At 37.0% G+C, this 144,179-nt stretch overlaps 2 protein-coding genes across 7 annotated transcripts; both read right to left on the reverse strand.

Annotated features, from left to right (window-relative positions):
* Positions 1 to 13,425: 13,425 nt before the first annotated feature.
* On the reverse strand, positions 13,426 to 77,822 carry LOC117315490 (dihydrofolate reductase-like). 4 transcript variants are annotated; one of them, XM_033869699.1, is made up of 13 exons: positions 77,674 to 77,822; positions 75,988 to 76,105; positions 69,306 to 69,355; positions 68,575 to 68,680; positions 67,299 to 67,425; positions 65,877 to 65,989; positions 64,292 to 64,361; positions 29,759 to 29,859; positions 16,716 to 16,765; positions 15,829 to 15,934; positions 15,271 to 15,403; positions 14,806 to 14,915; positions 13,426 to 13,740 (listed from the first exon to the last, which is right to left on the reverse strand). In XM_033869699.1, the coding sequence occupies exons 3-13, from the start codon at positions 69,346 to 69,348 to the stop codon at positions 13,650 to 13,652; spliced, it is 1,050 nt and encodes a 349-aa protein (XP_033725590.1). In that variant the 5' UTR covers positions 69,349 to 69,355; positions 75,988 to 76,105; positions 77,674 to 77,822; the 3' UTR covers positions 13,426 to 13,649. The 4 variants fall into 4 exon arrangements, with proteins under 4 accessions (XP_033725590.1, XP_033725589.1, XP_033725588.1 ...); XM_033869698.1 differs by lacking the exons at positions 75,988 to 76,105; positions 77,674 to 77,822 and adding exons at positions 70,278 to 70,312; positions 73,952 to 74,056; XM_033869697.1 differs by lacking the exons at positions 75,988 to 76,105; positions 77,674 to 77,822 and adding an exon at positions 73,952 to 74,277.
* Positions 77,823 to 85,315: 7,493 nt separating this feature from the next.
* LOC117315679 lies at positions 85,316 to 90,788 on the reverse strand. Of its 3 annotated transcripts, XM_033869977.1 has the most exons (3): positions 86,471 to 90,788; positions 85,837 to 85,902; positions 85,316 to 85,395 (listed from the first exon to the last, which is right to left on the reverse strand). In XM_033869977.1, the coding sequence occupies exon 1, from the start codon at positions 90,764 to 90,766 to the stop codon at positions 86,738 to 86,740; it is 4,029 nt and encodes a 1,342-aa protein (XP_033725868.1). In that variant the 5' UTR covers positions 90,767 to 90,788; the 3' UTR covers positions 85,316 to 85,395; positions 85,837 to 85,902; positions 86,471 to 86,737. The 3 variants fall into 3 exon arrangements, with proteins under 3 accessions (XP_033725868.1, XP_033725866.1, XP_033725867.1); XM_033869975.1 differs by having other exon boundaries at positions 85,837 to 90,788; XM_033869976.1 differs by having other exon boundaries at positions 85,334 to 85,902.
* Between the last annotated feature and the right edge of the window lie 53,391 nt (positions 90,789 to 144,179).

The following is a 144,179-nucleotide window of genomic DNA, read 5'->3' on the forward strand; positions in this document are numbered from 1 at the left end:
ATGGTGACATATCATTTATATCTTATCTACATGGTATACACCTTAAAGGATTACTAGCAACACTGTATACACACTTTATACTAAGATTACTAGCAACATTGTATACACACTTTATACTAAGATTACTAGCAACATTGTATACACAAGTTCTAAAATTATATACAAAACAGATCAATACCATAACATATTAAACAGCTGTATTGTCTGTATTAGTACTATTATATTAGTGCATTACAATCATAACAGACATATATAATACATACTTTCATTTCATGTATATATTTATCATACATGTATATGGTCAAGCATTAACTCCATATTTGCATTGCTAAATAATAACGCAATACAGTGCAGATTAATTATCTACAACATATTTTATAATGTTTACATTAACATTATACTACTACAACTGATCTTAGGTTATTTACATGTTTAGGTACTATTTTCACTGTCTTTCATTTCATTTATTTGCAAATTCAAATGCGTTTTGGAGGGAATCTCCTACCCATTCTACATATTCTACAGGACATAACTCCTTTCTTGAGCCAGGTGGTGGACCAACTATAAGGTCATGGGGCAGAGTTACCTCCCTTCCAAACATCAATAAATTTGGAGAACACTTGGTACTCTCATGTAATGATGCTCTATAGGCCATAAGTACATAGGGTATATGATCATCCCAATCTCTACGACGTTCATCTACGAATAACGACAACATTTGCTGTAGAGTTCTATTGAATCTCTCTATCATTCCATCAGACTGAGGCCTGTATGGAGTAGTACGAGTTTTAACTATTTCTAGTTGTTCACATAATAAAGCTATTAATTTAGACTCAAATTCAGGTCCTTGATCTGTATGTATAAACCTTGGTGATCCAACCCTACATATGAACTGTGTAAGTAAAGTATCAGCTACTGTCTGTGCAGTATGATCTGGAAGAGCATAAGCCTCTTTCCACTTTGTAAAATAATCCCCGACCACCATTATGTACTCATTTCCGTTATAACTCATCGGTAGTGGACCCAATATATCAATGGCTATCCTTTCTAACGGTACCCCTACATCCACATGATGCATGGTTGTCCGCCCTTGACCAGGACCTGGTTTACGCCTTGCACAAACTATACACTCTTTACACCAACGAGCGACATCGGTTCTTCTGTCCCGGCCAGAAATATCGACTTTTGACAGACTGTAGTGTTTTCTCCCGCCCAAGATGCGCAGATGTACGTGTATTATGTAAACCCTTCAGAATACTCCTTCTGACCTCCCTTGGGGCTACTAGTACTTTCTTACTAGTTTTGGTACCTTCTTCTACCCTCTCTATATACAACACATCTTCTATAAGATGTAATGAGTCCCATAAATTTACTAATACCTTGGATTCTCTAGACAATATGGAAATATCTTCTTGGGAAGGTTTTCGTTTACGTTCCTGTTTGAGTTTAATCAAAGGCCTTATATCAGGATCCCTGTCCTGCATTTCCTTAATTTCTCTACTCCCAAGGTAACCCATTCCCCCACATTTCCCATTTCTGGCCTATCCAAAGGTACAGTAGGCTGTTGTGTGAAGTTATCTTCTACATCAACTACATGTACATTAACAGTTTCTTGCATTTCCAGATTGACTGGTTGCACTGGTTTTTCATTTTGAGTTTCTAAATTTAAACTTTTAGAAGTATGTTTTTCTGTACTAGCTAGAGTTTCAACTAGAACTTCATGGTTAGTGTCTGCCAGGTTAACTGGAACTACATGTTTAGAGTCTTCCAGATTAACCGGAAATACATGTTTAGAGTCTTCCAGATTAACCGGAACTACATGTTTAGAGTCTCCCAGATTAACTGGAACTACATCTACTGGATTAGGGTTTTCCAGATTAACTGGAACTACAAGTTTAAGTTCTTCCACTTTACAATCGGGACAACTGGTTCTTTTACAACGACTGTATCTTTGTTTCGATAATCCATCTGCATTGCCATGCAGACTACCTTTTCTATGCACTAGTTCCGTGTCATATGTATCTAAGGTTGCTATCCATCTAGCTACCATACCATCTGGATCTTTAAAATTCCTTAACCAGGTTAGGGAACTATGGTCAGTCCTCACTATGAACTTTCTCCCCCACAGATAGTGTTTGAATGTTTTTACAAACTTTACAACAGCTAATAGTTCTCTGTAGGTAGTACAATATCTTTGTTCAGTTTTACTCATGGTTTTACTAGCATGAGCTATAACCCTTTCCTCCCCGTCCTGTATCTGTGATAGTACAGCGCCTATCCCTGTAGCACTAGCATCTGTATCTAATATAAATTTCCCTGTTCTAGTGGGATAGGCTAAGATAGGTACGGTTGTCAATAAATGTTTTAAGGTTTCAAAAGCCTTATTGCTAAGGGCATCCCACTGAAATCTTATATTTTTATGGGTAAGCTTTGTCAATGGGTAGGCTACAGATGCGAATTTTGGAATAAATTTCCTATAATAGGAGGCCAATCCCAGAAAGCTACGTACTTCTGTGACATTGGTAGGTACTGACCAATCTTTCACTGCAGCTATTTTATTTGGATCACAGCTTAAACCTTTGTTAGACACTACATGTCCTAAATACAAGACTTCAGTTGGAAACAAGAAACATTTCTTTTGTTTAAGTTTGAGATTTGCATCTTTCAGTCTATCAAAAACACATGACAGGTTTTCTAATGTTGACTCAAAGGTAGTACCAAAGACTATGATGTCATCTAAATATACAAGACACCGTTCAAATTGCATTCCAGCCATTGCTGCTGACATGAGTCTTTAGAAAGTACTACAACTATTTGTAAGTCCAAAGGACATTTGGTTAAAGTGAAATAGACCTCGATGCGTTGAGAATGCTGTAAGATCTTTTTGGGACGGCTCCATTTCAATCTGCCAATATCCGCTAGCCAAGTCTAAAGTGCAGAACCACTGGGACCCTGACAATGCATCAAATGCATCATCGACTCTAGGTAAGGGGTATGCATCCTTAATTGTTATATTGTTTAACTGTCGATAATCGACACAGAATCTAACACCCCCACATTTCTTGAAGACTAGGGTAATTGGAGCTGCATATGGGCTATTACCTGGTTCTATGATACCGTCTGCCAACATTTTATCTATTTCCTTATCTGCTAATTCCCTTTGAGCTACTGGTAACCTACGAGGAGGGATTTTGATTGGTTTATCTGAAGTAAGGTTAATTACATGCTTGACCATATCAGTTTGACCTAGCTTCCCATCAGGTCCCACAAATATTTGTGAATATTTTGCTAACAGATTCTCTAACTTCACTTTTTGCTCAGGCAATAGTTTTTCTGATGACCTCTCTAATAATGGTTCTAAATGTTTAGGTAACCTAGGGTCTGGTTCAACTTTGTTACAAGTACTACTACTTTCCTGTTTCAATGCTAAAACTCGCAACCCATCTAAAGGTTGAATGTCTGCTAGTGTAGTACCTTTCACCAGATTAACTGGTTTTGGAGAGGTGTTCAACACTGACATAATGATCTTGTTCTCTGATGCCTTACCTAAACTTTTTGGAACAAGTAAGACAGCTTTCTTAAGGATATTATTGGTAGGTTCAAATATACCCTCTAACCCATCATCCCATATTTCACTTAACTTGCCTTCTACCATAACCTCTGTCTCTGGAGGAATGCTAACCTTTTCCTGCAGGCTAACCTTACAACACATGCCCACTAGGTCTTTTTCTTTTCTAAGTTTTACAGTTTGACCATCAATTTGAAGTTTACCATTAGCAGTTTCAATAATCCCATTATGACATTCTAGGAAGTCTAACCCAATAATTCCCTCTATACCTTGTAAACCAGCTACAATGGTATTATGTCTAATTTTCCATATATGGGCAATATTCCCCCATCCGCTACTGTTAATGTAGATTTTACAGTTTCTAACATATGTTCACTAGTCTGTAATTGTTCAAAAATTTCCTTTGACAAGATGGTAGCTACTGATCCTGTATATATTAGCATATTACACTGAATTCCTTCAATGTCTACTTTACAAAACCAACATGCTTTAGATATAGCGGATAGTAATATGGAAGGCATATTTTGTTCATTCACATGTGTTGTATTTTCCTTCTCGGAAACCTGGGCTGGGTTTTTGGCCTCAAACTCAGCCCTGTTTAGTTTAAATTATGTGAAGCACCCATGTGTTCTTGCTTAACTTTACTTCCCCCATTCCTGAAATCATTTGCCTCTCTCTTGCAATATGACCGTGTTTTTGGCAGTTATAACATGTTTTGTCGCTAAATCTATTGTTAGTATTAATGCTAGTCCTGTAGGAGTTATTTCCCCTTTTGCTGATTTTGGAATGCTTTTCTAATTTTCTTTAACTGTTCCCCATTAGCTTCTAAGCATTTCTGGAAATTTCCTGACAACTGATCAAGAGCCTGTAACATCTGTGACTGCTCTGTATTATTATTTACTGCTCTAACCATTAGATCTGTTTCTTTGGGATAATTCGGTTTCCTATCAGCTAAGGATCCCTCAAAGGCCTCAAATTCTACAGCTAATGCTATTGCTGCCTCTAAAGATTTGGGATGTCCAAACTGGACATGTTTCTTCAATTCAGGTTCTCCTAGACCTAATACATATTGGTCAACAATAACACTTTCCAATGCATGAGTTGGTAATGCAGGGTAAGCATGACAGGCTAATCTTTTCAAGGCATACCCAAAATCTGTTATGCTTTCCTGTTTTTGTTTGCGTCTGGTTCTAAATTCCCATCTATATGCTGATTCCCTTTCTTGAGGACTGAACCTTTGAACTAGTATGGACTTTAATACACTGTAGGAGCTAATCTGCTCTGGATACAAGTCCCCCAACAACCTTTGTGCTACACCCCTTAAACTCATTACAAGTTGAATAGCCTTCTCACTTTCCGTCCACCCATTCCATATGGCTACTTGTTCAAAATGTTTCTCATAATCCTGTCATTCTACGGATTTCCCATCAAATTCATCTGGCTCTTTTTCTTTCCTAAACCTTTCCGATCGGTTTTGAGCTGACCCCCTACTGAAATGATTATCGCTAGTTACTGGGTCATGCATCAATCTGGTATCATGGTCATGTATTTGATGGTTATTACTAAATCCATAGTTAGAATGGTTACCTGACCTAAATACATGGGTGTTTGTGTTCCCTTCACACGCAGTTCTGTTCCCTTCGTAACCATTTCCACCCGACTGATATGGCGCATGTGTTTCTTGTTTACATCTCGTAAGACCACTAGGGTTTTGAGATGGTCCATGTATTGATTGAAAATGGTTTCCAGATCCCCCTGAACATCTACAGCTAGCGCTGTGATTCGCTTGCTCTGAAACCATGTGATCATTGGGGTGTGACGTAACCCAGCTGTCATTCTGTGATCTCTGATCAATGACATTCCTATCCCTTACATTATGATGTTGCGAGTTAAATGGTCTAGGAATGTGTTCAAAGTTTTTGTTTGGAGTTTGACGTGGTAGATTAACTACACATTTCTCCGTTTGATCATCAAAGCCATCCGAGTGACCGAAGCCCGAATCATTCAACGAATTAACCATTGTTTCAGGGCTATGACGGGACCTTATTTGTGTGTTACTTACCGACTCTACACCAAAGTATTGGTCATTTCTAGTAGGATATGACTGTTGGAATTGTCCTGACCCATTCGACGGATTAACCATCACATTGGGATTTTTCTCACGGGAATTATTTATATGATTCATAGATTTACTGTGCATTTCAAATCCCATGTTGGTTTGTGATTTGTCCGACGGATTAACCATCGTTTCTAAATCATGACCACCAAAATTTTCAAACCCGAAACCCAATCTACGTTCTTGGATCGGTGTTTCTTCATTTTCTAATGTTTGTCTATCATTTTCAATGCAAAAATTCTGATCGGGAGTCCCCGAAATGATCGTCATCACTGTCATTTTGCAAGATTAACCTGCGAGAGACACTGGGCGATATTTCATGGCTACTAGATGGAATTTCATTTTCAATTTCATTGGAATTTCTAGAAAAATGTGCCGGCGAAAGCCAACTTATAAAACTTTCGAATAGTCTGTGAGCAGACGACATATTAAAATCAAATTTTCTCGCCAAAACTGGTCTGGTCACGGCACCAAATTATGTAACGGGAGCTCGGGACGACATATCCCGACTATAGCTGCGTATATATATATCCCGACTTAAGCTTCTAGATGATCGTATAGTGGTTTGACGAGTATAGAAGACCAGAAGAGTTGTATAAGGTTCGCTAACTCTAACGGAGATATTTATTACATTTTGATATTTACAAACACTAGGTTTGTCTGGTTATCAGATTTGTACAATTGCACAGTATTTATACTGGACTCTAGATATACTTATACTTAATTAAAGACTACCCCCCATACCGAAATATAAGATAACCCTATTGTAAATGGCCGGATCAACCGGAACTCTTAATTGTACCCCTACCTTTTTGTTCGCAAGTCCGAAACAGAGTAACCGAATTCTGAACGCTCACGGCTTTTTATATTCCCAACTCCCCTATGCACGTGCAGGCATTCCCAACCAATGGACTACGTCCGAAAGGGGGCGTTGCCTGCACACACTTACACTTAGCGCCAAATTATCATACGTAAACAAAGCCGTGGCTCTCCCCACTTTCGCTAGTATAAAGCTTACTAAACCTACACAAATCTTATTCCCATCACATAGCCATACTCATTCAACGTTGCTAATGTAAACATTGGCGATGGAATGCGGAAGCGGAAACCGAGATTACCCACTCAGTGGCGTTTGTGCGCATGTCTGCATAAATTATTGAATCAGTCCTTTCAAAATGGCGCCGTCAAGTTGACGTGGAGTGACGTCACAAAGAGATGACGTCATTACTGATTTCTGCACATTTTGACACTTAATTTTTCGATGTTTTTTAATATTTTTTTTTTAGCATATGAAATTCAATAAAAAGAAAATTGAATGGTTTCCCGTTAAATATAACATATATTTCACTCGTATTCCAGAATATTACGATATTTTTCACTCGTTCGAACGTACTCGTGAAATATATATATTAAATTTACTCACCAACCGCTGATTTCAATGGCGGCGGAGATCATCAAAGACGACTACCGGTATGGTTTACTGGAGTGATTAAATGCCATGGCTTCTAAATATACCATTTATCTATCAATTTAGTCTGATTATTAATTAACCCCATGATCGGGAGTGACAAAGCACGCTATCGTTATCCATATTGTCAGTCAGGACATTTTTGGGAGGGGTGTGAACTCTTGCCGCGGGGGTCACGACAAACACCTTTCCAGTGGTCAGTACAGGTAAACTTTTTGTTCGAATCCTGAGATGTCAATTACCTATAATATCATAGCTAACAGGCCATGAAAAAAGTTCGATACCTCGATTTATTAAAATTCGAATCATACATAGGTTCGTTAGTATCGTTGTATAGTGAGGAAATTCGGGACCAAGTAAAAAGTTCGATACAACGAGAAATTCGAATCAACGAAGTTCGAATCATCGAGGTTTGACTGTATATTAAACGGAAAACCATTCAATATCCTCTATATAATTTAGGGTTTCGGCCTTAATTTGGAACTAGAGGCGCCTTTGAGTAAGCATGCAGGCAGGTATAACAGGAGGCAGAGCTCATGAAAACTGTATAAACCATTCGACAAACACGGAAATCCTGCACTGGTGGAAGTAACCTTCTAGGATTTTTATGACGACTAGAACATTGCAATGATATTGCACGTAAAACCCTTAATAAAAACATAGGCTTACTGTTATAAGCTTAGGTACTTACATATGTATAAGAATAAAGCATTGTAATTGTACATGTTTATAAGTTTTGCAGTATTTTCCCTATAGAGAGATGTACCCTTACTCTCTTACGAGCTTGAACTTCATTAATAATCAAGGCTCAACTCGTGATATTGGTTACTGTTAATAACTTGTAATACGTCTAGCACTAGGTCTCTACTGTAACGTTACTATACTGACACCTTCCTTTTTCTAGTTATATGTACTACAGCATGTCTAGGATTATAGCTTGAATGCTTACACTGTGTATAATGATTAAAACTACATACAGGTTGACGTGACATGTACTTAATTTCTGTGTAAAGCGATCTACATTTTATATAATGTATGGTGAGAGACACCTAGACCTACCCCAACCATCGGCCTCCTCAATGTTACAAACGAAAACAAACAAAAAACAACACATCAATGCGGACGTCCTTAGGCCTACCTAATATATCGGTAATGTACACCTCAATACAATTACTATAGCCCTTGGGCTGTTTTGTCCTTGGGCTTGTTTGCCCTTGGTAACTTGGCGGTGTTTTTTCATCAATGATGATTTGAGTTATCAGAGGTACACACTACAGACTTTTCGTCCATATTGCAGTCTCTCCTCTTTCCGTGCCTTCGCTCATGTTTCTCTTCTCGATAGGCCTAATCGTTGTTTGATTGCATCCCTGGCCTCGTTCTCGATTCAAAATGGCCGCGGCGTGAATAAACAGTATTGCTGTAGATGAGGTCCACATGATTAGTGATTGGAAAAGTACAATTCGATTGTTTAGAGGAACAAGAACGTATCTCCAATGGCGTGCTTAGAAGTAAAGGGCCGTATCTCAAATTTATCAATTTTTATATTTTGATAAATTACAATTCCGACTGAGCTTTTCTTATAGAATATGTTCTTTATATCAATGTAAATTGTCTAATTCTTTTAAATCCCATTGTATATGAACATAATTAGACCATTTCAATTGATATAATGTACAAATTCTATAAGAAAATCTCACTCGTAGTTGTAATTTATTAAAATCTAAAAATTGATAAATTTGAGATATGGCCCTTTACTTCTAAGCACTCCATGTTGGAGATACGTCCTTGTTCCTCTAAACAATCAAATTATCAAATTTCAAATATTTTTTTCTTTGCTAAAATATTACACATACATCATTTGTGTAATCATTTCATGTATTTTAGCAAGTGATGTTTGTTATGTGACTGTAATCATGGTAAATACACCGTAAGATTATAAACTCTCATTGTAGGTTCAACTGTATACATCTCAATAATATGTAGGTTAATTTCTGGTTTCATTCAAATTTCATCCCTGCCGACTTATAGTTTCATTTAAAATGATTAAAGATCGTTCCAGCTTTAAAAAGAACAGTGCCATCACAATATGAGGGACACATCCAATGTATTTCAAGAAAAATATCACATACTTAAACTTAGTACAACAGAATCAGAAATAAAATCATCACAGAACTGATAATTCATAAAACAGGAAATACTGGAATAAGAGATATAATGACAAATTTAGGAATGAAAATATTTTTCCAATGTGTTTCTTTTTTTCTGTTGCACATGGCCATGTAACGATTTACATATTCCATGATCTTTATGTCATATCAACACATCCCCCTGTATCAGGTGTCAGATCTTGAAATACTTCGGATTTGAAAATGTTATTTATAGGTGATAAGTCAAAATGTTGCTCCAATACCAGGGATCAAATTCTTTAAGTGGTATATATTGATATACATTCAATGTTCAGCAAGTTATTACCAGTACCAGTGTTTGTTGTGGTATTAAATTTAAAACAATTATATCAGCTAGCTCACGATTTGTGATTTATTTTCTGCTCGATAAAAAAAATAACAATTAAACACTTGGTAGATTGTATTTATTGGCAAGATCAATGCAATCTGTGTGACAGATAAATAGGGCGTCATGAATATTTATCTGTCACCCAGATTGCACTGATTTTGACAATAAATACAATCTAACAAGCGTTTAATTCTTATATTTACATTAAGATACATTAAACTTCACTTTCTCTTTACTTAGTCCGGGGTTTAAGTTCAGCTATTCCCTTGTTTGTTCAATTGAAAGAACGGCGCATGTGAAATCGATTTCATTGCAGTGCTTGGTTTGCATTCAAATTCATATGTAATACAGAAGCCTCGGCGTGACTATGATCATCAAAGTACCAAAATGACGTCATATTTACGCGATTGTTCTAAGTCGAAATCCTTGCTAGGTTTGATTCACCCGCAACGCATTGACCAATATTTTTCTGACGCAGCCGGAAGTGACGTCATGTGATCTGGACTGCATTTGTACGTCTTAAAAGGAGTGCCGTGCAGACCAAATTTTTTAATTTGGTAACATCAGTTCCACTGACAGGGCCCCCGCAACTATTTGGGAATGACAACATTCTTCTCCTGTGTTTAATGCGAAAGGGCAAAAGTTCTCCGAGTGTCTGGCCAATAACTCGAGAACAGCTTCAAGATATCTAGATTTGTGAGTGGCTTGAACAACTTTTACACCGGCTTCTTCATAGATGTTTCAGAATAAGTTGAACTAACTTGAACTTCGGAATGTCTCTCAGATATGTAACTTTAAATAAATTTTGGGAGATACCCTCGTACACCAATTCCGTGCAGGTCTTTCATGATATCATATTGCCATGTAGTATCGTATACTTTCTCCAGACCAAAGAACTCAGCAACAAGATGTCCCTTCAAACTAGTCTAGTGTTAATCATTCGTTCAAATGTTTTACAAAGGCAACTCAATAGAGAGATAGTAAGATAAGTATTTGGTTTAGTGGCGTCCTTGCCACGTTTTGTAAGTGGAATAATTGTAGATTCCTTCCAAGACTCGAGAGTCTTTCCGAAAGCGTAGACTTGATTAAAAATACAACGGAGGCATCATAATGATGATTCCGGTAGATGATGCAGAAATTGATATGAAATTTCATCGGGCCCAGCTGTTGAATTATGTGATTTTCTAGAGATTCAAACAATAGGTAGATCGGAAGATCTGTTGTAATTGTCCGTGTTTGAGGATTTAAAGTTTACACGTTTCTTTGCTTTCTCTTTCTTGATTATTTGTAATTTTTTGAAGTGATTTTTTGCTGGTGAGTTTTGGGCTTTATTTTTGGCAAATGCGTTTGCAATGCCAGATTTAGTAGAGAAGATTTGGTTTTGTATTGATAAGATGGGATGATGGTGTTTTTTCCCCTTTTTTCACTTAATTTCCATTTAAGGTGATTTGTTTGAAGATATTTGAGAAACGTTATTCCTTCAAGGTGTTCTTTTTGACAGATTTGATAGATACATGTAGCCGTGCTTTCATCCTTTGGTGTAGGTAGTAACAGCAGCATTGTTGTCTTTAAACTCACGGTCGTCCATAGGAACGTCGTACCTGTTATGGCTATGGATAGGTGAACCTTTGCTGAGCTTGCTGTTGTTTCGGGAAGGTAATCTGTGCAGTTTTACCTTCGTTTATCTTGAGGTGTTGTTGTTGTTGACCATTTATTGGTGCTACCAGTAATCTTATCAAGAAATGACTGGCCTTGCAGGTAGGGCGTAAGAATTGTACCTGCTTATCATTTCTCATCTTTCTTCCTCCTAATGTCTCCCTTGACAATGCCTCACTCTACACCCAATCAAAGGAAACATCGGCGAAGGTTCTTCATATATAACGCATTCTTACTTATTGAAGCGTGAGGACCAGCCTCAGTGAATCGTGTACAATGAACCATTTACCGTTAAACACTTTCTATTGAATTTCATTGATCTACAACTTGCAAGAGAGAGTTTTTACAACAGCATGGCAAGTCTGAAGATTCTTCTCCAGTCTGTTAGTATATACAAAATCTTGAACTAGACATTATCTGAAAATTATTGGTCTGTATCACAAGTTTTGAGTAACCATAGCCACTTTTTTTTATCTTAAACTTATCGTGAGTGTACCAATATATACAATTTTACATTTTTCGTTCTTTTTATGTCTTTTCGTCTCTTGCCTATTTCGCTCGTATTTCTAATAACTTTTTTGGCCCTAATAATTTTTATAGTGCTGATGGGCCGTTAAGCGCTTTAACTCACTTTTGGCCTTGAGTTGAGTGTTCGCCCTTTATGAAGGTTTTGGGTTCTGTCCCCTGGCCAAGACATACCAGAGTTTTTAAAAACGGTAATTGCTACTCCTGCTTAACGCTCAGCATATTAAGAATAGGGCGACTGGTTGGCCCGTTGTCAGTATAATGTTACCAGGTGGGGTGTCTTCGGCAGTATGCTGCAATGAGGTAGCCCTATAAATCGGAGAAAGTTCCGGACTATCACAGGTAGACTTTACACGAACATACCGCAGCCTCCCAAACCACACATACGCACTCACCACACGCATGCATGTCGCACGCACGCACGCACGGGAGGCCGTCCTTAAATGACCTTAATTGTTGAAAGGACGTTAAACAAAATACTTCAAACCAAACTACCAAAGGTATTATTTTGATCCGCCTCACCTCCCGAGATCGGGATATTCTCGACTTGCAGAATCTCTGCGTCAGTGTCGTTCTGCAAGGCAGGGCATGTGATTACACCTTTGCTGAAGGTAAGAGACTGGTGGGCCCTAACATGTACACCGATCCCCGAGAATTTTGACAATTTCAGGAGATTATCCACCTGCTACTTGCGGAAGACCTTAACAACGAGGTATCACGATCTCAAAGACTTCACGGATTTGACAGTAACAATTAATCCTTTAATAGTCTTCTGGATGATGATAGGCATTTAAAGTAGTTTTGTGATTTATTACCCGTGCCCCAACCCTCCTCGGAGCCTTTCCAGCGCCGAAGTGTCAGGGTTACACGGAGTAATATACTCGAAAAAGAATACGAACTTTCTCGTGTGTAAATTGTAGTTCTCTGGCTATTTGCCCTGAGCCACCGCCCTATGGATATTTAAAATGTGTGTTTAAACCACTAGGGACATCTTTCCTCGGATTACGAGATGCAACCCACGTCAAACAGGTTGGATCAAATTGCAGCTGCTGTGGATGCCGTTTGCTACACTTCTACCCTACGCGCACCAACCATACACCCGGTGTGTACAAAGAACCAATGTACCCATCTCGGGACGTGGATCCAGCTTTATAAGAGACCCAGCATTGTACAACAAATCCTTTTGGTGTAAAACATCACTTTAGGAGGGTGATCATATTTCATATAAAGGAAGCTGATCTGACCCCTGGGGCCTGAGTGGGGGGACCCCGAAAGGGGAACTTTTGTTAATTTTTGCTACTCATTAACTTAATTGACTTACAACTAAATTTGGTAAAATTGGGAGAGACTAATCGTATTTTATATAAATGAGGCTGGTGAAAAGATGAAATCTTTATATAGAACTCTTAACATTATATGATTTGTTATTGTCAAAATATTCAAACTATTTATTCCTTGAGTTACGTGCAATAAATATGATTGATCTTGCGATATGAATATGTTAAATTGATTTTAAATTGACGGTTTAGAACCAAAATGCCTAGAACATGTTGATAGACAGTGAGACAGAAACACAAACAATTTTACTGTTTTTTTATTATCACATTCTTTCTGATTTATGCACACATGGAAGTTTTATTACACATCAAATAACTTGTCTGGCTTTCAATTCTGTCAAAACATTCTTCAGGGGTGACAAGAGCGGAATCTAAGATGCGATAATCCATTCAAAAACAAATATATGTAAATAAACGAAGATGATATATTTCCCAAACGTATAAACGATAACAAGCAACACATCCTTAACAGTTTGCTTGACTCTTTGGACAATAAATTTTGTACTTGTATGTAATGCCACGTTCCTCTTGTAACGTTCTGTCCAAGTCGACGGACCTTGAAAGTAAACAAAATCATAATCAACAGGAATAGCAGCTTTAGTTGGATGGCATTGATTACATTGTAGGTGTAATGTAACGGGGTGTGTGTTTCATGGTACTGTATCCACAGTTCATCGCCAAATTCGACCACAAATCAATCAAAGCGGATTGGATGATAGTAATTACATAGTGTAATAAAACAGGATGTGTTTCATGGTACTGTATCTAAAGTTCAACTCCAGATTTCACCATTAGCAATCACAGTGGAATGGTCGTTAAATGAATATTTTAACCTGTATCATACCGCTGATAGTTTGATGCAAATGTGTGAGGAGGGCAGACAAGAACATAGAAATATTAATGATAATATGATAATCAAAAAAATGAAAACCTTATCAATTTTGTATTTTTTTAATTTTAAAGGGACATTTCGATATTTCCTATCCGGTACCGCTATTCATAATGATTTAACTCTTTGCGTGTCAAATAGAGGAGAACGGAAACCTCGGGGACTGAAGTGCAACCAAACAATTTGTACAGGATTTGAATGTCTTTTGCAGATTTGTAAAATACAGCCGCTGTTTCGTTTTTTCTAGGCATACAAGGGACCAACCAACCAATTGTTTTCCATAGACTTTAGTGTTAACGTTTTGGAGTATTTCATTCAAATTCTTGAATTCAATATGACAACTATGGTTTATAACAAAAGTTTAGGGTCTGATATAACACCTAATCAAAATAAGGTTGGGTCCTTCAGCTCAAATTTTCTCCAGGGTAGCCATTTTGAAAATGGAGGAATTTCGCAATAAAAATTCTCAAAAATTTTAAATGTTTACCTGTTTATTATTATTACCTGAACCTTTGAAGAAAAAATCAATCGGACTTACGAAATGTATATCAACATTTCTTTTTGATAGTTACCTATCAGGCTACATATCTATTTTCTCACTTCATAACATACTGGCCAATCAGTGGCTGCCATACATTTTATCTTTGGCTCAACTTTCTATACACAGGGGCTGTTTCATAAATATATATTTTCAATTGGTTGGTTGTTCACGTGATCGGACGGTATACTTACTTATCTTCCTGGAATCGATCCTCAAATGACGGGAAAAAAGTATCTGCCTCGAATTCACCATAAATGTGCGTCAAATAGATTTCCCCACATTGTGGATGGTTGACGGCGTCCTGAAAGATGTAAAACATTTACACACGATGTGCCATGCATGTTTAGACAAATACAATATTGAATATTGAATGAGCGTTGAAAAAAATAACACAAGAAAAAAATTAAATCAACCAGAAAGATCTGTTAGCAAATCAGTACAACGTTATGATAGTTTACGTACCAGCCGTGACCTGCATGGTAGTTAGGTTAGTAATAGTGTAAAGTATTTTAAACTTTTGGAGGGATGTAATAGTGTACAGTATTAACTTTTGGAGGGAGGTAATAGTGTACAGTATTAATTTGTTGCCTTGGTTTAAGATAAAAAACAACCTACTATCTGTAAAATCTTTAATACAGGAAACAGTTAGCACTTACGGTATAAATTTGTTGTCCTCCCATCACCCATACTGTTTCCACTTGGTCTCGCAATGTATTGTCCACATACAAAAGGGCATCATCGAAACTGGCTACTATTTTATGGACGTACGGGTCTGCTGAAATCTCTTCACTTAAAACGAAAAAAAGTCAGTCTTACCGTTTTTATATGTTAGATATTATATTATATTTGTGGTATAATGAAGTTGATATTAAATATGATGGTTCATGTCAGACGTTTAGTGTCATTTATGCTCGGTTACAAAATCATATCTTCTTATACTTAGCGCTCAAGAATTGTGTCAGAATTGGTCCTAAGCGTTTTTGTCAATTTTCCTTTAACTAGATAAGTGGCCGTTAACTAAATACCATCTAAATCAAAATTTGCATAAAGCGACCAGCAACCGTCAATAATTACCGAATGACAGTGGTACTAAGCGTGCAATATCTATAATTAAAATCGGGGATTATTGTCAGAGTAGATGTCTAGTTTAAAGCGTCCAGAACCGACCGTTGATTCATTATTACATAGGACCTCCCTGTGATGTGAACACACACCTCGGATTTCTGCTGATGACGATGTTGATGATGGAGCCGCGGGCCTTCTCCTCCATACAGGTACATTGCCACGTCACTCGTCCTTTTATATTGACACACTTTTTACCTGTAGTAAATGTTACACTTGGTCATCAACATGTGGCAGGTACAAACGGTGAGATATTAACTTTCTAGTAAACAGGTAAATACCATTAGTTTTGTATTACTGATGGGAGGTCTGAAAAATAGACTCCAATCGGTAAAAATCAGAAAAATAGGGGTTGGATTGGTGAATGCGTTTGTGTGTTTTGGAGGCTGCGGTATGTTTGTGTTATGTGTCCTTGCGATAGGCCGGAACATTTGCCGATTTATAGTGCTACCTGACTGAAGCATACTGCCGAAGACACCAAACAGGACACCCCACCCGCTGAAGAGCTACAAAGTTCATTCAAGGTTACTTGGGTCAAATACACTAAAATCTTCAAACGACGACTTCTTCTCAACAACGAAGAGGCACAGGGATTAGATATAATATATGTAACATGCTGGGGTAAACGGCTACCAAGTTTGTTCAAATGAACAACCTTGACCTACATTCAAGGTCACAGGGGCCAAATATACTTCATTTTTTAACAATGATTTTGCGAAAGCCCAGAGTTTCCGATACCTGATATTAGGCCAATAGTATGCTGGAATCAAGGACTAGAAGATTTATTGACATGAATAAATCTAGCGTACTCTGATATTCAAATAAAGTGGTAATCAGTATAGAATCTATAGAAATGTCCTCAATCAACTTCAAACTTGCTGTAGAGCCAGGTGAGCGGTGCAGGCCTATTGGGCCTCTTGTTTCATTTTGAGTCAGAGGAACGAACAAGTCAAGTCCCTGTGGTTCTGCCAGTACTTACCAGGTTCAACTGTCCTCGATGTTAGGTCCATGTAATATCGATATTCTTTACTGAAAAACAATAAAGATAGATGTCAAAGCATGTGATATTGGACAAACATACCAAAACACATTCACCCCACGCACATATCGCACAAAGAGACCGTCCATCAGTTACCCTTGTTGTTGACAGGACGTTAAAAAACACAATGGAGGTTGTCCTTAAATTATCATAGCTGTTGGTAGGACGTTAAACAACACACACTGAAGGTCGTCCTTCAATTATCATAGCTGTTGGTAGGACGTTAAACAACACACACTGAAGGTCGTCCTTCAATTATCATAGCTGTTGGTAGGACGTTAAACAACACACAATGGAGGTCGTCCTTAAATTATCATAGCTGTTGGTAGGACGTTAAACAACACACAGTGGAGGTCGTCCTTAACTGATCACAGCTGTTGATAGGACGTTAAACAACACACAATGGAGGTCGTCCTTAAATGATCATAGCTGTTGGTAGGACGTTAAACAACACACAATGGAGGTCGTCCTTAAATGATCATAGCTGTTGGTAGGACGTTAAACAACACACACTGAGGTCGTCCTTAAATGATCACAGCTGTTGATAGGACGTTAAACAACACACAATGGAGGTCGTCCTTAAATGATTAAAGCTGTTGATAGGACGTTAAACAACACACACTGAAAGTCGTCCTTAAATGATTATAGCTGTTGGTAGGACGTTAAACAACACACACTGAAGGTCGTCCTTAAATGATTATAGCTGTTGATAGGACGTTAAACAACACACAATGGAGGTTGTCCTTAAATGATCATAGCTGTTGGTAGGACGTTAAACAACACACAATGGAGGACGTCCTTAAATGACCATAGCTGTTGGTAGGACGTTAAACAACACACAATGGAGGACGTCCTTAAATGATCATAGCGGTTGGTAGGACGTTAAACAACACACACTGAAGGTCGTCCTTAAATGATCACAGCTGTTGATAGGACGTTAAACAACACAAAATGGAGGTTGTCCTTAAATGATCATAGCTGTTGGTAGGACGTTAAACAACACACACTGAAGGTCGTCCTTAAATGATCACAGCTGTTGATAGGACGTTAAACAACACAAAATGGAGGTCGTCCTTAAATTATCATAGCTGTTGGTAGGACGTTAAACAACACAAAATGGAGGACGTCCTTAAATGATCACAGCTGTTGATAGGACGTTAAACAACACACAATGGATGTCGTCCTTAAATGATCATAGCTGTTGGTAGGACGTTAAACAACACACAATTGATGTCGTCCTTAAATGATCATAGCTGTTGGTAGGACGTTAAACAACATACAATGGAGGATGTCCTTAAATGATCATAGCTGTTGGTAGGACGTTAAACAACACACACTGAAGGTCGTCCTTAAATGATCATAGCTGTTGGTAAGACGTTAAACAACACTCAATGGAGGTCGTCCTTAAATGATCATTGTTGTTGGTAGGACGTTAAACAACACACAAGTGAGGTCGTCCTTAAATGACCATAGCTGTCGGTAGGACGTTAAACAACACACAGCGGAGGTCGTCCTTAAATGACCATAGCTGTTGGTAGGACGTTAAACAACACACACTGAAGGTCGTCCTTAAATGATTATAGCTGTTGATAGGACGTTAAACAACACACAATGGAGGTCGTCTTTAAATGATCATAGCCGTTGGAAGGACGTTAAACAACATACAATGGAGGACGTCCTTAAATAATAATTATAGCTGTTGGTAGGACGTTAAACAACACACAATGGAGGTCGTCCTTAAATGATCATAGCTGTTGGTAGGACGTTAAACAACACACACTGAAGGTCGTCCTTAAATGATCATAGCTGTTGGTAGGACGTTAAACAACACACACTGAAGGTCGTCCTTAAATGATTATAGCTGTTGATAGGACGTTAAACAACACACAATGGAGGTCGTCCTTAAATGACCATAGCTGTTGGTCGGACGTTAAACAACACAAAACAAATACAATAACGGCCTTTGTTCAGGTAAGGACGCTATACCGTAAGTATATTTTTGAACTCTGTATATGTCCAATATATTATCATCATCCATAGCAGTTTCACTTGGCAATATTCGACGGTGTTATATAATGATTTTCATGACCTTAGGGTCTCGAGTTTTCCCCTTGGGGAGGGGGTAAAATTTAATACAGCTTATATACGAGATTAATATCTTTCAGCATGATTTGTTTAATCACCATTAGAAATAATACAATCCTGGTTAGAATTATCAATATACGATGGTAATTTGATTGTATGCACATGATGGTCCTGGCTGACCCCAAGGTGGGTGAGGTAAAAATGGGATAAATTGACTGAGATAGTTTGAACTCCGCAGATTGCTTCTATTTTCATATCAAATATTTCTATTGCTATCGTGATCGGCATATTCTTGTGACCTGACAACATGGGCTTCGCTGGGAAAACGTGTATCAAAGGTACAGTGGAATTTTCGTCCTAGTGGTAAGCAACAAGAAATAATTGAAGCTGAACGGCAGGACGAAAAACATGATGATGTCGGAATATAAACCAAAGAATAATCGTATAAATCAAACTGTTAAGTGAATATCAAAACTAAAGACAAAGTAGTGGGCATCACGATATCAGAACAACATACTGGACCACGACTTCAAAACGACATAGTAGTGGGCGCCACGACATCACAACAACATATAAGTGAGCGACACGACATCTTAACAACATAGTAGTGGGCATCACGACATCATAACAGCATAGTAGTGGGCGCCACGACATCAGAGCAACATAAAAGTGGGCGCCAAGACATCAGAAAAACATAGTAGTGCGCCACGACATCAAAACAACATAGTAATGGGCGCCACGACATCAGAAATACATAGTAGTGGGCGCCACGACATCAGAACAAGATAGTAGTGGGAGCCACGACATCAAAACAACATAGTAGTGCGCCCCGACATCATAACAACATAGTAGTGCGCCACGACATCAAAACAATATAGTTGTGCGCCACGGCATCAGAACAACATAGTAGTGGGCGCCATGACATCAGAACAACATAGTTGTGCGCCACGGCATCAGAACAACATAGTAGTGGGCGACATGACATCAGAACAACATATTAGTGCGCCACGACATCAGAACAACATAGTAGTGGGCGCCACATCAGAATAACATAGTAGTGGGCGCCAGGACATCAGAACATTATAGTAGTGGGCGCCAGGACATCAGAACAACATAGTAGTGGGCGCCACATCAAAACAACATAGTAGTGGGCATCACATCAGAACAACATAGTAGTGGGCGACACATCAGAACAACATAATAGTTGGCACCACATCAGAACAACATAGTAGTGAGCGCCATGACATCAGAACTACATAGTATTGGGCGCCACATCAGAACAACATAGTAGTGGGAGCCACATCAGATTAATATAGCAGTGGGGGCCACATCATAACCACATAGTAGTGGGCGCCACATCAGAACAACATAGTAGTGGGAGCCACATCAGATTAAAATAGTAGTGGGAATCACATCAGAACCACATAGTAGTGGGCGCCACACCAGAACAACATAGTAGTGGGCGCCACATCAGAACAACATAGTAGTGGGCGCCATATCAGAACAACATAGTAGTGGACATTACATCAGAACAACATAGTAGTGGGCGCCACATCAGAACGACATAGTAGTGGACATTACATCAGAACAACATAGTGGTGAGCATCACGACATCAGAACAACATAGTAGTGGGCGCCACATCAGAACAACATAGTAGTGGGCGCCACATCAAAACAACATAGTAGTGGGCATCACATCAGAACAACATAGTAGTGGGCGCCACATCAGAACAACATAATAGTTGGCACCACATCAGAACAACATAGTAGTGAGCGTCATGACATCAGAACTACATAGTATTGGGCGCCACATCAGAACAACATATTAGTGGAACCACATCAAATTAACATAGTAGTGGGGGCCACATCAGATTAACATAGTAGTGGGCATCACATAAGAACATAGTATTGGGCGCCAGGACATCAGAACAACATAGTAGTGGGCGCCACATCAAAACAACTTAGTAGTGGGCATCACATCAGAACAACATAGTAGTGGGCGCCACACCATCAGAACAACATAGTATTGGGCGCCACCACATCAGAACAACATAGTATCGGGCGCCACATCAAAACAACATAGTAGTGGGCGCCATATCAGAACAACATAGTAGTGGACATTACATCAGAACAACATAGTGGTGAGCATCACGACATCAGAACAACATAGTAGTGGGCGCCACATCAGAACAACATAGTAGTGGGCGCCACATCAAAACAACATAGTAGTGGGCATCACATCAGAACAACATAGTAGTGGGCGCCACATCAGAACAACATAATAGTTGGCACCACGTCAGAACAACATAGTAGTGAGCGCCATGACATCAGAACTACATAGTATTGGGCGCCACATCAGAACAACATAGTAGTGGACATTACATCAGAACAACATAGTGGTGAGCATCACGACATCAGAACAACATAGTAGTGGTCGCCACATCAGAACAACATAGTAGTGGGCGCCACGACATCAAAACAACATAGTAGTGCGCCACGACATCAAAACAACATAGTAGTGCGCCACGACATCAAGACAACATAGTTGTGCGCCACGGCATCAGAACAACATAGTAGTGGGAGCCACATCAGATTAAAATAGTAGTGGGAATCACATCAGAACCACATAGTAGTGGGCGCCACACCAGAACAACATAGTAGTGGGCGCCACATCAAAACAACATAGTAGTGGGCATCACATCAGAACAACATAGTAGTGGGCGCCACATCAGAACAACATAATAGTTGGCACCACGTCAGAACAACATAGTAGTGAGCGCCATGACATCAGAACTACATAGTAGTGGGCGCCACATCAGAACAACATAGTAGTGGACATTACATCAGAACAACATAGTGGTGAGCATCACGACATCAGAACAACATAGTAGTGGGCGCCACATCAGAACAACATAGTAGTGGGCGCCACATCAAAACAACATAGTAGTGGGCATCACATCAGAACAACATAGTAGTGGGCGCCACATCAGAACAACATAATAGTTGGCACCACGTCAGAACAACATAGTAGTGAGCGCCATGACATCAGAACTACATAGTATTGGGCGCCACATCAGAACAACATAGTAGTGGGAGCCACATCAGATTAAAATAGTAGTGGGAATCACATCAGAACCACATAGTAGTGGGCGCCACACCAGAACAACATAGTAGTGGGCGCCACATCAAAACAACATAGTAGTGGGCATCACATCAGAACAACATAGTAGTGGGCGCCACATCAGAACAACATAATAGTTGGCACCACGTCAGAACAACATAGTAGTGAGCGCCATGACATCAGAACTACATAGTAGTGGGCGCCACATCAGAACAACATAGTAGTGGACATTACATCAGAACAACATAGTGGTGAGCATCACGACATCAGAACAACATAGTAGTGGGCGCCACATCAGAACAACATAGTAGTGGGCGCCACATCAAAACAACATAGTAGTGGGCATCACATCAGAACAACATAGTAGTGGGCGCCACATCAGAACAACATAATAGTTGGCACCACGTCAGAACAACATAGTAGTGAGCGCCATGACATCAGAACTACATAGTATTGGGCGCCACATCAGAACAACATAGTAGTGGGAGCCACATCAGATTAACATAGTAGTGGGCGCCACATCAGAACAACATAGTAGTGGGAGCCACATCAGATTAAAATAGTAGTGGGAATCACATCAGAACCACATAGTAGTGGGCGCCACATCAGAACAACATAGTAGTGGGCGCCACATCAGAACAACATAGTAGTGGGCGCCACATCAGAACAACATAGTAGTGGACATTACATCAGAACAACATAGTGGTGAGCATCACGACATCAGAACAACATTGTAGTGGGCGCCACATCAGAACAACATAGTATTGGGCGCCACATCAGAACAACATAGTAGTGGAACCACATCAAATTAACATAGTAGTGGTGGCAACATCAGATTAACATAGTAGTGGGCATCACATAAGAACATAGTATTGGGCGCCAGGACATCAGAACAACATAGTAGTGGGCGCCACATCAAAACAACTTAGTAGTGGGCATCACATCAGAACAACATAGTAGTGGGCGCCACACCATCAGAACAACATAGTATTGGGCGCCACCACATCAGAACAACATAGTATCGGGCGCCACATCAAAACAACATAGTAGTGGGCGCCTTATCAGAACAACATAGTAGTGGGCGCCACATCAGAACCACACAGTAGTGGTCGCCACATCAGAACATAGTAGTGGGCGCCACGACATCAAAACAACATAGTAGTGCGCCACGACATCAAAACAACATAGTAGTGCGCCACGACATCAAGACAACATAGTTGTGCGCCACGGCATCAGAACAACATAGTAGTGGGCGCCACGACATCAGAACAACATAGTAGTGCGCCACGACATCAGAACAACATAGTAGTGCGCCACGACATCAGAACAACATAGTAGTGCGCCACGACATCAGAACTACATAGTAGTGGGCGACACATCAAAACAACATAGTAGTGGGAATCACATCAGAACAACATAGTAGTGGGCGCCACATCAAAACAACATAGTAGTGGGAATCACATCAGAACAACATAGTAGTGGGCGCCACGACATCAGAACAACATAGTAGTGGGCGCCACATCAGAACAACATAGTAGTGGGGACCACATCAGATTAACATAGTAGTGGGCATCACATAAGAACAACATAGTATTGGGCGCCAGGACATCAGAACAACATAGTAGTGGGCGCCACATCAAAACAACTTAGTAGTGGGCATCACATCAGAACAACATAGAAGTGGGAGCCACATCAGATTAACATAGTAGTGGGCGTCACACATCAGAACAACATAGTAGTTGGCGCCACATCAGAACAACATAGTATTGGGCGCCAGGACATCATAACAACATAGTAGTTGGCGCCACGACATCAGAACAACATAGTAGTGCGCCACGACATCAGAACAACATAGTAGTGCGCCACGACATCAGAACAACATAGTAGTGGGCGCCACATCAGAATAACATAGTAGTGGGCGCCAGGACATCATAACAACAAAACAGTGGTCGCCACATCAGAACTACATAGTAGTGGGCGACACATCAAAACAACATAGTAGTGGGAATCACATCAGAACAACATAGTAGTGGGCGCCACATCAAAACAACATAGTAGTGGGAATCACATCAGAACAACATAGTAGTGGGCGCCACATCAAAACAACATAGTAGTGGGCATCACATCAGAACAACATAGTAGTGGGCGCCACATCAGAACAACATAATAGTTGGCACCACATCAGAACAACATAGTAGTGAGCGCCATGACATCAGAACTACATAGTATTGGGCGCCACATCAGAACAACATAGTAGTGGAACCACATCAAATTAACATAGTAGTGGGGGCCACATCAGATTAACATAGTAGTGGGCATCACATAAGAACATAGTATTGGGCGCCAGGACATCAGAACAACATAGTAGTGGGCGCCACATCAAAACAACTTTGTAGTGGGCATCACATCAGAACAACATAGTAGTGGGCGCCACACCATCAGAACAACATAGTATTGGGCGCCACCACATCAGAACAACATAGTATCGGGCGCCACATCAAAACAACATAGTAGTGGGCGCCATATCAGAACAACATAGTAGTGGACATTACATCAGAACAACATAGTGGTGAGCATCACGACATCAGAACAACATAGTAGTGGGCGCCACATCAGAACAACATAGTAGTGGGCGCCACATCAAAACAACATAGTAGTGGGCATCACATCAGAACAACATAGTAGTGGGCGCCACATCAGAACAACATAATAGTTGGCACCACGTCAGAACAACATAGTGGTGAGCGCCATGACATCAGAACTACATAGTATTGGGCGCCACATCAGAACAACATAGTAGTGGACATTACATCAGAACAACATAGTGGTGGGCATCACGACATCAGAACAACATAGTAGTGGTCGCCACATCAGAACATAGTAGTGGGCGCCACGACATCAAAACAACATAGTAGTGCGCCACGACATCAAAACAACATAGTAGTGCGCCACGACATCAAGACAACATAGTTGTGCGCCACGGCATTAGAACAACATAGTAGTGGGAGCCACATCAGATTAAAATAGTAGTGGGAATCACATCAGAACCACATAGTAGTGGGCGCCACACCAGAACAACATAGTAGTGGGCGCCACATCAAAACAACATAGTAGTGGGCATCACATCAGAACAACATAGTAGTGGGCGCCACATCAGAACAGCATAATAGTTGGCACCACGTCAGAACAACATAGTAGTGAGCGCCATGACATCAGAACTACATAGTAGTGGGCGCCACATCAGAACAACATAGTAGTGGACATTACATCAGAACAACATAGTGGTGAGCATCACGACATCAGAACAACATAGTAGTGGGCGCCACATCAGAACAACATAGTAGTGGGCGCCACATCAAAACAACATAGTAGTGGGCATCACATCAGAACAACATAGTAGTGGGCGCCACATCAGAACAACATAATAGTTGGCACCACGTCAGAACAACATAGTAGTGAGCGCCATGACATCAGAACTACATAGTATTGGGCGCCACATCAGAACAACATAGTAGTGGGAGCCACATCAGATAAACATAGTAGTGGGCGCCACATCAGAACAACATAGTAGTGGGAGCCACATCAGATTAAAATAGTAGTGGGAATCACATCAGAACCACATAGTAGTGGGCGCCACATCAGAACAACATAGCAGTGGGCGCCACATCAGAACAACATAGTAGTGGGCGTCACATCAGAACAACATAGTAGTGCACATTACATCAGAACAACATAGTGGTGAGCATCACGACATCAGAACAACATAGTAGTGGGCGCCACATCAGAACAACATAGTATTGGACGCCACATCAGAACAACATAGTAGTGGAACCACATCAAATTAACATAGTAGTGGTGGCAACATCAGATTAACATAGTAGTGGGCATCACATAAGAACATAGTATTGGGCGCCAGGACATCAGAACAACATAGTAGTGGGCGCCACATCAAAACAACTTAGTAGTGGGCATCACATCAGAACAACATAGTAGTGGGCGCCACACCATCAGAACAACATAGTATTGGGCGCCACCACATCAGAACAACATAGTATCGGGCGCCACATCAAAACAACATAGTAGTGGGCGCCTTATCAGAACAACATAGTAGTGGGCGCCACATCAGAACCACACAGTAGTGGTCGCCACATCAGAACATAGTAGTGGGCGCCACGACATCAAAACAACATAGTAGTGCGCCACGACATCAAAACAACATAGTAGTGCGCCACGACATCAAGACAACATAGTTGTGCGCCACGGCATCAGAACAACATAGTAGTGGGCGCCACGACATCAGAACAACATAGTAGTGCGCCACGACATCAGAACAACATAGTAGTGCGCCACGACATCAGAACAACATAGTAGTGGGCGCCACATCAGAATAACATAGTATTGGGCGCCAGGACATCATAACAACAAAACAGTGGTCGCCACATCAGAACTACATAGTAGTGGGCGACACATCAAAACAACATAGTAGTGGGAATCACATCAGAACAACATAGTAGTGGGCGCCACATCAAAACAACATAGTAGTGGGAATCACATCAGAACTACATAGTAGTGGGCGCCACGACATCAGAACAACATAGTAGTGGGCGCCACATCAGAACAACATAGTAGTGGGGACCACATCAGATTAACATAGTAGTGGGCATCACATAAGAACAACATAGTATTGGGCGCCAGGACATCAGAACAACATAGTAGTGGGCGCCACATCAAAACAACTTAGTAGTGGGCATCACATCAGAACAACATAGAAGTGGGAGCCACATCAGATTAACATAGTAGTGGGCGTCACACATCAGAACAACATAGTAGTTGGCGCCACATCAGAACAACATAGTATTGGGCGCCAGGTCATCATAACAACATAGTAGTTGGCGCCACGACATCAGAACAACATAGTAGTGCGCCACGACATCAGAACAACATAGTAGTGCGCCACGAAATCAGAACAACATAGTAGTGGGCGCCACATCAGAATAACATAGTAGTGGGCGCCAGGACATCATAACAACAAAACAGTGGTCGCCACATCAGAACTACATAGTAGTGGGCGACACATCAAAACAACATAGTAGTGGGAATCACATCAGAACAACATAGTAGTGGGCGCCACATCAAAACAACATAGTAGTGGGAATCACATCAGAACAACATAGTAGTGGGCGCCACGACATCAGAACAACATAGTAGTGGGCGCCACATCAGAACAACATAGTAGTGGGGACCACATCAGATTAACATAGTAGTGGGCATCACATAAGAACAACATAGTATTGGGCGCCAGGACATCAGAACAACATAGTAGTGGGCGCCACATCAAAACAACTTAGTAGTGGGCATCACATCAGAACAACATAGAAGTGGGAGCCACATCAGATTAACATAGTAGTGGGCGTCACACATCAGAACAACATAGTAGTTGGCGCCACATCAGAACAACATAGTATTGGGCGCCAGGACATCATAACAACATAGTAGTTGGCGCCATATCAGGACAACATAATAGTGGGCGTCACATCAAAACAACAAAGTAGTGGGCGCGACATCAGAACAACATAATAGTTGGCACCACATCAGAACAACATAGTAGTGAGCGCCATGACATCAGAACAACATAGTATTGGGCGCCACATCAGAACAACATAATAGTGGGCACCACATCAAAACAACATAGTAGTGGGCGCCACACCATCAGAACAACACAGTATAGGGCGCCAGCACATCAGAACAACATAGTATCGGGCGCCACATCAAAACAACATAGTAGTGGGACCCACATCAGAACAACATAGTAGTGGGCGTCACATCAGAACAACAGAGTAGTGGGCACCACATCAGAACAACACAGTAATGGGCGCCATGACATCAGAACAACATAGTAGTGGGAGCCACGACTTCAGAACAACATAGCAGTGGGCGCCACGACATCAGAAAATCATTTTAGTTTGTGCCACATCAGAACCACATAGTAGTGGGCGCCACATCAGAACAACATAGTGGTGAGCAACACGACATCAGAACAACATAGTGGTGGGCGCCACACCATCAGAACAACATAGTATTGGGCGCCACCACATCAGAACAACATAGTATCGGGTGCCACATCAAAACAACATAGTAGTGGGCGCCACATCAGAACAACATAGTAGTGGGCGCCATATCAGAACCACACAGTAGTGGTCGCCACATCAGAACATAGTAGTGGGCGCCACGACATCAGAACCACATAGTAGTGGGAGCCACGACATCATAACAACATAGTAGTGGGCGCCATATCAGAACAACATAGTAGTGGGCGCCACATCAGAACATAGTAGTGGGCGCCACGACATCAGAACAACATAGTTTTGGGCGCCACATCAGAACAACAAAATAGTGGACATCACATCAGAACAACATAGTAGTGAACGCCACGACATCAGAACAACATAGTATTAGGCGCCACATCAGAACAACATAATAGTGGGCGCCACATCAAAACAACATATTAGTGGGCATCACATCATAACACCATAGTAGTGGGCGCCACATCATAACAACATAGCAGTGAGCGCCACATCAAAACAACACAGTATTGGGCGCCACGACACCAGAACTACATAGTAGTGGGCGCCATATCAGAGCAACATAATAGTGGGCATCACATCAAAACAATATAGTAGTGGGCGCCACATCAGAATAACATAGTAGTTGGCCACGACATCAGCACAACATAATAGTTGGCACCACATCATAACAGCATAGTAGTGAGCGCTACGACATCAAAACAACATAGTAGTCGGCGCCACGACATCAAAACAACATAGTAGTGAGCGCCACGACATCAGAACAACAAAGTAGTGAGCGCTACGACATCAGAACGACATAGTAGTGAGCGCTACGACATCAGAACGACATAGTAGTGGGCGCCACGACATCAGAACGACATAGTAGTGGGCGCCACGACATCAGAACGACATAGTAGTATGCACCACATCAGAAAGGCATAGTAATGGGCCACAACATCAGAAAATACAAAAACTATATCAAAGAAATATTCCCGCTTAAATGAGACGTACATTTACTATTAAATGTTTCGACATGCTTCAGTGGTAGCTACATACAAGCGAAAATCGTTAATATTTCTTAAATGGTCTGGTTGTAATATTAGATAAATGGAGACGCAGGAATGTTATTACAGACAATATTTAACAACATAAACGTACATTATATTAAGAACCTTTCCCTCACGAGCATGCTGCAGATTGTACACGATTCCAACTTTATTAACAATTTAGTTTCAGAACAATGTATGTGTATGCCGAATTATAGGTATGAAACTACATCATAAAACCGTCTCTACATTATAAGACTCGTCCTAGACAAACGTTTAGGTATATCACGTCAAATACATCTTACTATAAATCTGGATATACCTATGTACAGGAGAACGACGTGTGTATGTTCCAGACAGTTGACCCAGTTCATACCAATACATGTACCTTACTTTTACGTGGTATGTAGGGTAACGACCTCGGGGGCTGGATAAAACGTCCACCGGTAAAACTAACATCCAAAAGTCATCGTACAAAAGTCACACAGGTGAACAGACAGTATTGAACAATTAATGAACAGGAAAATGTATTACACAGTTGCTTAGTCGTCCTTCAGGGTTTAATGTTCAGGTTACTTACGTCAATTAAGGACGTAAATCTATCTTAGTGTCAATTTCAAACAATTCTAATGACATTAAAACTGATGACCAATTTATTACACCTACCTTAACGATGGCCATGGAAGTCTGTTCGCCATCCCGACACCCCTGTTGATACACATTGCTGCTATTACCTTGAACGACATCCTGTCGGGACTTATCTCAGTCTGAAAAGTAACAACATCCGGGACTTATCTCAGTCTGAAAAGTAACAACATCCGGGACTTATCTCAGACTGAAAAGTAACAACATCCGCGACTTATCTCAGTCTGAAAAGTAACAACATCCGGGACTTATCTCAGTCTGAAAAGTAACAACATCCGGGACTTATCCAAGTCTGAAAAGTAACAACATCCGGGACTTATCTCAGTCTGAAAAGTAACAACATCCGGGACTTATCTCAGTCTGAAAAGTAACAACATCCGGGACTTATCTCAGTCTGAAAAGTAACAACATCCGGGACTTATCTCAGTCTGAAAAGTAACAACATCCGGGACTTATCTCAGTCTGAAAAGTAACAACATCCTGTTAGATTATCACTCGTCTACTTCCTATTGAAGTTATATTAGGAGCCTTCTGTCAATATAATAGCTGTCATTCTAATTAAGATAGCCATGCTGTGACATTTTAGGATAACGAATTATGTCGTTGTGTCTTCCTGTCATAAACACTTTCCAGTTTGCCTTAAATTGATGATAAGTCTGCAAACTTTATGCAAAACCTTCCCTTTCACTGACGTCCATAAATGATTATGTCGCCTTAAAGGTAATTCTTTATTAAAATAATATAACAACTGACAATTCCATTTCAATATATTCATATCATTGGATATGCTTTCCATTTATCAAAGTCGATATTACCATTTGTCTAACAGCCATCGTTGACTTACTGACAGAACAATTATCTCTGCGTATAAATCATTATCAAGTGGTATCTGTACATAAACTCAGACTTCCTGTACAAAGTTGTAACGAATATACACAACGGCGTTTGTTTATATTACTCTTACCAATCGACCTTTTCAAGACAATTATGAAAACAAGATACATTACACAAAACGAAACGCTTGTTACTCTAGATAACTATTCTATTTGAAAATGGTTAATCGTTTTGCATTAACAAAATATTTTAAGAACGTGTTTAAAAAAAGCATAACCAGACAATAAAATACAAAAAGGAATGTTACAAGCCAGCCACAGAAAGCAGGTTTACCTGTGAATTGTGTTACACCGCTCCACGATTTTCTTGGGGCTTAGGATACATAAAGGCATTGTCATTACAGGTACGTACGTCAAATTTGTTAATCCAATCAAAACTCGGAAATCGTATGATTCATATATAAATTAAAAAGAGTTAAGCTTTGATGTTTTTGATCCAGTCAAATGACCAAATGTTACGTCGTATATAAGGGTTATAGCATGTAGGCTTCATATACATAGTGTGTTTATCTTGATTTAAACATCTAATTAAATCCGCCAAGTTTAATATTAAAGGATTAAACGTAATGATTGATAGCGTTTTCCCTTTCCCCGCCACAGTCTGCTACATTAAGTGGGTTGTCAAGCGTGTAATTATTACCGATTTCCTTTCATGGCAATACTTTTATATTTGAGATCAGATGTTCTGTGGAGCGGGGTATGTAAACCATCATCGTGATCCTGTATATATTTTACTACCTATTTAATGTGTACGTTATCATATCGAGTAAAACATTAATATATACAATAATAACGACCACAGAGTGTGCTTGGTTTATATAATGACACTTCAACGCAAATGTATAGAATTGCATCACGCGAGACCCCCCCCCCCCCCCCCCCCGTCCACAAATGACCAAACAAAATAAACTTAAGAGTTCGTAAGTAAGCCGTTTTGACCACAAATATGTCCATGTTCTTTTGACACAGTCTTCGTGTAAACCACAAACGAAATATATTTAAATGCCATCGTGTCACTGCAGTGTTGTTTGTTTGTGTGAATTACCACAAATTGGTTTGGTTTTATTTGTTTAGCGTCCTATCAACAGCTAAGTCATTTAAGGACGGCCTCACGTGCGTGCGAGTGATTTGGGAGACTGCGGTATTTTCGTGTAAAGTCTTCTTGTGATAGTCCGGAACTTTTGCCGATTTATAGTGCGATCTCACTGAAGGATACTGCCAAAGATACCCAGCAGTGCACCCCACCCGGTCACGTTATACTGGCAAACCAGTCGTCCCACTCCCAAAATGCTTGTCAAGGGAGACATAAGAAAGAAGAAAGCTGTTGAGAAAAAAGGGGAAAATATCCCAAATTTGGTCGCCTCTTACGATCATGCAATGGGGCAGCAGGTACAAGTATTACGCCCTACCTGCAGGAATTACCGCAAAACGATAAACGTGTACAAACCATCAAGATGATTCCGAGCCGACAAAGTCTGGCTTGAATCATTTATCTCACATACTGAAAGAAGAAGTAACCGAACTTTCTACCTTTGTTCAGAGTCGTGAAAATAAAATCAAAGAAATTCTCCAACAAGTAATATTTTACCTCCAGTAATGTGATCGACATAGTGCAATAGCTATTTATACAACATGATCACTTTACTATGCCCGTATGTTAATGAAGTTCAGTGATTTGACAGCACCTGTCTCGTATAATTATATGATTATTTCATTAATATGCATGAGTAAATAAGGAATCGATAACATTTGTCTATATTATGACAAGCTGTTCACGATATAATATGTACTTTAAATTTAATTCATGCATAAAACTCTCGGACTTTTTCGCTTAGAATTATGTAAACATTATCCTAGATGTTGTTTAATGTGACACTGCCTCTCATGAGGCTTTACATTCGTCAGGAAAGTTATAGGGTACTGAGCCCAGGTCGGGGTACGGTTTTCGTCCCTAGTCCCTCGTTGGATTGGTCCAATATTCCGAGTTTGGTCGATAACATCTTAGATTTTGATTATAAATGTGTTGTTGCTTCTCAGAAAGTACGAACGTCAAATATTTAATTTGCATTTTCTCTTTTAGCATTATAACACCGCAACGGGATCATTCGTCCGTCTGCCTTTGTAAGGATAATTTTCAGGATCTTTTTGTCAGGATTTTCCCTGACAATTTGTACAATTGAGCAAGTCATGACACACTGAATTTGTAGTTATGTATAACTTAAAAGTGCATTTAGTTACCTTTAATTTTCATTTATTTGTGTGATATTCATAAACTGTCGTCTACTTCAGCGCTTTTATGTCACACTAGTGACTGCCAACTCGGGGTCGGTCATGTGCATCAGGGGTGAGGCATCCTGTGTGGACAGTCACAGCGATAGCAGACCTTAGCTGGTGGCTAGACAGTGTATAGCGAAGGCAGAGGCATGCATACCCATCCATGTCACGGGCCCAATTAAAGGGGAGTTTACCAACAGTCAGGGGTGAAAAGGAACTTGGTCACATCCACCCGTTAAGAGTGTGATAAATAGTCGACATAACCTCATTACACCAAAGACGATTACTGTACCAGTAAATAATGCGGTAGATTGTACAAATAACTCTAGTATTAATCTGTTCTTTCCTTGTTGAAAAAGTCATCACATTTGCCCCCAGTTGGGCCCCAAGATGGGGTCTTCCAATTAACACTTACTACTATCGTCTGGGTTAAATTTGGTATGGGCTTATGTCCTTTTTGTAATCGATAATAATGAAAAGTGATATTGACATCTCTCCAGTAATACCCCGGTACCATGGAAGACTCTGCTGGTAGTGTTGAGAATTTTAGCAAGCCATTTTCTTCAGATGCAATGCTTGTATTTTAAAAGGAGCACAGTAAAGCAACCTATTTTACAAGGTGTACATACTATCATTACTCAGACTCACCAATATCTCTATCCAGAAAGAGCTGGAGTACATACTATCTGAAGTAGATGATCTGAGGTGTCAGACTGATGATCATTAAAATTAAGTTGCAAACTTTAAAGTGCAAGAAACAGAACTGATCTCTATGTCTACAGATGCGGAGGAAAGTCAATGTAGAAGAGACCCTTTTACATGCTGTCGACTTAATTTTGCATTTAGACGTGCGGTTTATTGAAACAAAACCAGAAAACATCAGAAATTCTGGCAGTAAGACTCTTTCCCAAAGTTAGGTCTATCCACTTTCTGACATGGAAGCGCCTACCGTAGAAAATGTCTCTGTTGAAAGATTTGTATCCAAGATTGGAGTCCCATAACAGCTTCATTTTGACCAATTTCGTAACTTTGAGTCGTATTTTTGCTGTAATGTTTCAGATGTTAGATATTAAAAAAGTGATCTCCATTGGAACGTCTTAACCAAACTCTCGAAAACCTGCTTGCCCTGTTTGTCAGTGGGAATTCGGAGAACTTAAGATCAGCTCATTCTAGTTTTGATGAATGGAAACAGGTCATTAGTTCACAACTCATCAGAGTACTAACAAATGACGTTTGATAAAATATTTCTCTTGTAATTGACCTACAAAGTCATGAAGATCAGGAGGAATCTCACAGATAACGCATATCACCGCTCACAGAAGATTAAGGGGATCATGTGTTTGCTCGCAAAAACTTTTCAATAACTTCCATGAAAAAAGAGTTATGATTTAGGGAAAATATCAAGGCGTATAAGGAGGGAGAAAGTCTTTGGTTGCATAACTTATCAGGTGGAATGTGTCCTAAACCTCAAAAAAAACAATTTGTAGTCACAGCTTGCCCAGTGCTATAACTTAAAGAATCCCAAGAAACATTAGGAACAATGCAAAGGTTGTCAGCTACAATCGACTCAAACTATATATAAGCGACAGTTCTCCCTCTCCGTTCAGTTCACACCCAACATACATCATAGACATGAGGTATATATTTATCTTAGTGCGTGCGAGGCGTGCATGCGACGCGTGCGTGTGGTGACTGAGTATGTGTGTTTAAAAAGGCTGCGGTATGTTCGAGTTAAGTCTCCTTGTGATAGTCCGGAACTTTTGCCGATATATAGTGCTACTCACTGAAGGACACTGCCGAAGACAACCAGCAGAAAACCTAGTGATGCAACGGTAATCCGTAGGACGATATATAGCGAGGTATATGTCAGATTGGTTCACGGTATTTTTTTTCTTGCAATACGGTACGCCCAGTTTTCCGGATCAGGCCGTTTCCGGATTTCTGCGCGGTAATTAGTATCGCCCAAAATAAGCATGGCGGCGGAATCACTTTCGAGTGATCTTTGATAATTAGAGGAACCGTCTGTTTCATTCAAACTACAGACATGGAAACATTTTGGGTTCTGATTAACTGAAAATTTTGGTATTAAATTGGAGATGAAAAAAAGGCACTACGTGTCGACACTGTTACAAAGATGTGTCGTACAAAACTGGAAATACTAGCAACATGGCTATACACATAAAACGCCAACCCAGACGTTGATTTTTATCATGCGATCGTGCGTTGAAACATAAAAATAGAAGGCAAATTACTGAAGGCGAGCATTACGGATGGAGTCCAATAAAGTTTGTATGACGTAAACAAATCCCAATATCTCACCCCAGGGCACTAGAAAAATCACGTAATATTTGTTAGTTTGTTATTAGTAACTTTGATGTCATTGTCTGTGGTCGAATCGAAAGTTTAAGGAAAACTATAAATACTTTGTAGCTCAAACATCAAGTACCATCTAGAACTGATGAAGTGATCATGGAAATTTGCAACGAAACTGTGACAAAGATACATCAACTGAATATAGCAGTGGAGTTATTCTGACTACTGATGGCTGGACAGAGTTATATAACCATAACAGAATGGGAACTTCAAGGAGTCGTGCTACAAACAAGGCAACTGTTTAAGTCACACACAGCTGAAAACAGGCATCAGTACTCAAGGATTATGGGGAAAATTGGAAATTAAATCATTTATCAACCTGTTCTTATCACCTCTGACAACACAGCAAAAATTGTCATAGGAATCAACATTGGTGAATTTGCTCCCCACATAATGTGTTTTGCTCACTGTTTGAATAGAGAAGCTCAAAAAGCTTTCGGTTTGCCACCTGTATCCAGACTGACAGGGAGAATGCATTCCAGTTCAACTGCTAACCACATTTTTTTTAGGAAAAACAGAAAGCTTTGGGACATCCCTAGCCATAAACTCGAGAATGATATCAAGACAAAACTCCAGCTATGGCATAATTAGTCGCTATCTTGAACAATAGCCTGTCATCTTTGCTACACTCATGACAAAGGAAGTTAAAAAGAACAAGAAAGAACTTGTAAAAATCACCGATCAAGAAATATATCTAGCTGAAGCCCCTTTTGAATGTTACAACCCCTAAAAACAATCACAACCATAATGTGTGATGAGCTATTCCAACTGTTTCAATGATTCATCCGCTGAAAGAAATGCTGCTTAAAGCAGCCAAGGAAAATGGTGATGATTACAAACTGATATATCATAGATAGTAGATACACATCTGCAAGTGTATTGAACAATTTGGAAATAAGCTGTGATTTAGACCCTCGGTTTAGGTCATTACCTTACCATGATGATGTCAACAGGGACAGGATATATGAAGACATTGTTTAATATTTACATTTCCACTGTGTGTTCTCTATATGAAGGTACTAACAAAATTAGCGTTCATTCCTAGGTGAACAATTAACCTGCCGCGTATGAATACATACAGTACATTGTTGACGGTGCCACGTAGAATGCAGAAGTGTGAATATAAAATCGCGTTTGATTACACATGAAATAATGTTTTATCAACTTTAAAATTTGTTAATAATTGTAAAATTGAAGACAACATTTCAATATTTTTCTTTCATGATGATTAAAACAATGAATTTGTGTGGAACTATATTTTGTGTACTTGTGTACTTGATTACCTTTTCCGCCAAATTGGAACTATCTGTTACGCTGTTACATCGATCATTCAGCTGTTTCGTCACTACGTATAACGAACGTAGAATACTGTTTCTTATGATTTTTTTTCAAAGATTACGTTGAAAAATAGTTTTGAAATGTAAATATAAGAAATAATTGGTTTTTTTGTTGTTGTTCACTGGTGTATGAACGGCATTTTTTGATAGATATTTCAACATGACGCGCTGACACGCGTCATTTAAAATATCTGTCAAAAAATGACGTTCATACACCAGTAAACAACAAAAAATAACAATTATTTCTTAAACTGATACAGACCAAAGAGATATTAAATTAGGAAATTACTAATTTATTTGATGTTGTAAAATTTTGTTTTTATGTTCAGTTAAATAACAAATTTTGCAATAGAAAAAAAAATGTCTGTCGATTTTTAACATGCACTTTGATTTTATATCTATTTTCAATGTTGAAAATTTGATTCGATTGATTTGTTACTTATTAAGACTGGGACGACTGGTTCGCCCGTTGTCAGTATAATGGCACCGGGTGACGTATCCTGCTGTGTGTCTTCGACAGTATACTTCATTCAGGTAGCACTATAAATCGGCAAAAGTTCCGGCCTATCACAAGGAGACTTAACACAAACATACCACAGCCTCCCAAAACACACACGCAGTCACCACACCCATGCATATTGCACGCACGGGAGGCCGTCCTTGAATGACCTTAGCTGTTGATAGGACGTTAAACAAATAAAACCAAACCAATTGTTACTTATTACAACTTATTTCTGAATTGCAGTTTTCTTTTCAGCCTTTAAATGTAGTTATTTTGCAGGAGTTTGACGGTTTTTGTAATGTTTATAAACTTTCCTTGTTATAATGTTAGACTGTTAAGTGTTTCCTCTTCCTTCCAGAAAAAAATATTGGTCAATTAGGTATAGCACTAATACTCAGTATTTACATAAACCAAAAGAATAGTCAATGACTACACATGTATTTTCATTTAATTCACTGGTTCTGTAGAAAATACTAATTCTCATTAATATAAAATAGCATAATTTGTATCATTCATTGGTTGTCAGAATTAGACAAAGTACAATGTAATCATGATCTATTTCGACAAACCTACTACGTAAATTATATGAGCGTAATCACTATAATAACAAACAAAATAGAAATAACAAAAAAAAAAAAAAAAATCTGTTTTCATTTTCCTCCGGGTAATTATCAAGTAAGAAACTGGGATTCAGCCAGCTGGTCAAGCAGGCCAAGCTACCCTTCCTTATCTTCAAGTACTGATAGATGAACCATTGCCAGAGTTTTCTATTGGTGAAGGCAGTTGGTTGCATTATAAATTAATAATGAAAGTTGTTTCTCATGTAACTTTTGTTCACAATATATTGATTATTAAAGCAGATGTAACATTTTTGATACATTATTTTCAGGTACCCGAAAGATCAATATCTCAAGAGGAAAAGATCTGCCATGGATGACTTGTTTGTAGTGAAGACCGAAGTTGTGAAGCTTTTATCTTATCACTAATTCATACCCTCTCTATTGGTGGAAAGATAACCAATATGTCTTTCCAAACAATGCCAAATAAGCTAGAGCTTACTTATTCATTCAAGGGACCCCGGTTCCCAGCGAGAGTGTTCTCCAGTAATAACGGCGAAACGATCAGCTCTGTCACAAGACGTTGTAGACATGCTGTTTTTCTTGAAAAAGAATTGTGACTTGTGAAGTAGTCAAAATATGACAATTGCAAATTTGCAAGAGATTTATGAAGTGATGTTATGTTTGGTACTCTTTACCATTACTTTTGAAAAAAGATAAACGATAGAAAATGTTCTTAGATTTTATTTTATTGATTATTTGAGAGAAAAAAAGTATCGTCATACGTATCGTATCGTGAGAGAAGCGTATCGATACAACACTACGGACAATCTACCCGAACATGCTGACAACAGGAAAACCAGTCGACCAGCTGGAGTAGTATGTCTCGGCCAGAGGAAAGTCTTCCTCACAGAACGCTCAACTAAAGACCAAAAAGTAAGGCATTGTCAAGGGAGACATCAGGAAGTAAAGAAGTTAAGAAAGAAAAGATCCCAATTTTATTCGCCTCTTACGATCATGCTGAAACTGAAACACGTGACGTACACAGACTGTGACCAGAGGAGAGTTATTTTTGAATTGGTGTGTTAATGGATTGTGATCAGAGGAAAGTTATTATTTAATTGGTGTGTTAATGGACTGTGACCAGAGGAAATTTATTATTTTATAAGTGTGTTAATGGACTGTGATTAGAGGAAAGCTATTATTTTATTGGTGTGTTAATGGACTGTGATCAGAGGAAATTTATTATTTTATAAGTGTGTTAATGGACTGTGATTAGAGGAAAGCTATTATTTTATTGGTGTGTTAATGAACTGTGATCAGAGGAAAGTTATTATTTTATTGGTGTGTTAATGGATTGTGATCAGAGAAAAGTTATTATTGAATTGGTGTTTAATGGACTGTGATCAGAGGAAAGTTATTATTTAATTAGTGTGTTAATGGACTGTGATTAGAGGAAAGTTATTATTTTATTGGTGTGTTAATGGACTGTTATCAGAGGAAAGTTATTATTTTATTGGTGTGTTAATGGACTGTGATCAGAGGAAAGTTATTATTGAATTGGTGTTTAATGGACTGTGATCAGAGGAAAGTTATTATTTAATTGGTGTCTTAATGGATTGTGATCAGAGAAAAGTTATTATTTTATTGGTGTGTTAATGGACTGTTATCAGAGGAAAGTTGTTATGTTATTGGCGTGTTAATGGACTGTGATCAGAGGAACGTTATTATTGAATTGGTGTTCAATGGACTGTGATCAGAGGAAAGTTATTATTGAATTGGTGTGTTAATGGATTGTGATCAAAAAGTTATTATTTTATTGGTGTGTTACCTGTTGGGTGTTTTGATATTATCAGATGATCTTTTACTTTGTTGACAGCACAAAATACTGTTTATCAGATCTAATAATCCATGAACACAAAACTAGTTCATTGCATTATTTCTCTCATTATTGTTTCATTTTTTCCAAACAAATGCTCCTATTTTGTGCTCTAGACACTTCTCAACATACCAGCTGGTTAAAAAAAAAGAGTAAAAGGGAGAATATGTTATGCATTAAAAAATTGTAAAGTGAACTAAAGTAAAATGTTTATTTTTGGTTTCATTAGTACACAGCGACTGACACCTACACAAATAACCAACTAAAGTGAAATTTCTACTTTTGAAATGGCCGCAATGTTCCATGGAAACGACAAATATTAAATATTCTTACAACTGATGAATCAAGTTTCTGACAAGAACGCTACATGATAGATTTTTAGTGGTTGTTTACACATTACCTAATCTGGAATTCAATATGTCCTCCTCGTTCTAGAAACCGATTGGCCATGTCAGTGTTGGTCTACATCGTAGTTATAATTGTCCATACCTAATACCTGGAAGATGATTGTTGGTAGCAAAATGTTCATTACTTGAGGTTTGACTTTTGAATTTTGAAAGCAAATACTCACTGGTTTCCAAATACATGTAGTAACCTAAATAGTATAGGATACTGGCTACGTCGGTACATACCCCATGATTTTCTATCAAGTAGGACACTGTAAAGAATAATCCTTTTTGGAATCGATGGTGTCATGGCTGTCATGCTGGATTCAAACATTGTCCTTTACATTGCCAATATGCCTTGAGTGGACCCACATCGTACAATACCCGGTGAGTGCCGATACGGAGATACCAGTTATATTTAATATGTGCCACGGGATATTGTCCGAAAATATTCCATGCTGGGTTAAGGTGTAGTGAACACCAAGGCGCTTTCATTTTGTCAGCCAGTACACTGCTCTTTGCGTCTCGTTCTGGTGTTCTAACATACATGGGTCCTCGATTTCATTGAGACAGGCTTTGTCATTCTAACGAGTGTCTATATGACATCAATGAAATAGTTGGAGGTAAGTTTTGTTTTGAAAGAAAGGTAAGCTTGTAGGTCGTCATGTTGAGTCTGCCAAGGTTTAGATAAGACGGCATCTTTCTTGTCAAACCATGTAATTCCAAATCTGGCCAAACACGCTTAAACCCTCTATCAACAACGACACTGTCATCATTTTCCAGCCAGGAGAGACCATCCATGATGGCTTTTGTAATCTTCGCATCATGATCGCTTCCATGAAAAGGCCATACTGTGTCAAGAATGTAACCATTTGGCAGGACTATGCTCATGAATTGCAAATAGTGTCGCTTCTTCTGACCACAGTAGGCTATTCTTTGGAGCTTGTGATCAGAACTCAGGAATAAAGAAATATGTTTCATTAAGCATGACCCCGCTTGCCAAACCCCCCAAAACATGCTTCGGAGATCACTGTGTTGTGCTCCAGAATGTTTTCTCTTGTAAGATGTTCACGTCCAAAGAATAATGGAGCTGTAGTTATGTCTAATATAATAGAGGACGAACTATGTGAAAGAATTCCTAGAAACTGTGTTCGTGTTCAGCCTTTACAGGCTTTACAATGTGCAGCCTCCAGACAGGGTAAACGTGGGACTAAAGGAAGACTCCTACGTTAATAGCATATCTCCAAAAGATCGTTGATGATTTCCTTTGATCTGGAAGGTTACCGAGAAGACAATATTTCTCTTTCATCAATGTGAATTCCAACGCTAGGGTTAAGATCTTACCATATGAGATGATTATAAACAAATAGGCGACGACCAATGATACCAGTTTGTGAAGAAAAATGTGGTGGTGTTTGGCGCGCTTGGGCAAAACGGTCGAGTTTTGATTGACACTACAGGTGCGTAGCCAGACATAAGTGAAAGTGAAGGCCCGGTCAGACCAAAGGTGGTTAGGGGGTTCGGGAGGTCTTAAAGAATGTTTTGGTATTTCTAGATGTTCAGAGGTGAATTTTGACCAATTCTGGCGGATATAATTGAGAAAATTAAGAAACACGTCTTACGAGTAAATTAAAGACATATTCACAAAACATACCATTAATTTATCACAATTGTTCTGTGATATGATGTAATTCATGTAATGATGATTGTTTCAACTAGAGACAATCTGCTATATGTTGAGGTAAGAAATCATACAAATGTCTCATATATAGAGTATATTGAATGGTTTCCCGTCCAATATAACATATATTTCACGAGTATGACAGAATATTTCGATATTTTCACGAGTGCGAAGCACGAATGTCACACGAGAAAATCATTCAATCTACTTTTTATTGCATTTTATATACTAAAAAACAAAATTAAAAACATCGAAAAAATAATAATGTCAAAAAGTGCGGGAATCAGTAACATAATTGATGGCGTCATCTCGTTACGTTACTCCATGTCAACTTGACGGCGCCATGTTGAAAGGACTTATCAACGCAATTTAAGCATTTTTTTGCTATTATCGGAGAATCTGTGCATGAATAGCTGTCTCGCAGCTCCTCTCGGAACAAAAGGAAGCATGTCTTCCTTTCCTGACAAATCGACATCATATAAAGCACCCCATGCATTGTCATCTTCATTTCACATGGTTGTGATTAAGGTACGGCACTCTTTCGTCTTTTCCTGACTGAAAGTCAAACCTTTTCTCCTTACGGAAACGGAAATCAACGAGCATCTATATTCTACCAAACCAAACCCTGGACCGGAATTATTATTAGTTAAAGACTGTCATTGCCTGTTACATGTATATAATACAGTATAGAGGCCGATGAATAGACCCACATTGCATGTTATCATAGAGTTTGACGGAAAACCATGCACAGGAATATGAATATTTTCATATGATATAATTAAAAGAATAAATTCGTAATAAATAATTGATTGGCCACAACATAGATCTCAGATTAATAATAATGGGATGTTCCGCCAAGTATCATCAATCAACACCAACGGGTTTTTTTCAGGTTGAAGCTAGGTCAATCTCCTGATCCCTAGCAAAAGTAATGCCATCTGCTTTCAAAACATGAGCAACCTTTTGTGCTGGAGAAGTCTTATATTTCTAGCAGATACTTGGTTTTAAGGTAGCACACTACACTACAGAAGAACAGCTTTGCAATGGTGATATTTTTGTTAAGCAAATAACTCATGTATTATGATATGCATAAAAAATACAAAAATAAATGTATATTATAATTGGTATAACGGTCCATTGTCTTGAAAACGAGACCTTTTCCATACCTGGATCCTCCTATGCAGACCGCTCGCCGATAAATTGCTTTGTGCAATTAAAGTTGGTTCCCTTGGCTATACATTAAACCCAAATTAATCAATGATGTATTATTAACTAATTACATAACGAAATTACTAAACTAAGAACGCAGACTGACACAAAACGGATAGTTGAATTATAAGCTAAATACCAAAATGACCACCCCTTACACTCCAAACCTTATATACACATGTGCCTTTCCTAATAACTGATGTCCGTAAATACGATATATTACATGACCGATAGTGACTAAACAAAGCTTGCAGCAATATAGCCATATATCTCAATTTCATTGTTCTTTTGATATTATTCCTAAAAATTTTCTTCAAGTAAATAGTCTATGTCATGATTTGGAATATTGCATTAAAGCGCTTCTATCCTATGAAGAAAATGACATCTCACAGAGTCTAAACGCCTTATACAGTACCATTCTCACAACGAGGGATAGGTGTGTAGGTGCGGGTTGTGAAGTTGTCTTTAGGAGAGATACATGTATTAGGTAGCAGTGTACAGTAAAAATGCCCAAATTCTGAAAAATGAGACGGATGTTTTAGATATGTAACCACAAATGTAGAGAGTATATTACAGTATTAAAGTAAATATATATTTGTAATGTATACAACATTTGCAATTTTAATACAGTTGTGAAATATAAGTAAACTTATTTTTTCTGCGTTTTTTTTTTAGACCTGTGAATACCATGGTACCCAATTAGAAAAACATTAAATACTGCAAAATGCCATAATATTTGACCCAAAATGACAATACCCATTACATTTGTTTTTCTGAAACCTATTTTAATTTAGATATCTCTATCTCCCAAAGACATACTTAATCTTGTTTTGACATACACTTGTATGTTCATCATAAAGGTTTTTATGATATCTAATCACAACAGAAATCGTTTTATCAGCTCCGTTTTAAAACCAGATGGTATTGGGCTGCTGTCTTTTTTTACCTGTACAGTCACCTGAGATTTACCTGCGTTTTACAAATCATACAGTAGAATTGTATTTGTTTTTTACCATTTTCTTAGAACACACATGTATACATTCAACAAAATGAGCAATTAAGTAATATACATATGTAGAACATATATAGTTTTGAAAAATAGCAACAAATATGTTAAACTATGTAATAAGAAAATTTGTTCATAAATGCACTAATATATTCCACTAAGAGTTCCATCATAGCACTGAATACTGTTTGTTAACTAATTACTTGAAAAGTTTATTTTCAGCCATCTCAGTACTAAGAAATATATATTTATTGATTAATATTGTACACATAAACATCTTATCAGTACTAATCTCGGAAATACATATTGATACGATAAATGAACAATGCATGTTATTATTCAAATGGAAATGATTAAATATCTATAATAAAAAGCCTTACATAGAGAAAGTAAGAATATCTGAAATAAAAACTTACATTACTAAAAATGAAAATATCTGAAATAAAAATATGCATATAGAAAGTTGAAAATGAATGGACACATATATGCATGCATGTACATGGTATCTCAACAAAGGCAATATAGGAAGCACCTATGGAAAACCAATCCACGTTATAATGTAAAGACAAACCCCATTCTGATAATGACCAGCAGAATACTGATTTACATGTTGATATGGACTCTAGATCTCTGTTTTTGGAGCTTGACCGTGATATCTATCTACGGATGAAATTAAAAGTGCTATAAAGCTTACTTTTTTAACAATGTATTGGACTCGGGTGGAAATGGAGGCCTTTTACGAAAAGCATTGTTTTGATGGAAAGAAACTAGAAGGTAACTTAATTAGGTTTTCTTCCCAAATGTGTTTAGTACTAAGAACTGCATTGAGATACTTTTTTAGTATTAAAATGTGTTATTGACAATGCACGACAAGATATGTTTACATTATTTAGTAGATTATATATCACTACAACGTTATCTATATAAATGTATACCAAAACAACCAATAATTGCTTTGAGTAGAATACGTTTATCAGCGCATACTCTGAATATTGAAATTCGTCGATATAAGTGAACGTCTGTGTAGAGTTTGCAACTCTTGTGACATAGAAGATGAGTATCGCTCTTTGTAATTTGTCAAATGTTCAAGTCCTGTATTGAGAGGTAGTCAATAGCATGCGACCAAAGTAGTAATTAGTAGTTATTACATGTGTACCTGGTTGTACAATGGAACATTCAAGTTTTGGGAAGTTATATTTACAGGTATATTGCTGTTTGTGCAGACTTTTATGTAGCTGTATACCAGTTTACCAGGGGTGAAGTCCACCCCAGAACTTTGTAACATCCACCGAGAGTGAGATTCTCCCGATGAGAATGTGAGATTCCCCCGATGAGAGGGTGAGATTCCCCCGATGAGAGAATGAGATTCCCCCGATGAGAATGTGATACAAGTTGACATCATATCATTACACCATTACTGTACCAGTATACACGTAGTTAATGTGTTAACTTGTGCCAATAATCATTGTATTATTCTTTACCTCAGCCTTGTGTAGTGTTTTCTATAGGGCCCATCGTGGTGACAACTTTTTCAACAGTTTTCATCCAAACATACGGTTTTTACCTGCTACTTTGGCCCTTTTTATCGTAATCAACAAGTGTTTGAGGCCGAGTGAGAACCAGGGTTGACGTAGAGCGGGGATATTAGTTTGTAAGCCATCGTAACCACATACGCTTCCATAGAAAATGTGAATTTCAAAAATGTGTAAATGGCAGTGGTATGTGTACTGTGGGAAGTACAAGGTTTTCAACTCCGCCACGAGCGAAACGATACCCAAACACACTTCATTCGACTAAAAAAACGCACTTATTCAAACTAACACAGCGCATACTATATACTATCGTCATCTAGAAACATTCATTTTTAACCTATCGTGTCACTCAATACGAAATGTTTCATCCAAAACACAATAATCCGTGAAAACATCACCGAATTCCTCCTCCAGGACACCATTTTTCAAACTACTCCCTCAGTCTGTCCAGATTCCTCATTTACATAAATTTTGCCTGTTAACTATATCTATTACATTCGGGTTTTTTCTATTACATGTGGTTATCTTAATTTTCATATTATGTGGCGTTCAATATTGGCTAAAACAGGATTGAAAAAAACAACAAAAAACAAATTCCTACGACGTCGCGTTCCTTCACAAGCATCAAAATAGCTTTGCAAAGTAATAATTTAATTTCTCTAGTTATAACGACCGATTCAAATATAAAAAAAAAAAAACATCACTAACGAAAAAAAGAATTCTTGCCCTCTCACTTTTTCCTACGCCACTGAATGGTTCTATCACTATCGACTGGAGGATTGTTTATATTAACGATTTACTACGTACAATCATCACATGATCTACACAGTTACAAGATATTAAAATTCTTTGAAACAATCTCCACTTCTAACCCGATACAATCTAGCTTTATTGTAAGCTTTTAGACATTTTATTTTTCAAATATATTGTTTAATTTGGATGTATTTTTGTGTCTTTCCATAGTGGTGTTCGACCCTAACATTTAATTGTCTATGAACCGTAAAACAATACTTGGAAATGCAAATTGTAAGGTGGTACCCCAAGATGAATATTGCGCTTTATACGGATGGGAAATAAATAAATGTGCCACCCTACAGACATTGATATGATATACCATTTACATACATGTACGTGGATTATTAGCTCACCTGGTCCAACGGCAGATGTGAATGTGGTTAATATCAAGATAGCTCAGATGTGAATGTAGTGAATATTAAGATAGCTCAGGGATGGATATGGTGAATATGGTTGTAGCTCTGGTGTTGGTGTAGTCAATATAGAGAAAGTTCAGGTCTGGAGGTGGTGATCATGGAGATAACTAAGGTGTGAATGTAGTGAATATGGAGATATATCTGGTGTTTGTGTAGTCAATAAGGAGATATATCAGGTGTGAATGTAGAGAATATGGAGATACTTCAAGTTATGGAGGTGGTGAGTGTGCAGATAGCTCAGGGGTGGACTTTAAGAATATGGAAATAGGTATGTGGTTGGTGTAGTCAATATGGAGATAATTATCTCAGGTGTCAATGTAGAGAATATGGATATAGCTCAGGTGTTAATGTAGTGAATATGAAGATAGCTCAGGTCCGAATGTGGTGAAAATGAAGATATATCTGGTGTTGGTGTAGTCAATATGGAGATATCTCAGGTGTGAATGTAGAGAATATGGAGATAGCTCAGGTGTGAATGTGGTGAATATGAAGATATCTCAGGTGTGAATGTGGTGAATATGAAGATAGCTCAGGTGTGAATGTGGTGAATATGAAGATAGCTCAGGTGTGAATGTGGTGAATATGAAGATAGCTCAGGTGTGAATGTGGTGAATATGGAGATAGCTCAGGTTATGGAGGTGGTGAGTATGCAGATAGCTCAGGGATGGAAGTTGAGAATATGGAAATAACTCAGCTGTGAATGTGGAGATAGCTCGGATGAGGATGTGAATATGGTCGTAGCTCTGGTGTTGGTGTAGTCAATATGGAGATAGCTCAGGTGCGAATGTAGTAAATATGAAGATAGCTCAGGTGAGAATGTAGTAAATATGGAGATAGCTCAGGTGTGAATGTAGTGAATATGGAGATAGCTCAGGTGCGAATGTAGTGAATATGGAGATAGCTCAGGTGCGAATGTAGTAAATATGAAGATAGCTCAGGTGCGAATGTAGTGAATATGGAGATAGCTCAGGTGTGAATGTAGTGAATATGGAGATAGCTCAGGTGTGAATGTGGTGAATATGAAGATAGCTCAGGTGTGAATGTAGTGAATATGGAAATAGCTCCGGTGTGGATATGAATATGGAGATAGCTCAGGTTATGGAGGTGGTGAGTATGCAGATAGCTCAAGGGTGGACGTGGAGAATATGGAAATAGCTCCGGTGTGGATATGAATATGGAGATAGCTCAGGTTATGGAGGTGGTGAGTATGCAGATAGCTCAGGGATGGAAGTTGAGAATATGGAAATAACTCAGCTGTGGATGTGAATGTGGAGATAGCTCGGATGAGGATGTGAATATGGTCGTAGCTCTGGTGTTGGTGTAGTCAATATGGAGATAGCTCAGGTGCGAATGTAGTAAATATGAAGATAGCTCAGGTGAGAATGTAGTAAATATGGAGATAGCTCAGGTGTGAATGTGGTGAATATGAAGATAGCTCAGGTGTGAATGTGATGAATATGAAGATAGCTCAGGTGTGAATGTAGTGAATATGAAGATAGCTCAGGTGTGAATGTAGAGAATATGAAGATAGCTCAGGTGTGAATGTAGTGAATATGAAGATAGCTCAGGTGTGAATGTAGTGAATATGAAGATAGCTAAGTTGTGAATGTAGTGAATATGAAGATAGCTTAGGTGTGAATGTGATGAATATGTAGATAGCTCAGGTGTGAATGTGGTGAATATGGAGATAGCTCAGGTTATGGAGGTGGTGATTATGCAGATAGATCAGGTGTGGAATTTAAGATTATGGAAATAGCTCTGGTGTTGGTGTAGTCAATATGGAGATAGTTTAGGTGTGAATGTAGTGAATATGGAGATATCGCAGGTGTGAATGTAGTCAATATAGAGATATCTCAGGTGTGAATGTAGTCAATATTGAGATATCTCAGGTGTGAATGTAGTCAATATGGAGATATCTCAGGTGTGAATGTGGTGAATATGAAGATAGCTCAGGTGTGAATGTGGTGAATATGAAGATAGATAAGTTGTGAATGTAGTAAATATGAAGATAGCTCAGGTGCGAATGTAGTGAAAATGAAGATAGCTCAGGTGTGAATGTAGTGAATATGGAGATAGCTCAGGTGTGAATGTGGTGAATATGAAGATAGCTCAGGTGTGAATGTAGTGAATATGGAGATAGCTCAGGTGTGAATGTGGTGAATATGAAAATAGCTCAGGTGTGAATGTAGTGAATATGAAGATAGCTCAGGTGCGAATGTAGTGAATATGAAGATAGTTCAGGTGTGCATATGAATATGGAGATATAGCTAAGGTGCGAATGTGGAGAATATGGAAATAGCTCAGTTATGGATGTGATGAATATGGATAGCTCAGGTGTGAATGTGAGATAGCTCAGGGTTGGACGTGGAGAATATGGAGATAGCTCAGGAGTGATTGTGGAGTTTTTCAGGTGGTTAAATCATTCTTTAAGAAACGATCTGTCATAGCTTGGTCATGGTGTCATACACTTTTGTTTGCTACTTCGTAGGCTTTATAGTTCTAATATATAAACTATTACTTCAGCTCGTTATGTGAAGAGTACTGTCAACACCAAATCAATACCATTTCTCATATACAGTGCAGGCCGTAGGAATGAACACAAAGTCACCATGTGCCGGTGTTTGATTTTCTATTCAAGGGGTCAATCACCGCGACTGATCACCCTAAATCCCTATCAGGGATCATGAACACGGCGTCATCGCGATTCCCGGTGGTAATGTGTTCATCAAAATCCGCGGTGATCATTTCTCCGCGAAACATCAAAGCAATTTGTCCGCCGCGAATCCTGATGATGCAGTCCCGGAGGGCCACGATTACATTCAGCCCTCGGTTTTACCTGTGGTGGTGTGGCTCTCAGTTGACCATTATCGACCCTTATCGTTGTACGTGTACCGATTTTTTTACCGCTAGCAGTCGAGACGATTGGTAGATTTTGTGACTTACATGCAAGTGTCCTATCCCTAATGTAAGACTCGAATTCGAAGTGATACGGTTCTCCGTGACGATCATGGGTATAACTAAATAAAAAAAAAACATCCGGATACCGTATAGTGAGTCTACAAAATTCCCTTAACGTCTCAATTGCTGCTGTTGATAAATGATGTGGTTTAAATGATCTGCAATTCAATACTTGTATATAGGCCTATGCATTTAATCACTACTGATTTAGCTGACCTGTTTATAGATGGCGCTTTGTGCATGACCTCAGATGCCATGACCTCGGAGAGGCCACATAAGGGGCTCGTTATTCAGTGAAAGATCTCGGACTTATTTTTACGTGATCTAGCAAAGTCCTTAATTGCATAATTTAGTCATCACATATATCTGAAGTATATAGCTAGTAAGATGTCTGTTTGAGAAATTGATCCATATACGTGTACGACCTGTGACGGATGAGAAGACGATAAACATTGATAAGATCATTACTTGTCCTCGCGGGGACATAATGTATGTTTTTTGTTTCGTAATTGTTTGAAGAAAACCAAATTTTATCCTGAATACTATAGCTTATAATTATTTCGTCTGACTTTTTGTAGCGGGTTTCATACATAGACTGTACAATTATTTAAACATTTCGTAGTTTAAATACACGACTTAAAGACGTTGTGTGTTTTCTTACTATCATTATTTATGTTGATATACGTGTGTATATGCTACTTGCAGTTTACAGGGACGATTCCGGTGTGGCTAATAGCATAGACATACACTTGGGCGCATTCAAATTACCTGTAGATATAGAAATCCATGCTCATATTTTCCAAACTATATATATAGTAGTTAATCAACTTCATTATTTCATTAACAGCCAAATTGTCACAGCAAAATCATTATGCGAGGTCTCTTTTTTTCCGATTACATTCATGATTGGAATCTATGTGTGTATACTATAAATGTTGTGTATATTGTTAAATGGAAATTGTCAAATAAATATTGTTTGAAATACATAGACTACAGAATGATGTGTATGTATAGTCCGATGTGCCCTCTTTATTGTGAGAAAACAATACATTGGTGTATGTAATAAAGAAATCTATAAAATACATTTTAACATATTTCAATTAATTATAAGCATAACATGGGAATCTTTCCCGTCCCTTTTATTTTGGAAGCAAAACAAAATAACGTACTAACAATACAGACGTCACTATTACGATCAAGACCTAACGTCCAAACAATGTGAACTATTTCGTCCTTTCTCTATCTACAGACCAGTCTATTTTACGTCCAACGAAGCCTGATGATAGATCATGTAATTTGAAATTTTCCATTGAACTGGTAGGTAACAAAGGAGTTCCAGAAGAAAATATTTACCTTCTGTGAAGAGAATGTCGGAGAAGAGTATATAATAGATATATTATATCATTATCGTGGTTTTGTTTTACCGCAATCATTGAAAATTCGCTAGGAAATCATATATTCCAAATCGTTACCGTTTAAAACCAAATGAAATCAAACTGAATGATCTATTAAACGGTCATACTTATAAATGAGTTATAAATGGTGTATCATTATTTTCTAGAAAAAAAATCTCTATATCGCGTAATATAATCATAATTGAAGTTAGTGAAAGCGATATAGATTAATTCTCTATACACAGAACAATTACATGCCGTGTAATTACCGTTATAGAAATGTTTTCACCAACTGTTAACACCTGTCAATCACATATCTTAATTACAATAGAGAGTATACCTGTTTCGCAATGACCCCATCGGACCCCTATGGGTTTTTTTACCTGAGGGGAGTATATGTTGTTATCCAGAAGGATTTTAGGCTGTAGTTGGTCCAATGTCTACTACCTGTATCTCACATCTTACCGTAGGATTTTTTTTTTGAAATAAATAAATGAAATTACACGTTTTAAATCGCAACAATTAGTGTTCGTGTATTATCTCCATAATTAATAACAAATACACGGGATAACAGCTACCGTAATTATTTAAGTAAATATAAACTAAATATTGTGAAATTATACCCTTATGTTTTGGGCGACACTCTCATAAATCCTAGCGTAAGACTTTTTTTACAGAGAATTAATTAGACAATAGATTGCTGGGATACCTGCATCGAATGGGGTGGACAGTTTACCTGATGACACACCATAATCAGGCACAGCCTACTATAGCTCCGCCCACATACTCTCAGATTTGTTGCCACAGGTGTGATTGACATGTCTAGATGATTTTTACAAAGGACATCGTCGAAGTTTTAATCGTTTGCTGATGTCACTGCACGTTCATGAAATTAATGTAAATGCTATAAACAGACATATAGATTCGCTTGTTACCGTACATTGATTGATATATTTAATCAGAAGACAATTACCTGTACAATAGCAAACTCGTAGAGACTCGGCAAAAATCAGACACCGCAGATCGTCAGTACCGACCGCAGTGCAATTTAATTAGGGTGCATGTGATTATTTATTTATTACCATATTTCGTTCAATTAACGCATTAAAATCAGACACATTGTTGACTTGAACATTACAATAAGCAGACATCTGTCTCCGGCCGTATCTTCATCTGTGTACCATTGTCGTGGTCATTTATTTGCTACATAAAATACTGTGTTATCGAACATAAACATAATATGTCGTTACTAAAACCAAAGACATATGTATGTCTCTGCTAAAACATATATATCATGTGGCATAAAACTTAGTTGTTGCTAGCCACATCGTCATTCACAATATAAAAGTGGTACGCATTCAGATATTTTCATTTATATTTATAACGTACCCTCATGTGAGCCCACAGGCGCTTGCATAGAAAATATTACTTTCAATTTTTTTTTATATGACAGTGGTATGTTTAATCTGTTAGCGCCTGTGGTAGGACTGTGATCTAAAGTTTTCTGACTGCAGTTCAAAGGAACCTTGCAACTTACCTGTGATAAACGGTGATGAGTACACAACTAAATTCACACATGTTCCTAATAATTTGATAGTTGTGTAATTGTCTGTAGCTAATTTCAGGTATCAAACGTCATTTTTTCAGCGGTATTATCAAGCAGGGAAAGTAACCATTTAGGAACACAAAATGTCAAACTTTTCAGGAAAATCAAAACCCAAGAATAATATGCATAGAAAGAAAAAAATATTGGGAGAAAGATCCTATGGTCGGTTAATTCATGTACATGTCTGTGATATTTAAATAAGACACACTAAAAAATACCGAAGACGACTTTAAAGTTCTTTATTCGAGTACGGACAAAAGCCCCCCCCCCCCCCCCCCCCCCCCCCCCGGACATTAGTCCCTAGGACAATAGCCCCTCCGGACAAAAGGCCCTTCACACTATTCATAGTACAAATGTATAACACAATTATTGATCACTTTAGCCACATACAATTCCGACAAATGGATGTGATATCTAGCGTGTACTGTACAGAATGACCATGACATTATTATAGTAAATTGAAATACTTATACATTAACAATTGCTGGCATATTTGTAAAATTTTCAGATTGTAAATACGAAGTATACATCATGTATGTATATTTACTATATCTTCATCCAATACACACATGTATGAATACGTGTGCCTGTTCACTCGTCTATACATATACAACACGTATCATTCAAAAGCAACTTAATCCAAAATGCTCAATTTTTTATACTCTCTTCTTTATCACATTTTTGAATTGAATATTCTTGTATTTTGTACCATCATGTGACTGTTATTATTCATTGTTTTGTTAATTTTACGGGAGAAGTCGTTTATAAGTTGGTAAAATTTGCTGACTAATCCCTTTGTCATTTCTGTATATCAATAAAATATGTTTTAACTTAAACTACAACACGTGTACAGTGGACCCGCGATAATCCGGACGCCGATAGTCCGGACAACTCACAGTCCGGACGGAAATGCACTGGAACGGATTTCCGTAACGTTATTTGTACTCACCAGTCCGGAAATTTGGATTCCGATTCCGGAAGCCCATTTTGGGAACGGAGCGTACTTTTCATTAGTAAATTTCCCTCAATAATCCGGACGATTTCTTCACCACGAGGAGAAAAAAATGTCGGGGCAAGTCACCCGTGTCGACAGCTGTACAGACTATCACTTGACACTGTGCGTAGTCATAGCGACCGCTGCTAGGTCATAGCCCCAGGTGTTTACCTGTGTTACAATGTGTAGCTTTTGTTTTTATAACGGTACATTGCTTTTTCTCTACGACCTAAATGTTACAGTATTAAAGGATTTTATAGTATAGCCTGGTCTTGCTTTTATCAACTTGACGTACAATATCTATGATAGTTATTTTACAGACGGCAACTTTTATAGGAACACATATTGCTATTTCGTAGTTAGCAAGAATTTATGCACAAACATACAGTGCGTGATACGATAATTAATCAATCTCAAATACATGTAATAAATTTATGATCGGTAATTAACATCATTAACGCTTGTATTGGGTAAACACGGATATCGGCTTGTAACACAGTTACGTGAAACTCATTGAAAGATGCATGCTATTAATTACATACACATTTACGTATTAAGCAGTGATCACAAGAACTGGGTTGATTACACACAAATTAGTCAATAGTCGTCTGATACTTAATTAATTATGTAAGCGTCACATTGTTAAGTGAATACGGGTTTAATAATTATCGGACATCTTGGGTAGTTCTCGCTAGTGTCCCGTACTTTTAAATAGATAGCTTGGGGTTTCTGGTACGTAAAAATCATAAAAAAACATGGACTGATGGTAAGTTGTAAAATCCGGATCTTTTATTGTATACATATATACCCTTACACATAGTGATATGTGATTATATGCATGTATATAACAATTAATTTACTATTTACGTCATAAACAATATCCTATCATAGATTTGTGTTGGAATTGCACATACAGACAATTTAACTACTAATAAAAGTAATACAACATATGTATGAGAAACATTATATGACTATACATAATTATTGGTTATTAAGCCATTCTAATTTTCTCTTCCTTGCAAATTTAATATATTTAGCAAGATTTGAGATATAACTTCTATTATTTCTTGTTAACAGCTCTATTAATTTCAACATGCTAGGTTTTCATACAATTATGAGATTTAATGCATTTCTTTCGTAATTAATACAAATAAGGACAATTTAAGATGAGATGAAATTGAATGGAGTGAAAATAGCCTTCATAGCGTAATTGACTTAATTACGTGGTGGTCTTAAAGTGTACCCGTAACGATTTGCTATTTCAAGTTTAAATGTGATTTAGGATGAAACTAAAAATGCTGAAAGGCCGACTTTCACAGCGACTTTAGTTTTAGAGTAATTGCGATTTTTCTCGAACCCAGAGCCGTTGACTACGTTTCGGTGACCTCTGACCTGTGACATCAGAGGTTTAATGGGATCAGAGCCGTCATATCGGAAATATATATAGAAACAAACGTGAACACGTGCCTGCAATTAATGCGAATGAGACAACAATAATGAAAGTACTGAATAAACTTTTTGACTTATATTTGTGAGTTAGTTAATAACAAATGTTACCGAAACCAGGGGCATATAATTTTCTATTATAACGTGCCATATACAACATGTAACATCTTATTAATTTTCTATTACACCGGGCCAAATACAACGTGTATCATCTTACTCATTTTCTAATATAACAGGTCGTATATAACATGTAAAATTTGAATAATTTTCTATTTTAACGGGTCGCTGTAACATGTATGGCATTTGAATAATGGGTCGTTTACAACGACTTATATCATATAGCCTTTATTATGAGGGCATTTCCGGGTTGTTACATACCAATATTGATTTCGGTTATAATACTTCTAGTAATAGAAATTTAAAATACAATTCATACACGATGTGAAATAAAAGTTAAAAAATTGGAGTTTTTATTAGCCAAAACAGCAATAGATATGTTGCAAATACAGTGTACACTTGAAGATACCGTTATTTGTGATTTTCGGAAAGATTCATAGAGTAAATTTTCAACATCGTGGGTTTATGAATGAGGCAACTTAGGTTAATCATTCTATAGACAAACCTTTAAGATACATTTTTTTCGCTTGAAAGGAAAACGAAACCCACTGAATTCCAAAAATAATATGTTTGATTTCAACAACTTAAAAATGCCTTCCCTATAGTAACACGCAATTCTTAATAAAATTCAAGCTCAATTTACGTACAACATGTGAAAGTATATCTTCGGAACTTTTTTTGAAGTACATAGAAACCAAACGCGAGAACTCACAAGAATTATTGGCGTGTGCCGATTAGAACACCAGACACCTGTAGTGCAGTGACAGGTGTGACGAGCTTGTGGACCATAATTTCACACTTGGTAATTGTTTAGCGGTTATACTAAGCCACTCAATTCGTAATTCTCCGAACATGTTTCTAATCTTCTAAAGTCCTGTTTTAAGTGAAGATATGACTTGTGACACACGAATGGAAAGTAAAACCACAATGATCTCGATCACTTCACAATAATGACACAATAACAAAAAAATAATAATTTAATGATAATAAAAAATAAATAAATAAAATTTGAAAAATTCATACACGAAAATTTTTGCGAGTTAATAAGTTTTAGTATTAATTATGATTAATCACGATGAACTAAATTGTATGTTTTCTATATATATATAAAAACGGAGCGAAAATGATGGTTTTAATAAGAACCTATACTATGTACCTGTACATAAAGTATCAATTATATTATAATTGTTGCGAATCACTTTTATTTAATTTCACTGACAACGATCATATAAAAATTATATCTTTCTCAAGAATGTAATCGTCCGTTATCCCTGAGACCATGACATGTAAAATACCCTCGGGATAAAATCTGTATATGTAGAAGTTTGTTGCAGGCTCCAACACTGGTATTCATACGTGAGAGATTTAGTCTATTGTAGATCATGATGATTATAATATATTACTTTCTGAATTAAGTGTTCTTCATGACTTGAAGCGTGTTTTGTATAGAATATAATGATTAGATTTTATCTCGGCACTCGGCCAACCGATTTTGATGTGGTTCGCGACATCATTCTTTGGTTTTTACAAAAAATACCATGTTTGAATATCGTTTTTTTGTTCTTGGTACACTTTAACACCGAGTTTCACCACGTCAGCATTTGAAAACCAAGAACTTTAACTCTGTACATGTACCACTTGTGATATATACTGAAATGACTAAAGTTTTATATACATGTATGACTAAAAAAAAAACCCCACATTTTATGTTAAATATTTTATAAGAAAATGTTTTTAGATAATGCAATGAACTTTCAAAATACATGTCAAATACAATTGATATAATTCATATAAATTCATAAATATATATGATCTCTAGCAATATAGTCTTTGGAAAAACCATTTGATTGTGTCACATGGATTCTAAAATAAAGAAATGCTTTAACAGCTTAATATTTAAATCACACGCTTCAGAAAAAAAGATACGTTGAAATTTTATTGTTATCACATGAAATAATCAGCAAATATGTTTTTTATCTTCTAAAAACCACCGTACTGTCTTCTTAAATAATGTTAAATAAATATAATGTTTATTATCAAAAATACCAAAGAAACTGTTGATGTAATACCATGTACTGACTTTCGTATGCGTGAAGTATCACTATCGAAATGGAGATCATTTACAAATCGTGTGCTTTTAACATGCATCTTATTGCCGTACTCAACAAGACAAACACCGTAACATGAATTAAATAACTTCCACAATTCCAATGATCGATGGTAAAATTATGGATTGATATACATGTATTTAACTCGTTATGGTCATAAACGTGATAAAACTAACTTTCTGATAGCAAAACTTTAAAAGAATAGTTATCATTTATTTGAAAATATATTTATCTGTAAAAGATTGATGCATAGTAATAACAAGACAATTCGTAACTGTCTTGTAAATCTTACCTGTGCACGGAGAATGACTTGTCAATCATTCTTATCAACCAATGAAATACGCGCAAAGCCTTTCCGCGGCGTTTGATTGACAGCAACAATGCTCACTGAGGTGTGACGAACTTCAGTGTCATCTGCTTTGTATAAGGTGACTTGTCAATCTAACCGATGAAATTCGTACAAGTATTAAGATTTTATAAAAATCATTGAAATCACATTTTTGATAGAAACAGTAACCATAAAATAGGCCAGAGTAAAAAAAAAATTACTCCGTGACATGATATTAATGTGAAGACATGAAACTGCCGGTACATTTAACACCCATATTATATGGATGCCCTAAGATACGATATATTGCAGGTTTTTGACTATGCAACCGGTATCATTACACATAATTAGTGTTATTCCCACTTTTGATCAGTTTCATATGTGGAATTAGCCAGAGTTTCTATTGGCCTCGTCTGGCACACTACGATATGAAAACGTGGAATTCTCCGACAGCTGACAAGATTTTGGTCCTAATACAAAAAAATCGGGAATGACATAACACTTACATATATGGATAAATGAGATATTTATTTACCCCAGTATACCCATTTAGTCCCATCTAGGTGTTTTATTCAGTCCTTATAGACCCTCGCTTTACGCTAGTCAATATTTCATTCTGGATTCGACGCCATGTTGCTAACTATACATTGTAGGTCGCGGTCGGCCTAATTACCTAACCATGTGCGATGATACAACTTTTATTTCTATAGATTTTACGCTTATAATTAAGAAATTATGAATTTTTGAATTTAATATAACAGGTTTTGTGAAATAATAAGCTTAGTTTTCTTGATTCAAACTACTTTAGAAGAAAAACACAATCAATTATATATGGTCTTTTCGGTCCATTGCGTTCCGATTCGGGTTGTTAGCCGTACTGTCACTTACAAAATGGCAGGTCAACAGCGTGAAATTTTGACTAGCGTAAAGCAAGGGTCTATACTGACGGAATAAAACACCTAGGTGGGACTAAATGGGTGATCTGGGGTAAATAAATATCTCATTTATCCATATTGGTAAGATACGTGCGATTTCACACCGGTTTTATTGTATTTACACGTTATATCTTAGCGACACCAAACGTTGACGGAACATTCAATGTTTTCATATAGTAGGCTAGTGCGTTCTGGCCCTACACTAGAAATGTATGCAAATTATATCCTTACTTGGATTAAAGTTGTTTGAAATGATAAATGATCATCACACAGTGATTCTTAGATCTACTACTCAAGAAATAACTTCCATCAAATCTACTTTCTTTTACCTGTCAGCGACACACAGCGGAATTTTTACAGTTCTTTATATATCTAAATATACTACACATTATCTATGTCCCCTCTAGACTACGACTAGTGACAAAAAAAATCATCATATTTTCAAGCTAAGTAAAACTGATGTTTAATTCTACGGCATTTATAAGAGATGGAAAGAATTAAAACCAATGGCAAATGGTTATACCGTACGTCCCTGGTCACATCGATCATAGCGTTGATGGGTGTCAGTTATATACATCAGAGACCTATGTATACATGTAATTACTCCATACCGATTCATATTACAGGTAAATTTTATCGCATGAGTCGGCACCGATGAGTCCTGCTGATCCTCTGTGATCCTCTGTGGTCCTCAGTGTCTCGATCGCGGAGGTTCACCGCGGCACGCTTGGTCACCGCGATCTTTGATGATTTAACCCCGATGATCGATCGGCATAATTGGTCTATCACCAGGAAACACGGTGATTATTTCTCCATGTACACTCGTCACCATAAATCGCGGGGGAAAGGGTAGAAGTATTAAAAGCTACGGGCCTTACTGTATATAATAAAAGAAAAACAATTCATTTGCCCATGTGATAGTGAAAGTAAATCAAAATGATATAAGTCATTTGAACAATATTTAGTCCTTTATTCCTTCGTATATGCAACTGACCCAATATCATGACAGAGCTGAGCGACAAAAGGTTATTGCTATTTAAATATTGCAACACACTTGACGCCTGTAACCTACAAATCCAGGTCTGTCACATGGTGGTGACAACAAACATCAATCATATCCAACTTCATGTTGGGGTGGTTGGGTGGCACAGTGGTAACACACTTGTCTTTGACTTCGGCGGCCGGGGTTCGATTCCCCGACCGGAAGTGGAAAGGTATGGGGTCACCTGCCCGACCACGTTGTTTTCCCCCAGATACTCTGGTTTCCTCCCACAGTACGACCCTTGCACGCTTCCATCTGGACCAACCAGCGTGATTATCATAAGTTGGTATAACTTGTTTCACAATTGTTGTAAAATAAATAAAGTTTACATTATTTCACATTGATTAAAATATGTTCAGCTATAGCAATGTTGTAAATTCTTTAAACATCTATATTATGTATGCGAGTGTACATCGTCGACGATGGCTATAGTGATAATGTCTGTATTATGCATGTGAGTGTACATCGTCGACGACGGCTATAGTGATAATGTCTGTATTATGTATGTGAGTGTACATCGTCGACGACGGCTATAGTGATAGTGTCTGTATTATGTATGTGAGTGTACATCGTCGACGATGGCTATAGTGATAATGTCTGTATTATGTATGTGAGTGTACATCGTCGACGACGGCTATAGTGATAGTGTCTGTATTATGTATGTGAGTGTACATCGTCGACGATGGCTATAGTGATATTGTCTATATTATGTATGTGAGTGTACATCGTCGACGATGGCTGTAGTGATATTGTCTATATTATGTATGTGAGTGTACATCGTGGACGATGGCTATAGTGATAATGTCTGTATTATGTATGTGAGTGTACATCGTCGACGATGGCTATTGTGATAATGTCTGTATTATGTATGTGAGTGTACATCGTCGACGATGGCTATAGTGATAATGTCTATATTATGTATGTGAGTATCGTCGACGATGGCTATAGTGATAATGTCTGTATTATGTATGTGAGTATCGTCGACGATGGCTATAGTGATAATGTCTATATTATGTATGTGAGTGTACATCGTCGACGATGGCTATAGTGATGATGTCTGTATTGGTTCACCGATGCTGGATCTTTTCCTAAATGTTATTCTGGGCTGTAGCTGGTCAGAATAGAAATACAGAAGTAACTGATGATAAAACATGTGACTAAAGGGATTTGAAAGTCCAATATTTCCTGATGTTTTTGGCTAGATTAACATTCTGGAACTAATCAGTCATTAGTATTAAATAGCTATGTACCTAACTGATAATTGTGAGTTAAACAAGAGCCCAGAGGACCTGTATCGCTCACCTGGTTTCATGAGATATGAAACAAGAATGATGCTTAAGTATATTTGTTGCTGGTATTGCTATGTCAATATATATCATAAGCATTTTATATGGGTACATGTATATTGGTTTTATTTTAATACTAAAAATGCCAAAAAGTGCATTATTCCATGAAATGAAATTGACTTTTGGTGCGACCCCATAGGGATGCTACCACACAAATGTGAGTGATATCCATTGCTTAGTTTCAGAGAAGATCTTGTTTAGATTAATTGACCCCTTTTGACCCTGCCCTCTGCCCTCTGGGGGGTCAGCTCCTTCCTTTATACAATAGGATGCTACCAGTCAAATCATTGCTAAGTTTCAGAGAATAAGTTGTTTAATAATTTAGCCAAATTGACCCCTTTTGGCCCCATCCCTCAGCCCCTTGGAGGCCCGGGTCAACCCCAATATTTGTACAATTTTGAATCCCAACCCCATAACCATGCTACAATACAAATGTGAGTAATATCCACTGCTTAGTTTCAGAGAAGAAGTTGTTTAAACAAATTGACCAATTTTGGCCCCGCCCCTCAGGCCCCTTGGGGGTCAGCCCCACCATTTGTACAATTTTGAATCCCCAACCCATAGGGATGCTACCAGGCAAATATGAGCGATATCCATTGCTTAGTTGCAGAGCAGAAGTCATTTATATCAATTCTGCAAAACTGACCCCCTTTGGCCCCGCCCCTCAGCCCCCAGGGGGTTGGCCCCGTCATTTGTACAATTTCAAATTCCTACCCGAAGGTGATGCTACCAGTAAAATATGAGAGATTTCCATTGTTTGGTTCCAGAGAAGAAGTCAATTATATGAATATAGCCAGATTCAGCACATTTGGCCCCGCCCCTCAGGCCCCTGGGGGGTCAGTCCCATCATTTGTACAATTTTGAATCCCCACCCCATAGTGATGATACCAGGCAAATATGAGCGACAGCCATTGCTCGGTTTCAGAGAAGTCGTTTATATCAATATAGCCAAATTGACAACATTCGGCCCCACCCCTCAGGCCCCTGGGGGGTCAGCCCCATCATTTGTACAATTTTGAATCCCCACCCCCATAGTGATGCTACCAGGCAAATATGAGTGATATCCATTGCTTAGTTTCAGAGAAGATCTTGTTTAGATTAATTGACCCCTTTTGACCCTGCCCTCTGCCCTCTGGGGGGTCAGCTCCTTCCTTTATACAAATTTGAATTCCTACCCCAATAGGATGCTACCAGTCAAATCATTGCTAAGTTTCAGAGAATAAGTTGTTTAATAATTTAGCCAAATTGACCCCTTTTGGCCCCACCCCTCAGCCCCTTGGCGGCCCGGGTCAACCCCAATATTTGTACAATTTTGAATCCCAACCCCATAACCATGCTACCATACAAATGTGAGTAATATCCACTGCTTGGTTTCAGAGAAGAAGTCGTTTAAACAAATTGACCAATTTTGGCCCTGCCCCTCAGGCCCCTTGGGGGTCAGCCCCACCATTTGTACAATTTTGAATCCCCACCCCATAGGGATGCTACCAGGCAAATATGAGCGATATCCATTGCTTAGTTTCAGAGCAGAAGTCATTTATATCAATTCTGCAAAACTGACCCCTTTTGGCCCCGCCCCTCAGCCCCCAGGGGGTCGGCCCCCTCATTTGTACAATTTCAAATTCCTACCCGAAGGTGATGCTACCAGTAAAATATGAGAGATTTCCATTGTTTGGTTCCAGAGAAGAAGTCAATAATATGAATATAGCAAGATTCAGCACATTTGGCCCCGCCCCTCAGGCCCCTGGGGGGTCAGTCCCATCATTTGTACAATTTTGAATCCCCACCCCATAGTGATGCTACCAGGCAAATATGAGCGACAGCCATTGCTCGGTTTCAGAGAAGAAGTCGTTTATATCAATATAGCCAAATTGACAACATTCGGCCCCACCCCTCAGGCCCCTGGGGGGTCAGCCCAATCATTTGTATAATTTTGAATCCCCACCCCATAGTGATGCTACCAGGCAAATATGAGCGATAGCCATTGCTTGGTTTCAGAGAAGAAGTCGTTTATATCAATATAGCCAGATTGACCACATTTGGCCCCGCCCCTTCAGGCCCCTGGGGGGTCAGCCCCATCATTTGTACAATTTTGAATCCCCACCCCATAGTGATGCTACCAGACAAATATGAGTGATAGCCATTGCTTGGTTTCAGAGAAGTCGTTTATATCAATAGCGCCAAAATGACTCCTTTTGGTCCCGCCCCTCAGGCCCCTGGGGGGTCAGCCCCATCATTTGTACAATTTTGAATCCCCACCCCATAATGATGCTACCAGGCAAATATGAGCGATAGCCATTGCTTGGTTTCAGAGAAGAAGTCGTTTATATCAATATAGCCAGATTGACCACATTTGGCGCTACCCCTCAGGCCCCTGGGGGGTCAGCCCCATCATTTGTACAATTTTGAATCTCCACCCCATAGTGATGCTACCAGGCAAATATGAGTGATAGCCATTGCTTGGTTTCAGAGAAGAAGTCGTTTATATCAATAGCGCCAAAATGACCCCTTTTGGCCCCGCCCCAGAGGCCCCTAGGGGGTCAGCCCCATCATTTGTACAATTTTGAGTCCCCTACCCATAGGGATGCTTCTGACCAAATTTGTGCAAATTCCGATCAGCGGTTATGAAGAAGAAGTCAAATAAGTCAATTGTTGACGGACGGACGGACGGACGGACGCCCGGTATGGCATAAGCTCACCTTGGTCCTTCGGACCAGGTGAGCTAACAAACTCACATGAAGGATTTTAAACATGTATCTATTGAATTTATTAAATGACTTTGATACCTTTATACAAGGCGAGCCTTTGAATCAAATTATTGTTCAATATTAATAAAGTCAATATCAGTATAAGATTCTGTTCATCAAATAACTCACATTCATAGGAAAGTAAGTTTAACTTGTCCATTTAATTTATCAGATAATTCAAGAGACAATGTTGTGATGTCAGTGATTACGACATCATGACAGTATTATTATTACCACATATTATTGTCATACAAAGCAGATTTGTTTGTCTTTCCCCAGGTTATGTGGTCAATGCTGTAACCAACTGAGATATTGTGGCCCTGTGGACAGCCAAGGTCTTTCCCAAGTTATGTGGTCAATGCTGTAACCAACTGAGATATTGTGGCCCTGTGGACAGCCAAGGTCTTTCCCCAGGTTATGTGGTCAATGCTGTAACCAACTGAGATATTGCGGTCCCTGTATACAAAGCAGAACAAGCCGTATAAATATGTATAAGTTTTACAACATCTAGGCTGGAAGGTTTAGCGATAATGTCAAAAGTACACCCCAGCACCAAGGTCAAAGGTAATATGACTAAATTATAGATTTTACTACAACTAGTCTAAAGAGAAAGGTATATTGTGAGGGAGGATAGGGTCAGGAAAAATAGCACACCACAACACAGAGGTCAAAGGACACACTTTAATGATCTACCTTGTCATAAACTTCAAATTCAAAATCAACACCATTCTCCGTCATACGCCCTGCTGGTACTTCTTCACAGCTGAAAACAGAAAATATGATATTAATTTTCTGGTAGATAAAGATCTAATTAAAATCTAAATGATGGGAAAGACATTTAATGTTGATCAGAGATTTTCTTTCCCTTTAGAAATATCTAAAGAACAATAGGTCCAATGGGCCTTAAAAGCTCACCTGAGACTTATAACTATCTTCTATGTATTTACAATGTATTTATAACTATCTTCTATGTATTTACAATGTATTTATAACTATCTTCTATGTATTTACAATGTATTTATAAACAGTTCATAAATAAATAAATATAGTAGTATAATTTCACCCTCGTAATTATAAAAATTTTGAACTATTTCCATTAAATTGTGATTTTCCTGCATAAACTATAGTAAAGTTTAGTACCTTTTCAGGGAGAAACATGAAACCTATGAGCCATGAAATTTACAATTTTGATAATCACCTAAAGACCTTTCCATCCATGAAGAGTACTTGACCCAAAACATGGGATTTATATCAAGAATATGATCTAAGATATGTTATCGATCCGATGGTCACATTCATATGCTACACCTATGTTTTCTCTTCACTTTTGTTCGTTAACTGGTCATTTGATTACTGTGACCTTGAACTTTGTTGGTCAAGGTAAACTATTTGCATAACTATTGCAGCAAGCAACTCATTCTGCAGATGTGCTAATTATCGAGTGTATATGTTTCACAGCAATGAAAAAAAACCATCTGAATTGCAATCTATGGATGATTTTTAATGTTGGCGGGAAAGCACTCTTCAAAAAGCCATATCTGCATCATTTATGACGATTCGACCTAGAAACACTGCACACACCTTTATAACAGCAGGTTCTTTAAAATGTATTAAACCCAAACAAATCATTTCAAAAGAATTTTGAATTTTTTTTTCATTTTTTCATCATAATTTGACCCCTGTGAACTTGAATGAAGGTTAAGGTCAAAAACAAACATTGCATTTGTAGCCAGTCCCACGTGCTATCTGTGTCAATCATTCAGCCTTCATGTGTATAGATAAAATGTTATTAATGGTAACAGTGACCTTGACCTTTGACCTTTGAACATGAATAGCAATCCCAAACCAGCACTTTTGGGAAGGAAGCACTGTATGTAGTTTGAGTTAGATTGGCCCAAGGGAAGTCAAGTTATCGCACAGAAACCATTGTACGGACGACGACGACGCCTCAGCCGACATAGTGATACCTATATGTCGCCTTTTTCAGGCAACATAAAAAGTGTCAACAAATGAAAACTGTTAAAACAAAAGTTGCTGATAATTAAATTAAGGGGTTAAGTTATCAAAATTAATTGAAATAGAAAATTTTGATATTTTATAAAGGTGGCACTCAATCATAAAACACTAATACACTCTAAAAATTGGGACTATTTCAACCTTCTGAGGGAGTTCATAGTCTGTCCAATGATTCAGGTGTGCATGGCATTATTAAGTTATCATACTCGACCATGAACAAAAACATGAACTTCAGTTGAATCATTGTAGAAAGAGAACTTACCTTTGTAGCTTTATAAATTTCTGTGAGTCAAACTCTGGTAAATATGTATCACAGTCGAAGTCTGCCAACACCCTGGTCAGGTATACACGGCAGGAAGGGTAATCCATGGCTTCCTGGTCCAACAAAATCATCACTGTTCATTATCTCAAGGTTTGTAACATCTATAATTATATCATCAACACCTGGCAGCTCTGTTTGTCTAATCTAGAAAAATATATAAACTATGTCTGATATTTCATGTCGTAGTGAGACAATGATGCAAAAAATGTTGTCACACACACAGCCTTGTTTTTTCCACTCGATTTCAAATCAATATGTTTACATTTGCTCCGCATTTCTCCAATGACACAATGCTTAGATGCAGTTGCCACCATACGCCTATAACACCCAGTGCCTCAGGCAATAACACCCAGTGGGTCATGTGACGTTTAAAAAGGCGGGATTTTTTTGTGTTGGTTTAGTTTTTTTCAACGTTGACGAAAATGGTAAGACAATGTAAATATAAGTATTGAACAGTGGTTCTAATGTTGTTATAGTTGAAATGGCAGCAAGACGTATGGTGGGCAAATGTAGCATGGAACGGGGCTCCCATGCCATTTGCCCACCATACATCTTGCTGCCATATCGACTATAGCAACATTAAAACCACCGTTCATTGCTTAAATTATTTCCTGGATCATTGGCAACAACATTCATTTGGAATAACACAACAATGTATAACCAGCAACTTTGAAGTTGATCTGGGTCAATTAAGCAGATACTAATCTAGTTACTACTTCATTCAAATATCAGAGTAAGCTAGCTATATTTATTCAAATAGACATTGTAGCCCTTCATTCCAGCATACTACTGGCTAAATATCAGGATTTGTATGCATAACAATTCTAAGTATTTTCTCAAGTTGATACTTTTAAAGTAAATTTTCAATCTGCTTTGTTAATCAAGTTGCTTTATTTCCGTTGCATAATACTAAGCCCCATGCTTAGTTGTTTTTTTGTAAAGCATATTGCAACGTTTTTAAATGGCTCGTTGCCAAAGTCGTGGCACCCCGATTCCCGAACTTTATGTTTACAAACATCAGTATGTGGAAAAAACACATGCCCGGTTGTCTGCTTGTCCAGTTATTGGAAATGGCTGGACACACGGGAGAGACCAAGCGAAAAGAGGAAATCAAATGGTGTGGACGAGTATAGCTCCATTTGACTAAACTTGTGGAGGAGAACAAAGATGTGCTACAGGCAAACTGGTGTTTTCAACATCACATCTTGTACTGTACATATATTAAGCCAAATACAGTACAAGATGTGATGTTGGAAACACCAGTTTACATACAGTCTGACCTTGTAAACAACTAGGCCAAATTACCTGTTATATTTAGCTATGTTCAAGATGTGATGTTGGAAAGTTTTCGTATGATCTTACTTTGTAGACAGAGCTTCCTCCTATAACATACAGACTTTCCACTTTGTCTCTCAGATCGCCGTTTCCTGATACCATGGAGATAGCATCCTCTAAACTTCTGGCTATATATGTACCGGTCGGCGTTTCACTGCAAAATAGTTTTAAATCTCATAAATTATGCTGACGGAAATATCTATCTTTGCTTTATGATATGGATGATTCAACTTAAACAAGGGTTCACTATGCCAATTCAATTCAAAGAACTATTTCATAAAGTTATCGTAAAAGGATTTGGTTTTATGTTGTTTATTTTCCAATAAACAACTGTGATCATCTAAGGGAAAGAAAAGTGTGGAGTGTCATAGGAATCTAATAAGTATTCAATAAACTCAGTACGATATGAATAATAAAATAATGGTGGTCAGATTTATCAAGTTCCTCAAGTTTCACTTGTTTGAGGTGTTTGACAAATTAATCGAAAAAGAAATCTGTAATTGAGTTTTGTCAGATATGCCCGACATCATGATCAATGAAAGAACACCAAGAACACCAAGAACACCAAACACTCAGTTAACTCTGATAATTAATCCTTATTTTTAAATTTCCTATGTGAATAATATTGATATTTAAAATTCAAACGTTCCGGGTCAGGTCATAGTGACGTCACCCCATCGAGAACAAGAGCATGTTCAAAGAGCATGTGTAGCTTGTCTTTTCCCCTAGGGTGAGATAAGAAAATCTCACCCCGGTAAAACTGCGGATATCCTTGTCCAGGGTAAGAGAAAAAATCAATCTCACACATGGGGGTAAAGACAGCTAGCACGCTCTATATGATGCGGCTCATAATAACGTAACGTCATTATTTTACGTTGTGCAACTATGTTATAATTGATGACATCATTAATTTTGAAGCACATTCAAGGAGCATTGAAGAATTTATCTCATACTCAAATAAGTCATACTGTGTCACATCCTGCAAGATAATTTATCTCACATACTGAACAGGGTGATGTGCACGTGGTTACTATAATGGAAGGAGACGCCCCAGTAACTCACACAAGGAAAGACAGCTGACACTTGTTAAGATACGTCATAATGATGAATTTTTGACATGATGTCATAGTAATTTCTCTAATGTCATAGAATAATTGTGAATCATGAATTCCCATACAAATCCTAGGACAACTGGCAGGAACATTATATTGATATGAATTCTAACTGGAATTTATCCCTAAGTCATATGATTAGGATTAAACCAGTCATATAACAACAGATTTATATGGCAATAGATTCTCACTTCATTGTCCGACTGAGTATTATGTTTATCCTCCTAGGTAGAGGTCGGAATTTCTCTGGGATGGACACCCATGTCTTCCGTCCCATTATAACTACATTCTTCTTATCTGAAAAATAATTGCAATCTTAAGCTATAGGTTTCATTGTAATGGAAATCATTTTTGAATTGATATGAATTCTGTACATCACAACCAGTACTGGATTCTATGTGTTACAATTCTCAATTTTACTTTATGTACATGCCGAAGTCAGCTTTAACCAATCAATTTGTTTTATTCTGGTTCCAACCACCCAGCCAGTCTCTGTGCTTAAATCTAATGGATGAATGTTTTCAAAGCTTTATAATAAGTTCTTCATACGAGTGTACATGTATGTAAGCAGAGGATCCTACCTACAGGAATGTCTGTAACACGGAATTTATCAAACAAGTTCAGTAATTTGACATGGCACAAGCCTTATGGCTCGGCAGCATGACATACAACATAATCTATAGACATTGTAAGATTCTGTTTATCACATAATTCATATTCATGAAAATAAAAAAAGAACAAGTGAAATTGGACTTTTACAGTATATTTTTCTTTATGGGGACATTGTAGGAGGTTGTAATGACATAGATAATCTATGACGTCACAATATTGTTATGACATTTGTCTTACAATATATTTATGAAATATCCGTATGACACAGTAGAACAGTCAGGTGATTAATATAGTTACTGTATCAATTTACCTGGATCTTTGGTTTCTGTTGTAATCCTCTTGAACACTTCCATGTCTTTTCTGTAACAAATGAAAAAAAATAAACATCACCATATTCTCTCAGTTTTAGGGACCAATACATAAAATTGTGACCCAATATTGTAGTTGATTAGACTATTAAAGGATAATGAGATAGATTTTTCCTGAACCGTAATAGGCAGGATCGATAATGTGATGGGAATCAGATTTGTGTAGACAATATATCCAAGCTCCCGTTACAATACTAATAGAAACTATTAATAACTACTGTTGATTGATGTCAACCTTGAGGGTGTGACAGAGAAATCTCCAGCCCCTGGGTGTGACAGAGAAATCTCCAGCCCCTGGGTGTGACAGAGAAATCTCCTGCCCCTGGGTGTGACAGAGAAATCTCCAGTCCCTGGGTGTGACAGAGAAATCTCCTGCCCCTGGGTGTGACAGAGAAATCTCCAGCCCCTGGGTGTGACAGAGAAATCTCCAGTCCCTGGGTGTGACAGAGAAATCTCCAGCCCCTGGGTGTGACAGAGAAATCTCCTGCCCCTGGGTGTGACAGAGAAATCTCCAGCCCCTGGGTGTGACAGAGAAATCTCCAGCCCCTGGGTGGATATTCTAGTGTCTCAATCGAGGCTGTACCACGACGATTTGAGATTTCTTTACCACATCCTCAAAGTAGGGGCTGATTAAATTTCTTCACACTATATCATTTTTAAAACAATTATTGCAATACTAGACAATGTTGATGTGATGTGATTGAATTGGTCATATTGTCTACAGCATACATGGTCATATCCTAGGGCCCGGGGATGACATATAAATCTGGAACATGTTAAACGAGAGAACTTGCATTCTACATTAAAATTTGGTTTGGTTTGTTTTTGTTTAACATCCTATTAACAGCCAGAGTTTTGGAGGTGGAGGAAAGCCGGAGTACCCGGAGAAAAAACCACCGGCCTACGGTCAGTACCTGGGACACCTTAACCACTCGGCCACCGCGGCCCCCTACAATAAAAGCAATTGTATGAATTGAAAGAGAACACAATGACGTCATGACAGCGATTAATCATAATTTTGTATAAAATAAGTTGTTTGACAAATTAGTTAATTGATCATCAAATCATCACTCTTCAGATCTGTTCAAAACATGTTAATATATTACAAATAGGTCCTCTCACAGGAGGGCTTGAGGTAGGGACAAAAGCCCCTCCGGACATTAGCCCCCCCCCCGGACATTAGCCCCTAGGACAAAAGCCCCTTCACACTAATCAAAAAGTGGACAAAAGCCCCTTCATAAAAAAATATACAATGTATATATTTTTTTTTTTATATAAATCTAAAAAAAAAATTTCAATATATATTTTTAGCAATATAACATTAAGTTCAATCAAGTGCTACATATATGTATAAGTGACTTCAGTCACCAGTGGCTTCTGCAATGTAAACAACCAGTTCCAACAACAACTACATATGTATTTGAGCTGTTATATAAACAAGCTGTTTCACAGGTGTTTGGTAGGTTTTTCATTGCTATTGTAATCTCCTGGAAAGAAATATATCATTAATGGCTTCATTGCTTCTTTGATTTTAACTATTCCTAAAATTAAACTTATTACAACACAGAGCAACATGTTTGGTTAGGTACAGTCGAACCTGTCTATAAAGGACACCTAAGGGACAAGACAAAAGTGTCCTTTATAGAGAGGTGTCCTTTATATAGAGGTTCAACGAGTTATGTCCCTTATAAACAAAGAAACAAACCAAAGTCTGTTTATAGTACACTATATGTCTCCTGATTTATTATATTTAAACACTTAAACAAATGAATAAAAGACAAATAATTAAAGATAAATGCTTAATTAATTTTCAATCATTCATCTGACACAAAAATTGAAGTTGATATTTTTAATAACTTATATTAAGCCTATAGTTTTTAAACCAATCTTCACAATATCATACTATACTGAATATCTATTCAGACAAATACTCAACATAGTAAAAAATGTAAAGGTAATTCTTATCATAGTAAAACAATTTTCATTAATCCTCAATATTTTGGAAAATAAATATGTTTGAAATATCTTTTCTATTACAACATTAACTCTTTATAAATGAAAGTGCATTTTCCTCTGATAATTATAATCCCTAAGCATTTATTTTGAGACATATTTTCTGAAATCCATGTAGGGATTTAATTTAATAAATACCGTTTTCTGGTTCAGTAAATTAGTATAGTGTATACAAAGACACTCGGAACTCTTCGGCTGTTCTTAATAGGTTACGTAGTCATATTCCGAGGAGTTCCGAGTGTGAGAAAATGGCGGCTGACAACCATGTGCCTGTCCTGTCAGATTTGCATACGGTGGATTTTGTAAGTAAAACAATTATGACAGACATAACTATTGCTTTGTCCCTCTTTTGTTGGTCTTGATAATGATTTAATTACCCCCTGACCATTCTTGTTGTCTAGGCTATGGTTGAATGGCTAAGCTTAGCTGTCACCGGTTGAGTAAACAAACACCTCTGCCGATGGCGATCGGTCACTCTCTTGTAATTACTGCCCATTGTTACAGCAACTTACAGGTAACAGGACAATTAGTGACTGATGAAGTGGCTTCCTAAGTTAGCATTGCTGCCAGGGGAGTTGAGTAATTAAGGCTTTGCTTGTTATTTAGAAACGTTTTACACACAAATATCAACACGGTTATGGTTTCACGTGTCCGTTATACCGAACTTTTAACAACTTTACGGACAAAAATAAGTGTCCGCTGTCCGCATTAGGAAGGTGTCCGCTATATACATGATATTTATATAGTGATTTTCATTGGGGATTCCTGGAAGTGTCCGTTATGGACAGGTGTCCGCTATTACAAGTTTGACTGTACATTATGTACTTATTATATTATAATTTGAGACACTGCAAATAGGGATCAAAAATTAATGTTTATTGCTTTTGTAGGCATTTCTTTGATTATCAATATTTGCAGTATATTAGGAGGTCAGAAATTATGTGTAATCAGTAACAATATGTTCATCATGGAGAACTTTCCTGAAATATTTAGCTTACTTAATAATATAAAGTTTGAAAAAATGAATTATGATGTTTAACCACAGACATATAATGCTAGGACCTTCATTTTCCACACAATTATTCTCCAAATTTCGGAGATAAAAACAACAATATATATAAATATATATCGTTTCTGTTTTTCAAAAGTACAGATTTATATAAAATATACCAGCTAAATTTATAACGAAGGGGCTTTTGTCCGGGGGGGCTAATGTCCGGGGGGGCTTTCGTCCGGAGGGGCTTTTGTCCTAGGGGCTAATTGTATTTTGCTTTCACTCAATAATCAAAATACAATTTCAGTTTAAAACTAATTAATTAAACCTAATGCCAAAATATGTTTTGTATAACATTCTTCGGTATACAATCACAGGGCCACGTCACTATCGTATCTTTTTGTAAACACTTAATATGTCTGCCGTAGAGCAGACGATATTAAGTGTTACAAAACGATACGATGACGTGGCCCTGTGGTCCAATGTTCCCCAGATCACCAGGTAACTAGATATATATGTGATAAGCATTTTCTTTTAGATATGTCCGTGACTGTATGGTTACGAAATTATCGGAAAATGCTATTCATTAGAAATTTGAGAATACCTTTGCTTCCTACTGCAACAATAGGCCCTGTAATGTTATGCGGATCACAGACAACGAGGTACGGACAAAAGCCCCCCCGGACATTAGCCCCCCCGGACGTTAGCCCCTAGGACAAAAGCCCCCCCGGACATTAGCCCCTTCACACTAATCAAAAAGTGGACAAAAGCCCCTTCATAAAAAAAATTATATTTATTTTTTATGTTTTTATTTATTCATTTTTAAAAAAAATTACAATATATGTTTTAGCAGTGGTTATATTAAGTGCTACATATATATGTAAGTGACTTCAGTCACCAGTGGCTTCTGCAATGTAAACAACTACTTGAACTTTTACATAAACAATAAGCTGTTGCACAGGTGTTTGGTAGGTTTTTCATTGATTTTACTGTTACATAAACAATAAGCTGTTACACAGGTGTTTGGTAGGTTTTTCATTGATGTTGTATTCTCCTGGAAGGAAATATATCATTAATGGCTTCATGTGTATCAACAGTGAAATTTCTATGTTTGCACGGGTATAAATTGTTTTTATATTGTTTCTTTGATTTTAATCATTCCTAAAATTAAAATTACAACACAGAGCAACATGTTTTGTAGGCATTTCTTTGATTATCAATATTTGCAGTATATTACAAATTTCAGAGATAAAAACAGCAGTATATATACAGTTTTTGTTTTTCAAAAGTACAGATTTATATAAAGTATACCAGCTAAATTTATAATGAAGGGGCTTTTGTCCGGGGGGGCTAATGTCCGGGGGGGCTTTCGTCCGGAGGGGCTTTTGTCCTAGGGGCTAATGTCCGGGGGGGGCTAATGTCCGGGGGGGCTTTTGTCCTACACTCCAGACAACGGATCTATTTGTTATTGTGTGCAATGTGCAGTGCCTACGGGTAACGTTAGAGGGGGCGATTTCTGGAAAAGGATATTCCGTCCTTATTAATTAACATTTTCAATTAAGTCATTAGAATAAAACCCACTTTAGTCGCCATGGAAGTGAGCCGTTGATACCGATACCCCGATTGTTACAAGCTGCCACAACCAGATTCAACCTTACGCCCGGCATCTTTGTTTACAGTTTGTCAGATGATTTTAGCCGGTCTATACGACCCAAACTACTCATAACAATGTTATTATTCGTGTGTATCATCACGTTTCGGATAGACATGGCTTGACATATAGATTTCCGTGTGATAAAATTGCTATGGTCATTATTTGTCCTTATCAGCGCCTCCGAATCGTTTTCATTCTCGTAAACTGAGCCATTTCAATAGCTTCAACCGATTAAACAGAGGCACCCATTGCGCGGGCTCATATCAATCGGAACCCCTCGTCATTTTCTCCGAAACTAAACTCGGACCAAAGTAGTAACCATTTTGGACTACTTTCGATCACATGACACAAAAAATGGCGGCGCCCATGTTTCATTAAACGGCGAGATTCAGCGATCATCATAAATCGACATGATGTGAAAACGGTAGTTAATGGGATGTCAAAAGTTTTCCTCATCACGATTGTAGTATGTCGTTATATTTCTCATATTTCGATCATTAGGAAGTCGCTGATTTACCTCCAAGTAAATATTTGTCTAACAGTCTCAAATGGTAATGTTTTGTTTTGTCAGCGAGTGTTCGAGTGTCAAGTAGGGTATTTCTGTTACTCAATACATATTAGTTCTCTAATTTTCTTAAATGATTTCGACAGATCTCACCCTGGATTCTTTTATCTTTTAAGATATATATCTATATATTTGTCATGACAGGTCTGATATAATATATATGTACATCAATATACAATACAATGTATACATTTGTATATGCCAAGATATCTATAAACATCATCATTCCTGCCATCTCATTATGACAGCCACATTTTTATCAATTGCAAGATTTGCAGAACATCATGATTACCTTCAAATATGATATTTTTGTAGATACCTATATGTAAAAACACTGAAATTTAAGACTCATAATTTGGAGGAATTAGCATACCTGAATGTTATGATTATGATATTTCAAGTACAATTGTATTTCTTATTGATATACATCCAAATTATCACTAGCATAAAAAGACTTCTACAATATCTTAATTACATGTATGCAGGAATGTTTATGTTATAAATGCATATAAATTATAATATGAAATCTAGACAAAAGTAAAATACAGAAAACTTGTAAACACGGCCGAGATAAGTTTTCATGAAAGATGTGTTCTCCTTTCTCTAACTTGAAAATCATAAAAATAGAAGTGACAGCAGATATAGGTCTAGTCTGATTCATATTACACCAAACCCAGAATATCTGTACTGTTCCTCCAAAGCTGGATTATAGTCTGATTTATATTATACCAGACCCAGAATATCTGTACTGTTCTCCCACAGCTGGATTATAGTCTGATTTATATTACACCAGACCCAGAATATCTGTACTGTTCTCCCACAGCTGGATTATGCACTCATACATTATATACAGGGTATAATGATCATACCTGCACTTTGATAAAATCTATTTTTTTTCAATATTAACAAATCTTTGCAAATATTATATATATATATGTATATACTATTATATTATTTTCATCAGCATTATACAGAACACAACCATGTGTCATCCACAAAGGCAATTGAACCAGGATGTTTTCTTTAGGAAAGTGGTTAACATGGAGTTTTTTTTTTCCAAAAAGCAAATAAAATTCCTATTAGAACATTATTTCAAATAATACAAAACCCGTTAAAGAATGGTGAAATAAAATATGTTTATGTTTATGAGGTATAAAAATACATAGTTAACCCTGAAGCATATCAATTTGGTATGATTCTATTAATATATTATGATAGAGGATAAAGTTTACTAATGGTAAAATCATTATCCGGTTCTCCAACTTTTCTTCTATCATGCATGTCTCCACATATATGTCTCCAGAAATGTGTTTTTTCTTATCTTGTTGTGTTTCTTTTTGTTTAAAGTTCACGGATTTGATTTTTCTATATGATTACATCCATATACACTGTACATACCTGAAAAAATATTGATGTGATGGAAAATTGCCTCCTAGGCCGGTGAAGGAAAGCTTGGAATAGCCCTTTATGAAAACCGGAACATTGACAAGTCAACTTTTGTTGCTTCATGCTACAGCTAAAACAAAATGTGTACCAGTGTAAAAAAAACACCAGCTAAAAGTGACTTGACATTTTAACAGTGACATTGACTGTTGACACAGTGATAATTATCTCTGGTCAGCTGAACCAAGACTGAATTTTGTTAAAAAAATAAACTTAAATAATTCATTAAAACCTGGAGTAGAAGGTCATTAACTGTTGTTGACAGATATCATATGTAATTAAATCACTGATGATATCACAGTTTAATCACCTTTTTATTTCACTCCACAATCCAAGCGAAATATATTCTGAAGAAGTTGAATTCTAGTCTTATTTACTTTTTAATTAAAATTAAATTGAATTAGAAGATTGTTCCAAACTACACTTACTGTACTTAAAGATTTCTGTTAATTATTCACCTATAAATAGGATTGATAATGAAATTATCATTATTATTGAGCAGTATCTATACCAAATGAGGTGTTTTCACAACTCAATACCTATAAACTCTTTAATCAACACAAAAAAGGACATTTATTATAAAGTTCAACAATCTATTGCTTCTGGTAGGAGTGACTGTTAAGGAAAAGTTTGAAGTACAATGGAGTAAATGGTAAAAAAAGTTACAGTAGTTAATTCATAAGTTGGGTATTTGGTTTGAATTGCCAAGTATGAATAAACTATTACTATTACAACTATTATTGATATCATTTTTACACTTCACAAGAAGCACCCTTTGTACTTACTCCCAGCCCTTGACAAAGCCAAACATACTAGTATTTTTTTTGTCTTTTTTTCCACTATCTTTCCTAACTTCTTCTCTCTTTCACACTTTCCTGTCCATCTTGACAATAAAGTGAAATATTTATCATAATTAATAAATTAGGAATACCATTTTGATATAAAATAGGCAATTCATTAATTCTTTGGTATTATTGACACTTAATTAATAACTGTATTAATTTAAACATTGATGGCTTTTGCCAGTAGTACTTTTCAGAAAGAATATACCATTACATGATAAAACACCACTGAAATTATACACAAGTGCATGGGTTTGGGAAAATTTCTGTAATATTATTTTTAAAACATCCACTTCACTAAAAGGTATTTTTTTTATAAAGTTACATATGTATATAGGTTTCAGAATCAAGGTTGCTACCTGTGAATTAATGTAAAATTTAAAATCATATATAAAATGCATTTCAAATACGGTATTTGATGACTCAATGATGTAATGTCTAATGTTTAAGATTTTATTTTATTCTTATGATAATCATACTCATGACACTTATTTTTTTGACTCAAGCATCTACCCGAATTAAATCAGTCTAGCTATTATTAATGTGTATTCTGGGTGAGTTAACTAACATTTATGACATTTGGCAGACAATAGGACTTTTTTGGGATAATTTTGTTGATATAAGGAATGCATCGCTGTCGATAAAAAAATAATGGATCTAATAAAAACAATAACCTGGCTGTAGATGTTACATGTACCGGTACACACACAGTAGTTCTGTAATCTTTACAAATACGGTTGGATCATAAATATAACACAAAACTAAAATGAAAAACATGTCAATAACATATAACGCTTACTCTTCACATATACAGTGGAATACTTAAAAACCGCATGGAATAGACTGGGTGCAGCCATGTTGTTTACCCTATCGACAGCTATAGTTCGCGGTAATTTGGTCATCGTCCGGCGAATCACCTGGACCCATCATTTTCATGTGTATTCATACACTTATCTCCGAGCCTACGTTCGCAGACGGAGGCGAGGTGTTCCGATTGGGGCTCATATATGGCCAAAAATCCAATCCACCTAATGGACATCGTTTTAAACAACACCTCATAGTTTTCATATATAACTTATCGATTAGATTGGCCTGATATAGTGTATTATTAGACTTGCGCAAGTCATATTGCCGTACTTAGTATTTTATAAGAAAAGGAAAAGTCCGGCAGAAAAGTGCACATTTCCTCCATAACCTTACAAATCGATATATAGTATATTTTGTTGTGGTAATAACTAGCCTATGTATTATTCCATCAACTGTACCTCTCGCAGTAATGGGGGACTTTTTCTATACATTGCCTAATAACATAAATAAGGGAAAATCTATGGCAAGCCAAAGTGGAAAAAAGTAACTATTTTTGGATATCCATAAATGAATTATGGATATCCATAAATAATTCTTAATATCCATAATTAATTATAATATCCATAATTCGATTTATGGATATCCATAAATACTTATTCATGGATATCCATAAATCAACTTTAATTATGGATATCTATAATTCATTTATGGATATTAAGATACGAATTATGGATATTTACAGGCGATTTATGAATATCCATAATTCATCGCGTTTTTTAAATATCCGTAAATCAGCGACCCCTATCAATCGGAACACCTTGCCTCCGTCAGCGAACGTAGGAAATGATGAGGGGTTCCGATTGCGACCCCTATGTCTGGGTGCACTATTAGAGGAATTCCGAAAAAAAGACATGCGCATATTAAATATCCATAAATCAGTGAGGCGAGTGTCGTTTACGATCTAAGAACCTCGTTAAGCACCTTGCTCTGATTGGCTGAAAAACACACTGCCAATCTATCGCGCTCGTTTATTGGTCAATAACAATAGAAAACTAAAGTAGCTTTCAATATAGTTCGGATACACGTACATGTAGATTTACTTTCCACCTCATCCACAACTTCACTGATAGATTTTATATTTAACGTTAATCGCGCAAATTACTAATCTTCCATCTAGAGAAAACACAGCAAACTTTACGAGCCTGAAACAAAATGTTTTTGTTGTGATCAGACATCGTATATCGTCGCTTTGTTTTTTTAAGACCGCGATCTTTTATTGTTCATACATTTTGTATATTCATTTTGAGATACCTCCCTACTTACGTTGTGGTTTCAACAAGTTTTATTGTGACAACAAAGGATTAGACAACAGGCAGTGTCTTTATATCAATATACATTTACACAATAAAATAGAATAATTTGTTCTTAAGCGAAAAAAAAACCAACATTTGACACTTTTGACTGCCTTTTCGGAAAACATTCAACAGTTTCAAATGGGTTTTTTTTCACCAAGAAGAGTAGATACATATACATGAATATTGAAATACAATCCGAACCATTGACTACTATGTATACGTACGCAGCATCTAAATAAATATGCTGTCTTCTCATAAGTTGAATCACCTTCGAAGTTGAAGTTGAATATTGAAATTAGACGTTTTAATCAGATAGATAGAATTTGTAATTGTGCAACTGTGGTGATATTGAAGACGAGTACCGTTTCATAATAAAATGTAGCTTTTACGCAGATATCAGAAAACGTTTCATCAAACCGTACTACTAACGAAAACCTAGTATGCAGAAATTTGAGCAACTTTTAGAAACAAGAAATATTAAAGATCTTTCAAATCTAGGGAAATTTATCATTTTCGACAACAAAAGACAATTGTTTCTAGAAATCTAATAGCAATAATAATAATTGAAAAAAAAATGAAATCACTCTCTAAACTAGCGCTGCGGTAACTGTTTGGCAACACAATTATTCAGTAATTTATATTGTTACATATGATCATTGTAAATTTGTGAAATTTTATTGTTAATACAAGTAATGACAAAATGATTATTAAATAGTATTTGATTTAAGATAATCAATTCATTATAAATATATAAATGCAATTAATATATATATGTTTTTGTGATTAAATGCATTTATTTTTTTTAAATTAATACGTTTTAAATATAGGTCCTGGAGGCTACCCCTACCCCTAGGGACTTAGCTTCTAAAAAAAACATTGGCATCCCTAACCCTATAACCATTTATAGTATTGCTGGGCATCAAGAAATAAACAGAATCCTGTTGTAAATATAGGCATTGGGGTATTTCCCCATCCCGAGGGACTATTATTCGATTTATGGATATCCATAATTCGATTTATGGATATCCATAATTCGATATATGGATATCCATAATTCGATTTATGGATATCCATTATTCAATTTATGGATATCCATAATTCCATTTATGGATATCCATAAATCGAATTATAAATATCCAAAATAAAATCATTGTCAAGATAATTAATTATTTCCACACAATAAGTTTTAGCTGTAGGCTGATGGTGTTACAACTTATCAAACATTTCACGTCTAATATTCATGTAGTTTTGACGATGGGAAAAGTAATGAAAAGAGATTTCACATTGGTTACAACATGCACATGAAGGTGATTCTACTCAATTCACACGATGCGTGTCATGATTAAGTTAGCTAGAATTATGTCTAAGTTTTGTTAATGAAATGTTCAGGCGACGAGGCACTTTAAACTGTTGTCTGATTTCGGGTAGATTCATGAAAGTTATTCCAAATTTTGACATACATTTATCAAACAAGATCTACATATTGTTTTTGCAATGTATCTTTACATATGGTGGCTAATACCGTCAGTACCAGGATCTTTGATTTAAGACCTCGGCTTTTCATGTACCATATACAATATTATCATTTAAATAAAGTATCAACTATTGAGGGATTTTTTTTAGATTTCGCAATGGTAAGTATTAATCTTCTTAACAATCACCAATATGTTTTTGGGTCAGATACAACAAAATAATCAATATAACCATCTATATTAGTATAACATGATTCTCGTGCATTCTTATTGCATTTATAATTGATTGGATTTCTAGCTCTTTTAAAACATTTATAAATGAGTCTCTAATCGAACCAACAAACACGGCGGATCTGGAGGGGATCGAATGGACCTGAGCGGGATTTTAGCTGTATTATAGCTAAGCTTTTGTTTCATTTTAGTGTTAAGTGCAAGAATGAATGTCACGATATAAAATGAAGATTTTATTCATAAAATTATCATTTGGTAACGTTATCTTGAGATTTATATATGGGACTTAGGGCTTAACTGCAATCAATGTAAGATGTACGTACCAGATAAGCAAATAAAATTTTTAAAAAGTGAGTATTTAACCGATTAATAGAATAAATTCTTATTATCAATTTCCTTGCATTAAACACTGAAATATTGCACAAACTTCCCCGTCCCGTTCAGGTCCACCATGTTTGTCGATTCAATGATTACCAACCCATTAAGTTTGAAAACACATCATTAAAAAAATTCACATAGAAATGGTAATATTATATACGAAAGCCTATTTGTGTCGATTAAATGAAATATACATGGTATAACGCGGGGGAAAAGCACGTTATTCCAGAAATAAAGCCGCTTGTTTGCGTTAAAACGTGGAAAAAGACCTAATAACGTGAAAAAAATCACGAAATAACGCGAAAAAACCCTGATCTTCAAAGTGTCACATCTGAAATTAAATATATATAATGACAAACTATACTATTTGTCAAAGTTTCACAGTATAGGCAAAGGTTTGAGAAAATATGGAACTTTCAATTAAAATGGCTAAAAATCGTTTAAATCTTCACAATATCGACCTTTGTACGTTTTTAATGAAGAAAGTACCACTATCAGATCACCAAACAAAGTTAGATTATACACAATTAATCAGTACATCTGCGAAAAGTACAGAATATGAAACAAAATCCAAAGAATATACAGAGGCTATCTATTACATTGCAGGTGGATATGACACCAATGACACAAATACAAAGAAAATAATCAAAGTACTCTAAGTACTGTAAACGAACATTATTGTTTAATGCAAAAACAGTAATCTTCTAAGTTTAAAGTTGATAAATTTACTGATATCGGTTTAGGAATTAATTGCAAATAATTTGAAATGTTTGCAGCTGTTCTGATATGATTGTACACATGCATGTTTCTGTAAGGTTCTAATTGAAATTGGAAGTTTGTTGATCTATCTTGGATGGATGAAAATAAAATATGTCTTCTTTCTTTCGGGAAGGCATCATCAGTTATAATACAGCCAGGACTCTGTGACCTTATTGATGCCAACTTCTAATATGCACTAAATTTAGGCTAGTTCCGTCGTTAGTTTGGCATATTTCAACTTAATATGATGAAACACACATAAAGAACTACTGAAAACCAAAACTAGAGCTGCTAATCAAGGCCCGGATTAGGAATGTATCCTATTGAAACTGTACTCAAGCATGTAATTGGTACTTCAAAACAAAAAACCTTGACTCCTTTTGTTCAGGAATCATTTGGTGTTAATAAATCTTTATATGAGAAGATATACTTCTGGTATAATTACAGCATTGTAAACAATGTGATAAAGAATAACAACCAAATAGAGACTGTATCTTCATCGAATAATTCAGCAAACAGGAAAAGAAAACTTCAAGCTTCATTTTCAACTTCAAACCTGATCACAAAGATTACAGTCCATTCGATGGGACGACACATTCCCTATTTATTGCCCTTTTCCAATGTTGATCATCCAATTATACTGAACCACACAATTCAGCAATGTAATTGCACAAATCACACCTTTATGTGGAGAGAACATTTTTGGGGGTGTTATAAGATTCCATAACTGTATGCAAATTTGTGAAGCATTCCATATCTATATCTATATATATACCGTACGTGTATATATTTACACATATCAAAATTGGAATGACACAGGAGATTTCCAAGTTTAAGTTCACCATCAGTCATGGGAGGTTTATGTAAAATGTACTAATATTTACCGGGGTAATTAGTAATTTTGAGAATAAATTTATGAAGCTCTATTTTGTACTTTCTACCAGTGCTTAGAGAATGGACACAATTATATGTTCTCCAATGTCAAAATTAATCATATGTAAAATATTAGGGGTTTATTTGACCGAGAAGTATTTAAAATTTTTGTAATCATTCGCCATTTGAGGCCTGATTGCCGTCATAGTTGAATTACCAAAATGGACATGAAATCAATATTTTTAAAAGAGAATGATCTGACTTGAATATTTCATAAAAATAATTTATTACATCGTTTATTCACTTCATTCAGATCTTCAGACACCAACTAATTTGTGAAGTCATATATAGAAATATATGAACCATTTTGTTATTGATTTATAGTTCACACAAGTAAGCACTAAGATGTAAGCAGTAAGTATATGTACCGCTATCTACTGGCATGACTTTGAGTACAGTAGAATACACTCGCTTTGTGAATATTGACAGGATAACATATATTTACATACTAATTCAATTTTAGAATTGTAACTGAAATCTTGTAACAGCATGGCACAAATAGTCATCTGAACATTTGTTGTATATTGAAAAAAATATTTAAGGTAAATATTAACTCATTTGCTTGACTTCAATTTTCAGTTTATCAATTCATTGATTACTCCGTGTTTGAAGTATGGTGTAGTGAGAATTTCAAGTCTTGATCATGACTTGATGAAAATTCTAAATTAACAAATTATTAAAATAAATTTGTTTGAAAAATAACACAAGTTCCACAGCAATATTATATAGAGAATCAATCACAATATATCAGAAGTTATAAAACTACAAATAACAATTAACGGCTGAATATCAAATTTAGTGAATATCACAAGTATTTTTGCATTTGTTTTTAGATAATCCGGATTTCCGTTTTCCGGCTTTAAAAAAATTCATTTTTGAATTCATGAATATATTTGGTTATAAAAGTGATATTTGAAATAAAAGCACCATGGATTTCTCTACATTTATCAGATCATTAAATAAGGTGCATGATGGTCGAAAATCATAGACTTGACAAAAATGTCCATAGGAGTAGAGAGAACTATTACCCTTATCATCTATATTACATAAAAATCTAATCCCTTTGCCTACCTTTACTTTAGTATTAAACCATAGTGGAAACTACTGTTACTTCTTTGACCCATGCCTTTATTTAAGATATAAAGATTTAGAGATAACTGGGTAATACTTCCTTAAAAAGGTCCTTAAAGTACAATAAAAGCAAATTGAATACTAATCTTTCCTCTGTCATTAACTTTTTTTGCATGATCTTATATATTCAAATATGCAGCCGCACCATGAAATAAAGCTTTGACTTCAAATGAAAAAGACAACCATACACATTGAGGGATATTCCGTATCCTGTATGCTATAAAGGTGGTGGACGTTTCTGAATGCACTCATTAGTATGCCTATTTGATGTGATAAAGAATGATGCGTGATATATCACTTTGAGGTCATGGTATTTACTTTGATGTGGCATATAAGATGACATAATGTTGCACCTTTAAAATCTAGTAATAGATTCAACATGCCGAAAAATGAATACCAGGTATATTCGCATGGCGGATGTCGTCGAATGAAGCAGAAGATTATTTTCCTTTGATTATGCTCTTGCTCCTACATGAAGTTTATTCGACTTTAGTTTAAATATATTTATTTATATTCAAGACAAGTGTACATATACATTGCAAATTATACATTGGTGAGGGATCTAGAAACAAGCTTAAAGCTTATATTAATCCATTTCCCTCTTTGAGTTCGGATTATAATTTTGTTGATGCTTCGTTACTCACCGATTTATAAGCATATATATATATTAGTAACACCACTAAAATTGTGATGGATGCAACACTAATTCATCTGATTCGTCTTTCTGCGATATGTTTGGAGCTGACATATCGGATATGTGAAAACAATTTAGGAAAATATACACTAGATATTCCTAACAGTTTTAAGTATGTTACGGAAGGCGTGTTCGCAGGTGTTCTCCACCAGTGTTTACTGTCAGGAGATACGGACCGCACCAAATTGTTCACTAAATAGGAGGAATACACACCTTTGCTTTAAATTTTGATCTATCTAATGTTCATTCTATTACGCAATTCAAAACACTTCTTTCTCAAATTAAAACAATGGAATATGGTGCAACACAAGCTTTTATGAATAACGGATTGCGAATTATGAATATTATTTTGTGCCAGCTCAGAAATTCTGCTAGCAATCTAAATTCTGACCTCTTTTGTGATCATCTACGAGATTCTCCAGTATGTTCTTGCAACCTCGGTAGTGAAACAGCTGAACATTATTTATTTATATGTCCATTATTTAATGAACCAAGAGCAACACTCAGAATCCAAGTGAGTAATCCTATTATTCCCCATTCACATTTTAACGTTAAAACCCTATTGCATGGTTGTCATGATTGTAACGAAGAAACAAACTTATATCTGTTAAAATGTATATCAGAATACGTAACTAAAACTGGGAGATTTGCCTAGTGATCCGCCACTCACTCTTGCTGAATGATGACAGACAGATAACGGACGTCAAACTTGTTTATTCAACATAACACTATAGTTAAAACCATAGTTAACACCGTAAGAACTGAAATGTGAAACAAAATACTCTTATGAGTCCTAACATAGTGACAAATATTCTATTTCATACTAAACATACTGTTTTTCCTATATAGCTAACATTGTTGACTAGAATACTGAATACTAGTATCATAATATTGACAAATCAACAATATAATTACTTGAAAATTAAAGGTACATTGTACAATCAAAGACTTTGTTGTTACTATAACTATTGACATATTAACTCTGATATCAATTAGCCTCATCGTTAATGGTCATATTATCATGTCTGAGAACTGAACTCATAGACAACATTCTAATAGATAGTATTATAAACACTATAACAATTTAGTATTTAACTATTCACACATGTGATTAACAATTATAGATTGAATCATTACAATATATAGGTACTGTACTGCACACTATAATAGATCTATACTTGTACATGCATATATAAACTTACGCTGTGGTGACACCTAGCCTGACTTCTGATTTAAGGCATTTCAAAAAATAGGCTTGCACATGTGCTCTACAATTAAGTAAAATACATTGTGAGCAGTTACAACACTAATATCAATAGTAATCTACAAACATAGGGAAGTACTTATTACCCTTGGATATATATGAAGATATATGTATGTGGAGATTGTAATAAACTCAAACTGGCATACTATATTATTATATAACTACAACTACACAGTGTATACAAATAAATCACAGCAGCACTAAATACTGACATCTGTAATCATATGACTAGGAGACTGTAACTTTCCTTAACAGACTTAAAATACGCATTTATCGATAAAATGACAATTAATGGTAAATCAAACAATGGGAGGTAATGCTACACATTAATTTTACATTTTAGTTACACAAGTAAAAGGCTCCATGTAATCAGCGAGGCACTGTTTTGCCATACATATAAAATGGGACGAAATGACTTGCACTGTTTCGAAAAATACTAACATATCGCTTAACCGAACAATACTGAATTAATGTCTAAATTTGACAATCGAACGTCGATCCACATTACTTATGTGATATTTGTCAAACAATATATACCGTATTGACATTGCAAAATATACCAAAAAACTTACAAATGCACTGCGGTCTTGTAACGCTGTAAAACGTGTTTATAATTTCTGGCGTTCTTCTGCAATAAGAAGAGCGACACTACGGGGGATAACTCATGACAAACAACTACTAAATATCACGTACTGACGTAGGCTATACCAAGGGAGGTAATTCCTACTGCTGGTCCAGCACACTCCCCGTCTGATATTAGTAATATCACTATTTTCTACTACAAATTATAAATGTTAAACAACCAGAATACACAGTTCTTCATTTACAGAGTCCATAGTCTACTTTTCAAGAAGAAGAACCATTTCTGTTATCGGACGCGTTAACACAGTCACTCTGTTGTCCTTTGCGACGCGAACTTCAGCTTTGCGAACCCTATTATCACATTCACTTTTAAACACAGTTTGAATGATTCCTAACGCCCAATCGTTGCGCGGTAGTGATTTATCTCTGAGAAGCACAATATCTCCTTCCTTGAGGTCTCGTTGATCATCCTGCCACTTCCTACGTGGCTGTAGGGTTTGAAGGTAACCTTCGCGCCATTTCTTCCAGAACATTTCAGAGAGGGCCTGGACTCTGCGCCAATGACCCTTATAGATGTCTCTTTCGGAGAAATTCAATGCTGTAACTGGGTCATAGTAATTCACTTTCTGATTCAGAAGAACAGCTGGGCTTAAGATTTCCGGGGATTTTGGATCATGCGAAATGGAGGCAACTGGTCGAGAGTTGACAATGGCGCACACCTCAGCCATGAATGTCACCAAAATCTCATGCGTTAGACTTTTGCCTGCAGCACCCATTAACATAGAATCAAGTATTCTCCTAACTACCCCAATCATTCGCTCCCACACTCCACCCATGTGGGAGGAATGTGGAGCGTTGAATTTCCACACGATGCCAGAATCATTGAGATAAGAGGCAGTAGGTCCATCTCCAACATTAACGCTGTCAATGTGTAACTCGTTCACAGCTCCAACAAAGTTTGTCCCACAGTCTGAACGTATTTCTTTCACGTTGCCTCTGATAGCAACAAACCGTCGCAGAGCGTTGATGAATGATGAGCTAGACATTTCTTCTGTTACCTCCACGTGTATGGCACGTGTCGTCAGACACGTGAACAGCATTCCCCACCGCTTCGAGTTTGCTGATCCACCTCGCGTCTTCCTAGTCACTACGGACCAAGGTCCGAAGGCATCAACACCTACGGAGGTGAACGGAGGCCCTGGAACAAGTCGATCCTTAGGGAGATCAGACATCTTTTGATGTTCCAGGGGCCTTCGAAGTTTCCGGCACGTAACACAGCTACTAATGATACTGGTGATCAACCTTTTAGCACCTACTATCCAGTAACCATTGTTTCTTAATGAACCTTCCGTGATAAGCCGTCCTTGATGATATACTGCTTTATGATGATGCTGGACTAAAAGCTTTGTCAGACAATGTTTACTAGGTAAAACTATGGGATTAGTTTCCTCGATAGGAAGATCGCTCTTTCCTAGACGTCCCCCTACACGCAAGACACCAGAACCATCCAGATAAGGGTCCAAATTCCTGATGTGACTTGACATGGGCACATGTTTTCCTTCCCTTAGACACAAAACTTCTTCATGGTAAGCATGCTCTTGAATAAGTCTAATGATAACAGCAGTAGATTCCTTGATTAGATGTGTTGTGCTCTCAGTCGGAGAGTCCGGGGTAAGTTTTCCCTTGAAGCGACGAGCAGCTCTCTTAATCAGGACTATGACATTCACTAGTTTGCGCCAGTTAGACAAATCTTGTAAGCGGTCAATGAAGCTTTCTTCTAAAACAGTTTTACAGGAAGCTACTGTGACTTCCGGTCGCAGCTCCTTGTCATCATCTGGCTCTACTAATGGAAACTCCCTTGGTGTTATAGCAAAGTTTTTATAGAGTTGTTCAGGACCTCGCAGCCAGTTGCTGTTTGCAAAATCCTCTGGCTTGGTGGAAGAACGAGTAGCAAGATCAGCTGGATTTTCTCTAGTATTGACGTATGACCACTGATCTGCTCGACAGCTGCGCAAAATCCTTTCCACGCGATTAGCAACATATGTGTAGAACCTGCGTGTCTTGTTATTAACATACCCTAAAACGACCTTACTGTCACTGTAGTACCTCACGGATTGTAGAGATATATGGAGAGATTCGCAAAGAAATTCAGCAAGTTCAACTGCCATGACGGCTGCGCACAGCTCAAGTCTAGGTATAGTGTGTCCTCTAACTGGGGCTATCTTTGACTTTCCTGCCGCAAAACCAGTATGGTATATTCCATCGTGTAAAGTAACCACATATGCCACCGTCGCAATCGCCTTCTCCGAGGCGTCGGAGTAGATATGTAGTTCTACCCCGTCCGATGTGCTGAGGGAAAAAGGAACGAACATTCGTTGAATGGAGATGTCCTTCAGTTGTTCCAGAGACCTTGTCCAAACATTCCACTTTTCCAGTTGCTCTGTAGGTATAGGTTCATCCCATCCGGTACCAGTAGCAATCTCCCTGAAGAGAATACGACCATGGATTGTGATTGGTGATAGGAAACCGATCGGGTCAAATATGCTGTTTAAAGTGGAGAGCATGCCCCGACGGGTTTCCGGTTTAGTATTGACCTGGATATCGAACTTGAAAGAGTCTGTGTTTAGGTCCCAGGACATGCCCAAACTGTGCTGTACCGGCAGTGCATCCTTGTCAAAGTTCAAAGATTTCAATGTTTGACACTGATCTTCTTCATGAAAGGCGTTCATCACCTCAGGGTTGTTTGAGGTTATTTTATGCAAACGAATGTTTCCGTTAGTCTTCAACACCAACTGGGTACGTTTCACGACATCAGCTGCTAGTTGTGCGGTAGGACGAGATAGCAGACAGTCGTCGACATAAAAATCCTGGTTAACTAGATCCTTGACATCTTTCTCGGCATCCTCAACCGCTTTACGTAGGGCGTAGGTGGCAACAGCTGGTGACGGGCTATTACCGAATACATGCGCTCGCATTCGATATTCTATTAGTTCCTCAGTAGGATCATTGTTCCTGTACCATAGGAAACGCAGGAAATCTCTGTGTTCTTTCTTCACGAGAAACCTGTAAAACATTTGTTCCACATCGGCAGTCACTGCATACAAATCGTTTCTAAAGCGAAGGAGAATTGACAGTAAACTATTGGTAAGGTTAGGTCCAGACAGGAGAGTTCCATTAAGAGAAATGCCTTCGTAAGTCGCAGACGAATCGAATACTCCCCTGATCTTATCGGGCTTCTTCGGATGATACACCCCGAATATGGGCAAGTACCATACCTCGTCAGTTGTAGGTGGGGCTACCTCTGCTGCTTTAGAGTCAAGGACCTTTTGCATGAAGGATACAAAATGCTCTCGCTTTGTAGGGTTCTTCTTAAGAGACGCATCCAGGATCATAGCTCTCTTCCATGCAACAGGTCTGTTGTTGGGCATTCTAGACTTTGGGTATCGAAAAGGTAAAGGTGCTGTCCAAAATCCTTCTGTATCTTTATGGCACTCTTCATTCATTACATCAAGGAACTGACGATCTTCAACAGACAGACTGACCTTCTCATCATCCTTCGTTTTAACAAAGATGTGGTCGTTCTCCGAACTCTCTTTAGTATACAGGTTGAAGTCACACGGTTGGAATATAGAACCCCTACTGTTGATTATAGCAGTTTTCATTACCTTGACAGTACTAGGAGGGTGCACTTTGCCTAAGCAAACTTCCCCTATAACTACCCATCCTAAGCTCAACTTCTGTGCAAATGGCGCTCGTCTAGGTCCTACTATCTGCCTTTGAACTTGATGTGCCTCGGGTAAATCTCTTCCAATCAGAAGCCCTATGTGACAATCCGATCGGAACTTAGGAATATGGTCTTTCAGTTCCTTTAAGTGGCTATGATGTAGAACAACCTCTGGAGTAGCTGCCTCAGATCTGTCTTGTGGTATATCATCACATTCTATAGTACTCGGTAGTAAGTGACTCGAAAATCCATCAATCGAACTAACGACTAATCCGTCAGCCTTGCGTCCAGAAGCTTGAGCAGTTCCGGTACATGAAGAAATAGTGTAGCAGTAATCCTCGCCCTGCACTCCTAGTTGGTCAAGAAGCTCTGGACTAATCAGTGTCCTATTACTTTGGTCGTCTATCACTGCGTAAACTGTAATGGCCTTTTCTGGTTGCTCAGCCGGAAACACATTTACCAGTAAAGTTTTAGCACAGGATCTGCCACCGATTCCTTGTCCACATACTGCAGTACACTTCGTTGTTACACTTTGAACTTGCTCCCCGCCATGAGGAATCATTTCTGAATGGCTAAAATCCTTTCGCTCACTCTCATTAGTTTGATGTAAACCAGTAGGGTGTTGTTTGCTTCCACATTGCTTACATTTAATGATGGCCTTGCATTCTTTAGCCATGTGTGAGTTAGTCTCACCACATTTGAAACAGATCTTATGTTCTTTCAACAAAAGTTTCCTCTCCGCCAAAGGTTTCCTTCTGAATTCTCTGCACTCATTGAGGGAATGAGTCGTGGAGTTATGAACTGCACAGAATTTGACATTAACTTCCTTTTCTCCCGAATTAACTTCCGTTTTCTTCACTGTGATTGGTCTGTAGACGTTGGTTCTCGCAGGATTCTTGGAATCTTCTCTGGTCGACTTTTCGTTTTGTAACACGAAACTTGGATCATTCATCAGTCGGGCCATTTCCTTTATAAAGGTTACAAAAAATACGAAAGGAGGGAAGGCAACATGTCTCGTGTTTTTGTATGAAAAGGCTCGATCGGTCCACTTAGATTGTACACGTGTCGGCAGTTTTGTCAATACCGGCCTCACACCTAATGGAGAGTCATAATGCGACAAGATCTGGTGATATTTAGGATCATCCTTCAATACTTCGATTTCTGTGAGAACATCTGCAAGTTCATACATCTTGGTCTTGTCAATAAGTTTAGGAAAACTATCTAATTTTGTTTGTAAAGCTGCCTCTACTGCTTCAGCACTGCCATACCTTTCGTCAAGGCGTTCCCATAAAAGTTTCTTGCCGAGAGCTGGATTGCTGCCATTACTACTCCTTATACTTGAAGCATATGTCGATGACACAGGACCCAGCCATTTCACAAGAAGATCAAGTTCTTCACCTGGTGTAATGGAGGCTTCTTTCATGACTGACTGAAATGTAGTTTTCCAGCTAAGGTATGAATTGGATTTGTCGTTGAAATTCATAAGTCTTGAGGATGCGAGTTCCTTGCGCATGAGGAAGTTTACTAATGAAGGTACAACTTCATCCTTGGTCGTAGTTACCGGTACAGGCAGTGAGACTGTAACTGGGTTGTTGGTTGGTTCCACTATCAACTCAGTGCTCTCAGTGCCTTCAGTGCTTTCAGCACTTTGATGTGTGTTGACATAACTCCTAGTACGCTCATAAGCACTTTCAACTCGTTTAGGTAAGGTAAAGTTCTCAGACTCACTGCTATCTCTCTGGGAGCTTAACTCTTCATACACAACTGCTTCGGCTTCAGCCTCTGCACATTCTCTCTCCTCCTTCACAATATTCAAGTCTATTTCCAATTCCTGTCGATGACGTTGTGACTTAGCTTTGGAAACTGCCTCCTGTTCGGCCAACACAGCTTGTTGTTTAAGCAGCATGGCTTCTTTCTTCATGAACTCTTTAGCCGCCTTGGCCTTCTCAGCTTTAGCTCTAACTCGCAATGCTTCGGAGTTAGAACTAGATGTACGACTAGATTTAGACCTGTGAGACCTGTGACTGCTTGAATGCTGTGATGCCCTCTCTGCAAGTAATTCTTGTTTAGAGTCCAACTGCTTTAGGATGCTCTGAACCAATTCATCACACTTGCCATCTTCGTGAGTGTGGATCGAAACGAGACGAATACTTTCATCTGTGTAATTTGCATGAAGGTAACTGGTGAAATCTCTACATGCCAATCTATATTTCCCATATATCAGGCATAAATTCCTCTTAGTCTCATTGAGAGCTTCTAAGGTTTCCTCAAAAGAACCAGTTCTTTTGTTTATGTACTCATATACATCTTGCCAGGTTGATCTGATAAGCGTCTGATACTTCTCTACCTGTTTACCATAGTTTTCTGCAGCTTTAGGTGTCAGGGTCCTAACTCTCTGCTTTCTCTCTGGGGTAGGAACCTCGTCCAGGTTTTTATCAGCTGTGGTAAGCTGCTCATCTAATGTTTTCTCAGCGGTAGACATGCTGAAACTCTTACCTTAAATCAACTGGCTTCAGGATAGTCAGTGTCACAGCTTCTTACTGATCCGCCACTCACTCTTGCTGAATGATGACAGACAGATAACGGACGTCAAACTTGTTTATTCAACATAACACTATAGTTAAAACCATAGTTAACACCGTAAGAACTGAAATGTGAAACAAAATACTCTTATGAGTCCTAACATAGTGACAAATATTCTATTTCATACTAAACATACTGTTTTTCCTATATAGCTAACATTGTTGACTAGAATACTGAATACTAGTATCATAATATTGACAAATCAACAATATAATTACTTGAAAATTAAAGGTACATTGTACAATCAAAGACTTTGTTGTTACTATAACTATTGACATATTAACTCTGATATCAATTAGCCTCATCGTTAATGGTCATATTATCATGTCTGAGAACTGAACTCATAGACAACATTCTAATAGATAGTATTATAAACACTATAACAATTTAGTATTTAACTATTCACACATGTGATTAACAATTATAGATTGAATCATTACAATATATAGGTACTGTACTGCACACTATAATAGATCTATACTTGTACATGCATATATAAACTTACGCTGTGGTGACACCTAGCCTGACTTCTGATTTAAGGCATTTCAAAAAATAGGCTTGCACATGTGCTCTACAATTAAGTAAAATACATTGTGAGCAGTTACAACACTAATATCAATAGTAATCTACAAACATAGGGAAGTACTTATTACCCTTGGATATATATGAAGATATATGTATGTGGAGATTGTAATAAACTCAAACTGGCATACTATATTATTATATAACTACAACTACACAGTGTATACAAATAAATCACAGCAGCACTAAATACTGACATCTGTAATCATATGACTAGGAGACTGTAACTTTCCTTAACAGACTTAAAATACGCATTTATCGATAAAATGACAATTAATGGTAAATCAAACAATGGGAGGTAATGCTACACATTAATTTTACATTTTAGTTACACAAGTAAAAGGCTCCATGTAATCAGCGAGGCACTGTTTTGCCATACATATAAAATGGGACGAAATGACTTGCACTGTTTCGAAAAATACTAACATATCGCTTAACCGAACAATACTGAATTAATGTCTAAATTTGACAATCGAACGTCGATCCACATTACTTATGTGATATTTGTCAAACAATATATACCGTATTGACATTGCAAAATATACCAAAAAACTTACAAATGCACTGCGGTCTTGTAACGCTGTAAAACGTGTTTATAATTTCTGGCGTTCTTCTGCAATAAGAAGAGCGACACTACGGGGGATAACTCATGACAAACAACTACTAAATATCACGTACTGACGTAGGCTATACCAAGGGAGGTAATTCCTACTGCTGGTCCAGCACACCTAGATTCTTTCTACTATGCGTGATGGGTTGGGGAGATACACTAATATAATATGTTGTTTACTGTTTATATGTTTTGTTACCATTGTACCATAGCGGATTTGTTTGGAGATGGCTAAAATAGGCTTTGCCTGATGCCAAATCCTTTTGCTTTTTTGCAATAAAATTTGTTGAAATTGAAAAAAAGACACACAATTGATATTAGAGCAAAGCAAGAACGCATACAGAGGCAGTACCATTTTCGTTACAACTGGTTTTTTTTCTCTCTCTTTTTTTGTCACTATTATTATTATGTGATTGAGGACGATGTCTCCGTTCTCACTTTGAGAGACATATTGTCATGTATATAATCGAATTCAATGTATATTCAGTATTTTAAACTTGAATGAAGTAATATATGCATCCTGATGGTATCATACAACTTTGTTTGTTGTTCTACTGAGACTTTTGTGTAGAAATTACGATGGAATGTTTGGAAATTATTCATCAACCAAAATATTGAAAAAATGCAGATTTATTGTGACTTATTCTTTTGTATCGATATTTGTTGTGTCTCCTACTAAAAAAAATAAATCAGATAATGCCGAAGCGTCAACAAAATAATATTCCGGACTCATACTCTATCAAAATAGGGGCAAAATATGAACAAATGAAATATTAACAAGATCTTTGAAAAAAATACAAGGCCAGGTGTTTCGGAAGAGTAAGCGTTTTTGCCTCTTGTACGACACTACGCTTACATCCAAGTAAATGTCATAGCCTCAAAGTGAGAACTGAGACATCATCCTCAATCACAACAAGTAGGCATACTGATGAATATATTCGAAAACGTCCACCTACAAATCATACAAAAATACAGAATATTTCCCTATTAGACCAAGATGGGGACCATACAAATTTTGTATAGTCTTTATTAACCTGCATCAGTCGAATCCCTTGTTTTGATGCTGTGTGCCAAGCCCTGGAATAATGAATCATCTGCAACATGTGCACATCATCAGTTGGCGAAGTAGGGGTGGTACTATCAAGAACGAGAAAGTTGTGAAATTGAAATCGTCACACTCATGGTATAGCTTAGTAGTAATACATATTTTAATTCTCTTATTGCTTTTATTTCTCCCTCCAGAAAAAAATGTCCATGCTCAACCAGTGCATTGTAGACATGGAATTTTGAGATTAAAGTATTGCAATCCCATATTGAAGTTACTGTAAACGTGTTTTGTTTTTCTTATTTCAATATTGAATACAGCTCCTGGCTTACCTAAATTTTCCATATTTGTGATGTAGTTTAAGCAAAATGGTGATTTTAGGGGGTTGCATTGGCGTCATTGATTTTGTTACCAATCTAAGAGCATTTTATCAAATGAGTGCCTGTTAATTGATAATAATCTTATGTATTATTACGTAAACCACAATGTTATACGAATTTGGCTTGATTACGCTCGTGGGAAACCGTGTAATTGTCTTAGTTACACTATGAGTGCAATACAAATATCATATTACATGTATCAACTTTCTTTGCCCAACGAGTGGTTTTCAAATGCTCTCTAAGCAGTTTTTTTTATATAATGAATCATTAAATATACCAAGTTGGACAAATGCGTTAGCGGTTATAAGTACCAAAGTTCGCGGAATTTCTAAATTGCAGTGGTGATTTTCTATACATTTTCTTTGTAAGGTGAATGAATGTTTAAACGTATCAGCATTCATTGGTTGTGTTACTTTTATCTTACATAAACCATACTTTCCAACCAGAAGAAAATATTTTGAAATATCCAAACAAACTACAGTCAAAATATTGTCAAAGAAAAATGTAAGAGCTTATAAAAGAAGCTAGCGAAATACAGAAATCACCTGGTGCAAAAGATATAGAGACTTGAATAAATCACCTTCAAGTCTAAATATCAGATGCCCAGCAATACCTGAAATATCAAATAAATAAATAAATATAACAAAACAGACAGATGTAATGAGAAAGAGTCAGTAACAAAACACACTGACCGAACGCTTATCGAGTGATACAGTAGGGTATGTGAACATGAAACGCATAGGTGAACGATTATTTAAAAAGACCAAACAACGCCACTTGATTAAATTAAACCGTCTTGTAGAGAAATGAACACAAAACAACATAAATACAGATATAGATCTGAATGATTCTACGCTGAAAATATGGGTAGTTGTTATAATAATAATATCTATCAACGAGCTCACCAATATAGAGAGAACTTTACTCGTTAACGGTCTAGGGGTATAAACTATGTAAAAGTTCCAGATAAAATCCCAGTTGTCGTTTTTGCTATAGCCACAGAGCAGGCAACAAAACTGCCACTGAGCAACATACCAAAAGAATAAAATATGAATGATAGTTTCTCTTTCAAGATTACATAAATTACAAGTTGGATTATTTACTAATCCCACTTTAATTAAAAACGAATTTGTCGTTAAAATATTTTGAACTATCCTATACTGGAACCATTGTAATTTTGTGCTTTTAGTAACCTTGAAAGGATTATTATTTATATTGACCCAATTCAATTCAATATCTTCAAACGATTCTTCCCATTTTCTTCTACCAGTTGATATAAGAGCATTTTTTACCATAATATTATAAAGATCCTTCGTCCCTTTGACATTTTTCATGAACAATAATATATTATTAGGAATAACTGGATATTCTATTTTTGTGCGATTCTCAACATCCAGCCTCTTTAAAAGTGCTTTGACAGCTGATATTACACCCTGAAATTGAAGAAAGTTTGTATTGAGCTGATATATCTCTGTAAATTCTTGAAATGTATAGAGGGAGCTTATACCAGGATCTTTTACCAAATCGTTAATTATTGTTGCACCTCTATTATGCCAGGACTTGTAAAAAAACTGTCTTTCCTCCAATAGTTATACTTTTATTATACCAAAGTGGTATTGTCAATGTACCTGTCAGCCTTTCTATTTTTTCTTTCACCCCCTCAGCATCAGTAGATTGTTTCCATGCTTTTAAAACATCTTTCCAGAATTTATTCTTACATTTTGTTCGACATTCCTCAATAAACTCGCTACCACATATTGATAATTTTTGTATATCAGTGTGTGATTCAAAAATAATTTGCCATTTGCATTTTTTTTTTAGCAACCGCCTTACCCAGCTAAGTTTCATTGAGTCAATAAATAGTTTTACATTTACCATTTTCAGACCCCCTTCATGATAATCTTGTGTTATAATATCTCTCTTTATTTTATCTACCTTACTATTCCATAAAAAGTTAAATAGGATTGAGTTGAGCTCTTGAAGAAATTGTTCATTTGGATTAGGTAGAGAAGTGAATAGATGGTTAAATTGAGACAACAAAAGAGACTTAATTAAGGTTATTCTCCATATGGGTGTAAGTATTCTTCTACTCCATGTCTTTATCAGTACTTTAAGTTAAATTAATTTTTTGTCAAAATTTAGTTTGGGAATTACATGCAGGTTCACATCAAATTCAATTCCAAGCAATGTAAATTTTGTTCTTCCCCATTGTAAATTTAACTCGGGTAAAAAGGTATCATCACTGTAACTTTTGCTCCCTATCCAAACAACCTGTGTTTTATCAACATTAAGTTTTAACCCAGAGACTTTTGCAAAGATGTTCAACTCAGTAATGGATTCCTTTAAAGATAATTCTGAGCCATTAAGTATAAGTGTGGTATCATCAACATACTGAGAAATTAAAATGGGAAAATTACCTACATCTATGCCCTTGATATTTATGTTATTTCTTAACCTGATTCCCAGAATTTCAACACACAGAATAAAAATATATGGGGAAATCGGATCCCCTTGACGACAGCCTCTTTTGATATGAAGAAAGGACGAAAAATTTCCCCCCTGGTTCACAGTTGCAGTAATATTAGTATTAAACCATTTAACCCATTTTTGTATACCTGCCATTACCTGGACCAAAATTAAAATATTTCAGAACTTTATTTACAAATTTCCACGACACAGAATCAAAGGCTTTTTCAAAATCTAACATAAGTAACATACCTGGAATATATTTTTCTTCAGCATACTGCATAGTATCATAAACAAGTCTTGTATTCTCCCCAATATAGCAACCAGTAAGAAATCCTGTCTGATCTTCACATATTAATTTATCTAAAACCTTTTTAATCCTATTTGCTATACACCCTAAGGCTATTTTATAAACTATATTTAGAAGGGTAATGGGTCGCCAATTTTTTTCAAAATTGCCCGGGCTTATCTCCCTCAAGAATACATGTTATTACACCTTGTCTTTGGGTTACAGACAACATCTCCTTGATATATCCAAAATTTATAGACCTGACTATGAAAACCCCTAACTGTTTCCAAAAACATTTTTAAAAAAATCAGCCGTGAAACCATCTGTGCCAGGACTTTAATTATTTTTCATATTTTTCAAAGTTTTAGCTGCCTCATCTATAGAAATCATCCCTTCCAAACTTCTCGCCTCCTTGTTATCTAATTTTGGAACATCATACATATCTAAATAATCTGTTAGGTCAATATCCTCTGTATCATAGTTATCATCATATAATTTTTCATAATAAAAGTGAACCTCCTTGAGAAAAGCACCCTGATCTGTTAATGTAACGTCATTGTCTTTTTCAATCCTAGGTATAATCTTAGATGTACAATTCCTATTCTCTAGACTAAAAAAATATTTTGTTGGCCTTTCGCCTTCTACAAGCCATCTTGCCCTTGATCGAATAATACTGCCTTTAATTTATTAACTCTCATATTTTCTAATTCTTTTTTCTTACCCTCTAATTCTTCAATGTCTACCTGCTCTTGTTCTTCTAAATTTTGAATGGTATTCATAAGATTATCATCATTCTTATTTAGTTGTTTCTTTTTAAATGATGAATAAGAAATAGTTTTACCCCTAATTTCCATGAGCACAGTTTCAAGAAAAAGTTGGTCATTAATGGCAAATTCAATATCTGTATCTGGAATATTACTAATAGTATCCCTATTGTAGATTGGTAAACAATACTGACATTTTATATCTAGAATGACTTTTTTGATTAACTTGAGGTACTCTTCATCATATAGTAGTGAAGAATTAAATTTCCAGAGCCCATTTCCTCGTTCGAATTCATTACACTTTAAATTAAGCACAGGGAAAGTAGTACACTTGGTAACAGATTATCAGATATCAGATGAAAATCTAGTCTAGCCTGTTTTACAGGGTTTTTCTTTCTCCAAGTGTAGCGTCTAGAATCTGGGTGAAGCTCCCTATAAATATCAATTAATGAACAATTTTCAATTATTTCTAAAACTGTATCTCTTGCCTTTGGGTTATTAACATTTTTGTAGTTATGATCGTAGTCTAGATCCGGGTTCATGACCAGATTGAAATCCCCACATTTGTACATTTGTTATTAATTCGTCTATTTTGTCACAACATATCAGGTTAACTCTTGTAGGTGGTTACTACACCACCATTGCTTCAAAAATCATTACATCTGTAATCAGAAACTCGGTCACAGTGTTGTGTAAATTTTGTAAAGGGACATCTTGCGACCAAGGTCGTGTAGTCAACGATTGCAAGGCAAAATCCGACAATCTCCGGCAGCCATTTGTTGTACAACCGCACAAGTGGAAAATTAAAATCTGTAGGAGATGCAGTCAAAAAAAAGAAATGCTTTATACATGCATGTATACACACAGGAAACTTTTTAAAGCAAATTGTGTGGATGTTGACGAAGTTCATAACACTGTTTGATGTTTGCTATGTAGTTATATGTTCACACAACAGATGGCATTCCATAAACTTCGACCATTTGTAAGGGAGTAGTAATTTGTTCCTTGGTGTTTACCACTCTTAAAGCTGATTTATACATCTTTAAATGGTCCCTGCCTTTTATTGTTTTCTGTACCTTGGTTTTGTTCGGAAATCTCTTCAATTCCTTGGTGACTTTTTATACCATAATGTGTTCCGATGTTAAGTGGGACGGATTTTTATTGTTCCTCCCTGTGGTAACCTAGTTGACAGAGCTTTTGTACCGATCTTATTTCACTAATCTATTTGATTATTCAAAGGCTACTATGACATGAAGTTTTGTTTTACAAAACGTTTTACTGTTTAGATAATTATGTCGCCATATGTCGCCAAAAAATACAATATTTATTCCTATAATAATCAAGTATCTTGCAAACTTGTCTATGTGAGATATAATATTGTTACCATAGGTTAGACGGCGTCCCTCTCAATGAAACAAAGCAACAAAATATGTTCAAGGTTTTCAGGTTTTTGTGCAAAAGGTTCCTTACAAGAATTGGTCATTATAGATTAGGACCTGTTTGCTGTATCAAGGATAAATAACTGATTTTCACGTTAATTGGCCCACAAAAACCCATTCAATATTATCATATTTTTTTCCATTAATATATGCATCACACACTAACCCCACCGTTGACATCGTTGATAGTACAAATTTCGTTGCATCTAATATATTTACTTAATATTTCGTCACTTACCTATGCTGTTAAGAGACTTGTTTTTTTTTCTTAACACTATTCCTTTAATCTAATATGTAAATGGAAAGGAATTTGGTATTTTTATTTTTCCCTTCTTAATCATGGTTCATTCTTTGCACAGAGAATGTGTATTGATGTATATTGTATTGGTCAACATTGTACAAGAAATTGCATTTTTACCAACAATGTTTAAACATAATTGATGCTGTTTTAATTATCAAGGTTCGTGAGAAGGTGGTTTTGATAAAGAGAATTACAGCTGTCCAGTTGTTGGTTATTTTCTTATCATTTCCATAACATTAAGTATGTCGAGAACCATGTTGAAGAATATGATCATTATATTATGATATTTCAAATCATGTTTAAATCTTCCTATGGCTCGCCTCAGAAGCTTCCAATGTTATCATAAACTAGCAATGATATGATAGTAAAAATGCACCAATGTTTGATGTAAACATGATGATGGCTGAGAATAAATTGTTTTGTCCAATAAGAAATTGTATACATTAATATATGTTATTTCAAATTGTCCCAAATGATGAATGTCCTTGCATGTACTCGGCATTGCTGGAATGCATGTATCCCTCTGGTCTGGAAGTAAATCATTATCAAGTGATGCTTTCACTTGTTTGAATCTATTGCGACTGACTATGACTTATTTCGTGTTTGTCAATATACAATGCCACATCCAGTTCGATTTAAGGCGATATTTATGCGGAATTGGAGTTCTTTAATTCATATGTAAGCAAAGAAAGCATCGCCAAGTGGCTATGAAAACAAAGAACCTACTCAAGAAGCATTAAATTATCGATATTATTCAGCACAAACTTTTGATTAGAGCAAAAAACCTGCTATAACCCTTCGGATTCATGGAACAAATGTACCCTGGAACATTGTTCTGTTTTCCTTGAAAACTCCTGTAATTTTATTTGCAGAAAGTGGTTAAAGGTATTTACATGAAAAATATACATGGGACATTTTTGATCCACATCAATACATCAAATAATCATGTTTATATAGTGAGATGCTATCCGAAAAAAGAAACCCAGTGAACACCGAAGCGTCAACAAAACCGTAATCCGAACTCGAAATCCATCTTACTAGGGCCAATATGTGATGACCAGAGAATACGACCAGGTGTTCCGGAAGAGAAAGCATCTTCTGATTCTGAAAATATTTACATATGATAGAATTTCTAAAGCATTAACAACACCATCCATCATTTTATCATGACTTAAATATAAACATTGACATTCTAGTAAAAATGCAGAATAATTACACATAATTTGCATTTAACTGCTTCATTTTCACAATACATCGATTGTTTAAACAATTATAAAAGGTCCCATGAATGCTGCTGGTATATTTGCTTAGTGCTCAAGCGTAATATAGGGTTTATTCCTGGATCGCTATGAATAGCAGAATATCTTTTTATTCCACTGCTTGTATTTACATCAGCTCCGTTCGCCCCTGTGAGGAAGGCTTTGGGTTCTGTCCCCTAGCCGAGACATACCAGATTCTTTAGAAATGGTAGTTGCTGCTCCTGCTTAGCGCTCAGCATATTAGGAATGGGACGACTGGTTCGCCCGTTGTCAGTATAATGTGACCGGGTGGGGTGTGCTGCTGGGTGTCTTTGGCAGTATGCTTCAGTGAGGTAGCACTATAAATCGGCAAAAGTTCCGGCCTATCACAAGGAGACTTAACACGAACATACCACAGCATCCAAAAACACACATACGCACTCGCCATACGCATGCATGTCGCACGCACGGGAGGCCGTCCTTAAATGACCTTAGCTATTTATAGGACGTTAAACAAAATAAACCAAACCAAATTGCTAGAAAATAAAATCATACGAAAATATATTTATGAAACGATTCCAGAACATTGTTGGAGGTACGTATATAAACAGGACAAATTCATTAATTAATGATTCTATATTAAATTTAACCATTATGTTATATATCAGACAGGATTCTTGTTACAATTGTTGATGAGCTACCATACATAAACTGGTAAAGCCTAGATTTAAAAATAGTTTTCCACAAAAACTTAACCACCTAAACACAATTTATTCCAAAATAATATACGCGTATCTATCAGTACGTTCTAATTTTCTACAGCTTTTTTTTTTTTTTGAATTTGTTTTATTTTTGCCAGATTTTTTACATAATCAAAAACAGTAGAGAGACAAGATAAATAGCACAACACACACATACACCAACAAAGCGTCTTCTTTGGCAATCGCCCTCATCATCGTCTTCATAATTATCATTCATGCAAGCATTTATGATACTCATCTAATAACATGTTCTTTTTCATATCACACATACACACATGTGTACTAACACACAACCTTATATGCACCTACTCACATGTGCACTACACACAACCTTATATACATACACACATGTGGACTTATACAGAACCTTACACACATACTCACATATGCACTAACTAATAACCTCACACACACACACACACACACACGCACACACACACACACACACACACTCCATCATACACTAACACACAACCTCACACACATATACTCATGCATATTCGTACATACTTGCATTTGATAGTCTGCATGCTATTATCACTTATATTCACCAGCTTTCTACAGCTTTCTTAGTATAAGAGCTTCAATCAATACAACATACTCGGATATACATTTCATAATATTAAAACTCGATATAGAATTATAATCATTGGGATGAAAAACGATATATAGAAGTGGGTTTAAGATAGTTCTTCCTTTAATGATACAATACTACTACTGCTGGAGTGCAAGTTATTAGTGAATATTATTCCCGGGAAATACTGCCTTACTCACTAAAATAGTAACTATTTAACCTACTATCACTCTACTGTGGAACTAACTTTTTTCATCCACCTGATAAACACCATCTTTATTTTCTTTGTTCGAAATGTCATCCATCTAATGGACATCCCCTATATATTCTTACTATTTGATATCATTTACCTAATGGATATCCCTATATATTCCTTATTTTCAGTGTCTTACACCTAATGGACATCCCGTATATATTCTATGTTTTAGTGTCATCCACCTAATGGACATCCCCTAAATATTCCTTATTTTAAGTCTCATCCACCTAATGGACATCCTCTATATATTCTTTGTTTTAAATGTCATTCACCGAATGGACATCAGCTATATTTTCTTTGTATATGGTGTCATCCATCTAATGGTCATCTCCTATATATTCTTAGTATTTGGTGTCGTCCACCTGTAATGGACATCCCCTGTGTATTCTTTGTTTTAAGTGTCATTCACCGAATGGACATCCTCTATATAATCTTAGTATTTGATGTCATCCACCTAATGGACATCCCCTATATATTCTTTGTATTTGGTGTCATCCACCTAATGGACATCACCTATATATTCTTTTTTTTTAAATGTCATCCACCTAATGGACATCTCCTATATATTCTTTGTATTTGGTGTCATCCACCTAATGGACATCACCTATATATTCTTTGTATTTGGTGTCATCCACCTAATGGACATCACCTATATATTCTTTTTTTTAAATGTCATCCACCTGATGGACATCTCCTATATATTCTTAGTATTTGGTGTCATCCGCCTAATGGACATCATCTTTATATTCTTTGTATTTGGTTACATCCACCTAATGGACATCCCCTATATATTATTTGTATTTGGTTACATCCACCTAACGGACATCCCCTATAATGGACATCCGCTTTATATAATTTCTTTGCATTTGGTGTCATCCACCTAATGGATATCTCCTGTATATTCTTTGTATTTGGTGTCATCCACCTAATGGACATCCCAAATATATTCTTTATATTTGGTGACATCCACCTAATGAACATCCCCTATATATTCTTTGTATTTGGTGTCATCCACCTAATGGACATCCCCTATAGATTCTTTGTATTTGGTGTCATCCACCTAATGAACATCCCTATATATTCTTTGTATTTGGTGTCATCCACCTAATGGACATCTCGTATGTAAAATATCATGTAATCGGTGTCATCAATCTGATGGACATCCCTTACATATTCTTTTAATTTAAAGTAACTCTAGGAAGTTCATTTATGTTATGGGTTGTCTCCCGTATACAGAATACCGTAACTGCTGATTGTGAGCTATGTGATTCTCTAAGTGTTGTTCCGACTATGCAATGATAGTTGCAATATAATGTAGAAACTTGGAACATGGACATAGAACTGTTGGATATTGGATTAATTGTGTTTTAGAACCCCCTGCCTGACACGTTATACTATTTTTTCTACTGCATTCCACCTAAAGATATCATCTATATATTATTTCTTTTTTCATTTCGTTTAAAATATATTCCCTAGACCTATGACGACTTTTTTAAATTATATAACACAAGACTGATAAAGAATTACTTTAATAACTCCCTTACTGAACTTAGTCTGTTCTGACACCCGTTGCAAATATTTTGCCCGCAGATGACATGCATCTTATAACTACAAATGTACAGGTAAGGATTGATGAATAGTTTTATCGATGCCATTCAGTTAATGGACATCCCTATACTTACATTTTGTGCCGAAATCCTTCAGTTTTTTAGAGATAAAATACTGACAATTCGTATTGATTTCGACATAATTGTAATAACCATTTATTTCCATATAGAAAGCAAACACTTTTACGTCCGAAGCCATTTTCAATTGAAGAACAGACGTCATTTGATCTTTCGATATATATATATATATGCTTTCCATAGTCGCGTGATATTGTTAAAATTAATGTTTAATCATTTTTTTAGAAATATTTTAATAAACGTTCCATATCTAATCTATGATTTCGTAGTTTGATATAAAGAAAACTAAAAAGAAACAAAAACAAAAAAACAACATACATGTAACAATGGGTTTTAATGATAACATAAAAAATCAGGCAACTACAGTCGATAAATGTACCATTAGGCGTATGACATTTCGTGGCATCGGGGCTTGTATAAGCCTTCAAGGGAAGTAACTCGAACTGTATTGATAAATCTACTCTACGGACTGCACTCCGATGCCAAGCGTATGTCAACTTTTGACAGTTTTCTTCATTGTGGACATGCATTTTTATCTTCTTCTTTGACTTTTCCTTCTTTTTATTTTTGATGCATTTGTACAGAATTTGCATGGTCATCGACAAGTGTCGTCTTCAGCTCATAACTTTATTTTCCGATTTTTGAGTAAAAGTTTGAAATCTACAATTGTGTAGAACATTTAAACATATTTTATTGAAAACTGAAAAAAAAACTGAAAAAAAACTTATTGGGCACAAGATACTGCAAGTCATATCATCGGAAATTTCATAGGCTAATATGAAACAGGCAACGCCTTGAAAGAGCGCAGTTACCTTATCTATTTGGTATAATTTTGCTCTAAAACCTTACATAAACCTTACAATTGTGCGGTCACAAACATCTGAATCTGTTTGTTAAGTAGTCGTCAAAAATAACCCCTTTCATGAGCTTACTACTGGCAAGCCGTTTACCGTTTACCAACATCGTTAAGAAATCTTTATTTTGAATAGTGATATGTCTCTATTTCAATTCAATTATTTCTGTTTTTAATTCAGATGTCTATTTATTTAATGATTAGACGTATCCCTATTTTAAATGCAGATATCTATATCAAATACATTAATATACATATAACTGTATCTCTAATTTACATCCAGATTGATTTCTAATTTAAGTTATTAAATATACTGCATGGCAATTGAATAGTATTTGCTCAAAGTTTAGCTTAACAGTTATGTAGGTATCCACGCAAGCTAGAAATATATAATCCTATGATATTTAATTGGTAATAGAAAGGCATTTGTATGTGTCTTTTGTAGCAGTTATTGGTTTAGAATATGAAAATTTGTCAGAAGGACAGATTATTTTGAGCTTCTGAAGAGTGAACATATTCAGACAGCAGCGATGAAAATTAGTGTTAACTTAAGTTGTTCCATCAAAGCTAAATTTGAAATAGGTGGAAATACATGTATGTACCTGTGTGGATTTGTTATCACTCCAAGTGAGTCTAACTTACCTTGGAGTAATCTAAGTCGGACAGATTTCTGACCCACCTTCTGTACCACAGTATGGATTATTAGGGAATCAAATGCCCAGATAATTCATCTCAAGAGTGCAACAAGATTCCTCATAAAACATTTAAACTCAAGCAGACACATTAGTATCATTCCAAAGTTATGGGACAGATTAGTGTTTGCAGGTTTAACTTGACTATTATGAAGGAAAATGGGGATTATTAAATCAGATGGTCAATGGACAAATTTGATTTTGAAATTTCTTGCCTGGAAGTTTGAGACACATATGACTTTTTACTGTACCCTGTATAGACTCTACACATGACTTTTTACTGTACCCTGTATAGACTCTACATATGACTTTTTACTGTACCCTGTATATACTCTACACATGACTTTTTACTGTATCCTGTATAGACTCTACACATGACTTTTTACTGTACCCTGTATAGACTCTACACATGACTTTTTACTGTACCCTGTATATACTCTACACATGACTTTTTACTGTACCCTGTTTAGACTCTACATATGACTTTTTACTGTATCCTGTATAGACTCTACACAAGACTTTTTACTGTACCCTGTATAGACTCTACACATTACTTTTTACTGTACCCTGTATAGACTCTACACATTACTTTTTACTGTTCCCTGTATATACTCTACACATGACTTTTTGCTGTACCCTGTATAGACTCTGCACATGACTTTTTACTGTACCCTGTATAGACTCTACACATGACTTTTTACTGTACCCTGTATAGACTCTACACATGACTTTTTACTGTACCCTGTATAGACTCTACATATGACTTTTTACTGTACCCTGTATAGACTCTACACATGACTTTTTACTGTACCCTGTATAGACTCTACACATGACTTTTTACTGTACCCTGTATAGACTCTACACATGACTTTTTACTGTACCCTGTATAGACTCTACACATGATGATTACTGTACCCTGTATAGTCTCTACACATGACTTTTTACTGTACCCTGTATAGACTCTACACATGATGATTAGTGTACCCTGTATATACTCTACACATGACTTTTTACTGTACCCTGTATAGACTCTACACATGACTTTTTACTGTACCCTGTATAGACTCTACACATGACTTTTTACTGTACCCTGTATAGACTCTACACATGACTTTTTACTGTACCCTGTATAGACTCTACACATGACTTTTTACTGTACCCTGTATAGACTCTACACATGACTTTTTACTGTACCCTGTATAGACTCTACATATGACTTTTTACTGTACCCTGTATAGACTCTACACATGACTTTTTACTGTACCCTGTATAGACTCTATACATGACTTTTTACTGTTCCCTGTATAGACTCTACACATGACTTTTTACTGTACCATGTATAGACTCTACACATGACTTTTTACTGTACCCTGTATAGATTCTACACATGACTTTTTACTGTACCCTGTATAGACTCTACACATGACTTTTTACTGTACCCTGTATAGACTCTACACATGACTTTTTACTGTTCCCTGTATAGACTCTACACATGACTTTTTACTGTACCCTGTATAGACTCTACATATGATGATTAGTGTACCCTGTATAGACTCTACACATGATGATTACTGTACCCTGTATAGACTCTACACATGACTTTTTACTGTATCCTGTATAGACTCTACACATGACTTTTTACTGTACCCTGTATATACTCTACACATGACTTTTACTGTATCCTGTATAGACTCTACATATGACTTTTTAATGTACCCTGTATAGACTCTACACATGACTTTTTACTGTATCCTGTATATACTCTACACATGACTTTTTACTGTACCCTGTATAGACTCTACATATGACTTTTTACTGTATCCTGTATAGACTCTACACAAGACTTTTTACTGTACCCTGTTTAGACTCTACATATGACTTTTTACTGTATCCTGTATAGACTCTACACAAGACTTTTTACTGTACCCTGTATAGACTCTACACATGACTTTTTACTGTACCCTGTATAGACTCTACACATGACTTTTTACTGTTCCCTGTATAGACTCTACACATGACTTTTTACTGTACCCTGTATAGACTCTACACATGACTTTTTACTGTACCCTGTATAGACTCTACATATGATGATTAGTGTACCCTGTATAGACTCTACATATGACTTTTTACTGTACCCTGTATAGACTCTACACATGAATTTTTACTGTACCCTGTATAGACTCTACACATGACTTTTTACTGTACCCTGTATATACTCTACACATGACTTTTTACTGTATCCTGTATAGACTCTACATATGACTTTTTAATGTAACCTGTATAGACTCTACACATGACTTTTTACTGTACCCTGTATAGACTCTACACATGACTTTTTACTGTACCCTGTATAGACTCTACACATGACTTTTTACTGTACCCTGTATAGACTCTACACATGACTTTTTACTGTACCTGTATAGACTCTACACATGACTTTTTACTGTACCCTGTATAGACTCTACATATGACTTTTTACTGTACCCTGTTTAGACTCTACATATGACTTTTTACTGTACCCTGTATATAGACTCTACACATGACTTTTTACTGTATCCTGTATAGACTCTACACATGACTTTTTACTGTACCCTGTTTAGACTCTACACATGACTTTTTACTGTACCCTGTATAGACTCTACACATGACTTTTTACTGTACCCTGTATATACTCTACACATTGACTTTTTACTGTACCCTGTATAGACTCTACATATGACTTTTTACTGTACCCTGTATAGACTCTACACATGACTTTTTACTGTTCCCTGTATAGTCTCTACATATGACTTTTTACTGTACCCTGTATAGACTCTACACAAGACTTTTTACTGTACCCTGTATAGACTCTACATATGACTTTTTACTGTACCCTGTATAGACTCTACACATGACTTTTTACTGTACCCTGTATAGACTCTACATATGATGATTAGTGTACCCTGTATAGACTCTACACATGACTTTTTACTGTACCCTGTATAGACTCTACATATGACTTTTTACTGTACCCTGTATAGACTCTACACATGACTTTTTACTGTACCCTGTATAGACTCTACACATGACTTTTTACTGTTCCCTGTATAGTCTCTACATATGACTTTTTACTGTACCCTGTATAGACTCTACACATGACTTTTTACTGTACCCTGTATAGACTCTACACATGACTTTTTACTGTACCCTGTATAGACTCTACACATGACTTTTTACTGTACCCTGTATAGACTCTACACATGACTTTTTACTGTACCCTGTATAGACTCTACATATGACTTTTTATTGTACCCTGTATAGACTCTACACATGACTTTTTGCTGTACCCTGTATATACTCTACACATGACTTTTTACTGTACCCTGTATAGACTCTATACATGACTTTTTACTGTTCCCTGTATAGTCTCTACATATGACTTTTTACTGTACCATGTATAGACTCTACACATGACTTTTTACTGTACCCTGTATAGATTCTACACATCACATGACTTTTTACTGTACCCTGTATAGACTCTACATATTATGATTAGTGTACCCTGTATAGACTCTACATATGACTTTTTACTGTACCCTGTATATAGACTCTACACATGACTTTTTACTGTATCCTGTATAGACTCTACATATGACTTTTTAATGTACCCTGTATAGACTCTACACATGACTTTTTACTGTACCCTGTATAGACTCTACACATGACTTTTTACTGTACCCTGTATATACTCTACACATGACTTTTTACTGTACCCTGTATATACTCTACACATGACTTTTTACTGTACCCTGTATAGACTCTACACATGACTTTTTACTGTACCCTGTATAGACTCTACACATGACTTTTTACTGTACCCTGTATATACTCTACACATGCCTTTTTACTGTACCCTGTATAGACTCTACATATGACTTTTTACTGTACCCTGTTTAGACTCTACATATGACTTTTTACTGTACCCTGTATATAGACTCTACACATGACTTTTTACTCTATCCTGTATAGACTCTACACATGACTTTTTACTGTACCCTGTATAGACTCTACACATGACTTTTTACTGTACCCTGTATAGACTCTACACATGATGATTACTGTACCCTGTATAGTCTCTACACATGACTTTTTACTGTACCCTGTATAGACTCTACACATGATGATTAGTGTACCCTGTATAGACTCTACACATGACTTTTTACTGTACCCTGTATAGACTCTACACATGACTTTTTACTGTTCCCTGTATAGACTCTACACATGCCTTTTTACTGTACCCTGTATAGACTCTACATATGATGATTAGTGTACCCTGTATAGACTCTACACATGATGATTACTGTACCCTGTATAGACTCTACACATGACTTTTTACTGTATCCTGTATAGACTCTACACATGACTTTTTACTGTACCCTGTATATACTCTACACATGACTTTTACTGTATCCTGTATAGACTCTACATATGACTTTTTAATGTACCCTGTATAGACTCTACACATGACTTTTTACTGTATCCTGTATATACTCTACACATGACTTTTTACTGTACCCTGTATAGACTCTACATATGACTTTTTACTGTACCCTGTATAGACTCTACACAAGACTTTTTACTGTACCCTGTTTAGACTCTACATATGACTTTTTACTGTATCCTGTATAGACTCTACACAAGACTTTTTACTGTACCCTGTATAGACTCTACACATGACTTTTTACTGTACCCTGTATAGACTCTACACATGACTTTTTACTGTTCCCTGTATAGACTCTACACATGACTTTTTACTGTACCCTGTATAGACTCTACACATGACTTTTTACTGTACCCTGTATAGACTCTACATATGATGATTAGTGTACCCTGTATAGACTCTACATATGACTTTTTACTGTACCCTGTATAGACTCTACACATGACTTTTTACTGTACCCTGTATAGACTCTACACATGACTTTTTACTGTACCCTGTATATACTCTACACATGACTTTTTACTGTATCCTGTATAGACTCTACATATGACTTTTTAATGTAACCTGTATAGACTCTACACATGACTTTTTACTGTACCCTGTATAGACTCTACACATGACTTTTTACTGTACCCTGTATAGACTCTACACATGACTTTTTACTGTACCCTGTATAGACTCTACACATGACTTTTTACTGTACCCTGTATAGACTCTACACATGACTTTTTACTGTACCCTGTATAGACTCTACATATGACTTTTTACTGTACCCTGTTTAGACTCTACATATGACTTTTTACTGTACCCTGTATATAGACTCTACACATGACTTTTTACTGTATCCTGTATAGACTCTACACATGACTTTTTACTGTACCCTGTTTAGACTCTACACATGACTTTTTGCTGTACCCTGTATAGACTCTACACATGACTTTTTACTGTACCCTGTATATACTCTACACATTGACTTTTTACTGTACCCTGTATAGACTCTACATATGACTTTTTACTGTACCCTGTATAGACTCTACACATGACTTTTTACTGTTCCCTGTATAGACTCTACATATGACTTTTTACTGTACCCTGTATAGACTCTACACAAGACTTTTTACTGTACCCTGTATAGACTCTACATATGACTTTTTACTGTACCCTGTATAGACTCTACACATGACTTTTTACTGTACCCTGTATATACTCTACACATGACTTTTTACTGTACCCTGTATAGACTCTACACATGACTTTTTACTGTACCCTGTATAGACTCTACATATGACTTTTTATTGTACCCTGTATAGACTCTACACATGACTTTTTGCTGTACCCTGTATATACTCTACACATGACTTTTTACTGTACCCTGTATAGACTCTATACATGACTTTTTACTGTTCCCTGTATAGTCTCTACATATGACTTTTTACTGTACCATGTATAGACTCTACACATGACTTTTTACTGTACCCTGTTTAGACTCTACACATGACTTTTTGCTGTACCCTGTATAGACTCTACACATGACTTTTTACTGTACCCTGTATATACTCTACACATTGACTTTTTACTGTACCCTGTATAGACTCTACATATGACTTTTTACTGTACCCTGTATAGACTCTACACATGACTTTTTACTGTTCCCTGTATAGACTCTACATATGACTTTTTACTGTACCCTGTATAGACTCTACACAAGACTTTTTACTGTACCCTGTATAGACTCTACATATGACTTTTTACTGTACCCTGTATAGACTCTACACATGACTTTTTACTGTACCCTGTATATACTCTACACATGACTTTTTACTGTACCCTGTATAGACTCTACACATGACTTTTTACTGTACCCTGTATAGACTCTACATATGACTTTTTATTGTACCCTGTATAGACTCTACACATGACTTTTTGCTGTACCCTGTATATACTCTACACATGACTTTTTACTGTACCCTGTATAGACTCTATACATGACTTTTTACTGTTCCCTGTATAGTCTCTACATATGACTTTTTACTGTACCATGTATAGACTCTACACATGACTTTTTACTGTACCCTGTATAGATTCTACACATGACTTTTTACTGTACCCTGTATAGACTCTACATATTATGATTAGTGTACCCTGTATAGACTCTACATATGACTTTTTACTGTACCCTGTATATAGACTCTACACATGACTTTTTACTGTATCCTGTATAGACTCTACATATGACTTTTTAATGTACCCTGTATAGACTCTACACATGACTTTTTACTGTACCCTGTATAGACTCTACACATGACTTTTTACTGTACCCTGTATATACTCTACACATGACTTTTTACTGTACCCTGTATATACTCTACACATGACTTTTTACTGTACCCTGTATAGACTCTACACATGACTTTTTACTGTACCCTGTATAGACTCTACACATGACTTTTTACTGTACCCTGTATATACTCTACACATGCCTTTTTACTGTACCCTGTATAGACTCTACATATGACTTTTTACTGTACCCTGTTTAGACTCTACATATGACTTTTTACTGTACCCTGTATATAGACTCTACAGATGACTTTTTACTCTATCCTGTATAGACTCTACACATGACTTTTTACTGTACCCTGTATAGACTCTACACATGACTTTTTACTGTACCCTGTATAGACTCTACACATGATGATTACTGTACCCTGTATAGTCTCTACACATGACTTTTTACTGTACCCTGTATAGACTCTACACATGATGATTAGTGTACCCTGTATAGACTCTACACATGACTTTTTACTGTACCCTGTATAGACTCTACACATGACTTTTTACTGTTCCCTGTATAGACTCTACACATGCCTTTTTACTGTACCCTGTATAGACTCTACATATGATGATTAGTGTACCCTGTATAGACTCTACACATGATGATTACTGTACCCTGTATAGACTCTACACATGACTTTTTACTGTATCCTGTATAGACTCTACACATGACTTTTTACTGTACCCTGTATATACTCTACACATGACTTTTACTGTATCCTGTATAGACTCTACATATGACTTTTTAATGTACCCTGTATAGACTCTACACATGACTTTTTACTGTATCCTGTATATACTCTACACATGACTTTTTACTGTACCCTGTATAGACTCTACATATGACTTTTTACTGTACCCTGTATAGACTCTACACAAGACTTTTTACTGTACCCTGTTTAGACTCTACATATGACTTTTTACTGTATCCTGTATAGACTCTACACAAGACTTTTTACTGTACCCTGTATAGACTCTACACATGACTTTTTACTGTACCCTGTATAGACTCTACACATGACTTTTTACTGTTCCCTGTATAGACTCTACACATGACTTTTTACTGTACCCTGTATAGACTCTACACATGACTTTTTACTGTACCCTGTATAGACTCTACATATGATGATTAGTGTACCCTGTATAGACTCTACATATGACTTTTTACTGTACCCTGTATAGACTCTACACATGAATTTTTACTGTACCCTGTATAGACTCTACACATGACTTTTTACTGTACCCTGTATATACTCTACACATGACTTTTTACTGTATCCTGTATAGACTCTACATATGACTTTTTAATGTAACCTGTATAGACTCTACACATGACTTTTTACTGTACCCTGTATAGACTCTACACATGACTTTTTACTGTACCCTGTATAGACTCTACACATGACTTTTTACTGTACCCTGTATAGACTCTACACATGACTTTTTACTGTACCCTGTATAGACTCTACACATGACTTTTTACTGTACCCTGTATAGACTCTACATATGACTTTTTACTGTACCCTGTTTAGACTCTACATATGACTTTTTACTGTACCCTGTATATAGACTCTACACATGACTTTTTACTGTATCCTGTATAGACTCTACACATGACTTTTTACTGTACCCTGTTTAGACTCTACACATGACTTTTTGCTGTACCCTGTATAGACTCTACACATGACTTTTTACTGTACCCTGTATATACTCTACACATTGACTTTTTACTGTACCCTGTATAGACTCTACATATGACTTTTTACTGTACCCTGTATAGACTCTACACATGACTTTTTACTGTTCCCTGTATAGACTCTACATATGACTTTTTAATGTACCCTGTATAGACTCTACACAAGACTTTTTACTGTACCCTGTATAGACTCTACATATGACTTTTTACTGTACCCTGTATAGACTCTACACATGACTTTTTACTGTACCCTGTATATACTCTACACATGACTTTTTACTGTACCCTGTATAGACTCTACACATGACTTTTTACTGTACCCTGTATAGACTCTACATATGACTTTTTAATGTACCCTGTATAGACTCTACACATGACTTTTTACTGTATCCTGTATATACTCTACACATGACTTTTTACTGTACCCTGTATAGACTCTACATATGACTTTTTACTGTACCCTGTATAGACTCTACACAAGACTTTTTACTGTACCCTGTTTAGACTCTACATATGACTTTTTACTGTATCCTGTATAGACTCTACACAAGACTTTTTACTGTACCCTGTATAGACTCTACACATGAATTTTTACTGTACCCTGTATAGACTCTACACATGACTTTTTACTGTTCCCTGTATAGACTCTACACATGACTTTTTACTGTACCCTGTATAGACTCTACACATGACTTTTTACTGTACCCTGTATAGACTCTACATATGATGATTAGTGTACCCTGTATAGACTCTACATATGACTTTTTACTGTACCCTGTATAGACTCTACACATGAATTTTTACTGTACCCTGTATAGACTCTACACATGACTTTTTACTGTACCCTGTATATACTCTACACATGACTTTTTACTGTATCCTGTATAGACTCTACATATGACTTTTTAATGTAACCTGTATAGACTCTACACATGACTTTTTACTGTACCCTGTATAGACTCTACACATGACTTTTTACTGTACCCTGTATAGACTCTACACATGACTTTTTACTGTTCCCTGTATAGACTCTACATATGACTTTTTACTGTACCCTGTATAGACTCTACACAAGACTTTTTACTGTACCCTGTATAGACTCTACATATGACTTTTTACTGTACCCTGTATAGACTCTACACATGACTTTTTACTGTACCCTGTATAGACTCTACATATGATGATTAGTGTACCCTGTATAGACTCTACACATGACTTTTTACTGTACCCTGTATAGACTCTACATATGACTTTTTACTGTACCCTGTATAGACTCTACACATGACTTTTTACTGTACCCTGTATAGACTCTACACATGACTTTTTACTGTTCCCTGTATAGTCTCTACATATGACTTTTTACTGTACCCTGTATAGACTCTACACATGACTTTTTACTGTACCCTGTATAGACTCTACACATGACTTTTTACTGTACCCTGTATAGACTCTACACATGACTTTTTACTGTACCCTGTATAGACTCTACACATGACTTTTTACTGTACCCTGTATAGACTCTACATATGACTTTTTATTGTACCCTGTATAGACTCTACACATGACTTTTTGCTGTACCCTGTATATACTCTACATATGACTTTTTACTGTACCCTGTATAGACTCTATACATGACTTTTTACTGTTCCCTGTATAGTCTCTACATATGACTTTTTACTGTACCATGTATAGACTCTACACATGACTTTTTACTGTACCCTGTATAGATTCTACACATGACTTTTTACTGTACCCTGTATAGACTCTACACATGACTTTTTACTGTACCCTGTATAGACTCTACATATTATGATTAGTGTACCCTGTATAGACTCTACATATGACTTTTTACTGTACCCTGTATATAGACTCTACACATGACTTTTTACTGTATCCTGTATAGACTCTACATATGACTTTTTAATGTACCCTGTATAGACTCTACACATGACTTTTTACTGTACCCTGTATAGACTCTACACATGACTTTTTACTGTACCCTGTATATACTCTACACATGACTTTTTACTGTACCCTGTATATACTCTACACATGACTTTTTACTGTACCCTGTATAGACTCTACACATGACTTTTTACTGTACCCTGTATATACTCTACACATGCCTTTTTACTGTACCCTGTATAGACTCTACATATGACTTTTTACTGTACCCTGTTTAGACTCTACATATGACTTTTTACTGTACCCTGTATAGACTCTACACATGAATTTTTACTGTACCCTGTATAGACTCTACACATGACTTTTTACTGTACCCTGTATATACTCTACACATGACTTTTTACTGTATCCTGTATAGACTCTACATATGACTTTTTAATGTAACCTGTATAGACTCTACACATGACTTTTTACTGTACCCTGTATAGACTCTACACATGACTTTTTACTGTACCCTGTATAGACTCTACACATGACTTTTTACTGTACCCTGTATAGACTCTACACATGACTTTTTACTGTACCCTGTATAGACTCTACACATGACTTTTTACTGTACCCTGTATAGACTCTACATATGACTTTTTACTGTACCCTGTTTAGACTCTACATATGACTTTTTACTGTACCCTGTATATAGACTCTACACATGACTTTTTACTGTATCCTGTATAGACTCTACACATGACTTTTTACTGTACCCTGTTTAGACTCTACACATGACTTTTTACTGTACCCTGTATAGACTCTACACATGACTTTTTACTGTACCCTGTATATACTCTACACATTGACTTTTTACTGTACCCTGTATAGACTCTACATATGACTTTTTACTGTACCCTGTATAGACTCTACACATGACTTTTTACTGTTCCCTGTATAGACTCTACATATGACTTTTTACTGTACCCTGTTTAGACTCTACACAAGACTTTTTACTGTACCCTGTATAGACTCTACATATGACTTTTTACTGTACCCTGTATAGACTCTACACATGACTTTTTACTGTACCCTGTATAGACTCTACATATGATGATTAGTGTACCCTGTATAGACTCTACACATGACTTTTTACTGTACCCTGTATAGACTCTACATATGACTTTTTACTGTACCCTGTATAGACTCTACACATGACTTTTTACTGTACCCTGTATAGACTCTACACATGACTTTTTACTGTTCCCTGTATAGTCTCTACATATGACTTTTTACTGTACCCTGTATAGACTCTACACATGACTTTTTACTGTACCCTGTATAGACTCTACACATGACTTTTTACTGTACCCTGTATAGACTCTACACATGACTTTTTACTGTACCCTGTATAGACTCTACACATGACTTTTTACTGTACCCTGTATAGACTCTACATATGACTTTTTATTGTACCCTGTATAGACTCTACACATGACTTTTTGCTGTACCCTGTATATACTCTACATATGACTTTTTACTGTACCCTGTATAGACTCTATACATGACTTTTTACTGTTCCCTGTATAGTCTCTACATATGACTTTTTACTGTACCATGTATAGACTCTACACATGACTTTTTACTGTACCCTGTATAGATTCTACACATGACTTTTTACTGTACCCTGTATAGACTCTACACATGACTTTTTACTGTACCCTGTATAGACTCTACATATTATGATTAGTGTACCCTGTATAGACTCTACATATGACTTTTTACTGTACCCTGTATATAGACTCTACACATGACTTTTTACTGTATCCTGTATAGACTCTACATATGACTTTTTAATGTACCCTGTATAGACTCTACACATGACTTTTTACTGTACCCTGTATAGACTCTACACATGACTTTTTACTGTACCCTGTATATACTCTACACATGACTTTTTACTGTACCCTGTATATACTCTACACATGACTTTTTACTGTACCCTGTATAGACTCTACACATGACTTTTTACTGTACCCTGTATATACTCTACACATGCCTTTTTACTGTACCCTGTATAGACTCTACATATGACTTTTTACTGTACCCTGTTTAGACTCTACATATGACTTTTTACTGTACCCTGTATATAGACTCTACACATGACTTTTTACTGTATCCTGTATAGACTCTACACATGACTTTTTACTGTACCCTGTTTAGACTCTACACATGACTTTTTACTGTACCCTGTATAGACTCTACACATGACTTTTTACTGTACCCTGTATATACTCTACACATTGACTTTTTACTGTACCCTGTATAGACTCTACATATGACTTTTTACTGTACCCTGTATAGACTCTACACATGACTTTTTACTGTTCCCTGTATAGACTCTATATATGACTTTTTACTGTACCCTGTATAGACTCTACACAAGACTTTTTACTGTACCCTGTATAGACTCTACATATGACTTTTTACTGTACCCTGTATAGACTCTACACATGACTTTTTACTGTACCCTGTATAGACTCTACATATGATGATTAGTGTACCCTGTATAGACTCTACACATGACTTTTTACTGTACCCTGTATAGACTCTACATATGACTTTTTACTGTACCCTGTATAGACTCTACACATGACTTTTTACTGTACCCTGTATAGACTCTACACATGACTTTTTACTGTTCCCTGTATAGTCTCTACACATGACTTTTTACTGTACCCTGTATAGACTCTACACATGACTTTTTACTGTACCCTGTATAGACTCTACATATGACTTTTTATTGTACCCTGTATAGACTCTACACATGACTTTTTGCTGTACCCTTTATATACTCTACACATGACTTTTTACTGTACCCTGTATAGACTCTATACATGACTTTTTACTGTTCCCTGTATAGTCTCTACATATGACTTTTTACTGTACCATGTATAGACTCTACACATTACTTTTTACTGTACCCTGTATAGATTCTACACATGACTTTTTACTGTACCCTGTATAGACTCTACACATGACTTTTTACTGTACCCTGTATAGACTCTACATATTATGATTAGTGTACCCTGTATAGACTCTACATATGACTTTTTACTGTACCTTGTATATAGACTCTACACATGACTTTTTACTGTACCCTGTATAGACTCTACACATGATGATTAGTGTACCCTGTATAGACTCTACACATGACTTTTTACTGTACCTTGTATAGACTCTACACATGACTTTTTACTGTACCCTGTATAGACTCTACACATGACTTTTTACTGTTCCCTGTATAGACTCTACATATGATGCTTAGTGTAAAAAAATGTTAGCTACAGATGACTGATTTGGAAAGTTTGCCAATCTGTCAAGTCTGGTATTAAGAATGACCATATACATATATTTTATAGTTGCATACATGTATCAAATTAATACTGTAGTCTGTAATAAAAATGTGGCAAAATGAAAGCAAAATAAACAAAATCCTTATACTAGAAGTGGCATTTGTTAATTTTATTACCAGTAATAACTGAAGATATAGTATAATATTCCCTAATGAGATTTATTATATTAGATTAAAACAAACGAGATAATTTCATTTACACGGCTCTTACTCTGAAGTATGAAAACATAATTTGTTACATTCAGATATATTACAGATTTAGGATGAAGTTTCCAGTGTACATATAGATCTATACAAAACTTAAATCATCTTGGTTGACAGGGATTTTGATGCCAACCCTTAAAGGGGCATTCCTTCTTTTGAATAAAGGTTAGGTCGTCAAAAATAAATTTAAAATGTTTTTCCCTAAGTAGTAAAAGTTATAATCTTAAATTAATAAGGCAGTTATACTCTCAAGGTAAACCAAAGTTCTTCGAGCATTAAGTCTTAAAAATTCTTAATTCGACCCGAAGTATCACTAATTACCGCAAATGCATATATATGGTATTTGTATACGATACGCCTTTTTCTTGTACATTTCGGCGTTAATTTCATGACATGTAGGCACAGACACTCATATAATCATTGTTCGGACATAGATTACATCAATAGAAATTGTGCATGTTTCTGATGTCCGAACAAAGGAATGCCCCTTTAAATAATGGTCTTATGAAAAGACTGCTCTTTTCTCTACTTTTGCCTCAAAATCCAAGTTGATTTCCTGTCAGCCATATTGATTCCCAGAGAAAGCTCGAAATTGAATCAACTGTCAACTGATACGGTTTGAAAATGCTCATACTTAATGAGAAATTGTGATAACAAGCACAACTCTCAAAATCTTCGATTGCCACCTATCAATCATTTTGCACCCCACCCCTCTTCAGTCTCTGAATGAACTAGGGACGAATGGGAACCTATACATAACTTATCAAGTTTCAGAAATACCATTTATTACTTCTGAAGAAATAGTGATAACACACTTCATATGTTAAAATTCAAAATGGCTGCCTGTAAGCCTTTTGTTTTTCCAATCTATTTCAAAATTAATGGGCATAACTAGGAACCAAGGGGAACAACTCATGAAGTCTTAAGAAATATCTTAATTTATACTTCTAAAAAAAGGGATATTATCTCGATCAGAATCAAAATTGAATGTGATTAACTAGGGACCAAGGAGAACCAACAAATTGATTTTTGAAAAATAGTGATAACAAAATTCAAAAGTCAAAATCCAAGATGGCCACCTGTCAGCCATTTTGTTTGCAGGGTAACACTCAACCCCCCTCCCCTCCCTAATTTCAATTTCTTGCTTTAAAATCCCAATTTGTATATTTATAAAAAGGCAGAAAATTAAAAATATCAAAGTTGAAATTTTCTGATATATACTTGAGGAGCTTCTTGTGATATTTAGAAACAAGAAAGACAACTGATATAAGGCTTTAAACCTACACGTATAATACCAGGTATAGGTTCTAGAGTCCGAATTCCCAAATAGCTGTTATGTGGGTCCAGTTTTCCCTATTTCATCAGATTACCAAAATCCCCCGAACATTTTTTTACTGTCAATCACATGTTGGGGTGGCTATATGGTCAAACTACCAAGAGTCAATTTATCAATGTTTCATTATAATAACATTCAACGTGATATTGTCTGTATATATACATGTATATATATGGGACCGCGGTGACCGAGTGGTTAAGGTGTCCCGACACTTTATCACTAGCCCTCCAACTCTAAGTCGCGAGTTTGATTCCAGTGCGGGACAGTTGCCTGGTACTGACCAGTGTTTTTTCTCCGGGTAATCCGGCTTTCCTCCACGGCACGTCCTTAAATGACCCTAGCTGTCAATAGGATGTTGAACAAAATAAACCAAACTAAATGTCTGTGTATAGATTGCCGTCCTGATTATAGCTTCTGCTGTTGGCTGAAGTGTGGTAAACATGCTCTATGTTCTCAGTCTTTTAAACCAGTATAAAAGTTGATTACTGGGGAACTATGGAGAATCACTCAAAGTATTAAACTTGTTTGCATATGTTGGATTTGTTCCTGGACAGCTTGAACTTTTCAGCTGTTTGTAAACTGATCGTACACTTGTGGAGTAGAGCATCTGTTTGTAAACTGATCGTACACTTGTGGAGTAGAGCATCTGTTGGTAAACTGATCGTACACTTGTGGAGTAGAGCATCTGTTGGTAAACTGATCGTACACTTGTGGAGTAGAGCATCTATTGGTAAACTGATCGTACACTTGTGGAGTAGAGCATCTGTTGGTAAACTGATCGTACACTTGTGGAGTAGAGCATCTATTGGTAAACTGATCGTACACTTGTGGAGTAGAGCATCTGTTGGTAAACTGATCGTACACTTGTGGAGTAGAGCATCTGTTGGTAAACTGATCGGACACTTGTGGAGTAGAGCATCTATTGGTAAACTGATCGGACACTTGTGGAGTAGAGGAACTGTTTGTGCATGTACGATCCTTAAAACTGGACACCTGAATGTTTGGCTCGCATATGCTTAAATACACATATCTGATGTATAAAGAGTTGCAAAAAGTAATCATATATGTACATGGATCAATGGTTAGTTCTTGTTTGTAATATAACTGTATAGTCTGGAATGTAGACGTAAATGCAAATATTTTATATGTTTATTCAAATCTGTACATAGCCTGCTTGATTGAACTTTGAAGGTATTTCACAGAAGCAATGAACATTTAGTTCCACATCGGTTTTTAAGGTTGAGTAGCTCAACTCTGTTTTACTCCTGTAAATGCCGGATTAATGTAAGAAATTGTAGTGTCCAAGTTAATTCTAACTACCCTGGGAATGACAGGTTTTAACGTCTTACTTGAAAGATTAAGTTGGACTTGGATACCTTTTAAGAATTTATTTTTTTTCGCTGTTCATAACATTGTCTAGATGATATTTATTTAGGACATCAATTCTATTTTACATGTGTATGCTCTTTATAGAGACCAACCAACAAATTGTTTTCCCATAGACTTTAGTGTTAACGTTTTGGAGTATTTCATTCAAATTCTTGAATCCAATATGACAATTATGGTTTATAACAAAAGTTTAGGGTCTCATATAACACCTAATCAAAACAAAAAAGTTGTGTCTTTCAGCTCAAATTTTCTCCAGGGTAGCCATTTTGAAAATGGGTGAATTTCGCAGTAAAAATTCTCAAAAATCTTAAATGTTTACCTGTTTATTATTACCTGAACTTTTGGGAAAAAAATCAATCGGACTTACGAAATTAATATCAACATTTCTTATTGATAGTTACCTATCAGGCTACATATCTATTTCCTCGCTTCATAACATACTGGCCAATCAGTGGCTGCCAGACATTTTATCCTTGGCTCAACTTTCTATACACAGGGGCTCTTTCAAAAATCTATTTTTCCAATTGGTTGGTTGTTCCCTTATGTACCGTATTTGTCTTACTATGCATTTTATTTACTCTGATGGCATATTTTATTGATTTGTTATCAATTCTGCAATTGGACCTTTTGGTCTGTTGAAATTGAAATACATAAGAATTAACTCAATAGAAATAGATCACGATGACATCCTCATTAAAAAATGAAATGAAAGAAAATCCTGATCTTTAACAACTAGAGTGCAGTGTATACTACGTATACGTACCCGTGTGTCCTTAGCGGAAACTGTTGCTTCACAGACACGACAGGAAAAAGAACTTAATGTACCATATATGTCAAAACAAGATTAATTCTGTCTTCGGGATAGAGATATTTGTGATAAATATGTTGTTTTTTTTTTTAAATGTGTAGAGAATTCTGTCATTCGTATGTTCTCTGATATTTTAAAATTGTAAGAAATATTGTCAGTGACAGTGAAAATACAACCAGCTCACCGAGCGCTACGAGTTCAATCAGACAAGCGGAACAGACTTGGTAACGTCACCGGACGAACCTCTAATGTTGCTTCCAACACACATGTTAAGCAGGAATAACAATTACTTTATATAGAAAACTCTTGTGTACATGTCTCTCGGCGAGGGTACAAAACCAAAAGCTTTTCCTGCACACTGAGAGAAACGCTTAACTATAGACTAAAAGTCATACATTAGGTTTGGTCTTATGATAGCGGGGAACTGATCCCGACGCTATAGTGCTGCCTCACTGACTTATGATAGCGGGGAACTGATCCCGACGTTATAGTGCTGCCTCACTGACTTATGATAGCGGGGAACTGATCCCGACGTTATAGTGCTGCCTCACTGACTTATGATAGCGGGGAACTGATCCCGACGTTATAGTGCTGCCTCACTGACTTATAATAGCGGGGAACTGATCCCGAAGTTATAGTGCTGCCTCACTGACATATGCATGTCTGACCTGTTACAAGGGTCTCTATCCTGTTACATGTATGTCTGTCCTGTTACATGTATGTCTGTCCTGTAACATGTATGTATGTCCTGTTACGAGTATGTCTGTCCTGCTACACGGGTCTCTGTCATGTTACATGTATGTCTGTCTTGTTACATGTATGTCTATCCTGTTACATATATATTTGCCCTGTTACATATATGTCTGTCCAGTTACATATATGTCTGTCCTGTTACATGTATATTTGCCCTGTTACATGTATGTCTATCCTGTTACATATATGTCTGTCCTGTTACATGTATATTTGCCCTGTTACATATATGTCTGTCCTGTTACATATATATTTGCCCTGTTACATGTATGTCTATCCTGTTACATATATGTCTATCCTGTTACATATATATTTGTCCTGTTACATACATGTCTATCCTGTTACATATATGTCTATCCTGTTACATATATATTTGCCCTGTTACATATATGTCTATCCTGTTACATGGATTATTTTTTATTTTGTTTCAACGGCTTACATAATCCGAAGGGTTTTGATGTTAATATCGCCTTTCAAGCTGCCTTGTATCTACGTAGTAAGATCGTCAGAAAATTAAGACTACGGCTTACAAAGTCAGATTAAAGTATTTTTTCTATAACAAGTTTTGTTGTTGCTTTTCAGCTATTCGTATCTGCAAATTTTCTGTACCAGGGGTGATTTTGTGGATCCTGCACTCAAGCGTGCCTATTTACGTTTTTTGCTTATTATTCCAGATATAACGTTACACTTTAATTTTGTGAAATAATTAACACATGCAACAAGTAAACCAAATTCAAAACATTACTGACAGTAAACAAAGGAGAACATTGAAAAACACATTTTAACTTAACACAATGAATTGTCTATGTATATAATGTAATATGTACTTGTGTGATTATTGACCTCACTGACATCACTCAGATATGTGTACACAACTTTACATCTATACCTGGTCAGTGACTAATACCAACATTTATCAGGAGACCATAATTACTGTCACATTATTTCTATTATTATGTTCTATTATTTCAAATCCTGATTCATGTAACAAGCATACTGAGTATTGCTAAAGCAATACATGCAATACATGTCCCCAACTGGCTACCCCCTAAAAGCAATTTTCTAAAAGTATCAACAGTGACCTTGAGCTTGACAAAACTTGTCCAAGATTATATGTTCATCCAATAAAAGTGTGTAAAGGTTGATGAAAATTCATTAAAGAATGAAGTCACTAGAGTGCTGACGAACTTCAGATGGACAGGTTTCACAGGTAGGGGACTAACAAGCCATTTTTGTTCCTTGACATGATACTAACCCAATGGTCATGGTAGGTTCATTAAGTCCTCATCTTCAGAAACATCTTCATCCCACTCTTCTTCACTGACACCAATTGTTAACTTGTAATAAACAATAGGGACATGGACATGACTGAGGTTTTATTATACAGTAATTTTCATATCAAAGATATATCCTTGTCCAGTGGAATAATTTACACAATGGTGTTATCAGAAATAAGGACAACAAAATGTATGTTATTTTAGCCAGAAAACTTTTCTTCTTTCTGCTGAACATAATATATTAAATAACCATTATTCAATCTTGTTTTTATTTACATCTGTATGGCTTATTGATAATTATGCACATCCTTCCATGAATTCTTACTCAAATGGGTCAAGGAAGCTTTCAGATTTTCTTTGTTTCAACGTATGTCCTTGTCGCAACCGAACAAACACGATGATGATGTCTTGCATTTCTGGTAAAAATATATAGAACAACACTGTTTATTACAAAAATGTAATAGTTACTATGTATGAAATTAAAATATAAATGTAAAGGAAACAGATAAACATCTGTGGACCAGGTTATTCAGGTTTACAGGTAATTTTGTGTATCATTTATATAAAGCAATAATTGTCTATGAATCATATGAATGTACTTATAAATCAGTATCAATAACCATGATAGTCTGAGTAAGCTTGGAAGTTGTAGAGAAGAATGGAGTCCTCCATTTCTTAACTTAGTGGACAAGAGAAATTTTCCACAAATAATAGCAACATAAACATACATAATATAAACATAAAATACCTTGATGGTTGTGTGGTGCTACGTGATGTAGATGGTTCTGGGTCAGAATCCCCTTTCAGTTCTTCAATCCCTCACATCCCAGATTCACTTTAGAAAGAAAAAGAAATAGACAAATCACAAAAAATTGTGCAAACTACGCAAGCAGTGATCAGTGTGTCCCAACAACTGATTAAATCTGAGATAAAATACTTCAATATTTGCAAGTCATAGATACAACAGAGATTCCTTATAAGTGCAATATCAGAGTTGAAAATATGTTCAAATGAAATGACTTTTTTTATACTTTCAAGGGGATAGGTGACTAGTGTTATTACTATCCTGATTGGCAGAATGCTGCCACATTAGGAGCCTGCAAACTTTATATTGATAATGTGTGACAGACACATACTGTCACATATTACGGAACACAAATCATGACATCATAAATATGAGATTGATTAGATCAAATCTTTATAGTAACAAAATGTCAGTTAAATTGTAGTAAATGACAAGTTAAATTTTGTCTGCTTATGTTCTTTTGCTGGTACATTTCCCCTCCATCAGTGTGTTCTTATATACATAATATACAGGCCAAAATAGTGAATTAGAAAATATGAGTGGAAAATAGATATCAACATTAGAAATAATGATTTCATAACGAATAAAATCTTTCCTATAAGTGGAGTGAATCCGGTATTTTCACTTTGTTTTAAATAATGAAATTAAGAATGCATTCATGTTCATTTTGCTTGTGGATATTTTAAGACACTTGCAATGAAATAGTAGCAGTGTCATAAAAAAGTTTAATTCAACACCTGATTGACTCCGCGTTTCTAGAAAATGTACATTTATTTCACAAGGTTTGAGAAATTAAAACCTGTAAATGACATGAAACATCAATGTGAAATGTATCATATTAATATAACTAAAGGACCTCAATTTAGTTTCCTATGAACATATATTTTGTTCTAGCCATGTCTGTAAATCAGATATAAACAAGCCTTAATGCAGCACTCCTATAACTTTGTGTAAGTTGATTATTGTACATGTGCAGTATACAGCATTGCACACATATACAACATACTTGCATTGTGGGTCAAAACATCCATGTTGTGCTTTGATTAGCAACATTTTTTACATTAAAACCACTTCATTTACTGTAAAAGTGGATATTTTCGCGCGTGGAAATTTTTGCTTAGTCAGCCTCCAAACTGTTCGCGGTGTGGATATTTTCGCGCTGCGATGTCATTGGTCATGTCCATAAAGTAAGATTGAAAGTTCGTGACGATCTGTCCAGTAAAAGGACATTTTTTATACCAAACTTTGATCAGAGTTATACCAAACTTTGATCAAGAGTCACGCTTAGGTTAATTGGTTGTAAGTGTTATCATTGTATTACGTCTGTGTGACAGAAAAAAAACATTAATATATATATCAGATATTTAAGCGTTGATTCAGTCTTTTACATTGAAAATACACCCTGTACGAGACACTTGATTGCAGTTTTAGGCCCCGAAAATGTATAAATAACATTCGTAATCGGTACCAATTAGCGATAGTTGCTTTTGCAGGTATCCAATAAGTTTGATAGTAGTTAAATATGACCTGGCAATTTAAAAGAAGACATATTGATGTCCTGACCTAATTTTAACAAGAGGCCCAGAGGGCCTGTATCGCTCACCTGGTTTCATGAGATATGAAACAAGAATGATGCTTAAGTATATTTGTCGCTGGTATTGCTATGTCAATATATATCATAAGCATTTGGGTACATGTACATTGGTTTTATTTTAATACTAAAAATACCACAAAGTGCATTAATCCATGAAATGAAATTGACTTTTGGCATCTTTAGGGATGCTACCACACAAATGTGAGTGATATCCATTGCTTAGTTTCAGAGAAGATCTTGTTTAGACCAATTGACCCCTTTTGACCCTGCCCTCTGCCCCCTGGGGAGTCAGCTCTTTCTTTTATACAATTTTGAATCCCTACCCCAATAGGATGCTACCAGTCAAACCATTGTTAAGTTTCAGAGAATAAGTTGTTTAAATCAATTAAGCCAAGTTGACCCCTTTTGGCCCCACCCTCAGACCCCTTGTGGCCCAGGTCAACCCCAACATTTGTACAATTTTGAATCCCCATCCCATAACCATGCTACCATACAAATGTGAGTAATATCCATTGCTTAGTTTCAGAGAAGAAGTTGTTTAAACAAATTGACCAATTTGGCCCCGCCCCTCAGGCCCCTGGGGGTTAGCCCCACAATTTGTACAATTTTGAATCCCCACTCCATAGGGATGTTACCAGGCAAATATGAGTGATCTCCATTGCTTAGTTTCTGAGCAGAAGTCGTTTATATCAATAGTGCCAAATTGACCCCTTGTTGCCCCACCCCTCAGCCCCCAGGGGGGTCGGCCCCGTCATTTGTACAATTTCAAATTCCTACACCAAGGTGATGCTACCAGTAAAATATGAGATATCCACTGCTTGGTTCCAGAAAAGAAGTCAATTATATGAATATAGCCCGATTGACTACATTTGGCCCCGCCCCTCAGGCCCCTGGGGGGTCAGCCCCATCATTTGTAAAATGTTGAATCCCCTCCCCATAGTGATGCTACCAGGCAAATATGAGCGAAAGCCATTATACAGTTTCACAGAAGAAGTCGTTTATATCATTATAGCCGGATTGACCACATTCCGCCCGCCAATCAGGCCCCTGGCGGGTCAGCCCCATCATTTGTACAATTTTGAATCCCCGTCCCATAATGATGCTACCAGGCAAATATGAGCGATAGCCATTGCTTGGTTTCAGAGAAGAAGTCATTTATATATATATAGCTGGGCTGACCACATTTGGCCCCGCCCCTCAGACCCCTGGGAGGTCAGCCCTATCATTTGTACAATTTTGAATCCCCACCCCATAGTGATGCTACCAGGCAAATATGAGCGATAGCCATTGCTTGGTTTCAGAGAAGAAGTCGTTTATATCAATAGTGTCAAATTGACCCCTTTTGGCCCTGCCCCAGAGGCCCCCAGGGGGTCAGCCCCATCATTTGTACAATTTTGAGTCCCCTTCCCATAGGGATGCTTCTGACCAAATTTGTTCAAATTCCGATCAGCGGTTATGACGAAGAAGTCAAATTAGTCAATTGTTGACGGACGGACGGACGGACGGACGGACGACGGACGCCACAGTATGGCATAAGCTCACCTTGGTCCTTCGGACCAGGTGAGCTAACAATATATATAGACCTATTTCTACAGTAGCTCTTTCGTATTTTCAATATATTAAACGGACCATTCTTACAGTTAACTATCGATAGTTTCTGATTCAAATAAAACATATTACCACACGGAGACTCACCATTAACATCTCTAATACAAGAAAATTGATATATTTTGTCACAAGTAAAACGTGTGCTGTTTCGGGGCCTATAGCTACGCAATGGCCGACCAGCTTTACGATTGATATGTACAGTAACGTAGACACGATCGTAATTATCATGAAGTGAAGAAAGTTTAATGATCAATCAACATCAAACTCGATGAAATACTATCATTTTACTAATTACTCAAATTAGTACAGCCATGTCTCTGACAAATGACAAACCATGACACTGTTACACGTCACGGACGACATGGTTTACTACTAGGAACTTGCGTCTTGGATATTAGTGAATTTGGTTTATTTGGTGGAAATATTTGTGTGCTATTATTATATTTTCACGTGTTATTATATTTACGTGTGGATGTTTTCGCGGATATTTAATGATCGCGAAATAAGCGAAAATTTCCACGTCGCGAACATTTCCACTTTTACAGTATTCAGTAAAATAATGCATCACACGTCTCTTACCTTCCTTGTGCTGATATTTCTGATAGCTCCACGTGCAGTACATCTTTCCCTTGATAAGGTCGCTTTGTCTCGGTCATAGGTGTGCTGGTAGTTCTAGGCCCACTGGTCATAGCTGGATGGACTGAAGCAATTACTGCCTGTTGCCTAGGGGTGTCACTGCTGGTGCTGGCGGTAACTTCCTGGACTTCAGCTGGGACAACTACTGCCTTTTGCCTATCATAACTATAAAATTAAATGCCAATGTTTAAGGACTCACACAACTAAATGATTTACTATATGTTATTACTAGTGACCCAATCCCTTTATTTGCTCGTTTGAAGTTCAAATGATGTGAAATTTATATCAAAAGTTTGAAGTTTTTTCTATCGGATAAATGTTGTTATTGTATAGGTTTAATGGCATATTAGAGCACATGGGCACTCGAAAGACAGTAACCCTGACATTAACAGTACACTTGGGAACCCCGACTTGGGGAATTCCTGCCTTTTTACACCTCGAATCCTACGCCATTCTATTTTCAGTAGGAGTGTATATTTTTGATTTTCCAAACCTCAAGACCCTACACTTTAATCTCGTATATAGAAAGTACCCATTTCATATATAAATTACTCAGCTACCTAAGAAACACATTTTCCTCATGGACTTTAATCCGCGATGTCCATCATGTTTCTTAATAAACTACTTTGTGATTCCCTATATAAGATTCCCATACTTCTGTACAAGTTTTAAAAATGTATGCAATATGCTTTTTTTGTCTTTCTTCATGTAACTGATCTGTATCCTGATTAGAGATCTGACAACTTTCATTAGAAGAAACTTGACTCTGAAATTTAATTTGTTCCCGATGAATCTGCCTATCTTATCTGTTCCGGTGACTTGTTGAATCACATGTTCATGTTACATAATTTGTGCAAACTATCGACCGTTTAAAAATACGCAACCTCTTAATCTATTGGAATCTCTGTTGTGCTAATATTAGGTTTCATTTCATAATTACTTCAACCAACTTGGCCAGCACTGCTATTTTGGGGCGACTATTTTAATTGTGGCCTATATTTCTCAGAAATGACGAACCAATCGAAAGTATTTGACTTTCATTTTAAGCATGGAATGTAAAACGATTGCAGTTTTCATTTGTCGATTTCCAAAAGGAAAATCAAAGACTAGTCCTAACTAGAACTGTCGCCAGGATGGCTGACTAATACCCCCGCGATCTACACGAGTCAATGGTGAATTGGAAGTGTTAATTACAGACTAAGATAACCCAGTAATGTAGTGACCAGTTTCCATAGTAAACCATAATTTTGAGAGAAAAAAAGTGGCATGCACATCTACACATGGTCCTCTTTATTTGTGTGAAGTTTCATTGAAATCGGCCCTTCGGTTTAGGAGGAGTTGTCCGGACAAACTTTAAGTTATGGTTCTTACTTGAAAACCTGTTTATAGTGACCAGTTGCCATAGCAACCATACTTTTGAGAAAAAGAAAGTGGCATACACATCTACATATGATGATTAATATTTGTGTGAAGTTTCAATGGAATCGGCCCATGGGTTTAGGAGTTATCCGGACAAAATGTGTCTACAGACAGACGGATGGACGGACGGACAGACAACCTGATTCCAGAATTGACCCCCCTAACTTGTTGCGGTATAACAATTAATGAACACAAATGATGATCCAATTTAATAATTTATTGCTAAAGTGATAACATCAATTTGATTTGGTATGGGACGACAGACATGGATAACACCACATACATGAAGATAACATGAACAAAATGTCCTGAGGTATTGCCATGCTTGACCCATATATGAAGTTTGGTCAGGATTCGTTCAAAAATGAAGTCGCATTACAGCGCTGACAAAGATTTTCTATAAATAGTAATGCTGACCTTGACCTTGGCACCCTGAAACACGAACTTGTTTGAGGTATTGCCATGCTTGACCCATATATTGAGTTTGGTCAGGATCTGTTCAAAAATGAAGTCGCATTACAGCGCTGACTAAAATTTTCTATGAATAGTAATGGTGACATTGGCCTTAACCTTGGCGCCCTAAAACACGAACTCGTTCGAGGTATTCCCATGCTGCACCCATATATGAAGTTTTGTCAGGATCTGTCAGAAATGAAGTCACAAGAGTGCTGACAAAGATTTTCTATAAATAGTAACGGTGACCTTAACCTTGACCTTGGCGCCCTAAAACACGAACTCGTTCGAGGTATATATTCCCATGCTGGACCCATATATGAAGTTTGGTCAGGATCTGTTCAAAAATGAAGTCGCAAGAGCGCTGACAAAGATTTTTTATAAATAGTAATGCTCACCTTGACCTTGGCACCCTGAAACACGAACTCGTTTGAGGTATTCCCATGCTGGACACATATATGAAGTTTGGTCAGGATCCATTCAAAAATGAAGTCACAACAACACTGACAAAGATTTTTTATAAATAGTAACAGTGACCTTGACCTTGACCTTGGCACCCTGAAACATAAACTCCTTCGAGGTATACCCATGCTGGACCCATATATGAAGTTTGGTCAGGATCCGTTCAGAAATGAAGTCGCAAGAGCGCTGACAAAAAGGGAAACATACATACGTACGTTTATTTATATTTTGAAATACATTTAATTATACATTCAATATGAAAATAATTTCAACACTGAGGAAAAAATATTTTCTCAAGGGTATGATTACTGATGAATCTATGATACCCTACTTCAGATATTTAGAGAAAATTGACTGGGTCAGTGTCTACATTATTATGAAGCGTTAATTACAAACTATACAACCTTCAGATTGCAATAAAATCCAAACGATTTGAACTGAACTTGGATGACAAATAGACTGGTTCATAAGACTAAATCTTTGTATTGTACTACATTCCTTGTTTAAATTAATAAAGTGTCAAAAGTCGTTCAGGTCGAAGAACAGGTCAAGTTACTGACAACTGTGACCCTCAAATACGTAACAAATCCACCTGTTGTGGCCAAATCAATTAGCAACTGGGAATATAGGTCCCCGTAGGGTTTTAATCGAAGAATTGATAAGATTTCACAAGAGTTATTGCAACTAACTTGTATTGTATCTACCTAATACAGTCAAATCAAAGTTAATGTTCTGATTTCAGATTAAGTACTGCGTATTCTTAAGCAGGAAATATTTATTTCAAAACATTCTTTGGAGAACACTTAACCATGTCCAGGACAATCTGTCATTCGACTATGTAGCTATATATAAAGACCTATAATAGCTAAACCTGACTGAAATAGCTATTTTGAGTATTAATAGATTTGAAGATTTCAGATTTCATTCCAATGAAGCAAAGTCGTATTTGAAGGAAGTGTTTACCATTTTACATGTGTTAATCACAAAAGAGTGAAAAGACAGCAAATAATAATAATCTTTTTTAAAAACTGATGACGTAATTTCAGAAAATGGGAGAGCTATGAAAAATAAAAATTTTCATCTGATTGCATGCTTTTCGTAATCTACACCATGATAAAAATTTGTATATGATTTTGCTTGATTTTAATGAAATCTTCGAGTCTATTATTATTATTACTCTATACAGCTGTAGCTGATCAATATAGCTATTTCAGATCTAGGTCAAATTTAAATTTGATTATATTTGAAATTCATTGCTTTCATACAAGTTTGTTTAAATTGATAAATGCAACCTACAATCGTAAAATGTATCAAAACTACGTCAAACCTAATAACGTTGCCTTATATATATGTGTGTGCACATGATCACTGCACAGCAAGCTAGGTTTTGAGTTTTAAAAATCAAACTAATCTGCTTTGCAAATCAAAACAAGTTTCATGCCAAATTTAAGTGTTCTTCATACAGAAACAAAAAGCACTAGGCCTATGAAGTTTTAGGTTGATTGACCCAAAGGGAACTGGACAGATTTTCTATTTATTTACAGTGGCCGTGGTTTTCGAACCTGAAAAGCAATCCCTGTAATGTATCCTATAATGTCCCTGGTGGCATTTAGCTGTACGTACCAAGTCACCAGTATGTTTGTAAACATATGAATCATTGTACATGAGACGCTTGATTAAAGGCAGTCTTTGAGCGGGAATCCAACATGGTTGTTTGTCGTGTGTTCAGGTCAAGTCAAAGAACATAATACGGTGTCAGAACTCGGATGACGAACTAAAATACTATTTGCCAAGTCTGTAAAAAAGACATAAAAGGTAAAAAATGGAATCCTTAGCTGGTTCTATGCCCTCAATGAACAGGATTTAGAAGGCTCGTGGAAAGCGTTCAAAAACCACGTGGAGTTCATCTTCACAGGCCCGCTCAAAAGTAAGTCGGAACTTGAAAAGTGTTCATATCTAATGATCTGGGTCGGCAATAAGGGCAGAGATATCTTCCAGACATGTAACTTAAGTGATGCAGAAAGGAAACTTCTCTTAAATTACTACACGAAATTCGGTGAATATGTGAAACCTCGCACGAACATTATCTACAACAGATACAAATTTCACACCCGAGCACAAAAAGAGGCAGAACCTTTCGACCAATTTGTCACAGATTTGAAGCTTTTAGTGAGAGATTGTGAGTATGGAGATCAGAACATGAAGGATATGATGGTCCGTGATAGAATTGTTATCGGAATTAAAAGTCATAAAATCCGTGAGAAACTGATCAATATTGGGTCTGAATTAACATTGACAAAAGCGCAAGAAACCGTTAGATTCAGTGAACTGTCAACGGCACAAGCAAACTTAATGTCGCATTCTGTAGATGAAGATCCAAAGGCCAACGCAATAAAAACAAAACGCGTCCATCATAAACCCTCACATCAATCTCGAAATCATGAATAATCTCCAAAACAGCTGTGTAACAGATGTGGGTATAACCATCAACCAGGAAAATGTCCAGCATATGGACAAACTTGCAGAAGTTGTGGTAAGCCCAACCATTTTGAGAAACTCTGTCGTAATAAAGAAGGTCGATATAAAGAACCAAAGAAATCTTCATATCACAAAGGAAAGGGAAAGAAAGTCCATGTGATAGATGACGAAGACAGCTCAGATAGCGATACAGATGAACTATTTCTTGGATACATCACCTCAAATGTAAACACGATCAACCCTGACTGGACAGAAAACATACAAGTTGGAAACAAAGGTAAATCGGTAGAATTTCAATTAGACACCGGAGCCAGGTGTAATGTGTTACCAAAGTCGATACTGAACACTGTCAGCAACAGCTACAACCTAAACACAACTAAAACACGACTGAAATCGTACACAGGACATAAAATGGTTCCTGTTGGAGTAGTAGAGTTGAAGTGTCGGTACAAAGGCACTGAAAAACTTTTAAACTTAGAAGTAGTTGACTACAAGGTTGAACCAATCCTCGGGGCAGATGACTGTTGCAGAATGGGTCTTGTAAAAAGAATTCACAACATTGAACACACAGTCTCGGACAAGGCCAATCAAGAAATACCAGATGATATATTTCAAGAATTTAGTGATGACTTTCATGGTTTAGGATGCCTTCCAAGAAAACATGACATCAAAATTGACCCCTCCGTAAGACCGGTAGTTCACGCTCCGAGAAAGGTACCAATAGCGATAAGAGATAAAGTCAAGGAAGAACTAGACAGAATGGTTGAAAACGGCGTCATCATCAAACAAAATGAACCAACACCGTGAGTAAATTCGATGGTAACGGTTATGAAACCGAATGGAAAGGTGAGGATTTGTATAGATCCCAAAGATCTAAACCAAGCCATATTAAGAGAGCATTACCCTCTTAAGACCATCGAGGATATAATTCAAGAAATACCAGAGGCAAAAATCTTTTCCAAGCTTGATGCAACATCAGTCTCTCTCCCTCCGCAATCTACTCGAAACCCCACTCCCTCTTTCTCCCCATCTCTGACTCCCACAACCTCTCTCGCACACCTATCACTCTCTTTCTGTCCAACCTACTCCCTCTCTCTCATCCTCTCCCCCCCCCTCTCTCACACACTCTCTCTCTCATCCCCTCTCTCTCACACACTCTCATCCCTCTCTCTCTATTTCACACTCTCCCTCTCTCATCTTTCTCTCACTCTCACTCTCATCTTCCTCTCTCTCACTCTCCCTCTCTCACTCTCTCTCATCCTCTCTCCCCCTCTCTCTCATACTCTCATCCCTCTCTCTCTCACACACTCTCATCCCTCTCTCTCTCTATTTCACACTCTCCCTCTCTCATCGTTCTCTTTCTCTCACTCTCATCTTTCTCTCTCTCACTCTCCCTCTCTCACTCTCTCTCATCCTCTCCCCCCTCTCTCTCACACACTCTCATCCCTCTCTCTCTCACACACTCTCATCCCTCTCTCTCTATTTCACACTCTCCCTCTCTCATCTTTCTCTTTCTCTCACTCTCATCTTCCTCTCTCTCACTCTCCCTCTCTCACTCTCTCTCTCATCCTCTCTCCCCCCCCTCTCTCTCACACACTCTCATCCCCCTCTCTCTCACACTCTCCCTCCACTCTCTCTCACCCCCTCTCTCACTCCAATACATCTCACTCCAATCTCTCTCATTCCCAATCAATCTCTTTCACTCCCTCTTTAATCCTCTCAAACCCCTTCCCTTACACGCCCTCTCTATCTTCACTCTCTCTTAGGACATCTCCAATAAGATAAAAGCACGCCTGCTATCAGCAAAGAGTATCAAAACAGAAGGTCCTATCCCAGCAGGTGCCTTCGACCAGAGAGTGCAATCCTGCCAAACTAAGACACCCCTAGGATGCAATACAATTGCTACAACAGTAGAGCTCAATCAAAGGAGCATTGCAAATGTAGACGAAAGTGTAGTATTAGTACACTGTATCAACCTACATTGGCACTGGGGCAAGCATACGGGAAGGCAATTGGGGCTTAGGGGACCTTTGATTCCACGATGGTACATATTCGCACCGGTGTTTGAAAAGAAAAGCGCATTCTTCTTACAAAATCATACCACTTTATACCAAAGAAAATCGATTTTTCCAGGTGTACATATATTCTACACACACATGTAATTTATTACTGCAAACGTTTCATGTTCGAAAAACTGGTTTAAAAAACGTTTCAAAGTATTCTAAAAATTTACATATCTATTTTGTTTTTAAAATAAAGGACTGGTATTTATTAAATTTTAATTAATTCCAAGGTAAGTATAAAGGAGGTAACTCTTGATTTGTCTCCTCAGGTAGACTAAGTACAGTTCACCCCTCCCCAATACAGTTACTAATCCCTGCCCAAGTCAGTACCTCTATATACGCTAATCCCAACAATTATCTCCGCCGGCCACTTCTACCGTCTAGGTAATCGGTGACAAACTACTGTCGGCACCCAATGTAGTATCAATTATTCCAATTCTTTTTGATTATTATTTTATATCAACAGAAATTTACACGATGAACACGAATTGTCAAAAAGACAAGACAGGGCAACATGTATAAGGTGCTTCAGTACATTTGTGCCGAGTAAGATTTAAAAATAACCAAACGGTTTGAACCAATAATGAACCCCTCCACAAATGACCTATAATACACAATACAAAAGTAAATCCATATAATGAACTAAGTATGAGGAGACCGAGTGTGTACCTCTTCATTATCTGATTCCTGTCTAAATTGTGTCAGATTCGAAAATTGTGTCATGTTATGAATATGCGTATACATACTGGGTTTAGATCTTCTGTATACTCAATACCTTGATCTCGATTATGTTGTATACATACTGGGTTTAGATCTTCTGTATACTCAATACCTTGATCTCAAATAAGTTGCGATGTAGTACATGCACAGTTTTTCATTTATTTGAAAAAAATGTGCTGCAAATATGGAACAAATTCTTGTGCAAATACACCAGAGATTGTCATACATTCTTCATCTGTGTAAACCTTGCACTACTATACAAAGCAATTTTGAACGACTTCCTACTTATGCTTTATTTATGTAAACTTATTATATGTTTAGATAATTTTGTATACACCTCACCCCGACCTCACACTAAACCTTGATTTTATAATAAACCATTACCAGTAACATTTACATGATAGAATAAAAACAATCTGGTCCTGTCAAAATTATTCTTGCTAAAAAATCTATAAGAAATAAGAAATGTCTGTGTGTGTATATAGAACCATCACCACTTATATTTGCCTCTCAGATAAAAAAAAAATCAAGAATCTCATCGTGTCATGATTATTCCTGTATTAAAACTACTTTTTTTAATAATTCTTTTATTTTTTGAAGATTTTTCACATATTAAACAATAGACATGCTGAATGACAAAGGTAAGAAAAAGAACATACACACACATACTCTCACATTATACATCATCATCATTATAGTCATCATGCATCATCAACATATATCATCATCATAATCATCCTTATCACCATCATCGTAATCATCATGCATAGTCATTTTCATATTCAGCATAATCACCATACATCATTACATATCATCATCAGCATCAGTACCATATCGCACAAGATATGCATTTATCATTATCATCCTTAACATATGGTGACTGATTTCTGCCATTTCGTTGTTTCGTTCTGGCGCCCCGACAGAACGATAATCTTCGTCTTTTCGCCCCCGATAATTAGCGTTATGGCGCCGCGCCATAACGAAAAGACGCCACAACTCAACGCGAAAGAACGAAAACGTGAAGCCGCTAATAAGCGGGGCGAGTTAATTCGCCTCGCTAATCAGCGTCTTTTCGCTCCGCCATAACGCTGTTTAACGTTATGGCGCCCCGATAAACAGCGTCTTTTCGCCCCGACAAGACGATAATTATCGTTTTTTCGCCCCGCTGTTTATCGTTATGGCGCCCCGCTTATCATCGTCTTTTCGCCCCGCCATAACGCTGTTTAACGTTATGGCGCCCCGCTAATCATCGTCTTTTCGCCCCGCCATAACGCTGTTTAACGTTATGGCGCTCCGCTAAACATCGTCTTTTCGCCCCACTAAACATCGTCTTTTCGCCCCGACAAGACGATAATTATCGTTATGGCGCCTTCCGGCTAGTCATGCGCTGAGCAATCTTTCATAGAAGATGGCGGAGCAACGCAGTTATAAACCAACCTTTCGAACGGAGACAATACCACTAGTATCCTTTTTATTTAGCTTTAATAACCCTTTAGGTGAGTTTTAAAATGGTTTGGTACACATTGTACCGCTTATGTTCACTTGTGCTGTTTTATATATGTTCGAATATACGGTTAAGTTGTTTTTTCAATTTTACATTTTGAAATCATGATTTATATCCAGTAAAAAAACTCATTTAGGTGTCACCCTTCTTGTGCATTGTAAACTATACAATTGATTTAAATTCAACATGTTTTCTTAACATTAAAAATTTAAATTGATACAAAACAGTGGAGATCACTCCAGCAGAAAAACGCCCATATGAACTTAATTCATTTACATGTATTCCTCGGGAACCTTCTCCTTTTTGGAGATTCTAATTTGTCTAAGGTGTGTATTTTCAGCAATGTATCCAGGAATCTAATAGCCACTGTCTTTACAGTATGCGAACAGAGGGAGCAAACCTATAAAGAAGCAACCTCCCATGACGGAATACAATTGCTACAGTGCCCATTCAAATATGAACTTACATTTGAATGAGCACTGTTACTGCAGGTAGATGAAGGTGTATTGTTAGCACACTTTATCAACCCACATCAGTACAGAGCAAACATACAGGAGGACTAAGTACAGTTCAACCCTCCCCAATACAGTTACTAATCCCTAACCCAAACCAGTACCACTATACACTAATCCCGGCAATTATCAAGCAAGCGTACCAGCACTGACATATGTAGTGTCCAAAATTGTAATATTACCGTCCGATTTTTAGGATGTTATCATGATCCACACCATAAAAATCTATATAATTGCATCCAATTTAACCATTAATATATATTGTGATTTCGGGTGGTTCATTTTTATTCTTTTTATTTTATTTTTCCGATTTTACAGAAGGTCTTGGAGAGACCAAATTAGGTCTAAATTGGAAGCAGGATAATCTAGTGGTGAGAGACGGTGACTTCATGAACGACGGATCGATGGTTCGAGTTCCGGCAAGGGCAATGTGTTGTGCCCTTGTACGTGATAGGGCCGGAGAAATTTCACGTGTAAAATGTTGTGTGTCTAAAAGACAGTACGACTGTACGTTCAACTAAAGGCCAAAAGTGAGACAATGTCAAGAGGGACATTAGGAGGAAGAAAGTTGCTAGGAAAAAGAAAAAAAAATTCTAAATTTAATCACCTCTAACGATCATGCAATGGGGACAGCAGGTAAAATCCTTATGTCCTAGCTGTATGGCAGTCGTCCTTCGTAAATTATGGTAGGGACATAACTGACATAAAACGAAAATATTTATCGAGGACTTGTCAGAAATGGAAGAGACATCACACAGAGGTTTCGTCCTTTTAGAACTCGTCAGTGATAGTAGAGACATCATTTATTAGCATAAATAATGGACGCAGGCTTGTAGCCTCTATATCCATATCAATATCAATACATAGTATAATATAAATATTTCCTATGTGATTAATGGCTTTATATTAGTTCCTGTACATTCATGAATAAAAACGGTTATTTTTTCAATGATCATCTAACATTATTTCAAATTTTATGACAAAATCAACCTTGACAACAATTTGTGGCAAGCTATTCCATAAATTGATAACTCGGTTACTGAAAAAATGTTTCCTTCCATCAAGACGACATCGCTTTTTGAAAATTTTCTGATCGTGACCTCTGGTTGTACTTATCTTGTCCATTTGGAAAAAGATTTTTTTTATTATTCTACTATCGTATATGTTATTTACTATCTTAAAAACGTTTTTCATATCTCCTCTGGTCCTACGGTGCTGTAGCGTTTGGAGATTTAACCGTTGTAGCCGTTCCGGGTACGATATATTTTTAAATCCAGCGATCAGTTTTGTTGCCCTTCTCTGCACATTTTCAATCAGTTCTAAATCTTTTACATACGGCTTTTCGTCCTTCCTTGACTCGTCATTGATGCATGGGATCCCGTGGAGCGGTTTCGTCCTTCTAAGATTCGTAATTGATAGTAGGGGGCCAACATATGGAACTCTACAGGGAAGGTTAGAAAAGTTTGGAGCTGTCGGATAACTTTTAGTAATTTGACAGAGACATGAGAAGTGTATTGGCTGGTACGGCCACAGTCTACCATTGTCTGGTACGGCCATAGTCTATCATTGTCTTGTACGGCCATACTCTACCATTGTCTGGTACAGCCACGGTTTACCATTGTCTGGTACAGCCATAGTCTACCATTGTCTGGTACGCCCATAGTCTACTATTGTCTTGTACGGCCATAGTCTACCATTGTCTGGTACGACCATAGTCTACCATTGTCTGGTAAGGCCATAGTCTAACATGGTATGGTACGGCCATAGTCTACCATTGTCTGGTACAGAAATAGTATATCATTGTCTGGTACGGCCACAGTCTATCATTTTATGATACGGCCATAGTCTACTATTGTCTTGTACGGCCACATTCTACCATTGTCTGGTACGGCCACAGTCTACCATTGTCTGGTACGGCCTCAGTCTACCATTGTCTGATACGGCTACGGACTACCATTGTCTGGTATGGCCATAGTCTATCATTGTATGGTACGGCCATAGTCTACTATTGTCTGGTACGGCCACAGTTTACCATTTTCTGGTACGGTCACAGTCTTTCATTGTCTGGTACACCCATAGTGTACCATTGTCTGGTACGGCCATAGTCTATCATTGGATGGTACGGCCATATTCTACCATTGTCTGGTACGTCAATAGTCTACCATTGTATGGTACGGCCACAGTTTACCATTGTCTGGTACGGCCACAGTCTACCATTGTCGGGTACGGCCATAGTCTGCCATTGTCTGGTACGGCCACAGTCTACCATTGCATGGTACGGACATAGTCTACCATTGCATGGTACGGACATAGTCTACCATTGTCTTGTTATGCCATAGTCTACCATTGTCCGGTACGGCCAAAATCTACCATTGTCTGGTACAGCCACATTCTACCATCGTCTGGTACGGCCACAGTCTACCATTGTCTGGTACGGCCACGGTTTCCCATTTTCTGGTACGGTCACAGTCTTTCATTGTCTGGTATACCCATAGTGTACCATTGTCTGGTACGGCCACAGTTTACCATTGTCTGGTACGGCCAGAGTCTATTATTGTATGCTACGGCCATAGTCTACCATTGTTTGGTACGGCCACAGTTTACCATTGTCTTGTACGGCCACAGTCTATCATTGTCTGGTACGGCCATAGTCTACCATTGTCTGGTACGGCCACAATTTACCATTTTCTGGTACGGTCATAGTCTATAGTTGTATGGTACGGACATAGTCTACTTTTGTCCGGTACGGCCACAGTTTACCATTGTCTGGTACGGCCATAGTCTATCATTGTCTTGTACGGCCATAGTTTACCATTGTCTGGAACGGCCACAATTTACCCTTTTCTGGTACAGCCATAGTCTATCATTGTCTTGTACGGCCATAGTCTACCATTGTATGCTACGGCCATAGTCTACCATTGTTTGGTACGGCCACAGTTTACCATTGTCTGGTACGGCCATAGTCTACCATTGTCTGGTACGGCCACAGTTTACCATTGTCTGGTACGGCCATAGTCTATCATTGTCTTGTACGGCCATAGTTTACCATTGTCTTGTACGGCCATAGTTTACCCTTTTTCTGGTACGGCCACAATTTACCATTGTCTGGTACGGCCATCGTCTATCATTGTCTGGTACGGCCATAGTTTACCATTGTTTGGTACGGCCACAATTTACCATTTTCTGGTACAGCCATAGTCTATCATTGTCTTGTACGGCCATAGTCTACCATTGTATGCTACTTCCATAGTCTACCATTGTCTGGTACGGCCAGAGTCTATTATTGTATGCTACGGCCATAGTCTACCATTGTTTGGTACGGCCACAGTTTACCATTGTCTGGTACGGCCATATTTTACCATTGTCTGGTACGGCCACAATTTACCATTTTCTGGTACAGCCATAGTCTATCATTGTCTTGTACGGCCATAGTCTACCATTGTATGCTACGGCCATAGTCTACCATTGTTTGGTACGGCCACAGTTTACCATTGTCTGGTACGGCCGTTGTCTACCATTGTCTGGTACGGCCACAGTTTACCATTGTCTGGTACGGCCATAGTCTATCATTGTCTTGTACGGCCATAGTTTACCATTGTCTTGTACGGCCATAGTTTACCGTTTTTC

The sequence above is a fragment of the Pecten maximus genome, chromosome 17 (genome assembly GCF_902652985.1).
Source record: "Pecten maximus chromosome 17, xPecMax1.1, whole genome shotgun sequence".
NCBI classification, from domain to species: domain Eukaryota; kingdom Metazoa; phylum Mollusca; class Bivalvia; order Pectinida; family Pectinidae; genus Pecten; species Pecten maximus.

What these genes read in the sequence shown, in the direction of transcription:
- LOC117315490 (XM_033869697.1), bottom strand. Translation starts at nt 74,037, where the DNA reads ATGCCGGGCGTAAGGTTGAATCTGGTTGTGGCAGCTTGTAACAATCGG. An exon ending in AAATTTATAAAGCTACAAAG is followed by an intron (nt 64,362 to 65,876) that starts GTAAGTTCTCTT and finishes TTCTGTTTTCAG; the next exon opens with CTGTGAAGAAGTACCAGCAG. An exon ending in GATCGATTCCAGGAAGATAA is followed by an intron (nt 13,741 to 14,805) that starts GTAAGTATACCG and finishes TTTACTTTCAAG; the next exon opens with GTCCGTCGACTTGGACAGAA.
- LOC117315679 (XM_033869977.1), bottom strand. Translation starts at nt 90,766, where the DNA reads ATGATTCCTCATGGCGGGGAGCAAGTTCAAAGTGTAACAACGAAGTGT.